Source organism: Protopterus annectens, chromosome 6.part0, assembly GCF_019279795.1.
Source record: "Protopterus annectens isolate FY-2018-M chromosome 6.part0, PAN1.0, whole genome shotgun sequence".
In the NCBI taxonomy this organism is placed as follows: domain Eukaryota; kingdom Metazoa; phylum Chordata; order Ceratodontiformes; family Protopteridae; genus Protopterus; species Protopterus annectens.
The window spans coordinates 1,270,846,774-1,270,990,952 of record NC_056737.1 but is presented as its reverse complement, the minus strand read 5'-3'; positions in this window follow the sequence as shown (position 1 = coordinate 1,270,990,952).

Below are 144,179 nucleotides of genomic sequence, written 5' to 3'. Positions count from 1 at the left end.
AAGTGGGTGGATCTTTTATTTTCTCCTGAACCTCTTCTGTAAACCACAGTAGTCCCTAGTGCATTTATTATGTTTCTGGAATGTTGGATACCACACATAGATCTAATAAGCTATTGAAGCAGTTTTGCAACTGCCTGGCAGTATTTTGAAGTAACATCATATGCTGAACCCAAGTCCATATTTATCTGATGAATGAATGCTTCATAAATATCTTACACATTCTACAACCTTGACCAAAGTAATAAGTAGGGTACCTGTAATACATCACATAAATCACAATCTAGAAGTAGCTTTTCAAAAGTAGAAACATAATCTCATGGAATTAAGTTACTTCTTGTTGTAATTCATTATTTTCCTTGTATCACAAAGAAAAAAAGTTTTTTTTAATGCAGTATTGGGCACGTTTTAGCTGTTTATTATATAAAGCTGCATTGAATTTAGCATCCATCTGGTTTGTAATATTTCAAGAATTGTTCACAAACTCATACTAAAAATAATAAATGACATATGAATTATTTCTGTATTGTCACATTATCTGACAGTATACTTGCCTTACAACATTTTAAGTACTATATAGAACATAGCTTAATAGATTCCAAATGCCCATATTTGCAGCACACCCAACAGCAAATAAATTCAAGATGGATGTCACTATTTATTTGTTTATTTTATTTTATTTTACATTTATTTACCGGGAATGTTCGACTGGTCCAGATGGCCCTTTTTCAGCGGAAGCCCAGAGAGAAAAGTTCCATTACAAAGAAACTAAGAATAAATTGAAGCAATGATTACATTCCATAGAATAAAAACATTACAGAGCACAGATACAGATATGAAATATAACATACAGTAGTTCAAAATCTAAAAGTTCCATTACAGAGAAAGAAAATGAAACACCTTTACTAATTTGCAGTTGTGTATGTTAAGGTAATCTTTCTCCGCTTTGCTTCTCAAAACAATTCATATTAAATGAAAAAAAAAAATACAGCTACATTTAAGACTAATTGTAATTGTATTTATAACTTTTTATGTTGCATTAGCTAGTGAATAATACATTTGTGGATACTAGCTATATGTCTTAACCGTCCAGATTTTTGCACAATGTCCATATTTTCATCTCATATTTTAGGTCTGTTTCTCATAACATTTGTGGTTTTCTGGCACGACTAAACTCACTAAATGACAGGCATTTGGATTCAGACTTCACATCCTTCAGAAAATGCATGCTATTTTAGCAACTTTTAATTTATAAGTACAATATTTACAATTTGTCCTTATTTTTCGGTCTTTGCCACCCCCTATTTATGTGTTGGCTTTGTTCAGATTTCTTCTGTTAAAATGTTGAGCGGTATGATAGAGGTTTCTGCTCCACACTAATAAAATATTATTACTCCTTATATAACCTTATTGAATCTTTAGTGACACATATTCCTTTACCTTTTTTCAGTATGCATACATGCACCACAAACATTTTACAGTGTAAGACTAAACAGGAATGACATTAACCCATTTCCATTTGTCACATTTGAATGACTAAGCATCACTTTCCTCACCTAATGTGCCTTGCAGTCAAATGTACTAGATGATTGCCAGCCACTAACTGTTACATTTATCATGATTACCGTATATTCTGCGATTATCTGCCACTAACTATTCATTTATCATGGCTGCCATATATTCTGAGTGGGTCTATATTACCAAATCGAAAAACCCTTTACGTGAATACCTAAACGTCGACACCTATAATGCGAACCGCGAAAATCTTGAACACACCACACAGAGAAAAATAAAATAACGAACTGTCATAGTCGGCCAACCCCACCACCTGCTACATATTACCTACCCAAACAAAATAAATAAACCACATACATACACTAACTAAACAAACCACGATAGCGGTGCTGCGGTAGCATTGTCACCTCACAGTAAGACGCTGTCCGGTTCGATTTTCAGCTAGAGCGTCTTCTGCATGGAGACATGCGTGAATGGGCATACCTTCGTTGAAGGTTGTGCGTCAGGGCTGGTAACTCGGCATGTAAAAATCAACTACCAATCATTAGCGGACCGGAGTTCCACTGTGGTGACCCCTAACCGGGAAAAGCCGAAAGACACAAACAAACAAACATATACTAACTAAACCCTACTTCTAACCTAAAGTAAAGCACCAAAACCCTACTTCTAACCCTACACTAAACCCCACATACACAACTAACTATGCACTATCCTTAACTCCTCCCTAACCCTAAGGTCTATAACTACTGTACATGTCCCCTACAGACATACACCCAAAAAAATAAATAATACACATACATACAGTTAACAAAACCCTACTTACAACACTACACTAAACCCCAGATACACAACTATCTATGCACTGTCCTTAACCTGTCCCTAACCCTAAGGTCCATAACTACTGCACACTTTCCCTACAGACATACACCCAGAAAAAACAAATAATACACATACATACAGTTAAATAAATCCCTACTTCTAACACTACACTATATCTTACATACATTACCTATCTATTCACCTACCTTAACCCACATCCTAACCCCAAAGTCTTATCTATTGCACACTTATCTTATGGAGCTATACCGCAGATGGGCCAACGATTATACTTCAACATTTCAATTTTCACTATTTTGGTCATTTGGCATTTCCGTCTTTCATGCAATCCGTGTCACTCTTTTCGTATTCATGATTGCAGTCTTTCGTCTGGTAATAGGAACCCATTCTGAGTTCATCAGCCACTAACTGTTACATTTATCATGACTCTCATATATTCTGAGATTATCTGCCACTAACTATTCATTTATCATGACTGCCATATATTCTGAGATCATCAGCCACAAACGGTTACATTATCACGATCACCGTATATTCTGAGCTCATCAGCTACTAACTGTTGTATTTATCATGACTATCATATATTCTGAGATTATCTGCCACTAGCTATTCATTTATCATGACCACCATATAGTCTGAGATCATCAGCCACAAATGGTTACATTTATCACGATCACCATATATTCTGAGCTCATTAGCTACTAACTGTTGTATTTATCATGACTATCATATATTCTGAGATTATCTGCCACTAGCTATTCATTTATCATGACCACCATATAGTCTGAGATCATCAACCACAAATGGTTACATTTATCATGATCACCATATATTCTGAGATCATCGGCCACAAACAGTTACATTTATTATGACTACCATATATTCTGAGATTATCTGCCACTAACTATTCATTTATCATGACTATCATATATTCTGAGATTATCTGCCACTAACTATTCATTTATTATGACCACCATATGGTCTGAGATCATCAGCCACTAACGGTTACATTTTATTATGACTATCATATATTCTGAGATTATCTGCCACTAACTATTCATTTATTATGACCACCATATATTCTGAGATTATCAGCCACTAATGGTTACATTTATTATGACTACCATATATTCTGAGGTTCTGTCACTTACTCTTACATTTATTATGACTACCATATATTCTGAGGTTCTGTCACTTACTCTTACATTTATTATGACTACCATATATTCTAAGATCATTTTGTATTTTGAACTCTTTATTCATTATTGAATCCTTGTTATATCCCTGTCACTGCATAATATGAAGCAGAGCCCAGCCAATGAAGCAGTAGACACAAGGAAGAGATTCCCATCCGGTGAGGATGACAGTCATTTGCAAGATCCTTGAATATACATAATCTTTCACACAGTATTGACATACCTGTGGATAAGCTGAAGTATAGGTAAGGCAGTATTTTTAAGTAACATCAGTATCTCTTTCTCCACAGTTGCGTCACCATGGAGTTAGTACGTTTTAATTTTCAGGGGTGTGGGGGGAGTAAAGTCAGTGGTTATTTTAGGTGGTTACAAATATAAGAGTTTTGTTTCATCTGTGATCACTTTCATTCATTAAATCCAATGGAGTTCTGGATGTTTGCACTACAACTTCCAATGAGCAGAGCCTAAGATTATTGATAGAATCAAATTATGATAAACAAATGTTCATAGCTCTGGAACCACAGGGGTCCCTAAAGAAGTATAAAAGGCAAATCTTCAGCACAAAATATTTTTATAGTGGTAGTATTCTTTAGATTCTATGTCTTAAAATGGATTTTATAAGTCATAGTAAACACAGTTTACAAAGTTATTTAATGTTTTGCAAAACCACTTAAAATATCACACCATTCAATTAAGTTACTCAGAAGATTGACAGCATTTTGTTCAAATAACTGAGAGCATTCATATTAGACTAAGCATTCTGACTGTGCCACTTGGTTGTTGAGACATTTAGAAATACATTAAATTTATAACAATATAAATACATTTTGTTGAGCAATGATTAATATCTCTTTATCTGCACTTGTCAGAGGTTACCTGTCAATACAATTTTTTAATAACTTAACCTCCTTCCTGGTGATAAGATCAAGTCATGTCACCACACCAGTATGGCACACAACGTCCTTACCTTATGAGTATGTACTTCCTCCCTATTGCTCTGAATATTACTACCCATTAGTTGTTTGGTAAGCCTAATACCTGCCATCAGGGTATTCATCCAATTAGCTTCCTCTCCTCTGACAGATATGGGCAGTGTGCATTTGTGGGTGTGACTCTCATTACCCCATGATGTGTCTGGCTATCCACTCTATAAGCACAATCAAGATAACATGGTACTAATCCATTTGGCGTAGAATATCTACACTATGTGCCACTTTTCCCAGCTATGCAGTCTATGCGCATACTCCTTACATACCCTTTGCATGCTTAAGTTCATTAATGATGTAGGAACCTAACTAATGCCATCTAGAAGTTTTAGGAGACAGCATCCCATTTCCATTTCATAATATGGACATGCATCCGGTCGGACTTTAAATAAATAAATAAAAAAAGTATTTTTGCTGTATCTGAATGATGTAGAAATACCCTGTCCATCAATGTTAACTTCTTATTTGTGATACTGGCATGTGCTCATTTGAAGAGAGACATATACTAGAGAAGGAAGCAAACACATTTTTTTATATGAATGAAAGAAGCATGTACCGATGTAAATCCCATGCTACAATCTGCCTTCCAGTTCAGACTCATTTCTGGCATCTGCCATCCATATTAGTAAGTCCTCTCTAAAGAAACTTCAAAAATTCTATACCTGGAGACAGTTATTACTTGCTGAAAATCAGCAATAAACAGGATTTAGTTTTAGAATATATTTCAGTGCCCTTTCTTGTTCAGTGATTTTTTAGGTCCCAGTGAAAACTTGATAGTTTTATCAGTTTAACAGTGATATTTTCAGTGATTCAATTTCTACTCAATCTTTCCCTTTTTATTCTGTGTGTTAATGTTACTTCATAATTCAGACAGAAATTCTTGACTTGAATTAACTATTTGAAGGTGTCTTCTAAATAGGAATTTAAAAAAAGAATCCCTCTACCTCATGAGCTGAGGCCAAAATGACTCAGATGAAAATTAGTTGCCAACATTATGAGCATGAATTTAACTTGATGAATATAAACTTCTGTGTCTGCATTTTATGGACTTCAAATCCCAGTTTTGCTCAACAGCTGACAGGATATTCTGCTCTACTCTTGAATGTGAAAGATTGCATTTCTCCAGTGCAAGCCAAAATTATTAATTTTATATAAGCCTAACATATATTTTACATTCATTATATGAAACTGACATCGAGGATGACGAATCCTTTACTCTTTCCACTTATTCCACTTAAGCATTATCTGTTGAGCATCACATGTTTTTTGTTACTTTGTACTCAAGAAACATTTTTATAGAAAAGATAATATTGACCGTCTGTGTTAAAGTTACTTCAGCTGATAGATGTCACAAGCATACAATGAGGTATAAAATCTCAGTAATACATCTTGCAGTGTTTAGTATCCTTGCCTGAAGTTAACAACTCAATAACCTTCCCGCCACTTTGTGTATAAAAATAGATGATTTTTTCCAAACAAGTTTAAATTATTTTTTACATCAAAGTTAATACATTGCACTTTATTGGGTGTTGACTACTCACAAAATAAGGCATAAACATCTTCAGAAGTTTGGTTAATAAACTAGGTCTGTTTCTTGTTGGGTGTTCAGTTCTATGGTAGTGACATTATAGTTTTTGCTGAGATACCTATGTAAATCAGTTCTACTAAGATAGGCATTTTCCTTTACATATGCAAACTTTCTCATTTTCATGTGTGACAGCTTTTTAATATTGTTCTAATCATCTGATAAAATATGACTACAAAGGATTCATTAAGACATGTCAGTAAAACAAAATGTTGTTCAACGTGTAGATCCCAAATGCTAGGCAAGATAATTCAACACATTCAGAGATAAGAACTTCTAACTAAAAGTAATATAACACAAAGGCTTAGGTCTGTGTATAACACAACAAATCCAATAGAATGTCATTTTTATTATAGTGATATATTCCATTGGTAAATGGGGGAAAATGGTAAATATTTTCATTATTTTATTTGGATTGTTAACCTGATTTCAAGTAATGCAGCACGTTAGATAGTCATTTAATAAAAACTTCATTTGACAATTATAATCTTAGCCTGTATTTGTTATCAATGTGACTGTTGGGTCTAGGTTGTTAAAATTACTAGGCATAACTTGACTAGTTTATGACCAGCAATCTGACCGCTGTTTCACTTGAGAATTTGGAAACTGCTCAATAAATGCAGTGGTCTCTCATTGAAGTAATCTTCTGCATCTGATAGCTCTATGTGTTCCTTCTCATATTGCATTTCAGATGAAACCTTTTGACTGAGGGAGACATTAGAGATAATTAATAAATAAGAAGCCCCCCATTTCAACATAACCATCACACAGACTACTTGCATATATGTATGGTACTATCACATTTAAATAAAAAAGTTTACCATTTAAATTTCGTTTTGCTGTTCATTCATTCAATCATTTAACTTTGTTTACATGCAATTATAAAAAGTGTACTGTCCTGTTTTCTTATGATACAGTGGTGGCTTGATTATGGACAGTTTTTTACAAGGAATAAGTTATGTCAAGCAGAGCAACTGACAATAGATACATCGATCTGGGGATGAGGGATATATTTGACTATAACAAGATATATTCATTTTGGTGAAACGCATGAATGTAGTAATAATATCAACAAGTTAAAGTATTACATGATGGAACAGTATGACAGCAAGAGGAGGAATAAATGACTACATAATGTAAAGTGGACAGCTAGAGTTTGAGGAAACCAGTTAAGCATGTCTGCAAAAGAATTCAACAAAAAGTAAATCACACAACTCCTGTGTAGAATGAAGATATAGTTCATGAGCTGTGCGAAGTAAAAGCAATGGTACAATGTACTACAGAAATATGAACTATACAGAACTCAAAAGAAATGGACAGGCAGAAAAGAGAAATAACAGCAACAAAACTATTTCTTAAGGATTATTGTTTTTAAAGCGTTGTTATTTTGTTTCTTGAACAGCAAAGAAAGGACCTGCCCTGCCGTAAATATTTGGATGCATATTTCTAGAAGAGCACAGTTATGACTGAGAAGGGTTTTGGATGCAAAAGGGCAGAAAAAAAAATTGATAAAGGTTATGACAGCAGAATGCAGAATATAATTCAGTACCATAACTGGGATTATGGAGAAGTCATTTGTGACATATATATTTCAGAACAGTGAAGGTTTTGTCTCTCAGCATGACTTTGCATTAACCAAATGCAAAGCTGGTATTATCAAAACTCCTCTGGAGTGAAAACAGTGCAAAACAGAGCAGGAGTGATTTCATCCAAACTTCAGTGTAATTGCTTTCTGCAGAGTGACCCCCCCATACACACACACGTACCTTTTCACCCTCTGTTTAATCTAATGAACTCTGATATGGACAAGTTGTTACCAATATTTTGCCAAGTTGCACCCAATATTTTATTTTTCTGGGCACAAAGATCTCTGTAGATGGTGACAGCAGCCACACAATTAAAAGATGCTTTCTTTTTTGGGAGGAAATCTATGGCAAATCTGGATGCAACATTAAAAAGTAAAGGCATCTCTTTTGCAAACAACATTTCATATGGTTGCATGCATTGTTCTCCAGGTAGTAACATCTAACATTCAGAAGCTGGAATATAAGTAAGGCTGTGTGCTAGAAAATGTATGCTTTTGAACTGTATTATTAAAGAACTTCTTCTGGCTTTTCCCAGTTAGGGGTCACCACAGCGGATCACCTGTCTGCTCATGATTGACAGTGGACCTTTACAGTGGCAAGTTGCTAGCCTGGCACTCAACCTTCCACAGAAGGCACACACATGCACACCTAGGGCCAATTTAGAGTGTCCAATCCACCTACAGCATGTCTTTTGGGATGAGACCAGAGCACCTGGAGGAAACCCATGTGACCACAGGGAAGACATGCAGATTCTGCACAGAAGGCACCCCATCCAAGGATCGAACTGGCAAACCTCTTGCTGTGAGTTAGTAACACTAACCACTGCACCACTGCACCACCATGGCCACCCTGAACTGTATTATTAGAGAACAATTTTTAGAAATCAGAGCACTGAAGGAAGACCAAATCAGTTTAATAAGACAAAGCCAGACTGTTCACAAAGGTCTTATGCTAAAGCTAAATTACTTTGGCCATGTAATGTGAAGGTAGGATATATTGGCAAATGTTATTTTATATTTGTTTACAGGGAAAGTCTGACTTGGAGTGAAACCAATTTTCAGCAGATGCCCATGGAGAAACACTCCAGATGCATGTTTTTGTAAAATGGGAGGAAACTGGAGCACCAAGAGAAAACCCACACCAATACAGGGAGGATATACAGACTTCACACAGAAGGCACTCCAGCCATGAATCAAACCAGAGAACCTCTTGCTGTGGGTCAAGAACTCTACCGCTAAACCATTGTGCTGTCCAGTAAAGGCACTGATGATTGGCAACACCAAAAGCAAATGAAGAACAGATAGCAAAAGGTAAGACAGATAGAGAGAGTTGGAGTAAGGAATACAAATTTAGAAGGACTTAAATAAACAGTGGTGGATAGACAGGCCTGGTGTGCTACAGCCCTTGAGCTCAGAACACCTTTTGGAATTGAGTAAACAATATTTGTAAGTTTTTTAATCCTAGTTTTGCCTCTGGGTATGTCTCTAGGGTCACCTTGGTGGCACTTGTAAGAGTATAATATTTCCTGATCACATTTACATCAATAATTCCTAAACTGTGCGATATATAAACTATTTACAAAGTTTACATTAAAGATTACATGATAGGCAGCACAAGTATATTGATAATCGGTCTTTCCCTAGTGCATCTAAAGATAGTTTAAATGTTGTTCATAGTAGTATAATTGTCCTGTTTCTCTAAATACCTCATCAATCAAATAGGACAACCAGAATGGATTCACCTAATTTGCAAGCTCACAACTGGATGAAGAAAACAAGAAAGTGTGTAGCTTGAGTGGTTGTTTAGACATTGCAATTTTGTTATAACATTACAGATATGAATACTCATTGTGTGTATTATGATTTATGAATTATAGTTTAAGGCATAGAAATGAATGAATGTGACCACCATATAGATTAGTGTGTGCCGAACACTTTGTCATTTGTACTTTAGTAACAGTTATGGTTCTAGAGAAAGGACACTGGTTTAAATTGTGAGGATATAATTAGATTTTGACAAAAAGCTCACAATGCATTCACTGGTAGTCAGAGCACAGATGGAATGAGTTAAATCAAATTTAGTAGCAATGTCAATTTTGATCCTGAAATATGATTAGATACATAAATCTGCATTTTAACATAATGTCACGTCTTTCATTGAAGAGTTCATTATGTAGAATATACTTTAGTAATTTTTTGGGCGGGCAGTAAATTGCAATCTGTAATAGTCAAAATTTGCATGAACAGAAAGTAATTTGCACTACAAAAAGATAAAATCAAGATGTCTGACAGGAATGTGTAACTCTGGAATCAGGTTATAAGAAGAGGGATGGTGACTTGGTCTAGAGATGATAATTTATCCAGACACAGACAACAACTGCAATGCCCACAGAGATACCTTATTAAAAGGATACAAGGCCTAAACAATATGTCCTACACCAACCTACTCAAAGCTCTATCACTATACTCTTTATACTATAAACTGCTAAGAGGTGACATGTGTCTGGCATACAAGGCATCCTCAGACCTAATACCAATGGACCTACTGCACATCAGCAAGTCACATGGCATCAGAAGTAATTGGTCTACAGATCTAAACAACTTCTGTAACATCAGAAGATGAGGCATATCTCAGAAGAGGATACAGCTGCTCTGGAACAGTCTCCCCATCCAAGTAAAACAAATCAGCCATGTCCATTTTCAACAGCAACTTGGATCTATGTTTGGGTAATAGAAAATTTACCCCAGGACTGCCCCTATACTACTAATGGACAGAGGCAATTCCTAAATGTTTTATACCAAGCATGGGTCACCTCAAATTATCTGTGGTATGATCACACTTATTCTCATTAGTGATAATACATAATTATCAACCGTTGGATGGGTAAAACCAATGTAACACCAAACAGGGTAGGTGAATTTAAGCACCGGCTAGGAAATTGGCTAGGCTTAAAATGGCCCACAAGAACAGCTAGCCTAGTACTTATCCATGAGCATAGGAGCCTATCAAATCAATCTGCTATGGGAGCTATTTTCTAAACATAGCAAGGACATCAGCAATAATACCAGAACTTCTCAGAGATGGGATGCATGGCTAGGCTTAAAATGGCCTTTGTGGTCGTCAGCCTAGTAAATAACTACGAACCTTTGAACATGTACATCTTTTACATATATTCTTTTAGAAACTATTTTCTAAAGCAAAATAAAATACAGTGGATGTCATATAGTGAGTGATAATACAAAGTCATTACTGGACACTGAGAAAAAGACACATTCACATAGATTTTAAAGCAAAGGGTAAAGTGCATGAACAAATGTGTTTTTATTCCAAAAACCATAAAAGATGGCACATGTGTATTATGCATACCAAATTCTACGTCTTCTATACATGTTCTGCATAGTTTTGAGTATATATTGATATTCCTTAATGTAAAAATTAAATAAATATCACTGCACAAACTGGGATGACAATAATACCAAAATAAAACATCATTGACTGAATTTAATAAGAAATGCTTTCTACCAATAATGGGATAAAAGAATCTCTGCACTTTGGGTCTGGTTGAAGGACAGAGGGCAAGTACAATAGAATAAACAAAATACAGTAACAGATGATGGTAACTTATTTTACACTGATTCTCACCACACTGTCAGCATGGGTGTGACGAGCCAGTGGAGAGTGAAGGGGTCAGAAGTGCAAGGAAAGGGGCTTGATGCTAAAGTTAAGGAGTGAAAATAGTAGCTCGTACCTGGGATACTTGTGCATATTCAAAGAAAATGCACATCATTTCCAGATATGTTATATTCTCCACTCAGGGGAATGCTGTCTGTTTCTTACTTTTATTTAAAATAGACAGAATGGAATAATGACAATTGTTCAGCTATAACCTTGTTATGTAATAGCAGGAATAATTGCATTAGTTGGAACAAGAGTAGCTACAAGAGACACAGCAAAATATGCAAAGTCAATATATAGAGTACATACAGCACAGGCACAGAGATATATGCAAAGTCAATACATACAGCAGAGTCACAACAATATATACAAAGTTAGTGCATAGATTACAGACACAATGATGCATGCAAAGTCAACATATAGCTCACAGACACAGCAATATATGTAAATTGAGCACATACAGCATAGGCACAATGATATATGCAAAGTTAATACGTAGATTAGGAGACACAGCAACATATGCAAAATCAGTACATAGAGCACAGACACAGTGATGTATTCAATGTCAATACACAGAGCACATATACTTAGATATATACACAGAGAAGAGACATAGTGGTATATGACCCCCATTAATATTCCAAAACATGCATGCTGACTGACCAGTGTGCCCGTTGCAAATCCCACAATATACCAATAGAAAAAGGTCCGGTCGCCCGGACTTTTTTTCCATTGGTATAAAGTGCTAAAAACATTTTTTTTTTAACAAATAAAAAAGAAAAAAAAGAAAAAAATGGAGCAACGGAGACTTTCTTTTCTCCGTTGCTTCCATTTCAATGTATTAATGTACTGGGTATGCATGGGACGCAAGTCCCATACACATGCTCGGTACATCAAAACAAGGAAGCAGTATACCACAACCAGCAGAAGAACAGTAATGCACCATTATACAAAGACATCATTTAAGAAAAGTAAGTATTTTTTTCTTAAATAATGTCATTGTATAATAGCAATAACCGACTCCATGCTTGTGGTATATTGAAATTTACCCACAGTTGGCTTTATTTAATCACACAGGCTTCATCCTCATGATTAAACCACACAAACCATGGGTAAATCTTCAATATACCACACTACGTCATCGGTGATAGCTTAATTAATACACAGTGCACAGACACAGTAATATATGCAAAGTCAGTACATAGAGCAGAGACACACAGTTGTATATGCAAAGTCAGTAGATGGAGCCATGCTCCAACTGCAGAGTTAATAAGAATCTTATGACACAGAGCTATGCTCAGCATTTGTCTGCTAATTGGAGGTCAGCTTGAATCTAATCCTAGGAAAAGCCTGTGAGATGCTTATAGTCAAGGGCAAAGAGTTTATTAGGTTGGGTCTCAAGTAAAGATATGCCCAGATGAATCAATGAATTATTATGGGAGAGTAAGATGAACGTATGTGTCATTTTGTTCTTGAGGAAGGAGTCTACAGTGAGACAATACTACATTTAAAGAGGTTTGCAGAAAAAAGAGGAGACAATATGACCTATATGTGCATTATGTAAAACTTCAGCTTTATGTGTATATAAATTACCAAAGGAATGCACTATTCCATGATAGTGAAATATATTTCTTTTTCAGCAGTGTTACTGGTTTTATGATTTAACAAATTTGTATTTTTATTACATACTACTAGTGCTACTTCAGTTTATTTTGTTTTTATTTTACCTTGATTCATTATCATGCTTAGAGCACTGATTTCCATTTGAGGCTCACCTTAAGAAGACAAAAAAGAGATAGAAAAATAAAATTTCCATAGCAACAAAGTAAATGATACATGAATATAGTTATTCAAACAGTGAGTATACATCATACAGCCCATGCGATAGAGAATGACATCAGTAAAGCAATACAGACATCCGTTACAAATGTTCAGTAAAACTATACAGACATTTGTTACAAATGTTTAGTAAAACTATACAGACATCAATTACAAATGTTGAGTAAAACAATACAGACATCCGTTACAAATGTTCAGTAAAACTATACAGACATTCGTTACAAATGTTTAGTAAAACTATACAGACATCCGTTACAAATGTTCAGTAAAACTATACAGACATCCGTTACAAATGTTCAGTAAAACTATACAGACATCCGTTACAAATGTTCAGTAAAACTATACAGACATCCGTTACAAATGTTCAGTAAAACTATACAGACATCCGTTACAAATGTTCAGTAAAACTATACAGACATCCGTTACAAATGTCCAGTAAAACTATACAGACATCCGTTACAAATGTTCAGTAAAACTATACAGACATCCGTTACAAATGTCAGTAACACTGATCAGTGGAGAAAGTTAAGTTAGGAAACCCGAAGAGTATAGCAAAAGGTGTAGTAGAGTTTTGGGGTGAATGGGGAGAAGATAAGAAACGAAAACTCGTAAGGAAGGCTACTCTAAATGTAAATGAAAGGCTAAGAAAATGGCTGATCTTGCCACCTTCAGTTATGTGGAAGTGCAGGTCTTTAGGGCTTCTGTCTAAAGGAGGCAATTCACATCTATACCAAAATCACTGGAGGAAAGCAAAAATGGAGTCTGTTTTCTGGGACAATATGTTCTGCATTTTATGTTAATTGTAAGGTATGAGCAGGAGGTGTCTAGATTGATTGTATGTTTGAAAATGAAAGACTGATGGTGATATACATACCCCACATGCAGGAAAATGCTACTGAAACAACTAATGATGGAATATGAGATGGAAACCAGAGGAACAGTAAAAATAAGCCTCAACAATAAAGAACATTAAACAGCTTGATCAAGGTGAGCAGCACTGCAGTAACCAATAAGCATGACAGAAAATCAGGAAAAAGGATCGTCCTCTTTCTTTTTCTTTTTTAAATAAAAAACATCTTTATTTAATTAACAGTTATGTCATAGCCAATCATACATTTATATAAATGAAAACAACAATATTTTCAGTTACAAATACTATACATCACAAATAATTTTCTTAATACTCATTGTCAATCAAAAAGTGCACAGTTGATTTAATTCCTACCTTCCCTTAAACCTTATTCTTACTCCAAAACATTATTCTGCATTTATTGTTCTAAAATTCCCATTTTTTTCTAGTAATTTACTCCTTTCTTTTTTGTTGAGCAATAAAATAGAGTGAGACCCCCAGTGAAGGATATGGACCAAGTTGAATGGGTTTGAGTAGCCATGGATACGATAGTAAAATTGTATGAGGAAGGCGAAGAGAGAAATGAAATGAGAATAAATAGTGTTTACAATAAAGATGGCAGAAAGAGTTGAGGGAAAATGAATGAGCAAGGAAAAGAAAGTTCCTGTGGACAGATGCTTGAATGTGGGCTAGTGGAACCATTTACCCAGTAAGGAGCTGCTTACCAGAAGTAGGAGGTATATTAGAATGGGGAGAGGGCTCAGTGTCGCTGGATGTTGCTATGCATAGCTGAGTAGAACGTACATCTGTTTGTTTTCTCTCCTTTTGCTTTTGTGAACATGAAACGCACAGAAAATGAAGCACAGAAAGTTCCAGTGTGGGACTGGAAATAAAGTTGAGGAATGGAAGAAGGTTAGTATGGTGGGATATTTCTGAAGATGCAAGGAAGAAGAAGGAGATATGATTTATGGGTGGGTAAATACTGATGTTTGATAACATCAGGACTTTGATTACAGAGAATTTTTTTTAATATGATTTTTTTTTAATATGCTTGCAGTGGTTAACTGTTCTGTGGATGATAGCAAATTACCCACTTCATTTGTTTAGTTTAAAGTCTGGCATTAAGGTTTAATGGATATATCTGTGTGATCTAAATTTGAATATTTACCTTCTAGCCACTCTTTGTGTGAAACAAATTTCAAACTTTCCATAATTTAACAGAATGCCTTTGTCTTGTCTAATATTTTTGGTGTGCAACTTACACTCTATTTTTCCCCAGTTTATAGTCTAGCTTCATAGGACTAGTTTGCTTTTAGATAAATTAAGATGGGATATTTCTCTTTGTGGTCTATGAAAAAAGTCCCTTACTTTGACTCCTTCTGCTCTGCTCCTCTTAAAATCTGTTTTTTGGCAAATCATTGAGGACTGCAGATACTAAGTTGGGATTTGAGGTTGTCTATGAATTGAAACATCTTACCTTCTTGTCATTTGCTTAGTCTAGCTTAACAGGATAGGTCTGAATTTTTACGAAACAATTTAGACTATTTACTCTCTGGGTGCTGTTGTGTGAAAGCAAGTTAAGACGGCTGCTGCTTATTTTTCTGAATGTCACTGACTTTGCTTCATATTTTGCAATGTACTTCACAAAATGAGTGGTTTCCTGGAATATCATTGGGGATTGTTGTCACTAAATGGGGGAGGGTTGCTGGATATAGATATGGAACTTATCATCTTCTTATTAGCTCAACGTGCAATCTGCTTTTAAAGGATTGATATGTATTTGTATGAAAAAAAGCTCTGCGCAGTTTGTATGAAATCAAGTCAACACTTTGCATGATTTCAGAATACCTCTGACTATACTTCATGTTTGATAAAAGCTGTGTTTTTTTTTAAATCACCGAGGATTGTAGTCATAACATAGTGCCACACATTTATGTTTCAGACTCAACATCCATCAGAAAATGCATACCAATATTGTTAATGCAGCAGGTATCTAAGTGGATGACAGCAATATTTAAAATTTGTTCCTGATTATAGGCCATTGCCCTGCATTACTTTTAGCTCTAGTGTTAAAACATTCATTGCAGGTCCACATCTTGGTCAGGGCGAGAAATGCTCACCAGAGTTTCTCAAGCATGGACATGATCGTCCCCAGCAAAGTTCAACTATTATCCTATCTTTGTATCAAGGACATTTTAATGCAGCCAGTTAGATGGTTTACTGCAATGGACTAGGTATCAGGGTTCTAATCCGGATTAGGTAACTTCACCAATATTTTATTTTATACCTTTGCTTCAGTTATTCAGCTGAGATATTATCAGATCCATGGGAGCAAACATTTAACACCTTCAGATAGTTAATTATTAAATAATACACCACTTCCTTATTATACATCTAGTTAGGAGTCTCCATTAGAGTCAGATATAATAATGATATTAAAAAAAAAAAAAAACATTACAGCCGTCCTGTTAATTTTACTCTGGTCAGCCACCTCACTCACACTCCAGCAGGCAGAATAGCAGTTTTTTCCTTGATTACAAGATCAAACATGGACTGCATATACATAGTACAAAAACATAATAAGAAAGTGCTTTTACATTTAATTTCAAATATCAAGTTATAAATACTACCATTCACCTATAAAAAGGATATTCCATATATGTAAATACTGTTTGTGTACTAACTTTATCATAGAACCTTCAATTTTTGTAGATATCAGGAGGGACAAATTTAAAAAAAATGGTTCCTTTTAGAGCCAGGCCAGATTCTATGGGGGATTATTCTGTATCCATCAATTTCTTATCTTGCTGCTCACTTGGGCTGCCAACTTTTCCTATATTAACTGTCTAAGTGATAGTCAGTTACCCATTTAATAACAGTTTGTTTGCTTTAGTCATTGATAGCGGCATTGAGTATCTTCATAATGGTAGTAGATTGAGTAAGGAGTCTGAATTTTCTAGAGAAAAAGTTAACATGATGCATTATTCCACCCAGTCTTCATTCATCAGGCAGGCAGGACACAGAGGCTAGTACATCAAAGAGTCAGGCCTTACCTTCCAACTTGCAATCCAGCGCAGCCATAATGGCTCACATCCCTTGCCTCAGTGAAAGAAAAAATCTTAAGGGATGAGTTTTTGGATGACCCAGATGCTGTGCAATGTACACTTGAAAAAGATGTTATGCTGGTGGTGTTGAGGTGGGTGGGTGGGTAAAATATCTCTATGCCACATTATGAAACATAAGACACAGACACTAATCCAGGGTCATGAACACCAGATCAGATAACTGGAAGTGTGGTTTCACATACTTCATGACTCCTTGAGTAGAGAAAGCACATTTTGAAGCATTGCCTCTGTTTATGTATTTTCTTAGTGTTAGGGAGGCTCACAATTTTAAAGGGGAAGTGGTATGGTTTTGGTAGAATAGTTCAGAAAATTGTAAGCTGTCAAAAAGGCACTAATGTGGGTAGAAAGGCACCCAGACACTTTGTTGAGTCTCATGACCACATGACATTTTCATAAATGGGCAGTGAAAAACCCAAAGGGAGGCAAAAGCTTTGCTGGCCTTACAACAACAGCTTATGGTCTTGGCCAGTGTGTCATTTTGATCATATATGTGCCTCTTGTGGTAAAAAGAATACCCAACTATTAAATGCTAGTTGAAAAATGGTCACCCCCACCACCACCCCATCCTGGCCATAAATCAGACATTAAGGTTTCTGTGGACAGCTCAGAGATACAGACAAAACATATTGCCTCCAACAGGTTAAACAGTGGAGGGCATATTTCCAGTGGTGTGTTGTTGAGCAGCATTTCCCACTCTCCTTTTAAGGTGGAATATCTTACCAAATTGTTATGTCAGTACCACCTGCTTTCAGTAAAACATTAATTGATAGGTTTCTAGTTGGAATTGTCTTCAAAGTCATCGGTCTCTCCCTCCATTTGTGAAAATCTAAGGTTCACCAAGGTTATGAAAGCAGTGGTTAGAAATCATCTGTTCAAGGAAATTTTAATTGGAAGTGCTCTCTGTCTTTTAGTGAACACTCTTTCCTTTCTTTAGGTGTGTGTATTTCATTTGGTGACTAAGATTGAGGAGGAGAGTTTCATTTGATACACCATTTATCCATTCCTAAGAAGAATTATATTAATGATGGTGTTAGCAGAGATGAAGTTGCTGTTCCCCAGATGATGTCATAGATTCATAGGTTCATAGATTAGTACTAGGCTAACTGCCCTTGCAAGACATTTTAAGCATAGCCAATTATCCCTTGTGAGACTCAAACCCTGTACCTTGTGTTTGTAAGACAAATACCTTAACCATTAGGCCACCCTCCCAACCCAATGCTGTCATCACAAGATTTCCCAATCCCTGGTTGTACAGACTGAACGCAGAAGCTGCATTCACCTTGCTCCCTTCCTGGGAATAAGACTGGCACCTGTGAGGAATATTTTTTGAAGAAAATGTTTTTTTGACACCGCCATGCCCTTGTAATATACCATGGCACGTACTACATTTGAAAAGTTCAGTACAACTTTACAGTGGAGCTTGGAACTGAGATACACCACTCCCCCCACCCACATGGTGATCAGTGATTCACTCTGTAGATTTTGTACTGCTAGGTTTGTTTTTCAGTAGGCCAAAGAAGTGTTGGAAAATTTCATATAGCTGTGTCAGGTCCTCAGGGTGCATTTGGTGAGAGACAAGGTGTTAGGCCCAGCAAATTCTCTAACTTTCTTAAGTCTGAAAGTGGGTACTTTGCCATTCTGTTTTCACTTGCCCCGGGCAAGATGTCCGAGATCACAAGCATTATAGACAAATATATTGTAGTGTAGAAGATCAGAGTATCAGCAATCATGTAGCTGCTGGGCCTTCTAGATTTTGCACACTCCATAACTACTGGTAAACCCTTCATCAGCTCATTAGCTAACCTGCTTAAGGGTGGGCGGGCAAAAGGTTATTGCATAATGGTAACTGGCGGATGAAGGATGATGTCATCATTTTGGCACTAGTTTTTAGCAGGTCTAAATGGGGCTTCTTTTTGTCAGGGTAAGCTTTACACATTTTCACAGATGTTTCTGAGGACCTGGGCATGGAGGCTTACTGCAAGGACCATTGTTCTTTGTCCACATGACCAAGGACAAGGCCCATTGTTTGAATTAATACCAATTTTGGTGGCTGTACTTGTCTGGTAGGAATTGTTTTGCAACCAGTGGGTAATTTTTCATTCAGACAACTTGATGATTGTTCAAGTGCTGAAAAATAAGTTTAAATCAAACAGGAAAAAATACTTACATAGGGTGTTATTTTAACAAAATGTCTGTATTAATCTGACCTTTTCAGGAAAACATACTCCAGGGAAATTCAGCAAGTTAGCTGACCCTCTGTCTCATTCACAGATCCTTTGTTTTTCCATTTGTATGGAACCAACAGTCATCCCTATGCAACTTTGAATGATTAGTGAAGTATGTTGTCATAGTTAGTCAGACAGTCCTGAGCCTACAGCAAGATAAAAGTCTCATGGGACAACTCTGTTATCTTTACAGAATATTTTGCAGCCTTCATTTCCCAGAAAGGAGATGTTCTTCTGTTCTCATTATGTAACTTTCAAATGCAATCACTAGCAAACGTGTTTGCCATCAGTGTTTTAGCTAGAATAATTGGATTCTTAGACTTCACCAAGTCTTGCAATATTGCTAGGGTTTTGAAAGGTTGGGACAAAGTAATTGCTGAGGCAGTTGACAGCCACATACCTATTGGTAATGGACTTTTGAGAATCCACATCAAAGAATTCCAATTACTATTCAAGGACCCTTTCCCTATTTCAGTTTGGACCTTGCTTTTTCCTGTCCCATACTGGAGCACTTTCTGGCTTAGTGAGACTTTGTTCCCTCTTTGATGGGAGGACATGGTATTTACAGGGAATTCAGCTAGTATTTCAATTCACAGATCCAAGATGTGATTATTGTTAGCTCCAGCTTCAGAGACATGCATCTCAACCTCTTAGAGCAAGAAATCTGGACAAAGCCATGCATAAAAGTGGGAGAAACGCCCAAAAATAGGGACAATTTTTAAATATTGCTCTTACAGATTAAGAATGTTGATAGAATAACAGGTTTTGTATTACCATGAATTTTATGAAGTATATGAAGTAAGAAAATTAAATGTATGTCATTATTTTTTAACTTTAATCTTTACTGATTTGCTACTAATTTGCCAGAAAAAAACAATTTTATGAAAACCAGATAAAAATATGAGGCAAAAAGCTGGACATTCTGTGAAAACCTTTACAGTTGAGAGGTATGTTCAGAGACCTCTGCCATTTCTCTTGGTTCATTTCCCTATTTGCCTGTTGCTCAGTTCCATCTTTTGGGAACACATTGTCTCTCTTCCTGAAGTGAGGGCCATTGCTCCCTGTACTTCCTGTTATTTTTTACTTTATCTAGGCAAGGGGTCCCCAACTCTTTTAATATCACTCAAGCTTCCAATTTGTCTATAGAAGGGTAGTCCATCATGGTCATTAAAAGAGTGGGCATTGGCTATCCTGTTGCTTTTGAGCTGTGTGTGTGGTAGTTCTCAGTGGCTTCCTTCAGTAACTTTATTTATTTTGCAAGTACTTGGAGAAGTGTGATAATGGGCCATTCCTTTTTCATTCATGCTTTTTCTTGATTGACGATTCATCCTAATGGTAGCAACTTGGGGTGGGATTCTTCTATTTTTAAGGTGGTCTAGCATGGTTATCTGGGTGGCAGTGGAGGATCTCCTTAGGACCTTGACACTATTCAGAAGGAGCTGGACCAGTTTAATTTCCTAATTATCCATGTCAGAAGTAATGACAGGGGCACCATCCCAAAGATTAAGCTGTTGTCATGTTAACTGAGAGTTCTCATGAAAGCCAAGGAGATTTTTTCAGAATCCTGGGTTTTATGGTCTGTTGTTATCCCGAAGATATTTTAAAGACAGGCTTACTCCCTGTCAGCTCTCAACACTACTCATATGGTTTTGAACCACTAGGTGTCGATGACTGCTTTCCAGCTAAGTTTTGCAGTTTTGGAATCTAGGTGTTTATGGCCATGAACCCAATTGGGTTTGCTTCGAGCAGGACACACCTGTCAAATTGTTATGGATTTTTTAAATACTAATTTGTCTTTATGTATATGACAGGTTTTAGATGATGTTTAGTTTAAATTACACATTTCTCTCACATACTGTTCTTTTAGACTTACTAGAGTTGTATTTTCCAGATGTTAATTCAAGTAATACAGTATTTTTAATTTATAAAAAAATTACAGTTTTGAACCATTGTTGAGCCTCTTTGATGCATGCAGAATACATATTTGTCAAGAACTATCAATGCCACAGGAATGTTATTAAGTGTTTTCTCTTCACACTTAAATGTGGTTTTACAATCATTTGGTTATTCTGGATAATACCATTCTGGATGTTGCTATGATTTTTACCACAAAAAAGTAGAACCAGTGTTACAGGTATTTTAGAGGGATCAAGAAAGGGCAGAACAGGCTATGAAGCCAGGTGGGTGGGTTACCGTCAATCTTCTCCCTTTTAATTATCCCCTTCTTTTCTTGACCAATTGATCTATGTGCAAGGCCTTGAGTGAGTGGTATTCCATGTGGCTCAAGCTGGCTGGGAGGTCCTGACTGATTGAATTCTGGTGGGACAATATGGTTGGGTGGATGGTTGATTTGGCACACCACCAGGCAATGAGCCATCCTTTTGCTAGAATTATGTACGTTACATTGAGAATATACATTTCAAACTTATAGCACTGATGTATGTTCAGTTATTGCTATCCTTAATAAAATTAGTTACGTTGGCCATCCAGTGAGGTGGTGGTGGTAGGGAAGACAGACTCATAGACAAGGAAGATTTTGGCTACCAAAACACTTTGTTGTGATCCCGTAATATACATGGGAGTGTAGCACCTAAAAAGGATTTATACATCCCTGATGTTCCCCCAAGTAGACACACTTTGGCAGAATAGTAGATTCCTCCTTCCTGCCATCCACCCTAGTTAGGGCGCCACTCTTCATTTCCTCTTTTGATTCCTCCCTTATTTTCTATGTAAGAGGCCTTGGGCAAGTGGTGCTCCACATGCTTCAAGATGGACAGGATGCTTTAACAGATGGCATTCTGGTGAGATGAGATGGTCAGAAGGGTGATCTGGTATGCCATATGGGAATTACTTGTCCTTTTTGATGGAATTATTTATGGTAATGGCGAATATTAAGTTTGAACTTTGGTGCTGAACTGATGCAAGTTTAGCTATTGTTGGCTTTAATAAAACTGGTTGCAACAGCTATCCTGTTTAGCATCTTACTGTGGTCAGGCTCATAGAAAACATGCTTTTTGGAGACACTGGAATGTGCTGGTCACCAACAATTCTACAACTTCCATACCATGAACAGTATTTCTAGTTTAACATAATACAGTTTCAGAAATGTTTCTACATAATCTGCAAAAGTTGATTCTATTAAGGTTGCAGAAGGAAAAATCCCAGTATGGAGAATGTGGAAGGGGTTATCTCTACAAAGAATGGGTATATTGGGAAGTAAGCCTGCTTATTTGGTGTTGATCTATGTTTTACTGAATGGCAAGTCAGTAAACTGATATACACTTACAACAGAATGGAGCCATGAATTTTCAAAAATGAAACGGAAGGACAACAGGCATCACCATACTTGTACCCATGTTATTATTTTTTAATAAAATAAGTTGCAATAGGACAGAATTAGTGCAATTTTTTTTATTAGAAGTCAGGCATTAACATTATTACTAACCAAATAAAAAAATCATATGTTCAATAAAATGATTGCATACATTTATTTTAAAGCACTGACATGATAATTAAACATAAAGTCTACTTTTATAATGCATAATGATAAATGACACAGCATGTGAAAAATGCATTAAAAAATTATTTTCATAAGTCATTTATGATGTCCTTGTTTAAGCCCACTGGCTTTTAAATTGTGCTTAATAGAAAACCTTTTATTCAATTTCTTCTGACCATGATTTATTTGAGGTGCTCTTCTGCATTAGTTAGGTTGTTACAATATTTCCTGTTATTTTAATGTAAACTGCAAATTACCTTATTCTTTTCTTGACACCTTGGCAAGTTATGGCATACCTAACTTACAACATGTCCATTTTATTCCCCCTCAGATGTTAGAAGTAGTGGTTGAGAGTATGAAGGGAGGAGACTGAGACAAATGTGGGAAGCAGTTCTTAATGTTTGCTGTCATAAATGTTTGGATTAAATGCTTTCTGATACTCCTACCTCAAACAGCCAAAAGATTTTTGAAACAACAACATTAATAATTAAAAAAAGCAATTTCTTATTGGATTTTCTATGTACAAAATGTTTTCTGGCTATGAATTATAAGTATATTGTGATTATTTATTAAACTGCTGTTTTAAAGGAAGTTAGTAAAATAGACTGAGTGACCATATGACTATTTACTTTTAGCTAATAAGAAATGTACTGATATTAAACTTCTTTATAATAAAGAATATATTTCAGTGTTCTGAGCATTTGAAAATGTTTGTGAAGAAGGAAAACTATTGCAAAAGTAGGAGTTTAATTACCTTACATTTTTTAATTGGTATTTATTTCTGACATCACTTGTTAACGAAATTGCATTTGTCAAGTTTTTATAGTACTAATCTGCCATAGATGGACCAGGAGTAGGCATGTGTCCTTCTAATTTTAACCTGAATGAATAAATAATAAAAAAATAAATAAGCATTGATAATGCTTAACCTAAAGGATTGGGAAAAGTCATCCTGTCCAGCTTAGGGATGGGAAATCATGAAGAAGTTCTACAACGAATGATATAGATACAAAGGTTTCTGAAAATTGTGTTCAGTGTCAAAACCTGCATTCCTACTTTCATGCTTTATACAAGTTTGCTATATAATTGTTAAGCTTCACTGTGTTTTGCAGAGGCCATATTTGTAAGAAAATGTTTAACTTCTTACATTATTGTATAACTCCACAGATATGTTTGATGAAGGTGTCCGCTCTGAATAACAACATCTTGTTTAATCAGCAATCATTTAATACAAAGCATTCAAAGATTCAGGAGTTCGCTTCTCAGCTATATGTTTACCAACTCCAAAATTGCACAAACTTGGAGAAGATGGAAAAAAGTGAGGTAAACTGTCATCTTGGTTTTTGCCAAGCATAAGAGCCATGATCAGATGTGAGCAAACTTTCAGTGATCACATTCTGAGCTGACATTTAACTAGTCAGTAAAAAACAGTAGGGCTTTATTAAAAGAGTGACAGTATTATAAACTCACAGTTTCCTGCTTGTGTCTAATTTTGAGGCCTCAAAGGCAAATTACTATAGTTATGTATAAAGTTTGAATAAGGAACTCGACTATTTTCCTTCTAGAGAAACCCCAGTAGTAACAATCATCCTTTCTGTTTGAATGAAAGCCTTTGAAGTAGCTTTGTTATTGCCAGAGACTCCAAATCACCTACTTTTTTTATATACTACCTAATGCAAATACACATATCTCAGACTGCACCACACTATAAAAAAAAATCCTCTGCTTCAGCAGATGTAATTCTCAGAACCTGTCTCATAAATGGCTAAGAGTGCAGTGTTCTACTGTTAGGAGAGATCATACCTATTTATAGCATAACTCTCACAAACAAAGGCAAATTGTTTCACAGAATTTGACATTGTAGCTGCAGTCATTGTGGCATGCTCTGAAGTAACTGTGCCCTGATTAACACATATTTTATCTCTGAAAATACACGTGGAAAGCAAGAACAGTAAATAAATATATTTATCACACACTACATCCTACACTTAAAGGTAGTATTGTTCATAGGTATGTACTAGGGTAATGACCACAAGGACTTTTTAAGCTTAGCCATGTATCCCAAATCTCTGACAAGTTTTGATACCCTTGATAAGTGTAAGCACGGCTTGGGAGATGAAACATTTATGAGCAGGGCCTAGGAGATGAACCATTTGCAGGATGCCTGTGTCCATTAGAGACATAGGTGCCAAACCAGAGATAAATTTCCTGTTCCCCATTAAATTGTCCAGGTTACATGGGTTAGAGAGGAACTCCACTTCAAATTGATAGGGAGCCTGTTACAGAGAAGGGGTAGTCTCTTGGATACATGCCTGTCTCTCCACCAGGTCCAGTTTATATCACAGACAAGTTTTAAGTCTTTAAAATGGGTATTTCTGGTACTGTTTGCTTTATAGATATGCAGGAGGTCCATCAGTGTTGGGTCTGACAATGCCTTGTATGCCAGGCATAGACCTCCTCTCAGAAGCCTGTAAGAGACAGAATATAGGGACAAGGCCTTGAAGTGGTCTGCATAGGACATGTTAAGTACACCCTTTATTCTTTTAGTGGGAAATCTCTGTGTACATTCAAATTGGATGTGCTTGGTTAGGCACATACCAAAGGAGGCATTGTACTCCATGACAGCTCAGATGAATGCTGAATACAGTGGAATAATGACTTCCTTGGACCTAGCTGCCATACTCTTTTTTATAACTTGCACAAGGTAGAATGAATTCCTCACTTCTGTAGACAAATAATGGTCAAAGGCTAGATTACTGTTTATGTGTGCCCCCATGTTCCTGACTACTGGGTCAACTCTTAGGATGCATTGTCAATGATAGCTGCCAAGGGTAGATGACTTCCTCAAGGATACTATTATGCATTTCTTGGCATTTAGCTTTAGTCCATGGCTCTGACACCAGTTATTTGTTTGTCAGCCCTTCTTGAGGAACATTTGTGTCAGTAGGGGATTCTATGACGGCTCCTAATTTGCAATAATCTGCTAATTAAGTCAGCCAAAGGACATTGACATTGGCCTTGACTTCAGAGAAGTAAATGCCAAAAAGAAGCGATCCCAGAACTAATCCCTGAGGGACTCTGCTTGTGACGGGTCTCTTCTCAGAGGTGGAATCTCCATTTCTAACTTCCTGGGTCCTGTCTGTGAGCCAGATGGCTGACCTCCAGGTGACATAAGGGTTCATACCAAACCTCTTAAGTTCATCAACAATACTCAAGTGGGATATTGTGTCAAATGCCTCAGCCAGGGCAAGGTAGACAATCTAAATCATTCTGCACTCATCCATTGCTTTAATGACCTTCTTTGGTGACAGTTGTGTATTGCTAATTCATTTCCTGCTTTAGAAATGTAATGTTTAAGCTGCTAATGCAGTGCTTGTATTAAGACAGTAAAAGGCATTGTGTACTACTTGAAAGCATTTAGTGAACTTGACACCATAAACACCTTATGTGCACTAAGCAAAGGACGGTAGTGCTGAGTTAGCTAATGCAAAAGCAATCTGTGCTTCATCACAGAAAAATATGGGGGTATTTTTTGTACTCACTATATCTACTCATTCATTTCCTGAGATTTGTGAAGCAGTAACTAATTAAATGCAGAGCAGATCTGAAAACTATTGGTTGGTTTGTCTAGTTTGCTTTAAGTAAATAAATGTCTGTATCTTCAAAAATGGCTTGAAATTAACAAGGAATTTCCTGGTAATTTTACTGGCATAGTCATCAATAAAAACATCATTAGCTCAAACTCAACCTCAGAGAGAGTGAGCATCTATAACATGAATGTTATTATAAAAAATATTTTAATGTAATTTGTACTTGATGAGATATAAAATAAAGTTGGATTCATAAAGGTTACCACAAAGTGAGTAAATGGACAGCAAAATCATTGTGGTAGAGCTTTTCTTGAATTCAGAAAGTGTACACAAGGTATACACATGTAGTGCACACTTTTTTTGGTAACCTTTATGAATCCAGACTGACTGTTATATAAAAACTACATACTTCCCAATGTCAGTAAAACAATATATATTTATGTATTTGATACTTTGTTATATTTTTAGTCTGCAGACAACTGAATGTCACTTTTCTAAACTGACTCCTCTGCAAATATGGCAGATTGTCAATTTCTGATGGCCATTCTGACATGAATTTTATGCAAGCTATGAATGCCAGTATTTTTCTATTATCTTGCTATATTACAAAATGATTAGGACAGGATGGATGAATACTCACCTTTATATAACATACTGCAAACATGAACAGCGCCACTGACAAGGAGATGACAGCATCTCGAATGTGTGGATGTCACTCTGCATGTCTCAAAACATTTTCTTGTTATATAACCCATTTAAAATGACAGACATATCAGTTTTTCATAGAAGCATTTCTAGTCATGATTTTATATGAACCTAATAATAAAATATTTCACATGAGTTTCTAGTTCGCAAACCTGAATAAAAAAAGTCTATAGGTTCAAAAGTTCTCAAACTGGTGGTCATTGGGGAACACTGGTTCCATAGGGTTGTAAATAAACGTATTGACCCATTTCTCTGAATCTAACATTATTTTGAAATTATCTATGTTTTTAGCATTTTTAAATGAGTGAAGCCTTGTTCAATAATCTGAACAGTAATTGGGTTATACATATGACAATTTTTTGCTGAATTCCATGTGCGTTCCTCATAGTCTGATCTCTTCTCTTTCTCATGATTGTATATTTGAATTCAACATAGAATACAACAGTTCAGAAGTATGCATCTTACAGGCAAGACACAGAAATAAGGTGTATGCATTAATGAACGGAGTCCGTCTCTGCTCTCTCCCAATGTATGCTACAGATTTTATACAAAGCTTTAGCATAAGACAAACTGTTAGAGCTTGCAGCAGGTCAGATGTATACATCTTAAAGGTAAGACAGTTTGCCATGCAAAAATTTGTGGGTCTATATTAGATGCTCGACCGTCCACAACTGCAAACATCTAATGAGCGACACATAAATGCCGAAGTATGAAAAGCGCGAAGGCCGTAAATGTTGAAAACCGGAACGCCGAACTTATTCCCGTGGCCAGCAGGATGATCGTGGGGGAGAAGAAATATATCCTTTTCCCCACTGTAGTGCGATCTCGGAGTTGGTATATATAAGTGGGGGGGGAGCACGGCCCCCCACATGGGGGTGCAGGGGGGCTAGTACCCCTGCAAAAGTGTGATTAATGAAGTTTGTTTGTATGTGTTTTATTTACCTGTGAGGCGCTGTTGTAGTTTAAAGTGCATTTGGTATTCCGGTTTTCGATATTTAGGTCTTTTGCTTTTTTCGTAGTTCGGCGTATATGTGTTCGCGGTTATGGACGTTCGGTTTTATGATATAGACCCAAAATCTGTATGGGATACTCAATACATCCAGTCCATGCAATTTCAAATGTGCATAACAGCTCTACAATGCACAGACCCTAAAGAAGCAAACCCATAACTAGGATAGAGGGAAAAAAGCAACTGATCCAGGTGCAAGCTGTCAAGGGGTGGGACCAGCAGGTGCCAACAGAGCATTATGCCAGTATCAGCATTTCTTTTTGAATGAAGTGACACTGGATTAATGCCGGTACCGCACTATCTGTCATGGTTGAAACACTGAAGCAATCAGTATTAGGTGATTTAACTGTAGCAACCTGCTTGATACTTTGTTTTGATCAGCTTGCAACAGTTTAATAGTTTAAGAGTAGCACCTTTTTTTCTGGTGTTCAACAGTGAGTTGACTGGGGGGACAGTTTTGGAAAACTGGACAGGACACCAGATGGTCCAGCTAAGATTCCTAAAGATAATGCTCAACTAAGGTTACAAACACAAAAATCTGAATTATGCTGAATGGTGGATCAAATATGAGATGCATAAAGATTTGTGAGATGAGTCAGATCTGTAGTTGTCATTGGCTTAAGGGATAGTCCAACATACTTCAAATATTGAGACTGAAGTTAGTTAGTGTATTACTCAAAGTTTAGTTTATTATCTATCAATGTGCTCAAATATTTGAATGTTTTCCTTTGTTCCAACTGCAAGTTAAATAGAGTGATGGTAAAGGTTAAAGTCTATTGAAATTTCCCCCAAAAAAGTAATTTACATTTGGATATAGAGAAGTTAAATCTAATCTTTTTTTTGCCATTTTACAGTGATTGCTCTCTGTCTCTCTCTCTCTCTCTCTATATATATATATATGTGTGTGTGTGTGTGTGTGTGTGTGTGTGTGTGTGTGTGTGTGTGTGTGTGTGTGTGTGTGTGTATATATATATATATATATATATATATATATATATATATATATATATATATATATATATATATATATATATATAAAAAATCTAATTTAATATGTGGGTGGCTGCAGTGTTGCAGAGGTTAGCGTTGCCACCTCACAGCAAGAAGTTCTCCGGTTTGATCCTTGGCTGGGGTGGCTTCTATGTGAAGTCTGCATGTCCTCCCTGTGGTCGTGTGGGTTTCCTCCGGGTGCTCCGGTTTTCTCCCACATCCCAAAGACATGCGGTAGGTGGATTGGACACTCTAAATTGGCCCTAGGCATGAGTGAGTGCGTGTGTGAGCCTTCTGTGGAAGATTGGGCACTGGGCTGGCAACTCGACACCATAAAACTCCACTGCCAATCATGAGTGGACAGGTGATCCGCTGTGGCAACCCCTAACCTAGAAAAGACAAAAGAAGAAGCTTGTAGTCATCTTTTAAAGTGAAGAAACTTATGGCCACAGAGTCCCCAATAAGTGCCCGTTCACCACAAAAACGATGTTATGGAATAACGAATCCAACAATCCAACAGCCACTTCACAAATATAAAGTTGTTTTATTAACAATGCGATACAAACTTATAACTGATAGTTAAGCGTTTTCACCCATCCTAGTGTGCTTCTTCAGAACAATCCATTACTGCTGAAGACGCCTTAAATAACTTATTTGGCGCCAAAATATGTTCAAAATTTTAAAGGCATACTGCCCTCAAAACAACTATCGTACAAACTGTTTACATTCATTACATTGCAACAGAACTTTTAATACAAAGTTTTTCACCAGATATTAGTATTTTGAAAATATGTTTGATTAATAAAGTATATTTGTTACAACCTGCCTATCCCACATCCCAAAGACATGCTGTAGGTGGATTGGACACTCTAAATTGGCCCTAGGCATGAGTGAGTGCATGTGTGAGCCTTCTGTGGAAGATTGGGCGCTGGGCTGGCAACTGGACACCGTAAAACTCCACTGCCAATCATGAGTGGACAAGTGATCCGCTGTGGCAACCCCTAACTGGGAAAAGCAAAAAGAAGAAGCTTGCAGTCATCTTTTAAAGTGAGTAAGACCACTCATTAAGTGGCCTAAGAAAGGTAGAGAAAAAACGATCAAATAATAAAAGCACCAGCACTGATCCTTGAGGTACACTGTATTACTTTCTTTTGATTATGGACCCATAATTGTTACATTCTTGTATATGTTTAATAAATAATTAGGAATCCAGCAGGTGATATAAGGGCCTTTGGACCAGTTTAGCTACCCGGTTACCAAACAATGAATAAAAAATGCATATGCATCTGTTTTAGAGGAGTTCAGTATTGTTAATATTGCCTCAAGTAGCACTGTAGAAAATGCCATTGCCAGAACCAGATAAACAGTTACTAGTGTCATTGACCATAATTGCATAATAATAAAAAAATCAACAAAACTGTTAAAATTTAAATAGCCTTTTATAAAGTTATGTTGGAATATATCATTACAATAGAGTACATTTTTTGTTGAATTTATTAGTTTAAATGTCATCTTTTAAAGCACTGTCCCTGGAATTACATCTGGCTGATTGTCTATAATTAAAGGCTGAACCTGTATTTTATATTTTCTGAATGTAGTGTATAGGGACAACTAAAGACATTTTCCTTCCTGATGATACGTAATTATTTATAAATGATTAAACATATATTAAAGTTGTAAAATCATTGCATATTCTAGTAAATTAGTAAGCAGACTGCTCAAAGAATCAGGTCCTATACAACCGATTATCTTCACAGATTTCAAACTTTATTATTTCATACAATTCAAAAAAGAATATATCAAATCCACATTAAAATACAGTATTTGAACTTTTATTTCAAGGAGATTAAACATGAAGTAGCCTATAAAATCTCAGCCAATGGATATTGCTGCATATTCATTAGAGTTATTTATCATTAGTAGCCTAATTAGCTAATTATAATTGTTTTGAAAATTAGCATATTCATTTTATATATATATATATATATATATATATATATATATATATATATATATATATATATATATATATATATATATATATATATATATATAATATGTCTTCCAAGTGCCATTTGCCATTAAAGTTTACAAATTATTTTCATAAAATGATTTAGGCTCAGTTACATTTCCTTGACAACATTCACAGAAGTTATTTAACCTTTTTTTTTTTTTATTCCACTGACTTGGCTATTTTTTCTTTAGCATGACATAATTTTAACAAACCATTACACCATACAAGTAATTTAGAATGAGATGACTTAATATATTTTAATTTGGCAACAGAATCTAATGGAGTATTATAATACAGATGTTTTTTCTTTCTTGTGAACCAACTTTGAAAAACGATATAAACCTAATGGTACTACCTTGCTACCTTAGAATATTGACCCATATGACTGAAAACCTCTAAAATTTTCTAGCAAAAATTTTAGAAAAACAGTATGCACTTACTTTTATGATTTCAGTTTATTCTCAGGTAATGCCACTGTATTGGGGGCAGGGTTGAAATCCATGGCACAAACATTTTTTGCTGAGAAATGGATATAAATTTCAATTCTGATGCAATGACACATTTGACTGCATCTATTTCTGACTGTAGTGATGAGAATTCACATACTGCCCATTCTCCTCAAATGGAAATAAGGTAAAATGCAGAATTTTAGACTGTACCACTACTTTTATGATTTTAAGTGGTGAGTATTTGCCTCTGTAAAAAGGAAAAATGTACATCTTGTGAGAAATTAATCTAAGGACATATGCTCTAAGGGTGTTGTGAAAGCATACCGATAACTTTACAATATAAAAATCAAAATATAACTTATCTCTTCACTATGGTTGGAAAATATGAAACATACTAGATATTGCCCTTCATTCCCATAGTCTGTCATATTGAAACATGGTGTACTTCTACTCAGACTGTGAAAAGGTGACCTTAAATGTCTATAAACAAAAGCCATGATGATAATGTATTCACAAACATCCAACCACCTTCCTCCTGAACACACACACACACACACACACACACACACACACACACACACACACACACACACACACACACACTTACACAGTAATGCTAGTCTTGCCAAGTCAGATCAATGACTATTTAAATGTGATCAAATAACAGTGAAGGCCAGTCATGCTATTGCTTTTATCTGCATCCTGCATATGATTTTAAGTGGTGAGTTCCTAATTATAGCCACTTTATTTACTGTGCATAACTCAGATGTCTAATTGTGAGCAAATACAAAATAATAACCTGCATAATATTTCAGTTTGTGTTACAGAAACACATGCTAGCCCTGCCAATCCAGATTATTAACTGTGCAACTGTGATGAATTGACAGTGGAAGTCAGTCAATTTCATCCAGTGACTACCTCTATACCAACAAATTGCAGCTACCTTTATTTCTGTGTACACTTCAGATGCCCAATTACAATCAAATAAAATAAAAATATAGTGCCCACAATAATATATTTCAATTTCTTTCACAGAAACAACTACAATTTATTGTATAAAAATACTTAGCATAAAAAACTATTATCTGTCTTGCACCACTAATATAAAATCTGCATAAGCACTACATGGAAGTCAGACAGTGAAGAACATATTGTCTGTTTTGCCCCATTAAGGTATATTAAATCTGTATAAAAACTTCAGGAAAGCATGACAGTGAAGAGCATACTGTCTCCAAGAAAAACTTATATTTGAATGGAATTATTTTTTCTAGTACTTTTTTGTCAAAATACACCAAAAACCTTAACATCCATAGCAGTACTCACAGGGCACTTACTATTAGCATGTCTGCCTAAATATATGGAAGCAACCAATTCAGAGGTAATTGGTTAGCATTGTCTCATACAAGACATTCTCTTTTACTTTTAAATGATGTTCTCAGCTTTGTAATGCTATGATATGCTGCTTCTTGAATTAAAACAAGATGATGCTTCAATTAAAAACTAATAAAAAAAGTTCATATCACCTTTAAACATGTATATGGCATTTATTTAATTAGTTAGTTATCCTTTCTTGAAACTAGGTTAGCCACGCTAGGCTAGTGGACTCTTTCCATGGGAAATCTGAAGTGATGTTTACACTATTACGGGAAATCAGGCCAGGACATTGTGGAGCTTTCCCTACTCAGTATGATAAGTGCTGTGGGATCTTTTGCATCCACCTGAGCTACCATACCAACTGAAGTAGTTGGAAGCTAAGTTTAAAGTCTCACCTAGAGCATGACACACTGAGGAGTACAACAGTGTCAGATATATATCTACCTGCTATGGAAATAGAGCCCTAAAACCTTCTGGACAAAAGGTGTGTATGCTATGTGTTGCATCACTGACATTGCTACCATTGAATTGTGAGGCTGCTTGCTCTAAACTTTATAAATTAGATATTCATTATAGTGATAGCGAAGGATTTCTAATGCCTGCTCTGCAAGCCTTGCTGTTGCTGAACTACAATTTTATAGCAAGTGAAGGGACAAATCCTGCTTTTTTCCATTAATACTATGAATACCACATCATGATGCCTATTTCAGTACAACCGAGTGTCTTTATGCAGCACAACAATAAATATTCAGATATTTGGACCCCATTAAAAGCACAAGCTTTCTTTATTCATTCATCTTCTCCTACATGTTATAGCCTTCGGTAAATGTCTGCTGTATATTTTTTACTAAAACATCTTAACCCATAGTACATTGGTATGTTTTTTTTTCTGTAACACTCCATAGTACAAATGTTGCAGGCATATTGTAGTGCTGTTGTGAAATTATTTAATCATTATAAAACTTTTAATGAAACCAAATATACAATGAAAGAATGTGTGAAGAAGGGGAAGACAGAGTGAAAGTTGAAAAATAATGAAATATATCCATTCTGCATTTAGCATAAAACTTATGAAGTTCAGAAGTTCATTTTTTAGCTAACTAGTTTGGGTCTACTAGAAATGCAAATGTGCTAGCAGCCCAGGACACAACTGCTTGCTAGCACTTCCTCTAGCTGACAAGGACCTTGTTGATATCCTGATCCTAGTGAATTACCTACCCAACTCACTGATTGATCCTGCTCATATGTACAGCCCTACTAGAACTCTAACTCTAACCCAAAACACCCACTGGGCCCTAAATCTAAATACAGTAGTCCCCTCTCCCTTATCCAAAAATTCTACTACTCCCATTACCTAATCACTACCTGACCTAAACTCCCCTTCCATGCCCTAAAACAAAACCCCCTTCACAATCACTGCCTGAATCTGTAAGCTGTATGCCAACCCCTCCTACTTTCTCCAAGACTGTCACACTAACTGTGCCCAAAACTGGGTACTGCGTTTGGGTGTGGTGCAACAACTTCTCTCTCACCACAGCTGCCACATCTCATTTGAACATATAGTCAAGTTTAAGTATGAGCAGCCAGCTGTGCAAACTACAGCACACCTAAGTACCTGGGTGTGAGATACGGGTAATTGGGTGCCTTGGACTTGGGCACTTGTATTAGACCCAGCTACTTTCATAGCTTATGCCACTGCTGATTTTTAAGGGGTAGAGTAGCTTAGCATAAAATGTGTTTCTTTCCTGTATGTTTGATATTCTTGCCTTAGAGGACAAGCTTGCTGAACAAATTATAACACACATTAAATATGATTTAAAATTGCTGGGTAAGAGCCTGTGTATTTCTATGTTTTTTCTTGTCACATGAAAGAATGCCCACTGTAATTTTCTACCACAAAGAACAATCATTTCAACAAACAAAGGACTACCACAAGAGATGTTCTAAAACCAGTATGCTTTTTCATTGTTTTTTTTTAACCTGCAGTTTTAAGAGAATCTGCCTCTCCTTTATAGGTACCAACTCTTCGGCTTACTTCCTACTCAAAGTTCGACTTCTTCAATTATTACTCATTTAATTTTATTTATTTGCTTATTTTATTATGTCCTTCTCCAACTGTTTGCTATGTAATAATTACTGAAAATCTAGAAAAATCTCTGTGATTCAGGACCGTAATGTGATTTCTTTTTAGTTATTTGTCCTGTTTCTGATTGCTGACTGAAATTAAATTTTGTGTAGTTATTTAAATTTGCTGCTGAACTTTTCAAACACATAGCATCTCTGCTGATGCAATTGCTATTTGTAATATAGCAATGACTCTGCATGTGCCTTCACTGAGTTAATATATTTAAGAAAGAGTATGAGGCAGGTGTGTAGAACATTGGACCTCATGCAACTGACTCCAGATTACCAAATGTTATCATTGCATGGCAGCTACTTTTCTCCATAATTGCTGGATCCAATATTGTACTAGTGCTGGGACTACACTGAGTAATGGCTTCATACTAAAAGAGGTGGCTACTTCACAATGTATGCTTTTTTTTTTTTATCATGAAAGCAGCAGATACTTTCATTAGGTCTATTTGCCATGGGTTGGCGGGCTTTCTTTAACCTCCTCAAAACTTCCTGTCTTTTTTATAAATGAGAATAGAGGACTAAAGGGGGTAACAACTTTCCTTATAAATGGAATTAACCAACTCCCCCTGAATGTATCATAAACTTATAACAACAATGGCTGACAAACTACTACTGACATAACATTCTGAAAGCTATAGAAATGCACGATTGAAGTCCAGTGTGCTACATAAATGCTGGAAATGTGGGGACAAAGACTTCTCATATAATAAAGTGCAGAACTGCTTACCTTCTGCTAAAATGCTTTTTATGAGGTTTTGACTAGTTGAAGATCAGATAATTTATAGGTTTATAGGTTCATAGGTTGGTACTAGGCTATCAGCCCTAGGGCCTATACAAGCCTAGCCATAACAATTCCCTGGCTATTTCTTCCCACACTACTTACTTCCCTGGACCCCTGTCTAGCAGGTGACTGACGTGATCCCTGGGGTGAATTTCCTTTCTCCCATCCAATCGTCAAGGTTCCTCTTGAAGAGGGCCAAAGAGGCGCTCTGCTTCACATGTATGGGCAGTCTATTCCAGAGTCTGGGGAGTCTCTGGGTCAGGAACCTATCCCTCCAGCATGTTTTGTTTATTGTGATGGCAAGGTTTAGATCCTTTGAGCATGTGGCTCTGAGGGATTGGGATTTCAAGTATAGCATGTCCAATAGGTCTGGGTTTGACATGGCCTTGTATGTTAAGCAGAGATCGCCTCTGAGTAGACGATATGTGACAGAGTATAGCTGGAGTTTTTTTAAGGCGGTCAGTGTAGGGCATCTGCTTTAGGCCTGTGATACTTTTAGTGAGGTATTTCTGTGACCTTTCCAGTTGTTGCAGATGTCTTGAGAGGTAAATACCAAATGGGGCATTGTATTCTATAATGGGTCTAATGAGGGATGAGTACAGTGGGATGATGACCTCCTTTTTTCTGGATGAAAAGTCCTTAGTGATGAGGTGTGCCACATAGAAGGATTTCCTGACTGTTATGGCGATGTGGTTATTGAAGGTGAGACCACTGTCCACCTGTGTCCCTAAGTCTCTTAACACACTTTCAGTTTTTAGTGTACTGTCACCTATGTCGTAATTTACGGGTACATGTTTTTTCCTAAAGGGGATAACTATACATTTCTTGGCATTGAACTTGTGCCCATAGCTCTGGCACCAAGCATCTGTTTCTATAAGGCCCGTCTGTAGAGTATCCACATCATTTGGGCATTCAATAAAGGCTCCCAGTTTGCAGTCTTCTGCGAACTTTGTTAGCCAGAGTCCCTTAAGGTTGTTCAGAGAAGTATATGCCAAACAAGAGCGGTCCCAGGACTGAACCCTGAGGTACCCCATTGTCACTTGTCTGGATCTGGATTTGGAGTCAGTTACTTTTACAGTGTGGATTCTGTCAGTAAGCCAGTTGGCAACCCATTGAGTGACATAGGGATTAATGCCCAGGCTAGTAAGTTTATCTATGATTCCAGAGTGAGGGATGGTGTCAAAGGCCTTGGTGAGGTCCAGATAGGCTGTGTGGACCGCCTTACCCTTGTCCACGGCTCTGGAGACTAATTCAAAGAAGTCAATCAGGTTCAGGAGACAAGATCAGCCCTTCACGAACCCAAGCTGGGTGGGGTCCAGTGTTTGAAGGTTGAAAATGTCTTTGTTTATAAGTTCCATGATAATATGTTCCATGGTCTTGCAGATCAGGCTCGTCAGACCGATAGGGTGGTATTTCCCGGGATCCAAGGTGGATCCTACTTGTGGAGTGGGATAACTGTAGTTGTGCGCCACTCAGTGGGCACAATGCCTGAGGTGAAGCTATGATTAAACATGACACTTAGGTGAGGTGCCAGTTCATTTTGTAGTTCATGTAGTACACAGCCCAGGATGTTATCTGGTCCCATGGATGCTGTATTCTTAGCTTTGGAGAGTGCGTTTTTTACCTGTGTGGCCATTATTACCAGAATTTGGCAATCTTACGGTAATGAGATGGGCCGTTTAGGGGGTGAGAGGGGTGTGAATTTGGCACTGAATTGATCTGCCAGGATATTGGCAATATCCTTTGGATCAGTATATTTAATGGTATTCTGTTGTAGCTCAGAGCAGATCTTAGCATTGCCATTTAGATTTTTGACATAGCTATAGAATGCCTTGTGGCTGTCTTTGGAATCTTTGGCAATTTTATTTTCGTAACTAGCTTTGGAGGATTTTATGAGGGATCTCAGCTTCTTACTGAGGCTGGTAAAGGAGTTTTTTGCATCCTGGGATTTTCCTCTTTTCTGCAACAGTTTCTTCCTTCTGTTGTATAGTTTGTTTATAGCAGGGGACCACCAGATTGGCTTCCCTTTTTTGGAGGAGAGCATCTTGGTTCTATTTGGGATGGCACGATTCATACATGAGTGGATGTGCTCATACAGTGCCTTAGTGTAGGATTCAACAGTCAAACTTTCAGCTCCTGTCTCCATGGGTGTCATGAAGTTTGTCACTTCTGACTTGAGTAGCATGAAGTTGGCTTTGGAGAAGTTTTTTATGGAGGTTTCCTTACTGGGGGGTGGGGGTGGGATGTGGATGTTAAGGGTGATTAGAATATGGTCAGACCTGACCAACGAGGGGGTGACCATAGGTGTGGAGCATCAATTTCTCATGTTGGTAATGACCAGGTCTAGGATATTGGAGCCCCTGGTGGGACTATGGATTAGTTGATCCAGGGTATTGGAATTTATGAATTCCAAGAACCGTTGGGCAAAGGTGTTGGTACGCGAGTAGTTTTCCCAGTTGATAGCAGAGTAGTTGAAATCACCCAGTATTAGGGTGTTTGATTGTAGCTTAATATTTTCTAGTATGTTTAGAAAGGTGTAGTGAGAATCTTGGGCATCGTGGGGGATCTGTAGCAAGCTACAATTTGGATTGCAGTCTTACTTAGTGTTAGTTGCACCTGGAGAATTTCAGACACATTGTGTTGGGCAATTAGCCTGGTGGTGTGAATATCCTTGGTGAATATGGACACTCCTCCACCTTTAGTGTTTCTGGTTTGGTGGCCAAAAAGTGTGGTAAGAGTTGTAGCCTGGTATTCCAGGGGTACTCTTTGGAGCCTTGAACCAGGTCTCAGTTACTGCACAGATATTGATGTCCTCCATTTTAGGAGTGCCTCGAGAGAGAGTGCATTTTGAGGTTTAGTCTTCTAGCATTGCATAGCATTACCTTCAGATTTTGCGTGCTTGTACCTGTTATGGTGGTGGTTTTGTCCTTTGAACTTTGCCTAAAAAAGGCACTATAGGGGTGGCAAGAGCCTTCGCCAGTAACCTGAATCCCAGGGGCGACAGGCGCAGACCATCTCTGGCAAAGCATCATGGTCTGTCGATCATGTCATCCCAGGCAGACAGATACTGGATCCCCTTTGAATGACACCAGAAGCTTGGCCAATTGTTGAAGTCAATCATTTTCTTCTTATATTGTGGTATCATTCTGGGCAAAGGCAGAATGATACTCAGGGCTAGGGTCATACCTGCCTGGGCCACATGAGCCTAGAGCTCTTCCGTGTCTCTTTTCATGTAGTCCAGGGAGGTACTTCTCAAGTCATTTACTCCAACATGGACAATGACAGAGTTATATTTGTACTTGTTGTGGAGTGACGAGTGCATGCGTTATGTGGCAGATCCTGGCACCCGACAGGCAGCTAACTGTAATTTTCTCCTTGTTCAGCCTGGTGAGTGGGACATCAGTATACCTGACTATAGAGTCACCTATGTTTAAAGTGTTAGGTACATTGTCTTGCCTTAGCGGCTGTTGCTGGGTGGCACACTGGTGTTGTGAGCTATGTGACACTTCGGTTGTGATTGGTGTTTGTTTGCATTTCAGCTTCAGAGGTCCTTGGCAGATTACAGTTAAGGGCTTCCGCATATGTGGATTTAATGTTGCTATGTGTTGGTGGTGTGGGTTAGAAGGGCTATCTGTTGTGTGAGATGTAGTGCTGGTGTTAACCTTCTCCTCTTGATTGTCTAGCACAATTTTGGGTGGAGAGAACTTTGCTTCCAGTTTGGCTATGTAAGTGCATTTGTCACAGGTTGTAATGTTGGGTGGTAGGAGGAGAGGGCTGCCTATGTACATGAGGCAATTGCTGTATTGCCCCAGTATGCCCACATTCACCAGGTGGACAGGAGAAATCACCGGAAGCTGACCCTTGGACATGCCTGGTTTGGTGCTTTTTTTGTAAAGTACAGGAGCTGTTTCCCTTACCTTAGCAAGGTACTGTGCACTTATAGGCTGTTTAGTGCCTACGATTAATTTCTCCTTATTAACAAGGAGAGTTGAGTGCTTGTATCAGTTTAAGGCTTCCTAGTGCTTTCCAGCAGGTATTAGAGCAAGTGCTAGTCACAGGGATGCTTAAAGGTAAGATGAAAAAAGTGGTTTATCCTAAACATTGCAGTGTGCACTAGATAAGTTAGATGTTAAAGTAGGTAACTTAAGTTTTAACTGTCTAAAAAGTTAAATTTTAGTATAGACTCACTATTTTCAAAACAGCAAGATAGATTGAAAGGAGGAGGTCACTTTTGTATTCTGGTACTATGGAATACTGTAGGATTGCCAATAAATTTAAATAGTTGAATGGGAGTGATTTCACAAAATTATAATTTTGTGCTTACTCACACAAGCCAGTGAAAGCAGAGAGGAAATGAGATATATGGTCAGATTAACATAAGGGGCAGGCAACTAGAAAGACAGTGGTATTTAAGAACACAACAGTAAGCAATTTTTCTTATATGTAATATAGATGAAAAATAATGTATAAGGCATTGAAAAGGACCAAATCAGCACAAAGATTAGTACTTGCTATTTCAAATTTTTTCAACATGATTGTGGATATTATTTTTTTTTCTAGTAGGTGACATTTTTTTAGTTGTAAACATCAATAAAAATGTATGTATTAAATTACACAAGGAAATCATTGTGAGCCAGTTAAGAAGTGACACAGGCCTAGTTGTCTACATTATTTTTTAAGGTCCATGTTAGAAGTGAAGGATGATAAGTCCTTGTGCAGCAGTGACTTTTTAGGAAGAGGGTAATGATATTCAACATTTTCTGGCCATATCCAGCACTAAGCCATATTTCAAAGATATATTTTTGTGCAATCATAAAACTACATGAGGTGAAATATAAATGGATCTGGTTTTTCTATACTTTTATAAATAGAGTTAAAAGTCTACTTATGTCCCAGTCACAAACTACACTCTGTAATATGGATGTCTTAGTGATAAGTAAGATGCTTAAGTAAGGAAGGTAAAAAAATATATATATAAATGAAATGGGTGCTGCATACGTAAAGGACCTAAAGATATCCAAAATGAATGGTACTATCTAACCTGAGTAAGGATGACTTAAAAAAACAGTCATAATGATAGCTGGTTAAAGCTACACTGAAGGAACAGGGATTATGCAAGAGGATAATTGGCCTTAAGCGTCTGCGACAAATGTATTCTACTTACAAGGGTTATGGCAAACAGTTGTCACACCCAAGTAATCTGTGCACTGCTAGCTCCAGAATAGGGTCATAATCATCTGTTTGTTAGGATTTCAGTCATCTCAATGTGATCCTGTGGCGTCTAGTGCCACCTTTCCACAATTAAGTGAGATTTCACCAAACTGTTTTTCATAAACATATATACTGGTGGTATTTTCCAGCAGGGCTGCTGATACTTCTCCAGTGACAGTGCCCATTGCCTGATTTCATGGTAAACTGAACTAGGGTACTAATCTGTTAACAAGACCATAATTATTTATCACTTTTAGAATGAACCACCCAACATTATATTATGATAGCTGATGGCAAACTGCCTCTTGTTTCAAAACAGCAGATGGCAACAGTCATGACAACACTAGGAGGATACTCTTTATTAGAAACGTAGGACATCCCCCTATATTTTTATCAAATGAATAAGTGAAAAATCTTTCTTTGAAAAGATTTGACTAAACATGCAAACCAGTATTTCAATTGTACAAGAAGTGGAAAGCCAAAGTTTCTATTTTGGACAGACTGTTTACTTGAAATCCTAAACTGCATTTGTGAATATTATTTCCAGTTTTCCAAGTACTTAAGGTTAATGACTGAATCCTAAGGATGAAATTCCACAAGGTGTCTATAATTTAACCATCTTGATGTAGCTTCTTCTGTCTGTTAGATTTATGAATATCCAAGTAAAAATCTCAGGCACAGAAAGAAAGACAGCAATTCCAGCCATAAAAAGGACAAAATATAGCTGAAGCAGTTTATTCTACAGAGATAAGACAGTAAACCAGAAACTGCTCACTAACAACATACAGAACAATAGCTTTGGTACTAGCAAAATAAATGGTTTCTAAGTTATCTCAAAGATAGGAATTTTCAAGTCCTCACAATCAATATTCTTTAAAACGCACAATCAGTACATGTTCCCGTCCAGGATCAGATTTAAGTTAACTGCTGTTCTTATGTATTAATGAGATTATTGATAATCATTCCTCATTAAACATTATATTATATGCTGATGATATTCTTCTAGAATCACACCAGTCTCCCTCTGACCTTCAGAACTCATTGGAAAACTCTTTCTCTAATTCCTGCACCTGGGGAGAGAACAAAAACATCCATATTAATGATAAAAATACTGATCAATGCTCTTTTCTCCCTAGCAAGCTACCACAACCGATGCTTAACAATGACAGAATAAATATAACAACAGTGTTCCCAGTGTGTCTGAATCCAAATACTCAGACTTTACTCTGTGGCCCTCCTCGAATGTCAACATACAATATAGTTACTAATGCCCTACAACAGCTAAAACTGTGCTACAAAATAACTCACCTCCTTCCTCCTGCTGCAAACATGCATTGTACTTTGTAAAAATATACTGATTCCAAAACTGGAGTGCAGGTCATCATTTCTATTTTTCCATTCTGCCTGCAGTTCATATAGGTTACAGATAGCAAAACCAAATATACTGAGTCACTTTACTTGTGGACCCTCTTACTCATCACTGTAGGCTTTTCAAAAAACTAATATGACTACCCATCACTGAAAGATCAACCCCTCTCCTAAGCACACTGGAATATATAGTTCTAATTGGCAGCTACTGTCCATTATTAAAGAGTAAAAGCTCTCCTAGAAACAATAGACTTCTTCCCTAAGTAGCCAAAACAACGCATTTACATTGTTTAGGTCCACATTTTCCAAACTGGATACAGCACTATGGAAAAAAATAAACTCCTTCCTGACATAAACAAAAGTGTGTCCAAGCATTAAAATGTGCAATTTCTGTATGGAATCAAAGGGAAAATTCAAAATTGTGTCTCATGCTGTAACCAAATGGACAGAATTAAGTATAACCACAATTATAATGCTTAACCAATACTATAATCTGATGTTTATAACATGCATAGTGCTGTAGTGTAAAATGCAGTTTGCTTTTACCTCAAAGCTTATTATTTGTTGACAATTGTGATCTGTTATACAGTTTTTGAGAGGGTTGGCATAATGGTTAATGTATTTCCTCACAAATACAAGGTGCAAGGTTTGAGCCTTACCTATGGGAAATTGGCTTGGCTTACAAAGGCCCAGAAGGGGATCTGGCATAGTACTCATCTAAGAAACTATGAAACAAAAGATTGTAGTGCATGTGAAAAATCTAAATCTGATCAATTTGCCCTAGAACTACCATCTATAATAAGGTTTCCATTTCCTGGGACAAAACTAGGTCATGAATGGATTCCATGACTCATCAAGATCTAAGTAGCTATCTGACCCAATTACAAGGTAAAACTGAACTTCTGGCTGTAGCCTTATCTGGTGAAGTTTTCAGACATCAGTCTAGTATAAAAAATATGAACATCTGTCACGCAACTAACTTAAGTATAGGTCACATCGAATCTGTCACTAGCTGACTGACGTTTATACAAACAGGATGACATTGGGGTTCAATAAAGAAGTACACTGACACACCAGATAAGAGGCATCACTCATCTATCACTGCAAGGACTTAGGCCAACAGAATGTATAGAATGCAAGATGAAGATGGGCACACAATATATAACCATGTGGTAGTTAGAGTAAGTGTACTAAATGCTGTTTAACAATCTCTTTTCTTCTTCTTGTCAGTCTTTAAAATAAGATGCTTAATGGCTCAAGATAAAAGAAAATATGATAACTATGTAACGTTCGAGACATTCCATCAGCTGCACGTGCATCCCAAGGAGTTTCTTCTGTGAATGTTCTTCTGAGTGGGTGAAAGACATTAGACTATTTCTTCTCAAGGTCAGTCACTGAAGGGTATCTCTTTCTTTGAACTTATTAAGTAGATTGTGAAACATTTATTCCTGAAAGTAAATTTCATCCAGGAGCTGTGGCAGTTTCCTGTTCTCATCTAGAGGTCCACACGTTGAAGAAATGTAATAGTTCCTCATCCTGTTTGTTCATCTAATGCTTGGACTCCTCGTATGTGCATAAAATAACGTAAATCATTTCCTATAGCTGTAAAAATAAATACTGTACAGCCCCTAGACTCTGCATGGGTTCTAGATACTCAGTACTGTACATAAGCTTGGCAGGAATGATTTTTTTCATATCTTCGTCTACAAATATACACATTCAGTTTGTTTTTGTAATTCATCAATTTCTTTTAACCAGATCATCACAGACTAGAGTTTGCTTAGACTTCAGGTTTATCAATGGCTTATTCAATCAGTCAGTGCAAAAGTCCATCTTATTTCATTGTCTCACTCAAATTATAATACCAGGGTTGAGAGGGTGGCCTAATGGTTAAGGTGCTTCCCTTGCAAGCAGAAGGTCCAGGGTTTGAATCTCACAAAGGATAATTGGCTAAGCTTAAAATGGCTCACAAGGGCAGTTAGCTAAGTACTAACCTATGAACCATTGGTTTAAGAGATTAAACAGCTTTAACCAAGCAAAATAAAACAGGCCTACTTCATGTTTGCATTATGAAGTCTTACTGACCAACAGCCGTTCCCTCTCTTTATTTTCCATGCCAACAGGTTTCTCCTTTCAGCAGTCATCACAGTACATATTTCTTTTTAGCATATATGTTTGGATTGTTTTGGATTCCCTGGCTTCTGTTTCATATTGTACCCTAACCTCTTCCATTTCTTAAGGTTCCTCATACTCTTCATAATTTTCACTCTGCCTACATTAGTTCTCTCTCCCCTTATCTTGAACCATCCTGCTTCTTGCATAATTTAATTCCAGACCAGATGGTTAATCCTGTTCTGTGTTTTCCCTTAGAAAATCCCTTTTCCACGTGGGGGGTGGCACAATGGTTAAGGTGTTTACCTTACAAACACAAGGTGCAAGGTTTGATTCTCACATGGGATAATTAGCTATGACTAGGCTTGAAATGGTCCACAAGGGCAATTAGCTTAGTATGAACATATTTTTACAGACACAAGGTGCAAGGTTTGATTCTCACATGGGATAATTAGCTATGACTAGGCTTGAAATGGTCCACAAGGGCAATTAGCTTAGTATGAACCTATTTTTTTTAGAGTGATAGTGATTTGGGCCTGTCCACATAGGACAGATGTTGGAGGCCATGGATTCTCTTTGTAAGGTATTCGGTGGCCTTTTCAGTTGGTGCAGGTGTTTGGAGAGGTACATACCAAAAGGGGCGTTATACTCAAGTATAAGCCTAATGACGGAGGAGTACAGAGAGGTAATAACCTCCTTTTTTCTGGAGGCAATACCTTTACTTATGAGATGAACCAAGTAAAAAGCTTTTTTGACCACTGCTGCCACATGATGGTTGAATGTGAGATTGTTGTCAACCTGAGTACCCAGGTCTCTCACCATAGGTTGTGTGCTTAGGGGGTTACCGTTGATGTGGTAATCAGTAGGGGCCATGTTTTTGCTGAATGGTATGACAATACTTTTTTTGCATTTAACTTAAGCCATGACTTTGGCACCAGTTATTTGTAGCTGGGAGACCCTCTTGCAGTATGTTAACATCATTTGGGGAGTCAATGACAGCACCCAACTTATAGTCATCTGCAAACTTGGTCAGCCACAGGCACTTTGTCTTTTCCTGGACCTCTAATAAGTAGATGCCAAACAGTAAAGGTCCCAGGACAGATACCTGGGGAACACCACTAGTGACAGGTCTCCTGTCAGAGGAGGTGGTGCCTATTGTGACCTTGTGGGTCCCATCAGTGAGCCAGCTGGCCACCCACCTGGTGAGACAGGGATTTACACCAAGTTGTGTTAGCTTTTTGATGATGCCCTAGTGGGGGATTGTGTCAAAGGCCTTGGCCAAGTCAGGGTAAGCTGTAAGTACTGACTTTCCCACATCCAGGGCCTTGGTGACAGTCTCAAAGAAGTCAACCGGGTTCTGATCTGCTCCTGATCAGTCCAAATTAGGTTGGATCAAATGCTAGGATATTGTCCATGCCCTTGTTTATGAGATCCATAATAATATGCTCCATGGCTTTACAGATCAGACTTGTCAAGCTAATAGCGTGATAGTTTCCCAGGTCAGTCATGGAACCATCTTTGTGTGAGGGGATGACAATGGCAGTTCTCACCTTTGCTGAAATGAAGCCTGTCATTAGGCTGTGGTTGAATAGGGTGCACAATGGCGAGATAGTTCTTGCTGGAGATGGTGAAGAATACAGCCTGGGATACTATCAATTCCCATGGAAGATGTGTTCTTTGCCTTAGATATGGACTTTAACATTTGATTTACAGAGATGTTAGGTGTGGGACAAGTATCAGGGATGTCAAGTAGGCCTTTGTGGGGGATTGGGAGGGTGAGGTTTGCAGTGAACCTATAAGCTAGCAGGTTGGCTAAGTCAACAGGATCAGTATAAGTGGTATTCCTAAGTACTAATATGGAACAAACCCGGGCTTTGCCATAGAGGTTCCTGATGTAACTGAAGAAGGATTTGTGATTTCCTTTTGTTTTGCAGGCTAGTTTCAACTCACAATTGGATCTGAAGGTTTTCACTAGTGATTTAATTTGCTTGTTGAGGCTGAGGAGGGAGTTTTTCCAATTTGGAATTTGTTCCTTTTTACCCTTGATCAACAGTTTCTTCCTTTTGTTGTAAATCCTGTTGATAAAGGATGTCCACCTGACAGGTTTGTGTTTCCTCGAGAAGCAGGTTTTAGTTCTGTTGGGTATGGCTGAGTCCATGCAGTTGTACAGGTGCTTGCATACTGCATTGGCATACTGTTCAGCATAGTTGTCTGCATCCTCTGACAGGGGTGGTGGTTGTGTGAAGCTACTGATACCAGCTTTTGAGAAGTTTTTTAGCCTGGTGATGGCTGTGGGGAGGGGGATTGGGTGGGACAGAACTTAGAATAAGACAGACTGGTGATCTGATCTCACCAGGGAAGAACTATGGGAGTAGTGCAGTGGTCTCTCATGTTGGTGAGAACCAAATCCAGAATGTTAACTTCCCTTGTGGGCGATGAGACGAGCTGGTCTATTGTGTTAGAACTGATGAAGTGAAGGAATCATCGGGTGAGTGCATTAGTGCAGGAATAGTTACCCAGTCTATGGTGGAGTAGTTGAAGTCACCAAGGATCATGATCTTAGGAGGCACCTTGATGGAGTCAAGTAGGTCCAGGTAGGAGGAGTGGGTGTCCTGAGCCATGGAGGGGAGTCTATAGCTGGCTATAACTCGGATGGGTGTCTTCCAACTGTCAGTTGCACCTGGAGTAATTCCAAAGTGTCATGCTGGCAAACCAGTCTGGAGGTGTGCCTGTCCTTAATGAAGATAGAGACTCTACCACCATTAGTATTTCTGACCTTGCTTTGGGGTTGAAGAGTGTGGAATGAGGTATAGCCTGGTAAGGCAGAGGTGCTCTCACTAGCCTTGAACCAAGTTTTCATGACCTTACAGACATCAGCATCTTCCAGTGTGAGGAGAGCCTCCAGTGAGTGCATTTTCAAGTTAAGGTTCCTAGCGTTAAGAAGCATAACCTTCAATTTGCTTTTTGACAGATATTTTATGTTAGAAGATTTATCTTTGGAACATAGCCTAAAAAAGCAACAATGGTGGAGGCAAGAGCCTTGGCCAAGATCTGGAACCCTAGGGGTGACAGATGGAGACCATCTCTGGCAAAGCTTCGGGGCTTGTCCACCATGTCATCCCAGGCAGACAGCTACTGGATCCCCTTGGAAAGACACCAGAAACTAAGCCAATTGTTGAAGTCAATTATTTTTTGTTGGTATTGTGGTATCATTCTTGGTGAAGGTAGGATGCTGCATCATCTGCATACAGCATATTTGTTGAGCTGTCCCCTCTGACTTGTTTGCTAGTGTAGTCCATATCCAGTTTGAACAACAGTGGGCTCAGAGCTGAACCCTGGTGAACACCCACTCCCACTGGAAATCCCTTTGTGAAATGGAACATTGTTCATGTTTTTGCCATTGGGTCCTTGTCCTGCCTTAAACAAATGGTTAACAAACAACATGGAATTTACCCTTTGCCTCTAAATAGAGATGAAGGTTTAAACTACAAACTAAGGAGTTAGACTATAAGTTTTTTAAAATTAAGAAATTGCAGATTGAGAATGTTTATTTTATGGTGTGTATTTGTTCAAACATGGTCCCAAAAGGTCTTAGATTCTGGATATACCGTACTGGGCTTGAAAAAGATTCTTTACTGTATAGAGTTACTTAATGCTTTTAATAAACATGGTTGCGAATATATGGGGATTTCGGTTACATATAACATTAAACTGATTGATAAAGTAGTTGCTGAGACTAATAACTTGGCAGTGTTATAACACATGACAGTTATTCACAATATAAATTTGAACATTCTAGGCTCTCTAGCATAGATGCACAGGTGGTTAACATATAAACAGTAAAATAAATAAAATGGAAAGGGATAGGTCTGAATACAAAAATGAAACTGCATACTCAGATCTTTCTTTGTCCCAAACCTGGGGTAAGAAGAATTTTTATCAACAACTACAGTCACATTTGCAATTCCTTCATCAAGAATACCCTAATCAAAATCCATCATCTAATGAACCCCAGGTGCAGGATGAACATATGCATACTCCTTTTCAGGAAGATGATCAGAACTTCCCCCCCTTTAATGAGGTTCAAAAGAATAAGAGAATGGAACAACAGCAACTAATTGAGAAAACTAAACTGATACCAACCCCCACACCAGCCCTTCAGAGGGAACCAATGGAAAGGGAGAAATCATACTAACTACCACAGAATACACACACTGGAATGTAATACCCAAACAGGAAGAACATTTAAATAAAGGTCTGGCCAGTTGGTGAACTAACTGATTTAGAAATAGTGGAAAGATGTGAAGATGGATAGCACGGTCTAAAGATTATTACTAACAATGAAGGGAACTTCAAAATTCAAAATGATACTACTTATGAGTTCAATGTTGAAATTGTTAACCTATTGGCTACACGTATGTCATTTTTACCAACTGAGACAGCAAATATAGCAAATGTTTTAATAGAACTGAAACAGTATACAAGCAAACTGAATTTTGCAGTTATGTTTAATGACCTCAACCCTGCTATGTTTGGATTACATATTTCTAGTATGTTTAATCCACCCCTGCAACCTATCTTGCAATTATATGAAAAGTTATGTGAGATAGATTTAAGAAAAACATTATAGAATAAAAACCCAAGGTGTAATATTATATGAAGGAAGGGGAATATTACCAAGGAAGAAATAAATCAACTAGATAGAATAAGAACACATGACATTAGAATTATGAAACCAGACAAGGGGAGGTTTGGTCATTATGGAGAGTTATTTTTAAGCTTAACATCTCATATATGTTGCAGAGGAATTTGTCTACACCAGCATGGCATACCAAAGGCACACATACATTTGTAGTCAGGAGTTCAGGCTGCTTTAAACAAGACAGAGAGCTGTGAAACTGTTTTCCATTGTCTTTATTGCAGAGATGAAGACAACTTATACTGATTCACAGCTGCTTACAATATAACCATGCCTTTCATAGGAAATCAGAGCAATTAAATCAGTCAGTGGTTCAAAGGCAGTTCTCACCTTTTTTGACAGATTTACATAAGCACTATCACAGTATTGAAATGCTAAGCTTTAAACTTTAAATATCGGTTGTTTATACTGCTTTACATTTCAAGATAACTTGAATGTAATATCAAAGATGTCTGTGACATTTAGAGAAAAGTCAAAGTATTTTTTCTAGTAATTCTTGTAAAGTATCAGCAAATTTACCAAAGTGTAGGGGGAGGGCCTATCAATACATCTTTGACTATAAAAGGATACTTTGAATAAAGGCCTGCAATTTAGCAACTGTCTTGGTTACAGCTGTATAACTGCTAAGTATAATGTAAAACAAGTCCTGAGACCCACACAAATGAGGGCGATTCAAGAAATAAAGAAGCAGTCCTGTTACAAACAGTATATAAATGACAGTGACTGACGCTAATCCCATTATATGTCAATGGAATGGGATTACACCACTACTTTCTTATGTCTAGCATGACTCATAAAAAGCAGACTTGAAATGGATTATGGGAAAGAGAAAGGCTTGAAGAATATAAGATCATGTTGCTATGCCAAGCCCCACTGACAGCCATTTTGGAGAAAACATATTAAAATTCTAAAAGAAGCAGTCAGAGAGATTTTGAAATGTTACAATAATTCAGAAGACAGAGATAGAGTGAAAAAAATAGATTTTTTTTAGTTCTAAGGCAGAGTTTTCCTTTAATGAATTAATGTATGAAGTCATAAATAAGAGAGATAGTGGGTATATTAAACCCATACTTACTTACACAAACAGAGGCTGTCCAACTGACCCTAGCAGATCTTGTTAAATCTGTTAATGGAAACAACACCCACTGCAACCATTCTTTTATTACAATTTTTAATTTAGAGAGTAGTATTACAAAAAGGATTTTGGAAAGAATTGGTGATTATGAATGATAGTGAAGAAATAAGAAATACCTTAGGACAGAAACCCAATATTGTGTACTGTCAGAAGAAGAAGTTGTTGGAGAGACTGAAAGATCTTGTTGGAGGTTACCCTGGGAATAATAAAATATATAAATGTGGGTAATGAAAATATTGCAGGTATATACAACCATGGCAACAGGTAGAAATAAAGAGTAAACCATTTGAAATACAAGGAAAATACAACTGTATGAGTAAGGGGGTTGTGTATGCAGCCCTGTGCCAGAATTACCCTTGTTTCTACATAGGTAAAATTGAGTGTTCATTGAAGGAACAAATTCACAAGCATATGTGGGACATGAAGAAAGCTAAAACAATGAATGCAATATTTAAACATAAATAATTCTCCAGGGCATGAATTTAAGTCTATAGTTCTTGAAAAGGTTACCCAAAATACAAGAGCTGGACCATGGTCCCTTATATTAGAAAAAAAAGAACTATACTGGCAGCTGTTTTTGAATGCTAACAACTGGCCAGGTCTAAATGAATATTGTTTGATTACATGCATCTTAAAATTGATGACTTTGGATAGATAGGGCTCTTTGCTATTATTATTATTTATTTATTCATTCATTCATTCATTCATTCATTCATTCATTCATTCATTCATTCATTTAATTTGTCATTTATTTATTTAAATACATTTTATGCACATAGATATTTATGTATAACATTTACAACATAATGGTTAGTATAGTTGTCATGATTTTAAGGTTTTAGTATATTATATATTTAGCTTATTTTACAAGTACAGATTAGATATGCTGATTCATATTATACTTGCTGTTTAATTGAATTAAAAAACATGGTTTAGTATGTGGATAAATTAGATAAGATATTTAATTTAATTTATATAATTAGTTTAAAAAGCATAATTGTTATAAATAAGAGTGTCTGTCCCTGCAAGCGTAAGGAATTTGAATAGTCACATGATTTGGAAAGGGATATTTAAAAATGTTTGTAGAGAACAGTTTCTATCTCTTATCTGAAGAAGTCCTGTAGGCAACAGGACAAAAGCGCTTATTTGAAATGTTTGTTACTACTTAAAGTTGTGTTTGGAGTGTCCAGAGAGGTCCAGTAGCATTATTTGTGGATTGTACAAGAGTTTTTGCCTTTTCATCTGCATTCTCAGTTTGTCCTTGTACTTAGCCTGCACTAATTCTACCAAGGATTCTGGGATTTCAAACTACCACAGGACTACCAAGATCAGCTTTTGTGAGACCTTGCTTTCTCCAAGTCTAAGAATGTCTAGTTGGACTGTTTCCTCATCTCTAGCTTCTTCTCAACTATCTATCTCACTGCAAACATTGGGTTAGTTGTGCTGTATCCTAATCTAAATCCAAACTGCTAATCTCCCATATTACTTTGCACTGCTCTGCATATTTGTTTATCAGTCATGCTCTCCACAACTTTCATGCAATGTTACAGGAGCTTGATACCTCTGTACTGCCCACAATTGTGAATGTACCCTTTGTTCTTGAACACTGGAACTAGAATGCTTATTCTCCAATCATCTGGGATACACCATTATTTTAACACTGCTATGAGTCCCCTCAGGAGTCATTTATCCACTATCTCACCCAGCATCTTTTTCATATCTTCTGTGACCTCATCTGATCCTGCTGCTTTCCCTTACTTTATTTTCCTGAGTGCTCTTTTTAAGTCTTCTATAGTGCGCTCCTCCTCTTTGATTGTAGGCTGTGTCTCAGGCAGTACAGCTTGTGTGGGGTTTTCTTTACTCAGAAACTGCTGGATATATTCCTTCCATCTGCTTTTGATTTCCTGTCGACTGGTGAGCAGGTTGTTGCTGACACCTGTTATGAAGGGTATCTGACTATCTTCTTTATCTTTCTGTGTTTGCCTTGCAACCTGTTATAGTTTCTTTGTGCCATCTACTGACTTACTTTCCAGAAGTTGGTAGAGTGCTTCTGATGCTCTGTTCTTTCTATTGCAACTCCTTTCTTTGCTTCTTTGATAGTCAACCAGTATTCCTTCCTAGCCTGGTCCATCTTTTCTATACCCTATTTTTTCATGCTTGTCTTATTTGTTTTGATGGCTTCCTAGACTTCTACATTCCATCACCAGCTTTCATCATGTACATTTATTCCAATACCTTGCTCAGACACATACTTGTTCTGCAGTACTCACATATGCTATTTTGAGGTTTTGACATTTTCCTTCAACTCCAACTATTTCCACTTCTTGAGGTTCTAGAGCCCTGAATCATTCCTTGAACTGTTGTGCTTTCTCTCCACTCAGCATCCTGGTCTTCAACTTAGTATCTGTTGACCTTACAGCCCTCTCTGACCCCTGTTTGCAGCTGATTGTGGCAACCAGTTTTTTATGCTGTGGACCAATTATTTCACTGGGGCTGACTTTGCAATTGCTGAATCTACTACAGCGCACTTTCCTTACTAGGACAATGTTTACCTAAGCTGTATGCTGGCCACTCGTATATGCATTCTTGTGAATGTCTTTCTTTCTGAGCCATGTGTTTGCTACTATCAAGCTTTTTTCCAGACAGAAGTCTAGAATGGACTCTGTCCTTCGTTATTCCTTTTGCCCCATCTATGTGACAGTCCTCATATCTTGCTTTTTTCTGTTCTGATATATGCATTCAGTGTTTTTCTTTATCTAGTAGGTCCTGTCACTGCTTTGTGAATGCACTCTTTTTTCCTTACTGTCACAACCCTGGTGTGGCATAGGCTGAGATTATGAATACTGAATGTACAGCAACTACAAACAACCAAAACAATCCAAAAAAAAACCGCTGTGTAGTAGCAATAAAAGGCTGTCCTCCGCTTTAATTGTTACAAAGAATGAGCGACACTCAACGAATAGTAAACCACTTTAATGCTCAAACAAAGACATCACAAACAGATTTAGCGCGCTTTCATCTCACCCACTGAGACTTCATCAGAATCATCTGTTAACTTCTTAAAACATCCATTTTTAAATATACTTCCACTCCATTCTATTGGCTCCTATTCGCCCTTAGTAAATTGATAAATTAAGTAGGTATTAAAAACAATACAATAAGAAGTTTCAATGTGGCATAGTCCATAATTCGTCTATATAATTTATGTAACTATATATATATATATATATATATATATATATATATATATATATATATATATATATGTATATTGATTATAAAAAATATATATATAAATGAATAAATAAATAAATAAATAAGGCTGGTTGAACACACATATGGAAACTAAAAACACATAATGAATACAATTGAATTAAAAGCTTCTAAAAATCTTGTGCAATTATAATACTATAAACTACAAGTCATCACTAAAAATACATTGCATATTATATTGTTAAAACCACAGTATAAAATAGCTACCTTGTCAAAAGTGCAAAAGTACATATGTATGTATGAAATACCATAGTCACAAACCATATTAAATATGTAAGAAAAATTTAAAAAATCTGTTTCAATACCTGAAATGTTATTCTAATAGGATGAATATATAGTGTATACAAAAAAGTTGGCATACTTGTAGTACAAGCCAAAGAACAATTTGCAAAATTAAAATTAAAATTAAAAATTATGAGCAAAAAAGGGGGGGGGTGTAAGCAGCATAAAGGTATGTAAACATATGTAAACATAGACATAATGGTCACCCCATCTTATTATTAGTTTATAACCCACTCTTAGGATTTAATGACAATACCTTCAGGGCTGGCTTAATGGAGATATAGTCATTCATTCCCGGATAGGTACAAGAATCTAATCTTATCTGCCATATCATTTCGCGAAATTCCAAAAGTGTCTCCCAATCATGGCCCCTGTCATTTTGTTTAACCTCTTCCAATACCCAGAATTTAATATTCATATTTGTACATTTTAATGTGTGCCTATAAAGGGCATTGTTTTCATTCTTTTTATTGATGTCCCTTACATGCTCATATATACGGATTCTCAAATTTCTTTCGGTTTTCCCCACATAGTATGCCCAACATGTCCTGCAATATGCCAAATAGACTACTCCTTTTGATAGCAGCTAGTATATGTATAACTCCTCAGTTTAAACCCAATATTGGGAATATTAAGTTCCTTTTCACCCACTATAAATGGGCATTGTGTGCATCTTCTACATTTGTGGGTACCTATCTTTGCAAGTTAAATCTAGCATTCTTGTTTCAGGATAATCCACACTATAGAGATAGTAAACTGAAGAAAAGGAGTATATTTAATCCACCTTTGCAGCAGGACATCTATAATTTTGAAATGTGTGCTATTAACATGATTAAGAATGAATATGGGAAGAGAAGAAAGATTAGAAACAATTTAACTATGCAAGAATGTGAAATCTTACAACAGCTAAATGATAATGGAAGAACTAGAGTAATGAAGCCTGATAAGGGGGGAGGGGTAGTCCTTATGGAACAATGGGACTACACTAATAGGATGCTAAAAATTCTGGACATGGATAATAGATACTGTATCATATCTAAAAATGAATTAAATATATTGTATAAAAGAATAGACCTTATATTAGAAGACAATTTTCTGCAAGGGTTAATTGACGAGGATTTATTAAATTTTCTTAAGGTATCTAAACCGGTTATAATGGCGATTTTTGGAATCCCAAAAATACACAAACAAATAGACGACCCTCCTTTGAGGCCAATAGTTACATCACAGGGATCCAAGACTCAACCCTTAGCCATTTATGTGGACACAAAATTAAAAAAGTTTTGTTTGAAATACCCACATATATTAGTGGATTCCTGGGATTTTTTAGGAAAATTTAGTACTATTCCTTTTAAAGAGAGTTTTTTGTTCCTGACCATTGTCGTAAAAGATTTATTTTCTGTGATTCCTCACAAGGAGGGCCTTGAATGGTTTGAAAAGATGCTTATTGAATTTCAAATGCTGAACCCTGATGAATTTAAACTTGTACTGGAAAGTATGGAATTTGTTTTGAAATATAACTTTATTTACTTTCAGGGGGATATATACCACCAACTTGATGGGGTGGCAATGGGTTCAGCATGTGCCCCAGTATATGCTAATATCATTATGTTATATTGGGAGCAATTACATATCTTCGGGTCAAGGTTTAAACAGCACATTGTGAAATAGTACCAGTTTTTGGACGATATTTTTATTGTCTGGGAAGGGACTTATGAACTTATAAAGAAATTCATAGAAGTCTTGAATAACAGCACTAATTTCTTACAGTTTACTTTTGATTGTGACAAGGATGAAATACACTATTTGGATGTCAGGATAAACAAAGATTACAGTAGGAGAATATATAGATCTAACATTTATAGAACTTTTTTTTTATAGAACTATCTAACTCTTACCTACATTATCAGAGTGACCACCCCTATTATCTTAAAAGAAATGTTGTAAAGGGTCAGATGATTAGGGTATCAAGAATGACATTGGACTCAACTGATTTCATAAGAGAAGTGGATTTTGTACATGATATGTTTAGGTAAAGAGGATATCCTGACAAAATGATCGAGAATATTAAAAAAGCGAGATACAGACTATGGACCACTGTTGACTAGTGGAGGGATGATTAATATTATACATAATATGGATATTATGTCAAAAAAGACAAATAAGGATGGAGATATCATTGGAACCAATAATAGGGGGGAATGACAGTTGTAAACTTGGGTTAGAAGTACCAACTTTAGTTTTAACCTATTACTCTGATATAGGATGGATAAAGAGGTGTATTAATGGGATTTGGAATATGTTTAGTAGAATGCCCACAAGAGTACAGATATTTCAGCAACCTTTAAAATATAGCTTTAGGAGAAATATGAATTTGAAGAATATTTTGGAGAGAAAGAAAGGTAGACAAAATGAGGGGGCGCATGCAAAGATAGGTACCCACAAATGGGGAAGATGCGCACAATGCTCATTTATAGCGGGTGAAAAGGAAGTTAATATTCCCAATATTGGGTTTAAGCTGAGGAGTTATACATATACCAGCTGCTATAGAAAAGGAGTAGTCTATTTGGCATATTGCAGGACATGTTGGGCATACTATGTGGGGAAAACTGAAAGAAATTTGAGAATTCGTATATATGAGCATGTAAGGGACATCAATAAAAAGAATGAAAACAATGCCCTTTATAGGCACACATTAAAATGTACGAATATGAATATTAAATTCTGGGTATTGGAAGAGGTTAAACAAAATGACAGGGGAAGTGATTGGGAGACACTTTTGGAATTTCGCGAAATGATATGGCAGATAAGATTAGATTCTTATACCTATCCGGGAATGAATGACCATATCTCCATTAAGCCAGCCCTGAAGTTATTGTCATTAAATCCTAAGAGAGGGTTATAAACTAATAATAAGATGGGGTGACCATTATGTCTATGTTTACATATGTTTACATACCTTTATGCTGCTTAAACACCACCCCTTTTTGCTCATAATTTTTAATTTTAATTTTAATTTTGCAAATTGGTCTTTGGCTTGTACTACAAGTATGCCAACTTTTTTGTATACACTATATATTCATCCTATTAGAATAACATTTCAGGTATTGAAACAGATTTTTGAATTGTTCTTACATATTTAATATGGTTTGTGACTATGGTATTTCATACATACATATGTACTTTTGCACTTTTGACAAGATAGTCAGCTATTTTATACTGTGGTTTTAACAATATAATATACAATGTATTTTTAGTGATGACTTGTAGTTTATAGTATTATAATTGTACAAGATTTTTAGAAGCTTTTAATTCAATTGTATTCATTATGTGTTTTTAGTTTCCATATGTGTGTTCAACCAGCCTTATTTATTTATTTATTTATATATATATTTTTATAATTAATATACATATATATATATATATATATATATATATATATATATATATATATATATATATATATATATATATTTACATAAATTATATAGACGAATTATGGACTATGCCACATTGAAACTTCTTATTGTATTGTTTTTAACACCTACTTAATTTATCAATTTAGTAAGGGCAAATGGGAGCCAATAGAATGGAGTGGAAGTATATTTAAAAATGGATGTTTTAAGAATTTAACAGATAATTCTGATGAAGTCTCAGTGGGTGAGATGAAAGCGCGCTAAATCTGTTTGTGATGTCTTTGTTTGAGCATTAAAGTGGTTTACTATTCATTGAGTGTCACTCATTTTTTTAACAATTAAAGCGGAGGACAGCCTTTTATTGCTACTGCACAGCGCTTTTTTTTTTGGATTATGAATACTGTCCTGTCATTAGGCTGGAGTCTGATTACCATGAGTCTGTCACTAATACTGATGACATCCCTCACTGTCTTCTGAAGCCTCTCCCTCATCACAGTTCTCACATCATGTCTATTCAGTCCTCCTCCTGAGTTGTAAGCTCTGGATCCCTAGTCAAGTGGCTTTGTAGCACTTCCATCTTGTCTCCTGGATACATAGACTGCCTCCTCCTTACCACCATGCCATCCACTTAACTTATTGCCCCAGGGCAGCTGGACTGTATGGTGGGCACACACTGGCCAGTAGGAGTACATACACATCTCCCACCATTATCAGGTCCTCATCCCACTTATCACCAGCAAATACTAATGCCCATTTGGTGACATTAGTCAACACAAATAAATCACCTTGGGCCATATTTTACAACATAATCTGCATTGTTCATGCTAAGGATGTTGTGCACCACAGTAGATGCCCAAAGCATTTGGTTTATAGAATTATTTCACCCTCTAAGGCACCATGAAGAGTCTGTGCTGCTGCCCACAGCTCCATTTTTTGGTGAGCTTGAGATGGAACACTCAGCATGTTTTTTGGAGGTGGGTAGAACCCCACATAGACACACAGACAACATGCACACTCCAAACAGGTAATTGCTGTAGGTCCGGATCAAACCTTGTACCTTGTGCTTGGGAGACAAAGACCTTAGCAATTATGCTAACTGGTCTTGGTGGGGAACAAAGGTGATGCACACACCTGATATATATTTTAAGCTGTAGAGTTAGACTTTTCGAAATATTCTTACATGTCATGTGTGTGTATGGGTGTGTGTGTGTGTGTGTGTGTGTGTGTGTGTGTGTGTGTGTGTGTGTATGGGTGTGTGTGTGTGTGTGTGTGTATAGTCATTGTTTTCATGTACATTCCATTTAGGCCATGGACAGACATACCAACACCTGTGAGATGCTTTTGATATGGCATATGTGGGTTTTATATATATGCATTCCGTTGCACATTTGGTTTGTATACTCCTACTTGTATATTTAGCAGCCATTTTCCTGCTTTGCTGCAATACTACTATTTGGCACTTTGCTTGGTTTTTAGCCTTTCACATGCATGGTCAGAAGTTTGATTCTATTCTCTACTGAGCATCCTCAGATCTGCATTTGCTCATTGATGATGTTGCTTGGCTTACACCTGCACTGCAACACATATCTGCATTGGTAATACACATCCAGGTATGACTGACACACACTTTGCAACATGTCATAACATGATAATGCATAGCTAAATATGTTTCTCTGCATTTCACCATGGTTATTATGCTTCCCTACCCTGTTTGATTACTTTTCCTTTGCCCCTGTTGTGCAGTGTGGCATCTGTGTAAATTACATGTCCTTAGTGGGGTTTTCTAACCATTGTCTGTCATGTGCTTTGATGTTTTTTCTATGGGTATACCTGCTGTGGTGGACTTCTCCTCCTCTTTCCTTATCTTTACCTTTCCTTGTATTCTTAAAAAAATAAAAAAGTGTGGCCTTTTCCCACAAACAAACAAAAAAAATGCTCATGTCCCTCTGACTTTCCCTAAGATGTTCGTATTTCGACATCCCTCTTGTGTGCCTGTCTTATTCACACATACCCCACATTTGCTTTTCTATCTCCTACTTTACTTGGGTGTGTGCATTACCTGTGTTCCCCACATATGTTCCGCACCCATTCTTACCTAATGTTAGATATGGCAATGTGGAGACTGCCCTTCGCCTTTATTAATTTTTTTATTAGAAGTTATACAGATTGCATCGGAATCTGTAAGTGCATGCAAGTATATTTTATTAGTAAATGACTTATGGAGACATCCATAGTTGTTTTTAACATTACTGGAGAGATTGATGATGATCTGTATTACTTGCAAATGCCATGCAGCTTGCATTGGGATAGTTAGTATTTTTATAATAACATACTTAATGTTAGCTTCTCTAGTTGTCCTTAAGCTAATTGGAGAGATTCTGTTATAAATATGTATTCAAGACTGCCAGGATGCTTGAATTGTGAGAATCTTTCCATAACTTTTGTTAATATACATCACACTTTGACACCTATTTTTCAATACTTATGCTCGACTTGTGGGTAATGTTTAGTGCACCTTTACTACTCATATACTCCTTTGTGTGCTGAGATATTCGAACTTCGCTGTGGCACATTTATATATTACATTGTTACCTGCAACTTCAGAGCTAATATTGGTGTAATATACTAGATTCAGCAATTTTTATGGAAACAGGACCTTTATGTTTATGAATCTATGGGCCCAATCAAAAAAAAAATAAATTACGAAACTAGATATTCTGCTTAATATGCCTTTGATGACACCTGTTAAATGTTATTATTGCAGATAATCTTAAACTTCTAACTAATATAATTTTTACCTACCATAATAGTATATTTCAATATTTTTATTGCAAACATTCCTAATTTTAAAATCAATAAAATATTAACTCTTCATACAAAATTCCATTTGATGCCACAGTTGATTCCCACAGCCTACATCCATGGTTTCTGAAGTACTGCAAAGTTTACATTTACAGGTGAGTCTGATAAGAGTGCACCCTCTATTTGAAAATCTGGTTTAACCAAGCTTCCTCCCAAGCAGTCAAATCATAGCTCAAACTGTGTTTTCTGCCTAATTTTAATACTGTCCACATTTGATAAAATGCTACAGAAGACCATTTGCATCTGTTCTTTTTAGGAGAACAAGGTCAGCAGAGATCATAGGTGCATATGATACTAACAAAAAAGTGCAGTCAAATGTTATGAGTCTGTTGCTCTAGACAATGCTTTAATAAGAGTAAAAATAATTTGGGGGTATAAAATGATGAAGAAGAGGAAGGTTTTTATGAGAAGGAGGCTTGTCTTTATTAAAAGATGCAGACGTGCAGAACCAATGAAATTGCTAGCACAAAAAATTAACATTTATGAAAATGAGGTGTGTAGTAAACAATGCAAGCCAATAATAAGGGACAAATAAGAAATAAAAACAAGATATGTTCTAAAACCAATCAATATAAAAGAGAAAAACATGAACTGAGGTGCTGTATAAAAAGATGTGGAGTTCATATCATTTTAATTCAGGGATCCATAGAAGTGGATGTCAATCGAATAGGAAGTTATGTCACATTCTTTATCAGTTCTATAGAGTCTTTACTAGTAAAAGTATAAAATGTGTTGGAAAATAATGTGCTTGCTATTTTACAAAATTTTGAAAATGAACTGTTGATATTGCTGAAGTAAAAATGCTTTACACTTTAAAGTGCAGAAAAGAATGTATAAGCAGCAATAAACTAGTCACAGTACATTGCTGAGAAGAAATACAAAAAACAGTCGACAAAATGTATAATATAAATTGAATCCTGATGCAGAACACAAAATACTGGCAAAAATTCTTGAATTCAGGAGAGAGAGCTGTGTGGATACTGTTATCCTTGTTTGACACTGGTTGCCCTCCTTAGGTCAAAAACTGCTACCAGGTCAGTATAAAATAAAATGTCATTTTTTTCAAATATTTGTATTAAAGAAGATATTTATTGCAATATTTGTTATACAGACTATGCAAAAATAAACATGTTAAAAAAAGACAAGGTGAAAAAACAAGGTAAAAAGAAAGATTGTCCCTGTGAAACAGAAAGGTTAAATGCACCACAGAAAACCTGTCTAATGCAAATTTTGGTAGTGTGTGTTTTGCCAAAATGATTCAGAGGCCACTGTATCTCTGTAATGGGAAGAAGGAACCTGTCTGAAGTGCAGCTAGTAGACTCACTAGTAAAGGTTCTATTGTGAAATGTCAACTTTTTGAAACTCAACATTTGAAAAGAATGAACAAAACAAAATGCCCAAAAACCAAAAGGGTGAAAAACTGTTTTTTTTTTTTTGTACAAAGGAACAAGTCCCCCACACCCCACGATATTATATATACAACCTCCATGGTGGCAACAGCTCATTGAAGGGAGAAAGCCCAATAAAAAGTGATCCACTTCAGACACAAAGTTAGAAATTGCACTGACAATGAATTCCATTGGGGAAAAGCATTCAGCATAATGCATTTCATCTTTTTTTTTTTTTTCTGTGGGCTACTGACACTCATGCAATTTCTCCTTGAGCTTATGTAAGGAAGCTCTGGTGAAGCTGCATAAAAGTCTGTCAGTCTGGGGACAAAAGTAATGTTTGATGACACATACCTATTATCTTTTCTTGAAGGATCAGATTAAAAAGCACAACTTCAGGCAAGTGCTGCAATGCTATCTGTCTGTGTGTGTGTGTGTGTGTGTGTGTGTGTGTGTGTGTGTGTGTGTGTGTGTGTGTGTCTGTGATGCTTTGTGTGTATGGGTATGTGTACTTGTGTGTTCTGAAAGGTGTATGTGCAACTGAGATGCATACACTGGTAGAGTGATGCATATACTGGTAGAGTTCTTTTGGGTCTAATCCCAAAGTGTAAGATTCAGGGATGTGATAATGAACTATCCTGTGTTTCTTTATCATGAAAGGCAGATTAGGCTACTGTGCTATTGGGCAGAACTGGGTTACCCCAATTGCACTAGTGATGAAAATTTTTCTGAATCCAACGATATATTACTTAAAAATGAGTCACAAAGACCATGTGCAGAAAAGTATTCCAGCTGTTACAGAGACCTCTCAAACAATATCCAAATAAACAAAGTGCCAGGCCCCCAAGGCTGTAGGTTATTAAATTTATTCAACTTAAAAGAATAAAAACGGATAAGTGCTTTCATGATACTATAGATTGCTTCATCAGACAGTCACATTAAAGAGAAGAAGCATCTATATAGCAAAAGCACTGTCACATCATTTCCTGTTGCCAGAAGCCTGTAGAATTTTTTTTAAAACAGCAATAATAAATTGCATTACATAGTAGCACTATACTTACAAAACACCAAGGAACAAAGCTTTAAAACATTCATATAAAAAAAAAAAAAAATATATATATATATATATATATATATATATATATATATATATATATATATACACATATACACACACATTTCAATGTGGGAGTGGGCGTGCCTTCAACATAGGCTTCAGGGAAGCAAACTCATTTAGTACTGGAAAATTACCTGCTTGGAATGATAAATTCCAGGCTTGTTCCCTTGCATCTGTCTTATTCTTAAGATCCCTGCCACTAAAATCAGTTCCAGTTACCTTCAGTGACAGAAATGTAAATTTATGGGAGTTCCCTTCAGCCACCACATGATGTGCTAATGCATTTTACTGCCTCCGATTCCTAATGTCTCTCAAGTGTTCCAAAATCCGTTACTTAAAGGAATGATTCATTTTGCCTATGTAAAAAGCATAACAGACGGTGCAGAATGCAAGATAAACTAAATTCTTGGTAAAACAGTCTACATAAAACATTCACTAAACTGAATAACCTAAGTGGGGATGTTTAAAAACCACACCAGTTGTATAGAACTACATGGACTACACCTTCGACAGGGATTAGTGCTTTGCCGCTAACTGTGGAAACCCCCCTAATGCTCCCTTTCTATAGCATAGTTGTCTCTTCAGATTCGGGTTGTTTCTAAAAGAAAACCATGGGACTTCTGATACAACTCCACTCACTTCTTCAGAGACAGAAATAATCCTCCAGTGTTTCTTCACTATAACGCAGAAAGTATTTACATCACTTGAAAATGTGAGTGGTACCCTCACTGTACGTTGTGGATCAAATGTAAAGGATGCCTCTCCCTCAGGTAGCTGTTGGGCATAATATGTTCACCCCTTGTCTTTCATTTCTTGCCAAACTTGGGCTATAAAACTATCCACCTCATTCGGTGCATATCCTCTTGCTAGAAAGTCAAATCTCCAACTCTCAAACTTCTTCTGCAGCAGGCTATCATCATTACTAAGCCTCATAATTCTTAAGAAATGACCCCTCAGAACACTTCTTGGTATGTGCCAAGGATGCATGCTCTTCTTATGCAGTAATGCATTCTTCCTAGTGGCCTTTTTAAAAACCCTTGGTCTTAACACAACCTAGTGCTGATTTACTAATGGATATGTCTAAAAATGCAATCTCTTTATCAGAAGCTGTGTATGTGAATCTCAGGAAATCAGTGGTAGAATGTAAAAACATAACAAATTCTGCTAGCAGTTCAAAGGAGCCATCCCATAATAAAAAAGATATCATCCACAAATCTTTTGTTGTACAAAATATGATGATGGAACATGTTACCAGTTAATACTGTACTTAATGGCAGTGCTAGTTTGGCATAACTATTAGCACATGCTGTGCCCATTGCCACAGCAACCTTCTGCAGAAAAAAACTCTCATTAAAAACAAACACATTATTTTCTAACACAATTTCCAAAAGAGTACAGATAAGTCCAATCTCGTCATGAGAAAAATCCATTTTTTCTCAGTCAAGAAAGTCTTCATATTCAGTACCCCCCAGGCACTGGTGAGAACCATAAATAAAGATGCCACATCCATTGTCACAAAGTAAAAATTAGGAACTTCAGTAAACCCAGATACTCGATGATGTAGACTCTGCAATACTGATTTTGTGTCTCTTAAAACTGTTTCCACACTACTCAAGACTGCACTGAGCATCTTGTCTATAAATATAGAAAGGGGTTCTGTCGCCCAACCTTTACTAGATACAATGGAGTACATTGGTGGTCGAACAGGATCCTTATGTACTTTCTGTAATCCACTCCCACATTAAAATGTGTGTATACACACATATATATATATATATATATATATATATATATATATATATATATGTATGTTTTAAAGTTTTCTACCTTGGTGTTTTGTAAGTATACTTCTACTATGTGATGTAATTTTTTTATTGCTGTTTTAACATTTTTTCCTACAGGCTTCTGGCAACAGGAAATGATGTCACAGTGCTTTTACTATATGGATGGTTCTTCTCTTTAATGGGACTGACTGATGAAGCAATCTATAGTATCGTGAAAGTGCTTACCCATTTTTGTTCTTACTTTTAAGTTGAATAAATTTAATAATCTACAGCCTTGGTGGCCTGGCACTTTGTTTATTTGGATACAGTTTTTTGTTTAAGTGCCATTCTTTATCTTGGTGGTTTTTCATTGTTTTTTTACCTGAAATAGTATGCCAAGCCATAGAAGTTATCTCTTGAATAGCTATGCTCATTGGTTTATAGAATTTATAAGATTGCCAAGAAAATAGCACAACCAAACACAAGATAGTCCAGTTCTAGAAATAACAAACTGACTGAAAAGTTCATGAAGCACTCAAACAAACTGAAACAAAAACAAACAAACAAACAAAAAATAAATAAAAGCAAAAAAAACAAAAAAATAGAGCTGGTCATTGTTGAATAAATTATATGTTTTTTTCATTTGTATTAATCTACAAGGTATAAACAGACTGATTAAGGGAAAGCATTAACCACTGCTCACAATTAAAAGAGTTGTCTCATATCTACTTTTTTCTTAGGACTATATGATATATAGGATGATAACTAGAAGTTATGTAGATTGTTTTCTTGTATTTCTAAAATTTCCTCAATAAGTCAGATCTTCTCAGGTAGAATGTTGAAAAACGTATTCCTTAATTCCTCTCCACAGATGATACCTGAAAAGAAACTACAACCATCATAACAAGAAGAGACAAACTTGTCAAAGTTTCAAGAAGTTGGACAAATAAAGGTACCACAGCTAGTCATTTTACAAGACAATAGAAGGTAACCATTTGAAATGTCATGGCCCACTTCAGCAAGTTTCAAAATATGGAGGAATTAGATGTGTCTGAAGAAATGGACTTACATATACAAACTCTAAGATAGCCATTTCTCAGAATATTCCCTTTTCTCCAAATTATGACAATCTCAGGGCTGCTATATATGTCTGAGGGGTGTGGGTGACGTTACCCTAACATCAGGGGGTGCAGATAAGGTCTGAAATCCTGCATAAAACAAGTTTAAAGGAGAAGACTGATATTTGATATTTGTCCTTCTCTGACATTTTCAGTCTTTCTTTTTTAATTTTTTTCATGCTGGCACTCAACATTAAGAATGCCAGAATTTGAATAGCAAGCAGAATAAAACCTAGGTGAACTGTGACAAAAGAGTTTTAGACACAGACCACTGAAGATATGTCTCCAAATAAAGCTGCAGTCAGAAATGCCTAAAAAGCAAGAACGAGAATCCAGTATTAAAGGGCCAATACAATTCTTCAAATGTGGTAAGCAAATGAAGAAACCAGAATTAAATATGAACTGTTCCCAGATCATACCGCTCAACCGCTTGGTGCAAGAAATCTAGACAAGGCCTAAAATAATGGAGGGCAAAGGCTCAAAAATAGGCACAGATTTTAAATGTGTCCTAATAAACTTAGAAAAAGTTATTAGCATAACAGGATTTGTGCTAGCATGCATTTTCTGAATGATATGAAGTCTGAAACTAAAATATATGCCATTATTTAATTATTCAGTTCTCAGTGACTTGCAGGAAAACCACAAATTGTATGAAGAACAGATTAAAATTATGAGAAAAAATCTGGACATTCTGCAAAAATCTGGGTAGTTGAGAGGTGTGTTCCAAATTTAATATAATCCAAAGGAATAAAAAGTGATTATTGAAACTATTCTTAAATTTTATAAAGTATGCTTAGTGTGTGTGTGCGTGTGTGTGTGCGTGTGTGTGTGTGTGTGTGTGTGTGTGTGTGTGTGTGTGTGTGTGAGATTATTTACTTAGCTTGAAACAAGGACAGATATCGGTATATGCTGTTTCAATGCCAATCAATATAGTACTCACATAATTTAAACCATATCTGTTGTCTTTGAGTTATTTATTAAGCCACCTGATATAATATCCATACTTGGGAAAAGATGGGTGTCCATTTTTTTGTGGTATCAGCACCTTCTGGTGAAAGAGATGCTTGGCGTGCAGTGATAATGACAAGGAATGAGTGGGCATGTATTTACTGCATTGCCCAGCCCACTACCAGCTCACAGAGAACATTATGTTTCCGTACTTCTGACAAATTAGTATTATAAGAAATGGCAGACTTCTTCACATATGAAAAACATCAGGACAGGAAAGTAAACTACTAAGAGTAGTTAGCATAGAAAGCTATGTAAAATGCTCTAAATGTAAAAAGTATGAAAAATTGTATATATTTTATGAGCCTTAATCTTTACCGCTGCTAAACTGTAAATAGTAAGAGCATGGAGATTTAACAAGAAAAAGAGACCTAATCTGTTTTAATAATCTAAGTATTTAATCTACACTACTTAGAAACCATAACATGGAAACAAGTGCAGAATTCATAATATGACATCATCAGGTGGTGAACAGGTTTTAACATGAATGTCTAAGCTATGGAAGTGTGTGTCTTTAAGTAATGAGGACAGATGTTCAGATAAGAAGGTAGGTATAAGAGTATGTTTCCACACAGTACTTCATACCTTACAACTGTACAGATTTTCATAGAATGCCAAGATTTTTGCCTCATCTTTTTGATCCATTTTTCATAAAATTGTGGTTTTCTGGCAAATTAGTGGCAAATCATTAAAGACTGAAGTTAGAAAATGACTGACATTTGAGTTTCAGACTTCATACCCTTTCGAAAATTCATGCTAATGCAACACCTGCTATTCTATCAATGTTCTAAGTTTGTAGGAGCAATATTTAAAAACTGTCCCTATTTGTGGGCCTTTGTCCCACTTTTATATACGGCTTTGTCCAGATTTCTTGCTCTAAGAGGTTGAGAGGTATGTTTTTGACCAAAAATAAATAAGTAAACTATGAGATTAAAGTATGCCAAATGACAATGCAACAAAATGAATGAGCTCTACATTTCTTTTTTAACAGTCCCTCATGACTCTGAAAATGCTCAATGTCTGAAAATGTTGGCAGCATTAGTTTGTACTTCACTCGTGGCTTCCAGCTCTATCTTATCTTGCCTGCCTTGTTATTTGTATCTTATTTTTAATCCTATTTATCCTTTGTTGTACCGGTTAATCCAACTATGCTAGTGATATCTTTTCAAGGGAGACATGAGATGGTATTTATACTACTAGGGGAAATTTGCCCAGAGCATCATGGAACTTTCCTTCTCTTTTCAGTAGGTGCAGATGGATCTTTCACATCTACATGAGCTACCACCAACTCAAGCAGGTGAAACCTTGGGTTAATGTATACATATATGTCTTATCTATTCACCACTTCATGTGAGTTCACTGCAGAAGTTTACAATTACACTCTAGAAAGAAACATTTTTGCCTAGTGAATCTATCTAATTAATAAACAAAATATTCTATGTGCTGTTGTGGTTTAAAACAAAATAAATTTATTTACCCCTGGCTGCAACAGTTTCCATTTAAAAGACCATTTACCAAATGCCAAAGGATCAGTGGTCTGCAATATTCTGTTATGTTGAGCCTGTGGTTCGACTTTTCCAAAGTACTTTTTGTTTTTGGTTATAGTTGCTGTTTGCTGGATTAGTTTGACTCTGCATTTATTTTTACTTTGTGTTCATTTAGTTATTTTGCCAAATCAAATTAAAGCCAATTACTTGTCCACCACTGAAGCATGTCATGAATATAGGGCTAAGAAGTCATGTAAAAAATGCATTGTTTGAGGCTTTAAAATCAATTATTTTTGTCTGGATTTGGAAACCAGGTAAACAGCAAGCTGGAGTTTAAAATACTATTCATTATAAAATTAGTAATAATAGATATAAAATATTTTACTTTATAAGAAAAAATCTTAAATCAAGTAACATGAAAGGTAACAGTTCTCTTGTGCTACTTGAAAATAAATGGTTAGGTAACTTGAATGCAGTAGTAAACAGAGTTCTGAAAAGAAATATTCTCTAATTAAATGGTTACAGTAAAATAATTGCAAAATATAACAATATTCTGAACAATTGCATTAAAGATTAAGTGTCGTCCTTGTGCTTCATTAAAATGAAAAAGGTATGCCTTTCTTTTGTTGAGATGAAAGGTAAATATTTAGTTAAAATAAATGCAAACATTTTCCAGGGAGTAGATAATTGCAGTCTTTCTAGGCAAAACACTTAGCATTTGAAGAATCACTTACTTTGCAGTGTGGCGTACATTCTTTGGTACATTTCAAATTATAGGTTGTCCCGGACACTGTCTGCTCTATAATTTTTTATGTCTCTATAGCAGAGTCAGTATATAATTTTAAACTAGGGACTTTCTTCCAGGAAAAATAAAAGCTCATTAACCCTGCTAAATATATTTACATTTGCAGTTATTTTGTAGTGCAGCTGTATGGTACTGAAGAATAATTTCTATTTTTTTTAATACCTTTAGCACTTTTATTTTGTAGTACAATGCATGAACAGCAATAAAGGAACTTAGCAGCACTATATTCCACAGAAAATTAATTACATCCTGCTGTGAAGGAATCTATTTTAGGCATGATGTAAAATAAAAGACTTTTCTTATTTGCTTTTTTTCTAACAGTGTAAAAGTAGATATAAACTTCTTAATCAGGTTTGCAGAGCCAGTTTGGGAAGACTGATTCTGGAATATTTCCTATTCATACATCTTGCTTTTACTTTTTATAACCAAGTTAATGGTTAGCTTCTTAGACAACTAATATAAGTATAAAGTTCCTCTGCTAAAGTCATATCCATAGCAGAGGCACACAAAGGCTGTTATTACCACCCTATTACCATCTGCAAATTATGGCAGTATGATATAAATCTCCTGCAGCTGCTAAGAAGTGCAGAACAAACCAAAAGGTATACAGATGTACAAATTCCATTTGATTCATGCCATTATGGTGTAATTCTTGCAAATTTGTATTATGTTGTTTCATACTGATTTATAAACCATTATATTTCAGTTTTAATAGAAGGTTACAATAGTGTTGGGTAAGGCAACCGCGTGCACTTCAAGGTGCCGTTATGTTTTGCACAGTTAGTTTTGCTTGAGGTTAAGTTTGAAATCTTTTTCCATTGCAGTTTTCAGACTGTACCACTATTGGGGGTGGGCGAGGCTCCCATCCATTGATGTGCTATGTATCATGCTGCCATACAATGCTTCTCCTGACACTTCTCCTCTCTTGAAAGTAAAAATGTTGCTGAACAAATTCTGTCTATTTTTCTGCCACTTCCTATTATCAATTACTCTGATGACTCGGATCTTGTTTTTGTTTTCCCATGACATTGCCTTCTGCATCCTTCATGCACACCAGCTCTCTCTCTCTGCATATTATATTTGCTCTGAGGCATCATTGCATACATGACAAAAAAACAGAAGGCTCACATTCCTGCTTCTGCAGTATCTGTCATGTTTCTGGTGGATTTGGGATTTTACTAAATTTATTGCAAGGTAGACAATAATTAGAACACTTACAGCAAGTGATAGCCACTTCTCCAGTGCCTTCCTCTTCTTTGGTGTCTGAAGGGCTAACTAGGGTATTATATCTTAGCAAGCCAGAAAGATTCCCCTTATTTCCTTGCAATGTGCAGCACTCCTTCATCACCTGTTTGCAATATATAATGGTTAGATATAGATATAGACATAACATTTCTTTTTATTTACTAAATAAGTGAGGTGATGTGACCCTTGGACACTTTTTAAGCATGATCTGGACCACAGTGACAAAGATTAATTCAATATATAATGATATATTTATACACATGGATCATTTGCAGCAGCCAGTCTATCTTTCCTAATCTGGAGGAAGCTGAAGTACCCAGAGGAATCTAGCACTTTCCCAACAAGAATATTTAATCTCACCAAAGACAGTGAATGGGCATTAGAATTAACACCACAACCCAAGATCAGGCAAAACAGCATATTAGCACAGAATACCTGACCTGTGCAGAGTTACAGAGATGAGCTATTTCTGAAAATTGCAACTGGCTGCCAGCTTACCTTCATTGGCAGCACTGGTGATGCAGCTTTTTGTCCAAATTGCCATGGTCACATGAAAAGGACAGTCCAGAAAAAGAATATTGCAAGGGTCCACTGGCACAAATAGGTATTTCTCCTTGGAAACCAACATTTTTCATGATACCATTAAACTGACTATCAAGCTGATTCCAAAACAAATACACATGAATTCAATATTCTTGCACTGGCTATAAGCTAAATACTGCTGGTTAAGCTAATATTACAGTTTTCCTTAATCAAACTGATGATCAGTACAACAAAACTACCTATAGATTAATTCAGCGCAGTGTGTGTGTGTGTGTGTGTGTGTGTGTGTGTGTGTGTGTGTGTGTGTGTGTGTGTGTGTGTGTGTGTGTGTGTATGTGTAAGGGGTAGGAGGTATTGTGATGACAGCAAGATGGGGAATGGTAGTTCAAAAGATCTGCATGCTCTCAGGGTCTTAAGATATGACTGTGGACTCATGATTTTGGTGGGGTTGGATGGGTGTTATGCTGTGCACTCCCATGGTATGAATAAATTATGACCATTGGGAAGTTGTCATTTTTATTTCCCCACATATTTTAATTCATGTATGTTACTGGATACATTTTGAAGTGCACAACCATATATAGCTCAGTCAAGATTTTTTTGGGGAGAGAATGTGATGACTATACAAGTGGTTTGTACAATACATTTAGGGGTGGAACTGTAAAGAATTTCTTCTATGTTTGACATCTACAATGGGAGTTCAGAGTCACTTTTGTGTCTGCTGTATCTTTAATACTGAGGGGGGTTAATTCTGTTCTGTACAGATTACTTGTGCTTTTTATATACATGCACATAATTTGGGTTCATATTAGAAGACCAAAAACCCTAAACTGCAAATGCCCACATGAGCGAAAATGCCGGGAATCGAAAGTGGGATTGCGGGGTTGTGTTACAGTGAGGAGTGGGATATTTGTCCTTTCCTCACTGTAGTGCGACCTCTGAGTTAGAATATATAGTTAGCAGGGGGTGGGTGTGGGGGACACAGCACCCAACAATAGCAACTTTGATCACCGGCATTTTCGCTCATGTGAGTGTTTGCGGTTTAGAGTTTTCCTTCTTCTAATATGAACCCCATAATTTGGGGTTTCGCACCAAACCAAAGTTGATGGTGTCTTCTTTATTATCTGCAGCAGAAGCTTAGTATAAAGCAGACAACCAGACATGGGTTTCCAGTTGCCTAGGTACATCCGTGGATGCAATTTTATTTCAACATTCTCCTGAGAACAAATCTCATATGACCACCCTGTTTACAATATAAGACAACATGCTAACAATTAAGCATGGCAGCCTTACATTCTAGGGGTTTCAAGAGTTATCATTTCATCCACAGTATTTACAGCTGGAAGGTGGTGAAAACTATTAAAATATGTGTCAAAATGAACCTCCTTCTCTTAGACATTTTTTACCAGGAAAGACCACATATGTACAATATGCTGATAAACCTTGATTCCCACATATGGACATTTTCCAAGGTATAATCTTTGCAGACCAAAGTAGTACTGGCTTTGCCTGAATACTTGGACATCAGATATACCCATCAGTATAATGTGGGTATTACTATTATTAGATACAATAGAATCTGAGCACCTAAAACTACTGTATGTCCACAGAGCAAGACAACGTTCATACTGGCTGTGCTGTTACAGACAGCAATAACAGATACGATGGATGTCATCAGATGTTTCACACCACAAGTGCCATCTACATGTCTGGATTCATGAACAAGTGTTGGTGATATTGGAGATGGTCTCTTCTGACATACAATAGTGGACATTGTCAAATTAACATTGTCTGACATTTCCGATTGCTCTGTAGTCATTATGAGCGATTTTATTGTGTTTAATACTGTTTGATTTCCATTTAAACCACTGCCTTGAGACAATCAGCTTGACCAGGGGTAAAAGCCATGCTGGAATCAATTGTGATGTTACTAAGCAAGATTTAGATTAATTGCTACAGGTCCTCTGTACTTCACAGCACTTAATCGTCTGTCTTCAACTAGTTTTCTTTGGTCCTTTTGTTTTTTTTTCAGTTGTATATACAGCATGTGGCCCACCTCAACCTTTGGTCTTCTTAATGAAATTACAGAGAACTAAGCCACATGTCCACTCTGTTGAACTAGCTGCTACAAATGAAAAAGAAAAGAACAAACATGAAAATTATTTTTCTTTGCCTGCATATAGGTTGCATAGCTCTTCTAGCCTTTTTGTGTAGACTTTACATTGCCTATTATTATTTTATACTGCTTTAGGTGTTTTGGGATGTTTTTGCATTGTCTGTACTATTCTTGACATACTTTTAGTACTTTTCAGCTAATACTGCCTTGCCTAATATTGGAGATTGCACTTTATCAATTTTGAGCAGTTACATTTTTTTAATACAGTTGTGTTCTATTTAAATCAGAGCCTTGAGTAAATCTGCTTGGCCAGGGATAGAAGCCATTTATGAAATAGTTGTGCTTTATCTAAGTGAGAGTTAAACTAATTTCTACAAGTCCTGTTTTTTTTTTTAGTTTACTGCATGGGGCCAGGCTGATCTTTTATTTTCCTAAATAGATTGTAGGATCATAGGATCATAGGAAGTTACTAGGCTATTGGCCCTGAAGCCCTTACAAACCTAGCCCACAATTTAGCCCATGTTCCAACAAGTCAGTACCCTATGCTACTGTCCAGCAGGGATACAAGTGGGATCCCAGGGGTGTATTTTCTGTTCCCCATCCAGAGCTAAGTTACATGCCTCTCGGTGTTGAACTACTTGCTGCATCTGAAAATAGAGAGAGAAAAAACAGTAAATTTCTTTTTTTCTGTGTTTGCACTTGTCATCTATCAATTTGAGCCATTTTGAGTTCTGTCTGCATTATCTGGTGCTACTTTATACTGTTTGGGGCATTGACAGCTATTTTTGAGTTGGTGTACTATTTTTAACCCATTTTTAGTAGTTTTCTCTGGATTTTGACTTGCTCGATACTGCTGTTTGCACAACCATTTTGAGCAGTTCTGTGTTGTTTATTCTTGTTTATTATGATTTTTTTCCACTTAAATTAATTGCCTTGAGTAAATCTCCTTTACCAAGGCTGGAACCATCTTGGAATCAGTTGTGATTCATCTAAATAAGAGTCTGACTAATTGCTACGTGTCTTGAGTGGTTTCCAACTATTCAATTTCAGATCTGACCAAATTTTCATTGCTTTTTTTTTGTTTTCCTCCATTGTACTTACTGTGCAGTGGTACTTTGTATACAGTACTGCAGGAGTACTATATCTATAGCGGGTATTGTGCGAAAGTATAATTCTCTCTTCTTGTACTAAAGGAAGGGTACCTTCTTATAGCATCAGTGAGATACTTATCCAGTTATATTTTGTTTAAACTGTTTACACTGAGTTATGATAGCTTCCTCTTAGCTGCATAAATCTCCCTTCCCTTAAGCAGAATGTGCCAGAAATAGATGGAGGACTCTAATTCATTTTAACTATTATTAAGGTCACTGCAGCAAATAAACATTGCCATGCAAAGTAACAAGTCAATAATATCATCTTCTGCTCATATATATCTCCTAAAAGGAAATTTACACATTAATTAGAGTCACACAATAAGTTTTTACATACACACACCCACACACGCACACACACACACACACACACACACACACACACACACACACACACACACACACACATGCATGCACACACACAAGCACGCATGCACGCAAACACACACACACACACATATATATAATATATATATATATATATATATATATATATATATATATATATATATATATACGTATAGATAGATAGAAATGCGTGCTCACACAAATCTATGGAGATTTCTAATCCTTAGACTTTCAGGAGATGTCAGGCTCGAAGTAAGGCCCTACCTCAAAAAGGTATCCTTTTATACTTGTCAGCTCAAGCAATATCAACAAACTGAACAGTTAATTCCAACATCATTTATTACCAGTTGCAGTGAGCAGTGCAGGCTTACACATATACCCAGCATGGCAAGCTTCTACAGCTGTAATATGTCCCAAACCTTCATTAGATTTTCACATATTTTAAATCTAATATCACGGGTTGTCATGGTGAATGGTCACTCAAACCCCTCATCTATTACCAGCATTATTGCACTTGGAATCCTGAGTAAGTGTGTGAGCTGCCTCATTCCTACTAATGTAGAACATTTAATAAGCACAAAGGATTTTGTCTGTTAGAGGTATAAATACTTAACTAAATGGAGGCTTCCCTACTTCAACCAACTATATGCAGTAAGCTTAACACTTTCTCACTCCCACCTGCTGTGTGCATCATCCACAGACTACAAACTCTAATCTGTATTTTTAGATGTTTGTAAAAAATCTTTACCTAAGACTCCTTGGACTCCAGAGACTAGACATCAGCCTAAATCATCAAATTAACCACCCGCATGCAATCCAGCATCAACAGCATGCATCCTACATGCAACTATCTCTGATGCTATAGGAGATATATATACTACCTGGGGTTATACAACTAACAAGCAGAAGCCCTTAAGGCAGCAAGATCACAATAGCTCGCCGGTCAACATCGTTATACACATATGCTTCACTCATCAGGAAGAGCAAAGATAGGATAAGAGTTCATTGCCTCTCAGGGTCCAGGATATGTAACAGCACTAATTGCCTCAGTTTCCTTCCTACCAGGTACACAAATTATCTGATTATTTTGTAAGTGGGAGTAAGTGACTTGAGACACACCTCCATGAATCGTATGCAAGGGATATGATGGAACTCTTAGAATATAAATCTGGAAAGGGAATAAAACTAGTATTGAACAGTATCCTATAATAGTCAAGAATGACACTGCAATGAAAACAATGGCCTCCAAGGGAACATGAGACAACAGGCAATATGGCAGGCATCAGCAGCAGGCTGGCCAGAGGGCATGTCAGTGGCAATAAAAATGCAGTGCACAGTGGGCAGTGCCTTTATAATTAGAGTGTGTGGGCCACTACCCACTTCACAATGTCTAGGGAACATTATCTAAAATGCAAACTGGGGCATAGATGTGACTACAGTAGCCTGCAGGATTTCCTCCATGCTGTAGCACACTTCTACATGTTGTAGTTATACAAGTATGTACTGTACACTGAGCACAACACTCATTACTTCTTCTGTCCCCATCCCCTTGGTTATTAAAGCTGTGAGCATGGCAGTGTGAGCTTGTCTTTGCCCACAGGGAATTTGCAAACAGTCTTATTTCTCTGCAGCTGAATGCCACTTCAGTCATGTGTCTCCAGTCAAATGTACCACAGGGAAATGTCTCGCTGCCTAGGAGCCTGAACCCGAAAAAGGTACATTCCCCATCCCCATTGTACCGTGATCTGCATAGAAGTTCTTCAATGGCAATTGCTTTTTTTTTTTAATTAGACTTTGCAGAAATATAAATCCATTAGCACACATAATGTTACTAATGTATTATATAAGTTTTTGGCAGATTTTCCTGAACATAAACATGTTTTTTTTTTCTTTTTGGACTGGAGAAGGGCCATAACCTGGCTTATGTCTCCATACCTAAAATTTCACTGTTTTATGATTTTTGTCCGCAATAATATATCCTGTTACAAATTCTGTACTGTTAATTACTTAATACCATTGTTAATGATTTTTATTTCCTTTTTGAAAGTTGCTATTTTTATTAGTATATTGATATTTTTTCTGTGTTGCTTGAACTTGTACTATTGTAGTTAGACCATGTCTTGGAGCTTATCTCCCCGGGCCTCTACTGAAAAAGGACATGTATCTAGCTGGACTAGCCTGGTCAACAAATGTAAAATAAAAATAAAAATAAAAATAAAATAAATAAATAATAATGTGTAAAATGGTGATTTTAAAAACATAGTTGAACAAAGATAAACAATTTGGCAATTAAAATTATAAGCTTATATATATCCACAATTGAATGGGGTATTAACATTACATGTATAAAAACTGAAGTTAAAAATGTTATAATTACCTATATGTATTTTTGGTTCCACTTCATATCATCGAATTACCATTTAATCGAATTGCAAATCATCGAGACCAAATCGTCACAAACTCATTTCATCGAAAACTCATTTCATCGAATCTCGAATCATTGAAAACTTTGAAGCAACTACAAATAACATCCCAGACACTTTGTACTATGTTTATGCAGGGGGGCAAGCCCCCCTGCACCCCCCATGTGGGGGGCTCTGCCCCCCACACCCCCTGTAATTAAATATACCAACTCCAAGGTTGCACTACAGTGGGGGAAAAAGGTAATTTCCTAACCCCACTGTAGTGCAACCTTGGAGTTGGTATATTTATTTATGGGGGGTGTGGGGGGCGGAACCCCCACATGGGGGATGCAGGGGGGCTTGCCCCCCTGCATAAACATAGTAAAAACATTGTGGAATTTTATTTGTAGTTGCTTCATAGTTTTCAATTATTTCAGATTCGATGAAATGAGTTTTCAATGAAATGAGTTTTCGACGATTTGGTCTCGATGATTTGCAATTCGATGAAATGGTAATTCGATGATATGAAGTGGAACCGTATTTTTGTATGTTCTTATATGTTTTTAGAAATGTATTGGATTTTTTGATTAATAATGTGTTTAGTGAATTTCTTTTTAATTTTATATTAAGGTCAACTGACTAATTAGGTTATATAAAGATGTGCATTGAGTGTTTCTGTCGATTCTAAAGAAGCCTGTTTTGTACAATGTGGACAAAAGTGCTAAGTAAAAAAGATAATGAATTTATTATTTGAATAACTACTGATGTCATTCTAGAGACTGAGTATATATCAGTCTGGGTTTTAATGATTGACAACCCTGGCTGCTTTGCTAAGGCTGGTCTGCATCTCACTCTTTATGTTTTTTGTATAATCAGTCAGACCTTTTAGTGCTTTTATTATAAAAGATCAGTTTCCACAAATTACCAACATATCCACATCCATCAGTATCATATAAACACAATACTGCTCCAGAAGGCTAAATAAAAGGTTTCACTCCTTACAGGCATTCTTAACCCTGGAAGTGTTAATATATGCATAATTAGTGAAACATGGTTTCAGAATAGTGAAAGTACACTCCAATGCAGTCTTTTGAACACCTAACAATTCTTCAGACCTGACACTGAATTGGATCTTGTAGCTGGTGGGGATGTATCTCCCAATATTTCTTATAATAAACTCAGTATCACATAGCTAAATAGTATATCTGTTGTATGGCACTGGCCGACCACGAGGCATATCTTAATAAACTGACATTTCTCACCATAGTACCTAACACTATCCTCCTGGGTGACTTCAGAATTCTTCCATTAACTGTTCACTTTATATTGAGCAGAGCTGTGCTTAGCACAGTGACTCTGCAAATGCACTCCATAGACTCAGGCACTGTCATTTGTAACTTTACCTAGTACAACCCATCTGACCCAGATCCAGTCAGTAATTAAGGTTTTATGTTCAGGTGCAGCAAGCCACGTGTGCCAGCATAACTCAATGAGCTCCTACCACTCAAAGTATCTAAGAGAAGCCTGTAGTCATGCTATATTCTGCAGCTTAGATAGCTGCTACAAGGAGCACAACACCACAGTTCTGCAAGGTTCTTGATTACTGCTTATACAATCACATATATACCCAAGTTATATACTTAACAGACATTGATGCATAGCTGCAGCTCTCACCCCTTGACTGATAACTATCACAACAGACCATAAATATCTACCTTTATTTAAGCTGTTAACAGAAAACTATCTCAATTCACCATTATTCTCTATTTAAAACTTTGCAAAACAGAGCATGAATAAATCAAGGTTTATTTGGCACTAGATAGCATAGCAGGTCAGCTTGCATATTTTTTCCTGCTTTGGCAGCCTCATAGCATTAATTATCCTAAAGCAGTAAAGCAACTGCCTTATGCTCACAGATAATGAACGCTAACTAAACACAAATAACTATCTGTGTTAGAGTGATGCAAATGTTTAGGAGACAATGAGGCCTCATACTTACCAAAAAAAAAAAAAACCTCTTAAATATTAATCCTACACACGACATGCTAGCCGCCCAGCTCTGACACATAAAGGTTTTAAGTTTTATTGCACCAGACCACTCTACAAACAAAAATGTTGCAGAGATTGAGGACTCCATAGTGAGACACACAAAGTCCCCCTTCACTAAGTTGGGCAAAGACATAGAACACTGAGAAGTCAGGTGCCAGGATATCAGATTTTTCCATGGCCCTTAGGACCCAGAAAAATGTAACAACAAAATGGTAGGTGTGCATGTTGTGGTGAAAGACTTGGGAGGAAAAACCCTGAAGGAAATGCAGAGAGACAAGTCCAACCTGTCTGTGCAAGTCACAAATGCAGGAAAGATGAGGAAACTCCCCAAAATCCTTTCTTCTCCTCAAATGATACCTAGGTACAAAGAAAAGATGATTGACTTCAACAGCTAAATACATTACTGCCATTCTAGGGAGAATCCAGTATATGTCAGCATGAAACAACCTTCTTGACAATCTATTTCCTTTGCAAAGAACGGTCTGTATCTCTCATTTGAAGGCTTCCATATACATATACTAGCTAAAGTCTTTGCTGCCCTTACAGTGACTTCATTAGGCAAAGTTCAGTTAATGAACATTCCAACATTGCAAATGTATCAATATCGAAACAGGACAAAATTAAGGTGGCTATGCTTAATGCCATAAGTCTAAATGACAAGCTGCCTGACTTTGCAGCATTCCTGCATTTGGGGGACATCCATATATGTGTAATCACTGGAGCCTGGTTTAAATGCCTAGAAAGTACTACCTCCATACCAGGGTTTAATGTCTACCAGTGCTTCAGACCTAATGGCAGTTGTGGTGGGGTATCCAAATTTTGCAGACACCGCTCACCTCTAAATGCCTGGGGGTGTAGTAGTACAGTGTTTAATGTTGTCACCTTACAGCAAGAGGTTCTCCAGTTTGATTCTTGGCTAGGGTGCCTTCTGTGTGGATTCTGCATGTCCTCCCTGAATTCGCGTGAGTTTCTTCTGGGTACTCAGGTTTCCTCCCACATTCCAAAGACATATGTCTGTAGTATTTCTTCCTTGGCCTCTACTGAAAAAAGGCTCTGTCCTAGTCGTACTTTCCCGGTCAACAAATGTTAAATAAATAAACAGATTCCCAAAGGCCCGCAAATTGAACTTATGGAACTTCAAACCGCCCAAACAAAATTAACTATCAGTTTATCACCTGTTACTGGAGCACTTCCATGACTCAGCAAGTTCATGTCAGGTTCTTAAACATCCTAGGAGGACTCCCAATCAATAAAAATTCCATAATTATAGAAGACTTTAAGTGCCTATTAATTGACTGGAGTGCCTAAACCTCCAGTTAAGGATATTCTCAGACATTTTTTTTATCTTATAAACACAAATTCAATGGACCACATAGTTAGTGTTCCAACTAGAGGACAACATTTTCTTGACTTGTTGGTTACAAATGCAGTGTCATCTTGCAAATCTCCAATATTAACTCACTGTCCTTCTGACTAAGCCAGACCATAAGTTAGTTACATGCTCACTCAACCAATCTAAACCTCTTGTAACCTATATATCAGAATTCAAAAACTTCATGTGCAGAATTTTCATAAAATTCTGACAAAATCTTGAAATTCATTTATAACAACATCTCCCCAGACATAACCTCAGCTGATACATAGCCAAAGAGGTTTACATCCATATAATAAAAACAGAAAATGTACTCCCAAGACTGCTGCCTGTACTTTTAATGGACAGTTACAGCTCCTAAACAATTCACCCCATGCTTAAGTCACCTCAAACTATCTATGGTATGATCCCAGTTATCCTCACTAGGGGAAATATATAATTACTTACCACGGGATAGGTAAGGCCAATCTATAAGCAAATTGAATAGATTATTTTGAGCACAAAAAATTGGCTAGGCTTAAAATGGCCCGCAAGGTCAACTAGCCTAGTAATTACCTCTGAACCTATGTAGTAATTGATCAAAAAGGGAATGCCATCCAGTTTTAAAGAGGTTATTGTCCCCTTATATTCAACATGGATTATAACATTCAGGTCTCCCTCTGAGATGTTCCTAACTAAGAAGATCACAGACTTAAAGTCTCTAAGCTACCAGAGAATAATAGAAGCATTGTAACTCTTCTGTGTTGTATAGGCTCCTCAGAGGACACCCATGCCTTCCACCATCCAATCCAAACTACCCATCATACCCCCAAAATTCTCCTCCTACAGTTCACCCACTATAGTAAGCCTACCTTTCAGAGTTTACTGCCAAACACAACTTATCCTGATAAACTACTAAACAATTAACCTAAACCATAATCCCTTACTCAAATTAACTTCACAACTAAACTCACCCCCTACTTCTACTCTAATAACCAACATCATGACCTTCAAACCTCTATCCCTACTTACTCAAATAATACTTCTAATTACCTTAACTTACCTAAATTATATCACCCAACATACTAATGCAAACCACCCCCCCATTTCACACGCCTACCCCATCCTCTACAAGGTACACATCTACTGTTACTCATATATCTCCCAGTCTTTACCCCCTCGACACTGGCATGCTCTTCCCCTATAGAGTCCGACCTACCTCTAAAAACACTGTTCCCAACTGTACTAGTCTAACATCCACAAAACTGTCTACCTATATACTACATCCCAAACAAACCAAATACCTCATTCATCATCTTATCTCTATCCTACTCTCCGGGGACATCCACCCAAACTCAGGCAACTCTACCACACTGCATCCAACCCCCCAAGCAACAGGCAAACCCCTCCACTTCTCGGGTCTAAATGCTCAGAGCCTATGTAACAAAATTCCAAACCTTCATGCCTGGCTTCTACATAAGCAGCCCAATATTCTCTCCATCTCAGAAACCTGGCTTAAGCCCCACATAAAAGATTCTGAAATAACTCCTCCCAACATGTTAAGAAATGACAGAACACAAAACAAGGGAGGTGGTGTAGCACTTCTTTACTCGGCATCCCCTCTTAGCCACCCCTTATACCAAATTCTTTCCCAAATTTGGCAAGGCAGAAATAATACCAGCGCTACTCCACCTAAACAAGCATAAACTCATATTTGTTCTCTCTTTCTATATTCCCCCTGGCAACAATATCACATCCCTTGAAGATATTGTCTCCTGGGTCTCTACCTACAATATTCATGAAACCATAATCCTGGGGGACGTGTACATAAACTGGGCCACAATCCAATCTCCCTCTAACTCACTCAGTATTAACTTATATAACTTTACACAACTAATCAATTCCACTACCAGGCCTTCCAAGAACTCTATCACTGGAACTACAATAGACTGGATTCTAGTATCCCATCCTCACTATATCTCTGATAGTGGTATTCTCCCAGACCCACTAGCTGACCATTTCCCCACTTTTGCCCACTGTTTCCCCTCTTCTATACAGCTAACTCACATCTATATTTCCACTCGTTGCCTAAGGAACTAAAGAACAGACCAGAATGTCTGATGAAGCAATGGTTACCATTGCAAAAGCGCTCACCATCTTGTATTAAAAAAGAAGATTTTTACTTTGTCGTGGTTCAGCTTCTTTATTCCACCTACCTTCCTATTGGGCACTTGTGTTTCAACATTTTCAACTTCTGGGCTGGTTTGGATTTATTTGTTTGCTGCTTGTGTATTTAATTGAAATGTATATTATGTATTTGTGCTCTTTCTGTACTATGTATTTGTATTTCTCTAAAGCTTTACTCCACAGGATTCCATTGAAAATGGGCTCCTTGTAGCCCATTGGACTATCCTGGAAAACAAACTTCAGACAAAATAAATAAATAGTATTTACCACATTACTTACTGGCTGCCATAGTAGTAAAGCATAGATTTCTGCTGAATAGACAATTTCTGGTAACATGATAGCTTACAAGTCGGGTATTTTTCGATAAAAATGTTTCAAAAGAATGTCTCTGTGTGTGATATGGCATCGTTCTACTGGCCTATTATTTTAGAAGTATATTTATAATACTGTTGCTTATCTATTAAAGGATAAAATGATAAGGTATCGCTAACTTCTTAGAGGTGAATGTGAAGTAAAGATGTGTCAAATAGTCAGTGCCAGAGAGTCTGCACCTGGAAATCAAATTCAATGAAATTCCTTTACATTTTATAGCCTCACTATATGTACAATGCTGACATTAAAAAGGATGGAGTAAATATAAACAATCAATTATCTAAAGCTGATTTTTGCACTGAAATAGATATCTGATATTGATTTGTTCAGGGGAAAATGATTAATGAAAGCTTATTTACACTGAATACTGTTGGATTCTATCAATATGTCAGAAGGTTACTACTCATTTATTTATTTGTTGCAATTACTCTGTTGCATAGTAGAATAGCACACATTCGTTGAGTGAAGAAATGCCGTGATAATGATGACAACTTAAATTGTGCACCAATTGAATTAATTGATAGATTGTTGTTGATTGCCTGATTGCTTGTTGAAGAGGTTCTACTTAAAGACAGAACGTGGCAAAAAGGGATTTCCTTTGCTTCTATCTCCATTTGCATAGAAATATAATGATAATTTACTGGATGATGTAAGTTGTGCAAGGGGAACAATGATTCATAAATACTTTCTGTCCTATATTCTAAAAACACGAACATGAGTGTCTCAATACCTGTCCTGATAGATTTGCAGTTCATAAATTGAAAGGCATGTCTGTTTGTTCTCCATATGTTGTGACACAAAATTCATGTTGAACTTAGTTACATCTCAGAGGTGTTCAGTCCAGTGATGCAGTGAGCACATTATGTATGGACAGGATACTCAGAGGACACCTGCAGGCAGGGCACACAGCAGGGTGGCACCTTGGATACAGCAGTTAGTTACAGGGCAAGATGAACTTTGGAGTTAGTCTGTTTTAAGGGCACACAGCTTCACAGAGTCTCCATCCAACAATTACATCATTCTGTTATTGCTGACAGGATGAGGCTGAGGATGCAAAACGTATATTGTACAATGCACTTTGCATGCTGCAAACATATGCTGCCATTGTTATAAGAAAGAAGAACATAAGGAAACAGTATAGCAGTCTCTATACTCTGTATTATAAGGGCACATTTAGTACTGTAAGATGGTATGTAGTTGGGTACAGAAATACAATGTCACACAATGAAACCCTACATGTTTTTAGTGCATTTATCAAATGCAAAAATTATAAATGGCTCTTTGTGTACATGTGTTTGTGTGTGTGTGCGTGTGTTTGTGTGTGTGTGTGTGTGTGTGTGTGTGTGTGTGTGTGTGTGTGTGTGTGTGTGTGTGTGTGTGTGTGTGTGCGCGCACACACACACGTGAGCACATGAAACTGGATAGCCACAAGGGCTTAAATGAAAACAGTGCAGACTTTGACAGGTGAACTAATTTAGAAGACTGGCAGCATAATTTTTCTTCATTTCCATACACTGTCAGTGACTCTCACCCATAGGTAATTCAGCAAAGATCTGTACAAGAGACTGTCTTTGTGTTCTCACGGGTACTTCCTACTTGATAAGTTTTACAATTAAATGCAATATTGAAATATAATAAAATGCGGTTTTCATTGAAAAACAGATGTAAGTCAACTTAGATTATTTGACATTTCAGACCATAGCATTAATGGTAGGTGTTTATGTTTGTAATACTCCCAAAGTTAAATTCTTTAATGGTCAGGTTATAAAAATTGTAATATGCTTTGTCACCTTTACTATCATAAAGATAATAATTCAGAAACAGCAGCTGTTAGGATGAACTCCTTTTAATATACAAATGGACCAAATTAAGCTTTGAATAGCATTTGTATCTAATCAAAATAAATGGAAACTGCTAGACTTCTCAGACCATCAGGAAACACAGACACACTGACAAACATCCACATGCACGCACACACACACACACACACACACACACACACACACACACACACACACACACACACACACACACACACACACACACATTGTTTCTCATTTCAGTATTTTAGACCACAGACAATGCCCTGTTAAGGAACATATGGCAAAACTTGGTTCATTATATAGAGAAAAAAGTCCTTGTGACAGTAGCTGCAATAGCTAGCTAATATTGTATCATTATACATTTGTAGTATATAGTAAATTCAGAATGATTGTTACCACTGACCTTAATATAAAGCTGCATCGATCCATTTGTTGTATCATGGTATTTCAAATATGATGCACTTTGATGAAAACCATATTACAGAAGAAATAAGTAAATCCACAAGGTGGATAGAATATTTAATCAATGAATAAATTCCATGAAACAGTAATTCAGTGAAAGTACACAAAATATAAGCACACATTATGCATTATGTATTTAATGCTTTTAGTCTGTAATCTGACCCATCCCTAACCCTAACAGCCATCATAATCCTAAATCTAAACATAAACAAAAAAACAACCCTAAACCTAAACCCTTTCTCATATCTATCAAGAACACTAACCCTATATATATCACCCTAATTCTAACCCTTAATTCTACCACAGAACTAGGCACCATCAATAACCCTAGGTTCACTGAGTTCTGGAAATATAACAAAAAGTTATTCAGTTCAGATGAATTTCATTCAAATTGAAATTTGTTCAAACCAACTATAATCAAATTACATCAGACAAATTACATTTCATCAAATGGTCTTCAGCCTAACAAGTGTATTGGTAACTGCATATCTTCAGCTGCAACCTCATTTCACAGGTACTATGCCATGTGAGTGCCTAAACAAGTGGAAAACTTGTTTTTCATGCCAGGTAGATAAGGTCGGTGCCTTTCTATGAATTTATAATGACTCATCCAGCTGACATGACAGTGAAGAAATATCACTGAAATCAACATTCAGTGAAATACTTGTGATTTTGCTTCCAGTATCTGTTGACCATCAGCCCCTTCTCAGTCAGTCAGCCCATTTATTCCTATTCACTGGACTAATGGCCAGTTCAAAATGTTTGTGGTTAATTCTGCTCCCTACTTGCACCTGGCAAAGTGGTTAGGAGGGGTCTTGCAATGGCCTGACCACACAGACTGTTCCTTCAGCTCTCGAAAGAGCATTCATATTAAGCAGACCTATTTCTGACCTGAGTATTGCTTTTCTCGGTCTCCTTTAGGTAAATCTTACCACCTTGCATACCCACAAGTGTGTGCAGCTCTTTCCAGCCCCATGTGTGAGACAGACATGGCATGCACCTTCAGTGTTCTCCCTCCCTGCCTATATTTTCCAGTGGCAGGATGGCTAATTAATCCCAATTACATGGATTACAGTAAGGCTACCCCAGTGCCATTGAACCAGGCCAAATTTATCAATTCTTGCATGTGCATGCCCCCATGTGACGGCAGTATACAATACCTCCTCACTTAGGAATGTTATCTCTGTAGTCACATAACAAAGAGAAAAAGTCCAAAGTAATATTTGCTGAAAGTGGCTTTCAATGATATGTATTCAACGTATTGCATGTCAGACAAATTACCATTGAATACTTGTCATTCCTCGCATTCTGTCCCCATGCCAATATATGCATTTTCTTTCTGATCTCAGTACCATAGATTACCATGGGGGGATATTGCACACTAGAAGTGTTATATTGCATGACACATTAATTAGCAGCCCTATCTAGTACTGCTGGTTGTGACAAAGGCAGATGTTAAAGATCTCATAGCAGTTGAAGAAAAACATACAAGAAACTTCCCAGCATGCTAGCAGTTAGAATGTTGCCTCATGTTATCACCAGTAAGAGAGCAGCAGAAACAAACACATTTACAATGCTAAATAATTGGTCTGGTTTAGAAGACAAAAAACTTAAATATAGAAAAAAAAACTTCTAAAGCCATGCAAGAAGGAAAATAGCAAAAAAACAAAGATGGTGTTAAGCTCTTTCGTTCTTTAATGGTGACAAGAACTTCTTCATAAAAACATTTTTACTATTAGTCACAGAGTGTGGAACCTATTTTTTTTTATTAACTTGATAACTAGGTAAGCCTACTACACTTAAATGTATTTTTCACCCATCAAGGCACCTGCCTAGCTAATTGTCTTGTTCAGAATCTGTGGGGTTGTGGAACATTTCAAATATAAAATATGAAGATGAAATTTCTCAGTCACAAATGAACCTTGGGCAGTACACTATCAAGATATTACTGCAGCTGCTTGTAAGGCTGAGAGCATGGACCACACTCACTGGATTTACAAAAAGCAGTGCAAAAAATTAACAAATCTGCTAGTATTTGACATTGCAGTTTGTAACAGCAGGCCTCTACATTTCATAACATTGCCTTTCTGTCATTTGCTAAACAGGCAGATCTTTAAAACAAATGTTAGCACAAACCTGAAACAACTTAAAGAATCTTAACAAAAGCAAAGGTCTTCTGACATGAGACAGGTGTAGTATATGCATACATGTGAACCTAGACATACGGTAAACTGCATTTGTTGGCAAATTCTAAGTTTACCATTTAATACATTTTATAACCCAATGCATTATTTATCCAAGTTTTATATCTGTTTTACTAAAGTGTTCAATAAATTTCTTTATGATGGCGCATATTATAAAAAGGATTTTGGAGCTCCACCTGAAGAACTCTAAAACATATTACTTCTTGTGCCAAAATAATTAGTGAAGTTGGTAAGGGGAAATGAATCATAAGCAATAAAAATACATTGAACACTTCTTTATTTGAACGCCAAGTTCAATAAACTTTTACACTGAAATTAAATACATGTTATGGTTTGAAGTTGACGTTCTCCTCTGGAATGGACAAATCTTAAGGGGGTAAAGAACTAGTCATAAGTGAGACAGAACCTCATGCAGTCATCAAGTTTCATTTTTTACTGCTGTCTCTCTTACAAACAGCACACCTTTTGGCACAGCTGCAAACCACTTCTTTTAATGAATTTATTCATAGAGTCCTTAGTATAACCAAAAAGTTCAGGAGTGTGTATATATATATATATATATATATATATATATATATATATATATATACATACGCATACACACACACACACACACACACACACACACACACACACACACACACATATATATATATATATATATATATATATATATATATATCTACAATGTTTTTTTTTATTTCAGACATTATTCTATATTTGCTATACATTCCCTAGGTTTACCTTTTGGCTACAAGGCTAAGATTGCAAACCATTTTTTTTTCAATGGTAATGTACAAAGTGTTTCCATTTACTGAAAAAAAATATTACGATATAGCAGAGCTTGTACCCTGGCACAATGATTCTTAGCTTGTTTTTGGATACTGTGACACTTCTGCAATATTAGTTTTTAATCTTCAAAAATCTAATTGTGTTGCTGGAATCTGGTCTGTATTTTAGACAAACTGTTTAAGTAATTACATACTGTGTATTGATTCAAAGCTGAACAGGTAAACTGCTTCAAATGTCATAGTAAATACAAAATGTATACTAGTCATTACCCTTGACACTGAGGTGTTTATGTTTTTCTTCGGCCATTGTTAGTTTAGCAGCTTATAAAAAATACATGCATTATCATTATCAAGGTGCATAACCAGCTGTAGAGATTTTTCTTTCTTTCTTTCTTTCTTTCTTTCTTTCTTTCTTTCTTTCTTTCTTTCTATCATATTATCAACAACTCAAAGGAAAATTTTATCCAAGTTTTGCTTAAAATGCTGAATCCCAGTTTTCTACTTTGCCTTTCTTAGGATAAAGAACAGGAAATGATGACAAAGGGACAGCAGCTTTGCATTACTGAAGAAATCCTTTTACCTTGCAAAATTAAGTCAATGATCATTATGTCCTTAAATAAAGAGGCCATTTCAGGGATATTTACATTGTATCCATTATACACAGTGTTATTTAGATAAATAATTTCCAAGGTACTAGCAGCAGCAGTTCCATAATTCTTTATTGTATTATTTTAATATGAAGCTTAGCTATATTATTAAGACACATTGACGTTAAATGTAAATATAATGTGGCCAGTTTTCAGGGAGACATAATACATGATGGCAAAGACTGACTGAAGCTTCCAGAATTGAAGATTATGACAACTGACCTTTAGGTGGCCTTGTATATCTTACAAACACATTTCCTCGCTTCACAGGTCAGGGAAAACAAAACAACAAAGCTAATTACAAAATTATAATGGGTCTACTAATAAGTCATCAACATGCATCCCTTGCTGTGAGTATGAATGTAACTTGATCAGAAGAAATCTTCAGAGCTAATGCTATTCTTTCTGTTTATTTTAATGAAAATGCATAAACAGGGAAAGATTTTAACATGGAGGACTGTTAACACATGCTTGAGCTGAGAGACATGTGCTAACAGATTAATAATATTACTGTGCATTTTTAGTGAATGTAATGCAGTATTTATGAACACACACACACACACACACACACATGCATATGTGTTGTATATGCACATGTGTGTGTGTGTGTGTGTGTGTGTATCTATATATATATATATATATATATATATATATATATATATATATATATATATATAAAATTATGCTTAAAAATATAAAATCTCCCAAATATCAATGTATTTAACATTGATAGAAGATGTTTGACAATGTCACTTTGATGCACGTGCTCGGAAGAATACCCTCAGAGTATACAAGTATTAACTCATCTTTTCTGCAGGGGAGCTTGCAGAGAGAGCTGGTATGCATGAGGGATACAGAAGGTAATATTGTGGGAATATGAAAGCAATATCAGCATCCTCAGGGCAGTCCCTAACAGGAAGCAGCAGGAAAATTGGCATAGGCTGGTCAATATTTATAAAATCTGCACTAAAGCTAATATGTGCATTGGATTAATGGAGCGCTTTTTAACATACATACATACATACATACATACATACATACATACCTACATACATACATACATACAGACATACATACATACAGACATACATACATACAAAGCTAATATGTGCATTGGATTAATGGAGTGCTTTGTAACATACATACATACATACATACATACAAAGCTAATATGTGCATTGGATTAATGGAGTGCTTTGTAACATACATACATACATACAAAGCTAATATGTGCATTGGATTAATGGAGCGCTTTGTAACATACATACATACATACATACATACACACATACAAAGCTAATACATGCATTGGATTAATGGAGTGCTTTGTAACATACATACATACATACATACATACATACATACATGCATACCTACATACATACATACATACATACATATTTACATACATACCTACATACATACATACATACCTACATACATACATACATACACACATACATACATACCTACATACATACCTACATACATACATACATACATACATACCTATATACATACATACATACATACATACATACAAAGCTATTATGTGCATTGGATTAATGGAGCGTTTTGTAACATACATACATACATACATACAAAGCTAATATGTGCATTGGCTTAATGGAGTGCTTTGTAACATACATACATACATACATGCATACATACATACCTACATACATACATGCATACCTACATGCATACATACATACATACATACATATATACATACATACCTACATACATACATACATACCTACATACATACATACATACATACATACCTACATACATACCTACATACATACACACATACATACATACATACATACCTATATACATACATACATACATACATACAAAGCTAATATGTGCATTGGATTAATGGAGCGTTTTGTAACATACATACATACATACATACATACAAAGCTAATATGTGCATTGGCTTAATGGAGTGCTTTGTAACATACATACATACATACATACATACATGCATACATACATACACAGCACATTAAAATCTCAAATAAACAAGTATTCAAATACATTTTCAAGTCTGAGATTAGTAAGTGACTTTGCTTAAATGTCTATACCCATTTCCTAACAAGTTCCATCAAATTTAATTCATGGAAGAGTTGCATGTGAGGCTACGTTCTTAACTTGAAAGAAATTATATTAGAATAGTTAAAATCACTCACAATGTATTCAGTGTGTCAGTTCATTTGAGAGACATTCTCTGTATTACTGTTTAAAATGCCTGTGCACGCCTGATTTCTTTTTACAGAAATGATTCTGTTTTTCATTTTATATTTTTTATAGATCTACTACTAGGCAATCTTATAAACAGATGCACCACATTTGCTAATTAAAACCTCAAATTTTGAAATTTGAGAAACATCAAGATTTTTGACAGAAATGGCATGATATGATAAACTTGTCATACAGGTAGTCAGTGTTTTACAGTATGAACTGTCCCATGCAAGATCTCTTCAGACAAGTGAACTTTGTCTCAGAATTGTAGTGCAGACCTACTATAATTTCTGAGTGTATGACAGGAGTCCCCGTGGACTATGATGTTTGCAGATGACATTGTGATCTGTAGTGAGAGTAGGGAGCAGGTAGAGGAGACCCTGGAGCGGTGGAGATATGCTCTAGAGAGAAGAGGAAGGGAGATCAGCAGGACTAATAAAGAATATATGTGTATGAATGAGAGGGAGGATAGAGGAATGGTGAGGATGCAGGGAGTAGAGGTGGCAAAGGTGGATGAGTTTAAGTACTTGGGATCAACAGTTCAGAGTAATGGTGAGTGTGGAAGAGAGGTGAAGAAGAGAGTACAGGCAGGATGGAATGGGTGGAGAAGGGTGTCAGAAGTGATTTGTGACAGACGAGTACCAGTAAGAATGAAAGGGAAGGTCTACAAGAGGGTAGTGAGACCAGCTATATTATATGGGTTGGAGACAGTGGCATTGACAAAAAGGCAGGAGTCAGAGCTTGACATGGCAGAGTTGAAGATGTTAAGATTTGCAATGGGTGTGACGAGGATGGACAGGATTAGGAATAAGTATATTAGAGGGTCAGCCCAGGTTGGAAGGTTTGGAGACAAAGCCAGAGAGGCAAGATTATGTTGGTTTGGACATGTGCTGAGGAGGGATGCAGAGTATATTGGGGAAAAGATGCTAAGGATGAAGCTACCAGGTAACAGGAAAAGAGGAAGGCCTAAGATAAGGTTTATGGATGCGGTGAGAGAGGACATGCAGGTGGTTGGTGTGACAGAGCAAGATGCAGAGGACAGAAAGAAATGGAAATAGATGATCTGCTGTGGTGACCCCTAACAGGAGCAGCCGATAGAAGAAGAAGATCCCTCCAGACCTCTTACATTCCAGCAAGGGTTTAGCTTCAGATCGTTGTAAGGGACTATAAGCTTACTATTTATATGACTATAAAGCCATATTGACATAGTAAATGATTTTTTCTTTTCTTTTCATTTGTCTTTTTATCTTACTTTCTTTTACCTGTTAAAGTAGTTTACTTCATGATCCTTATGACTAACTGAATTAACTTATAATTAAACCATTCCTAGTCAATTACTTTGAACTTGTATTATTTGCACACCTTCCATGATCAAACATACAATGGGTAACGTATGACTGGAGGTGGTCGTATATGTTGTCCTCTTAGTATTTGATAATAAGATGTAAATAAGTAACATCGTTAAAAAAAGAAAAAAGTGATGAAGGATCTGCTACAGGAACTTTTAATCATAAGCCAGAAAAATGTAATTTACAGCTTTGAGAAAATTTTGACACAGACAAATATTATGTTCTTGGTGACATACTGTTACGATAATGGTATGACAAGATATAAGTACCAAGTCTGATTATTTTTTGTTTTCCAATGTGCACATTTCTTTCTAAGAATTCTAGTTAGGATTGTTTAAATGGGTCTGATACTTCTGTGTGGTTGAAATAAGGAAGGTTAGCATTAAGTTCACGAAGCAGATCTACAACTAGGCAGGTGACCTGCAATACCACTTACATGTTTAGACAAGGTTTAAGCAATACATATTTACCTTGGTACAGTGTTTGTGTATAGTATCATATTCAGCCAGTTATGGAGTGGTTAACAAATAGCAATGAACATGTACTTGACATACCCACTCACGTTTCCACTGATCACTATAGTCACAGACCTTGCCTACACACTCATTAATATTTTACATCTAATGCATTAAGTCCCTTATTAGCTTAACTTTTTCCAGGTCTCCTTATTTGCTACATCTCTAATCTTACTCATCTAACTGCCATTTTCTCACTTACTCACCACTTTCTTAAATTTTTCTGTCTCTAAGTGTAAAGGTATTACTACTTTATATTATTTGGAAACAGTCAGAAGATACAACATATCCAAGTACTCTAAACCTAAAACACTGCTTACTCACTTAAAGTTCACAATTGTGAATCCCTGCATATAAACTTATGCAATAACTTCATTGAAAACATTAGTAAACGTGTTTTTTTAGACCAGAGCATATGCCACCTTGCTTATTGGTTTAGATTTTGGTGCCTCTGTTTTATATTAAAAGTCATCATGGCATTCCAATCTTTAATGAGTTTTAAAAATGCAGAGTGACTGCCAAGTAATTTTTATTTTTTTATTTATCATTTTTTAACCGGGAAAGTCCGACTTGGAACAAAGCCAATTTTCAGAGGAGGCCCAGGGAGAAAGGCTCCAGATGCATGTCTTTGTAATGTGGGAGGAAACCAGAGCACCCAGAGGAAACCCACACGAACGCAGGGAGGACATGCAGACTCCACAAAGAAGGCACCCCAGCCGAAAATCGAACCAGAGAACCTCTTGCTGTGAGGTGACAATGCTACCGCTGCACCACTGCGCCATTCGTCCAAGTAATGTTAGATTCTATAAGTAGTCATAACTTGGGTTTCTGATTGTTTTTTTTTTCCTCCTTTGTTTGAGATCCCAAGATGTATGTGTATCACAAAGGGTAAAAGGATAAAATAGTTAATCATCTTACTGAGTTGGATGGCAGAACTATTAAGTTGGCTCCGTACCAGCCATACAATGTAACTCTTGTATCATTCTGTGGTCTTCTACTTTCCCCAATAATGATTTTCCCCTCTTTTGTGCCATAATGACACTAACAGTTGCACAATGAATTATGTTGTTTCATAAGGTAAGAATAACTTTTATATGTACAATACTGACAGAATTTCTTCTCTTCCTCATGTTTGTAAAGTATGGATGGCTTTCATTGTTGGTAATGTTATTAGTTTTGGATTGTACAATAAACATTCCATTACACTACCAAATACTTGCCTCAAACTCCTTGGATTGTCATTGTTGGGCTCCCCATTCTGACAATCCTTTGATCTCCCTCAGTTGTGAGAAAGTCATTATTTTTGAAAAAGACTATTTTTAACAAAAATTCTAAGCAACACTATATATTTTGGTTTCTTTCATCAAGAATTTCAAGCAAGGTTATATATAGCTTAGATTCCTTAGCCTATATGAGCATAGGATATTTGCTGAATCTATAAACAACTGCACCTATCATCTATCTATCTATCTATCTATCTATCTATCTATCTATCTATCTATCTATCTATCTATCTATCTATTTATATATCTGTCTATCTATCTGTCTATCTATTTATCTATCTGTCTATCTGTCTATATGTCTGTTTCTCTATCTATTGATCTTTATATATTTATTCATTATCTGAGGATTTCTTCATTGAAATAGTCCTTAGAGAAATTCCTAATTGTGATGAGATGACATTCCTCCCCACAGTTAACCTTATTTTATAGTTGTTTTGCTTAAGTCATACATCTAACATTAACAGTGCATTTCTATCATTTTGACTGTTAAGATTATCCATTTTTAATATCAGTGTAATTTGTATTCCTGGCAAGTTGAATAAAGTGGTCGGACTTGTTAAGAATAAAACAATGTCCTCTATTTCTTTTAGGAAACTAATCTCTTTCTTGATGAGAATAAGAAATTAAGTCCTTTAGATATCTCCAGAGGGTCTCATCTATGTATACTTCTGTGGACTGGTAGAAGGTTACCATATTTGTTTATAGCTTTATGGTCTGTGATAGTCTGCACGATCCAAACTGTAGACAGATGACAGTTATAACACTAGCTGGATTAAAGTTTGTGGCTGTGGGTCTATACTATATAAGCTAAAATAAGTGAAACATTTATCAGTGTACCTTGATATTACTGTTAAGGACATTAGTTTTCTCCTGACAATGTGAACAGATTTTATTTTTATTCAATACTACAGTTTGAAATGTTGCTATCTGGAATTATTTTTAAATAGTTTAAGTTAGTTTATGCATTCATTTATTTAGTTACTTTGCCATTTGCCTTTGTTTACTGAGAAAATCTGACTGGAAAAATTCCTTTTCAGCTGAGGCCTAGGGAGAAAAGCACTATATAATGTGTATTCGAATGATCTAACTCAAACATATGATGACTACCATGTTATATAAACTGTATGCTACTTACAGCATGTTACGCTCAGAAATATCTACAGAATATATACAGTAATATAAAACATGTAAAACTCACACACATTAACAGAACATTCATCATTAGTTTACAATGTATGTGCACACTTTCAATGTAATATTAATACACAAACAGCAGATAATGCATATGCACATATTATCCAATATGTTTTGTTTTGTTAGCTAATGGCAGTCTAAAATATCGCACCAAGCTTTCGGTCTTCCTAGACTCTCCCATATCATATATACATATCAGCTTTAGTGAACTGACATCTTCTTTCCAAACTGTAGCATAAATATTAACAGGAGAATGTGGTCCTTGATGAATTAATTTAAGAAATGACAATTTAGTCACATCTATGGAATTACCAAATGTGTTCTGCAACAGGATATATGATCATGCTTTATTCTGTTATTTTTGAATGCATCTGACCATTTCTATATTTTCTTCTAAGAAGTCTGTGTATAGGTAAGTTGTTTCAGTTTGTATATAGGTCTGGTCCATAGGCCTATATTGTCTATCGTCTAGACTGTATTTCTTTGCTGCATAATACAATGTATTGAGGGTCTATGTCAAAACATTTAAAAATAAAAAAATCAAACGCTCACATGAGTGAATAAGCAGGAACTTGAAATCGCTATCATGGGGGTGCACCCCCCACACCCTCCGCTAAATATATATTCCTACTCTGAGATCAGACTATAGTTAGGAAGGGGCAAATATTCTGATCTTCACTGTATTGCGATCCAAAAAACTAAATATCGAATTCTTGATTTTCTGCTCATGAGCGTTCAATTTTTTGATTTTTCGGTGTTATGAAGTAGACCATGTATCTATATGTTGCAATTTACATGTGTCTTATTTTTGACTAATACATTTTGCATTTGTAAGTATTTCCACCAGTGAGTGTTTCCTGTATCTATTGTTCTCTTAATTTTATTTTGTCTTCTTCAAAGTCCAAAATATCTTTTTTTTTACAAAGTATCTTTTTTTTATATATGTTGACAGCATAGATAACTAGATTTGACTAGTAAGTTATACATTCCAAACAACACTAATGCACTTTGAGTAGAAATCAAAATGCCAGCTCTAGTTGCAAGCAAATGTGAATAAATTATTTGATTAATCCAATGGGACACGTCAGTGCCAGCAAAAAAAAAAAAAAAAAAACACAGACTTGAGAAACAAGCACTTTTGTCCATGTAAATGCTATCAACAGACTTCTTCAGAACTATTACCCATGTACCTTAGTGCTAAAATACCTTCTAATGTCTTAAAAGTGTGTGTACACAGTGTGCGTTATCGAATGTATACAATTCATGCTGAATCATTTTATAAAAATATTTTCCTTCCTTTAAAATACTACATATGTATATTATAGTTGTAAAATTACTTTCTATAAATTTAACTTTGGATACGTTTAACTTTTTGAAGAATTCTAACGCTACCTTTCCTACTATTTTTGGAATTCCCTAGATTCAAAAAGGAATAATTATTCCTACATTTCGACCAATATTGGCCGCCCAGGGATCTAAAACTTGTCCATTAGCTTTCTTAATAGACAAGTTACTAAACCTTTGTCCCTGGAGACTAGCCACATATTGAAGGATTCCTGGGACTTCCTAGGTAGGTTAACTCACAGTTTATAGCAAGATAATTTTTATTACTTGACTACTGATATTGTTGATCTGCTCACTTGTATATCTTTGGGTGAAGGTCATGAAACTTTACTGGACCTGAGTTTTCTTTACTGTCTGGATATTAATATAATGCCCTAGTGGCATAAATGGGTGAACTGCTCACATTCAAGCTTACTGTGCCTTGAACTTAAGAGGATCCATCAGTGTGGTGCAAATGTTTTATGCACATGTACACATGTTGTACATAAGACATCTGGGGTGGTCACTGCAATGTCGATGTGCCATTTCAGCAGACCATGTACTAGGCCAGCTTCCATCAGGCGCTACTATATGCATCATACCTCAAATGGGGCAGCATTCCTTGATTATGTGCGTCTATATTACCTTATCAAAAAACATCTTCACTCAGGATTCCAAGATGGTGGCTCCTACCGTTAATTTTATTTTATGTAGCCTTAACTGTTTCTTAATGGTAGTAATGCTGATATAAGAGGCTAATATAATATACCTGAAGTCGTTTGGTGGTCTGTTCTCTGGTAAAAATTGTATTTTTTACCTTTAACCAGTTTCTGGGATAAGAGAGGCCTGTGTGAAAATTTGGTGCCTGACAGGATTCGCTTCTAGCATTACTTCTGTTCTGTACATCGGTATCCAGGTATGACAGAAAGTGCGGAGAATATGGATGCCCAGAGTACCAAGGCAAAATCTCCTCAATTCTTTCCCTGAGAAAGATACCACTTGTAAAAGGTTGAGAACTTCAAAACAGTTGTGGATAGTAGTTCTTCAAATAATAAAACAAATGCGAAGACAAAAACTGAACCGAATCTTCACATCGACGATCTGAAAATAGCGCTTCAACCAATTCATGATGCTATCCAGGTTATATCTGACCAAATGTCTGGTCTTACTAAATCTATTAACCAGTTAGTACAAAGAATGGACACGCTAGAGCAAAACACAAAATAATGACTTTAAAATTAGTCAAGTGTCTGATGTAACAAAAATAATTGCTTATTGAGGAATTACAAACTAAACTAACAGATCTTTAATAATATTATTATTAGGGGCTACCTGAAACATATGATAACCAAAACCTTATTTTAATTTGTGGTCAGATTTTCAGTGCACTTTTGGGTCCGAGTTTTACAGCTGATAAAATAATAATTGAGAGGGCACATAGAGCCATTAATCATCTATACCAAACTATTGAACTTTCAGGATGTTCAAAATATTCTACAGTCAGCAAGAAAGCAAAAATATTGGTATGGAACAGTCATAAAATTACTTTTACTCAAGACTTGCCACACCAAATAAAATTGAATAGGCAGAGGTTAGCTCCCTTTTGTGCTGATTTAATTAAAAGAAATATAAGGTTTCAGATGAGATACAGTGTCCTTTTATTTACATATAAAGAGACTAAATATTCTGCTTTTATTAAAGCCTTCAATTCTTATCCAGTGTTATAAAAATGTATTTGGTTAACTTTTAGTTGCCTTACAATTGCCTGTGGAGAAAATGCTGTTCGTTTACAAGTGCTGTTATATGCAAGTGTTTGTAATCATTTGTTCAGCATGAGTGGTTGTTCAAGGACTATTTATCTAGGCTGTCAAGATTTATCTTTTGGCAAATATACAAACAAAGTAAGTAAGCCTTGCTGTTGGTTTAACACTGGTTTTGGTGTGGCATGATTTCTTTGTTAACTTGAACTATAAATTGGATGACTGTATGATTCTTCAGATGCCAGTAAACAACATGGTGTTCGGAATTGGTGACTGTAAATGGTGTCATGATTAGTTCTGGAGATTATTTTCCTGATACATTTCCTCCGTGTGGAGTTAATTCTGGCTCTCATTTAACTGTAAAGGAGCGGAACTACTGCTTATGATTCTGTCGCTGAGATGCTGATATGCTTTGTTCTCACTGCATGTAGTTTCCTACAGTGACAGTTCATTGTTCTGGACTTCATTCTCTAGTTATTTAAGAAATGGTGGATACATTTTCTCAATTCTGGCTCTAATTTAACTGTAAAAGGTGGAACTTCTGCTTATGATTCTGTCGCTGAGATGCTGATACATGAGGTTCTCACTTCATGAGGTTTCCTACAATGACAGTTCATTGTTCTGGACTTTATTCTGTAGTTATTTAAGAAATGGTGGTATAATTTAATATATATCTAATGTATTACTTGTTAATATCTGCCTTAATACGGGGTCTGGTTTACATGACTCAGTTAAGATATAAATGCTTCTCACAGTTTTTTTCTTGGGGTATTTGCAACTTTGTTCAGTATCTGCATGTATTATGTCCAGTCTGCTTATATGTCGATTTTTATCTTAAATTTTTAATTTTTACTAGTGTTGTTGAATATGCACTAAAATATAATCTTAAAATTTAAAATATAATCTTAAAGTTATTCTAGGTATGTACCATAAAAATGTTTACATTTTATAAATAATATTTTTTTTAGTTTTAATTTTTTTCTGAAAAATTGCATATTTATAGGTTATAGTTAGTTAAGTTAATTTCACTTTTCCTTTTATTTATGGCTAATTTCATTGTTCTGAATATGATTGTTGGTTTATGGGTTCTAACATGGCTGTGTCTTGGAAACATTGTGTGATGTATATATGTACATATTGTTGGAGTATTAGTTTGTTACTTAATTTTTATTCTTTCTTTTGTTATAACAAGAATTATTTTGCTAGCATTTCAAAAGCTTCACAGATGTATTATATATTATTTCCTTCCGTTAGTTTTGAGGGAGGTATGGAAGGATTCTGTCTTGTCATATTTTGTTTTTTTCTTTGTCCCTTTTCTATTCTTGCCACTGTCATTTTGTGATTACAGATAAAGGAAAGTATGGAAAATATAGGAGAAGATTGAAAATAAAAGTCAGCTATGTATTCTGAAAATGGCTTTTTTTTTTTTACAAAGTACCGTCTTTATTTTTTTAGGCTTTTCCTTTCTTCTAAAATAGGTGTATACTAGGCCTACTAAGCTTATTGTATTATGACTTTATATATAGATTCGTGGAATATTAGAGGGTTGCAAAATAAGTCTAAAAGAGGCTTATCTGTCACTTGATTTTTAAATCATATGCTAATATATGTTTCCTTCAAGAAACACATTTGTATGATAGGGATTGGGCAGGAGTAAGAGAAAAGAAATGGGTGAAACTTATTATTTCTTCAGGTAATAGTTCTAGTGCTAGAGGAGTAGCGATAATTATTAAAAATCTTTCCAGGGTACCATACTTAATACAAGGTCTGATGTAAATGGTAGATGGTGTTTTCACATCTCAATTTCCTAATATTAATAAACCTATTCTATTTTTTAATTTATATGGCCCGTGTTCTCAGCAATATATTTTTATTGCAGAAATTCATAATATTTTAGCAACCTTTAAAGACCATTATATTATAGCTGGGGTGATTGGAATGCTGTTATTGATCCTATTGTAGATCGTTCTAATAAATCCTCCTATTATTGGTACAATACCCAATCCTCCTCTGCCTTGGAAGATTTGATGTTTGACCTTAGTCTTACTGACCCTGTTTCTTTGAAGGACCAGATAGAGGAGTTATACACTTATTATTCAAAATGCTCCAAATCTTGGTCAAGATTGGACTTCTTTTTAATCTCGGAATTTCTTACACACTTTGATATTGTTCTATTCTTGGATCCGAGATCCATCTCTGATCACTCTAAGATTTCAATAAATATTAACCCTATTCAAAAAATCTAAATATAATATTTGGACACTCAATAATAATTTACGTAATAAAGACATTATTCAGGAAATTAATGAAATACTATCTAATCTTACTCTTAATCTGGATAGTTCTGATATACCCTTAGATATACAATGGGCAGCCTGTAAAGCTTATATGAGAGGTATTTTAATTAATAAAGCCTCTTTTCTTAAAAGGAAATATAAAGACAAAGAAATGGAGCTTACAAATAAACTTCAACAAAAAATAAATGTAGATCCCAATAGAGATAATTTAATAAATGACTTACAATTCCAATTACTTCAACTACATAAACAGAACCTAACTATTTTTGAACAAAGGATGATTGCAACCTACTCTGAATGGGCACAAACTCCATCTAAATTTCTTGCAAAATTAATTAGAAACAATCAAGAACCTCCTAAGATATCTTGGCTACACCTTAATAATAAGATTTATAACTCTGACCAAGAAATAATACAACTTTTTCTAACCTTTTTCTGACATATATTCTAATGGAAATACAAGTAGTACTAAAAATATGATTGAGTTTCTTAATTCTATTAAATTTCCCTCCATAAGTAAAAGTCAAGGTGACTTGCTTTCAGCTCCTATAAGCCTACAAGAAATTCAAGAAGCTATCTATCTTAAGGCAGGAAATCACCTGGTCCTGACGGATTTACAGCTGAATTCTTTAAAACTTATAACTTATTGATTTCTTCTATATTATTAAAAGTATATAATTATGTAATAAAACATGGTATCTCAGATCTTTATTCGATTTTAATTTTAAAAAATCAAAAGGACAAATCAGATCATTTCTTTGATTAATATTGACATTAAAATTTGGAAAATTCTTCCTTCTATAATATCCAAGGAACAATCAGGCTTTATGTCAGGTAAACATACTTGGGATAATACCTTAACTTTAGATTCATTAATGCATATTCTGAAAAGACAAAAATCCAATTTATGCCTTGATATTGAAGGCTTTTGATAGGGTTAACTGGATGTTTCTTTTCTTTCCTTATCATATTTCAATATTCTCTTTCATAGATATGATTAAAGTTTTATATAATAACTCCTCGACTTGCTTGTGGATAAACAAAATTTTATCAAAACCAATACGAATAACTAATGGTACTAGACAGGGTTGTCCGCTATCTCCTTTCCTTTTTAATATATTCATTGAACCCCTATTTCTTTATATAAAATCAAATACAGTTCATGTGATTCCTAGAGTAATGAATACTATAGTTCCTTTGTCAGCTTTGCTGATGATTTAATTATTTACTTTCAACTTCCTAACACTGATCTTCATAAGATTGAATCCTCCATTGAGGCCTTTTCTAAAGCTTCAGATTATCAAGTCAATTTTCAGAAATCTCACATCTTTCCTATAAATCCTCAGGGGTATAATCCAAGTTATTTTCCCTTGTCTTCCTTTAAAATTACTTTCGATATTAAATATTTAGGATTTCCTTTAATCATAATGTTTCATCTACATTTCAAAATAATCTCCTTAAATCATGGTCCAAAATAACTCTCGATATTCTTAGGTGGCAGAAGTTGAAATTATCTCTCTTGTCTAAAGCTGCTATAATTAAAATGAATATTCTACCTAAAATTCTCTTTCAATTCAACTCTGTAGATCAGGTAATACCAAAGTCTTTTGACTAAAATATGTAGGGATTTATCTAAATTTATCTGGTATCCAAAATCTGTGAGAATTGCATATAATAAACTAACTATTCCCAAATCGGGTGGAGGACTGGGACTGCCAAATTTTCAATTATACTACTTCATCATTAAGTAGGTTATTATGTATTTCCAAATTTAAGTTAGTGGATTATAATTCTTATCCCTTATGGTCTAAAATATGGTTTCAACATGTTATAAGTCTGAATTTGAAGAGGCCCTCCTTTTCTCGTAAAAGATTCCTTGAAAAATCTCAAACTCTCAAATAATTTAAAACATAAGATTATTATTTTTCAAAACTTAATGAAACTTATGAATTTGGATGAAACCCTTCCCTTACTTCAACCCTTACATCTAAATCCTAATATTACAATTAATAATCTTCCTGTTAATCTTTCTAAATTCAATTAAAAGCTTTGTGGTCTGGGATTTACTTAAACATAATAATGAATCATTTTCTAACCTATGTGTGATATTGAAGATAAATAAAAAATATTTATCGATAATCAGACAATTGAGAGATATTATTAAGTATAAATTTATACACCTTTTGATAATGGACAAAATATATCCTTATTAGAATCTGTTTTGCATAATCTTACTCTACCCAAGAAAATGGTTTCTAATTCATATAAACTTATATCATCTATGATAAATAATAGTCCATGTCTTTTTTCAAACTATTGGAATAGTTATCACCCTCTTCTTTCACATAATCAGAAGCTTTTGTCTATAAAAAACACTATTAATTTCTCCCCATTTAAGAATCTTTTTACACACAATTGATGATTAACAATAATACATATTTTACTCCAGCTAGACTAGCAAAAATTGACTCCAATAAATCTCCTTCTTGCTCCTGCTGCTCAGCACCCTATGCTGATTTATTTCATATCTTTTGGTCCTGTTATCATACTCATAAACTTTGGACTGTCCGTCTTCAAAAAATGGGATACCACAAATCAACCCTTTGTTGGGAACTAGCCATCCTTCACATACCTATGTGTACTCTTTCTTTAGTTGATACCCATGTTTTGGTCTTTTTATGTTCTCTCATGAAACTGTACATCTCTAGAAATTGGATGGATCGTACTAAGCTTTGTTGGAATAACTTTAAATCATTGGTATTTACATACATGGCTGCTCACAAATTTATTAGTAAGAGTCCTAAGAAGAATGCCCTTTATCTAAAAATTTGCTCCAAAGTTAATACACTTCTCCTTATTTCTTCTTGATTTAATTCAGGGGTTTGTAGTTTTAATTCCAATATTTAGTACTATTTAATTACTGTTATATTATGTTTTTCTGACAGCTTGTGGGGTTGCTTGTTGAAATTTTGTGATTTTTATTAGTATACTGTGTATTTTATTTATCTTGTTATAACTTGTTTGGTTCTTATTGTATTAAAACAAAATTGCCAATGAAAATTTTTTTTTGAAAAAAAAAAAAAAAACATCTTCACTGAACACCTCTTTGTCGACCAATAAATAGTAAACTCCCAAATCTCTGAATGGCCACTTCAACAATTTTTTTTCCTGAGGAAAAAACACCTGGCCATCGTCAGGAATTTGCCCTTTTCCCGTGATCTCGGAGTTGGTACATTTAGTTAAGGGGGATGTGGGGGGTGAAGCACCCACTTTGTAGGGTTTGAAAGTTTGTTTTGTTTTTGGTTGGCCAAGCAATTTTTTTCCCCTGGGAAAAAATTTGCTGAAGTGGCCATTTGGAGATTTGGGAGTTCGCTCTTTATTGGTTGACAAAGAGGTGTTTGATGAAAACATTTTTCAATAAGGTAATCGAGACCCAGTTATGTGTCTTTGTGGTAAAGGTGCAGTTGCAGTACTTGTACACTACCCAATGTATTCATAATGTGTGTTCAGGCATCACTTAACTCTAAACAGATATCAAAGTAAACATAATTTCCTTCTAAGTAGACAGTTCTCCAACAACTAAAAACACAAAAGGCCTGAGCAGAACACTGGTCCTGGAAATTATAGTTTATAACAATAAGCATAAAGATATTATTTAACTGGTGGAAATGAGAAGGCAGTGCTGACAGATTATGTTCAATGCAGCAGCACCACCAGTGTTAAATGACTCCTTGTCATTAAAAATTGCTTTGAAACTATGACCATTGATTGATAAAGTATCTTATGACTTGTTATAAATATATGTTATTCTTTGGTGATTTTAGATATTTCATAAAGTCAGTGTGATGAAAGCTTATCATTTCATTTAAATTGCTTTTATTATTTTCTTTCAAATAAATTATCCTTGAACCCTATGAGTCAACATGTGCAAAGGTGATGGAAGAAAGAAGCTGGAGAATTTTATCAATGCTGACAAGAATATCTTGTTGTAAGTCCATAGGCAGCATGGCCTATGGCTGGTGTGGAGGGGCGGAGTGACTACTATCCTCTGCATGGACACAAACATGGGTATCATTTTTTTTTGGCAATGTTGTCCTTCTACCAGAGCTGGAGTGGATATCATTGCACAGAATTGCACAATATGTTGCGTTATAGGTGTGGGTCACAGGCAATTTTAATAAATCGTCTCATTAGCCAGACTATGAGCCCTCTTATAGTATGATAAGGGCAGTCGCCATTTTGCAAGAGTCATCTTAGAATACAGAGTATAATAAATATATGTTAATACAGACATGCAGGGAAAGTGTCATCATTCAGGATTACTGGCAATGCACACTAACAATGCAGAGACTTCTCCAGGGTGCATGGCAGCCTTACACAGTTATCACAAAGTGGAACACTATGAGTGTGCTAACACTGCAGTGGCCATTCCAAGGTCTGATAGAATGTTATGATGCTCAAAAAGAATGTGTACAGGGGACAGGAAGGACATGTTGCTTTCTTGTGTAGGGTGGTACAAATTCCAGTGACACAATTAACAGACATGGCAATGTGCAGACGTGTTGGTAAATTCCAAGCTGAACATATTTGTACAGGGGACAGTAAGGATATGTTGCTTTCTAGTCTAGGGTGGTACAAACTCCATTGACACAGTGAACAGACATGGCAATGTGCATACCTGCTGGTAAATTTCTTAGTGAACATTTGGAGCAGGCAGGTAGAGCCACAGTCCTGCTGTATGAATGTTTGCACAATGTTGCATAGCCATCTGACGGCAGGGCCTTTCTGTAACTTTACCATATAAGGAAATTTACCACACACTTTCTTTTCACTTTCTTTCTTCCTCTTCAGGTATACCAAATATTCTTATGTTATTCCTGTTTGATTTATTTGTGAGAACTCTATTTTATTTAAGTATGTGCTTTTTTAATAAAAATAATCCTTTATTCTACCATCATATATTTATTTTTTGTTGTGCTGTAGATCATTTCTGACAGAAATGATAAACTGTTTTTTTTTTACATGCACACATTATTATTAGTGGCTTTAATCTTCAAGAACTGAGGAAAGTTTTCAATATTCTTTTCCAGTTGTCCTATTGTGCAGATTTTAAGAAATATTTAACGATTTGTTTTAGTCTGAAGTTTAAACCTTCCTGTCAGATTTTGCATTCTCTCAAGAGTTATCACTGTATGTTTTTGTCATGTAAGCAATATTCCAGACCAAAAGAGCTTAATTAGTGAAGTACTATATAGGTTCTCTTTCCATAAAGTTCACATTGCAGTAAATATATAGAACCATTTGCCATTTTGCTGGTTTCATTTCTTTCTTTATTTATTCATTTATTTATTGTTTTGATACAATACTAGTTTATTTGCATTATGCTGCAGTACTGAACACATAATGGCAAAATAAATTGTAAGAGATTTATAATAATAGTAATATGGACTAAATGCCGGTACTATATACTAGTAGAGTGGTGGACAGATGGCAGGAAGCCATAGCTAGGGTTAGATGCAGGTATTTTGAGGGCCATATAAGGATCACTGAAATTAGTGGTCATAACAGGGTTGTTAGAGTTACAGAGGTTCCAACACTGTTATTTGAGTTAGGAGTCAAGTCTATTAAGGAGAATGAACAAATGTGGAATATTAATTATTAAAATTCAGGAGCTTGTAAAAGTATTAGTGAAGTCATGAAAACCTACTTCTTGAATATCCACCACTGTAGATTATTGACTCTAGCCTACATATAAAAAGAATCAATGAAAGTGAATTTCAGGAGTTATGTAATTAGGCAATATTGTTCAGAAGAGAAACTCCACCCTGTTGTAATGTGTGCTTGAGGTTCTTATGGGTAGGAAGCCACTAGCAACTGCCATGCTTGATAATATCTAAAGCTCACTTAGTAGTAACAACAGCAAATGATGAAATAAACCAAGGATAAAAAATGTGACAGAGCATCCAGAAAGGCTGATGCATCTCTAGGATGCATTGCAAAAAAAAAAGCGATTAAAAAAAAACAATTATTATTGCTCTGTGTAAATAGTTGGCAAATAATCTACCTTACATATTGATTGTAATACTAGAAACCTCAGGTTGGTGTGTGGAAAGAAGAGACAGAGAAAGTTAAGGGGAGGATGACCATCCTGGATCGTACTCTAAATCAGATGCCATAAAAAGACAGACTTGGAGAAGCTAAAATGTATAGTCTTGAAAAAAAAAACAGTCTGCAACAGAACATACCTGAAATATAATACTGTGTTATAAAATTCATAGAATCCAAGAGGATGGGTCTTTAAAGAAATAAATATATAAATATACTATCTGGTTTTAGAGAAATCTGTCTTTAAAACATTCAGATATATTAAACTGATAAAATAAAACTCATTTTTTTAATTAGGTGAATCCATATATATTATATATCTTAAAATCTATTGGTAAAATGTCAAAGGTTTTCTTTAATTGCAAAAAAAATTGTAGATGATATTTAAACTGAACAAGTACAAGGGGGTTACGATGAATAATTGTTTCTCATTTATCTGACAAAAGACTATTCAATCCAAAACATCAAAAAACATTGAAAGAATGCAAAAAAAAAATCCAAAATCCCAAGCTATTTTTTCAAGGGGCAAGCACTTCCATACCCACCTAAATAAATGCAAGCCTCCGCATTTTGAAACTATATGTTCATGAGTGTGGGTGTGTGTTTGTGTGTGTGTGTGTGTGTGTGTGTGTGTGTGTGTGTGTGTGTGTGTGTGTGTGTGTGTGTGTGTGTGTGTGTGTGTGTGTGTGTGTGTGTGTGTGTGTGTGTGTGTGTGTGTGTGTGTGTGTATGTATTTATGTGTGCAACTCTTTCTCTCACTCTCTCTCTCTCTAGATATATATATATATATATATATATATATATATATATATATATATATATATATATATATATAGGTCTAGATTACATCACAGGACGCTTAAAAAAGCGAACAGTGATTAATCAACCCTATGTAAGTGAAAGCTTACAATGCTGAACTGTCAGAACAGCAGTTTTTTTCCAAGGGGAAAAAAATCGCTGTTCCAACAAAAATAAATAAATAATTAAAAAACAAAACACTTTAAACATTACATTAAGTAATGTGCCCCCCACACCCCCCCTACTTAAATATATGAATGCTGAGACCACACACAGTGCCGAAAACGGCAAAGTAACGAAGCAGCCAAGTGAATTCTTTCCCAGGGAAAGAATTCGCTTAAAAGCTGCTTCGATATTTTGCCGTTTCAGTCTTTTAACTTGTATATATATATATATATATATATATATACACACACACATATATATATATATATATATATATATATATATATATATATATATATATATACATACATGTGTATATTTGAATGATTGTATATTCATGAACTGAAGGAGATTCTGCTATCAGTTCATAATTTTATGATTTTGACACTGAGCTACACATTGAGAGGAATGGTATTATTTATATTAGTAATGAATAACTTTGCTTGATTGAATTTTTTATAATATATTTTTTCAGTAGACAATTAGAGGACATACATGGGAATCAGTTTTTGGCAACACTTTTAATGAGTACTGAATGATGAAAAGAAAAGGAGCGAAACAACATTTGGCAAGCCTGACAGGTAACTTTCTTTTTGCAGGGGCACAAGCCCCCTGCAACACCTCATGTGGGGCGACACCCCACACCCCCAAACTTAAATATACATACTCTTGGGCCATACAACAGTAAAGGAAAAAGAAAACTCCATTGTCTGTAAAAGTTGTTTTATTCTTTTTTTTTCAAACGTTTAGCATTTGCTCCTTTTTTTTTTTGTATTTTTGTCAGCTAACTTGAAGTACGGAAAATGTACATTAGATGTAAGAATAACGTAACTTAATTCCCAGTTACACAATCAGTGCTGAGGCTCAAAAATTCAAATGTGGGCTCATCACAATTGCTACTCTGTGCATCCAAACATATCTGGGTAATTTTTCATGGTTATTTTATTTTTACTTGTATTTTTCTATTATTATTATTATTATTATTATTATTATTATTATTATTATTATTCTTGCAATGAAATCCAGGGAATCATTTGGTGCTGTTATCAGAGATAACTCCATCACTCGGGAAATATGCCTAGGTTTTAGAAGATTAGATTATTGTCACAGTTCCTACTACAATAAGACTTTACAAATTTTATGAAAAACAGGTGTCGGAAGTATAATTACTTGTTCTGCAGCATATTAATTTCATCAGTGGTACCTGCTAAATAGTACACTGCGTTCTGATAACACAAAATGATTTCACTAAGATTTTGTGAAGCAAGATTATCATTATAATTATGGATAAACACTGACTTTTTAAAGTCCAGAACCTTTATCTAAACTCTGTGCTACCTGGACATTTCCCATTTGTGCTTGATTGTGTAACTGATTGGAAGCTATTGGTTAAGTGACTGTTTGTTCTGAAGGATTCTAAGGAGGCTTAGGTGTAGGTGTTGGTGTGGAGGACATGTTATTTATAAGTTATCAACAAATGCTCTGTAAGCTGTCCATTGTTTTCAACCTTTTTCTTCAGCATATCCTTCTAAATGCATGCAGGTTAGATGTGATTTCTACATAATGTGCATTGCACAGAAATGACTATACATCTGACATTTAGAGATGACCTGTCATGATTATCTAGCTATCTCTGAACAGTATGCTGTCTAAATCAGTTCTATATGAGCATCACAAATGTATTTCTGTAAGCTTTTTAGATGTTAGTTATACTTTGCATTGTCTGCTGTTTACAGCTTCATCATGACTGCTGAAATCATAAGTATTTTGAGTTTTATCTTTGCAACTATAGTTTTTATAAAAGTTAACTGATGTGAAGAACTGTTCTTTCCTGAAAAAAGTTGCAGCTTGTGCAATTGCTTGAATTAAAATCAGAAACAGCAAATGTGTTTTCTTCTTCAAAACTGTTGGACCATACAGGTATAAAAATGTCCAGATTGCAATGTTTGACATCACTGGTAGTGCCATAATCATAAACATTGAAAATAATGTATTATTTGATGGCTATCGAATGGCAGCTACTTGTTTTCTGGATAGGTCTGACTTTGCACAGTAAATGTGGTTCATAGATTCATAGGAATGTACTAGGCTAACTGCCCATGCAAACCATTTTAAACTTAGCCAATTTCCCTTTTTATGCTCAAAATAACCTATCCCATTTGGTTATAGTTTGGCCTTACCCATCCCATGGTTGATAATTATATATTACTCCTAAAGAAAATAACTGGATCATACCATAGATAATCAGGGGACACATGAGTAGGATAAGGCATTTAGGAAAGGCCTCTGTCCATTTGTAGTATGGGGGGAGCCCTGGGGTAAATTTTATGTTTCCCATTCATAGATCTAAGTTGCACTTGAATGTGGACAGGAATGAACTATGTTTTATGTGGATGGGGAATCTGTTCCACAGCAGTGGTATTGTCTGCAAGATATACCTGTCCCTTCAAACTGTTCATAGGTTCATAGGTTCATAGTTGTGTACTAGGCTAATGGCTCTGGGGCCTTTAAACGCCTAGCCATAGGATTACCCTGGAATAATGCCACCCAACCTTAGTTCCCAGTGCCTCTGTTGAGTAGAGCCACTGGAGTTATCCCTGGGGTGAATTTTCTGTTTCCCATCCACTCATCAAGATTTCTCTTGAAGGGGGTCAGCAAGGTGCTCTGCTTGACATGTATGGGAAGTCTATTCCATAGCATGGGCCATCTCTGGGTTATGAGCCTGTTAATATTGCAGAAGAGGTTTCAATTCCTAGACTGAGCATTTCTGTACTGAAATCTTCTATGACGTTTTATGTACTTCAGTTTTCTTAACCAAGTCAATCCATAAAGGGAAAACTATGAAGTCACAAGACCTACATTATGGCCCAGTTGATTAGCCTGAAGTAGTGTGATGCATTATGATTCACAGAATGTTATAGGATAAACAGTCTTACAGAGTAGTAAATGGTGACACATATAAAAGGGATAGAAGCAAAATACAATTATATTCCAGTTCAAAGAAGCATGACACATATGAATACACATGAGGATAATAATATACATACAGATTTGTAATATTTCTAACACTCTTTAACTGTAAATTGCCAGTCATGCAATTATTTAGCATAGTTACAGAAAGAAAGAAACAAATCATTCCTCTTTTCTCAGTTGCATTGATGATTTGGATATATTTTTATAAAAGATGCTCTGGAAAATATTTCTCATTCTGGGCCAATTCCTTTTTCTAATGTTTTAAAAATATGATATAATATCACATTTCAAGTGAATAATATGTTCTTACCTGAAACTTATATCAGCCTTTGCTGCATTTTGCATTTTGATATTACTTTCAGCTGAGATATGCAATGCCTGCTCTAGAACTTTTTCTCAGAACCCCAGAACCTCACAGCTATAAGCTTCTATTGCAGAAACTTGCCAACACAACTGCTCCTTAATTGAAAGCAATCTAAATTAATTTTCTATTTCTATTCTTCTGCAGCAGACTGACTGGCTATCTTTATTGCAGTGCATGGGATTAATGTAGTGCTTGTACCTGATTTCAAAGCAGCTTGTGAAGTGTGTGTGTTTTCTGCCTGAGACAGTGGTAAAGGTGTTGTTTGAAAATGGTGAATACTGCTAAGTGAAAAGGGTTTACTTTACATCAACCCACCCTCTGTCAGGCATTTATTCTATAAGAAAGAAGTAAGGTTTTAACTTAGAAGCTTGATAAACACTAGATTTTGTCTTTTACCTTCAGAACATTTTGTAACCAGACGAATAAAACATCAAACTTATTCAGCATTTCCACTGATGACGATAAAAATGTCAATGCCTAAAGGTGACATTCCAGATTTAGTTCTATAAATGTGTTCTTTGGCTTCTGATTCAGCATGATGCATTAGGGCTGCCAAGAGTAAATGGAAACTCTATCCTTCTTATTAAAGCTCAAACAATGTACCTGAGATGTTCGACTGACCCCACATAGAATTTGGATAAGGTGTTCTCTCTTGCAGCTGTTATTTTTGGCAGTGTTTTAACTATAAGAAATTGTTTTTGCAATAAAATGTCCTATAAATCAAAGGCATAAAGAACAATCAAATTGCAGTGGAAGACTGAACATTGACAATATGAAGTTCTTACCTACATCATTTACTTTCTGACAACAACAGAAACCACATGATGTATGCATTGCATTCAGAAAGGAGCCACATATCGAAATGGTTTCCAGAGCTGCCTCTGAAGTACAAAGCTATGTTAATGCAGGCTTATTCTGGGGTCAAGTCAAATCCCTTTATACAAGCAAAATGTACAATTTATCGCATTAATGTTACAAAGTAGACAATTTCAGAACTAGACTCACATCTAGATTATGCAGGTTGTAGGTGAACTGTCTATTTTCTAAAAGGCATATCAGTCTGGCTGCCTGTTATAGGCTTCTCTAAATGTAAAATATTTGTGCTATAGTTTGATGTGCACATCTGCGTGATTTATATTTAAAGTCCTTATTTCTATCCACGGTTTGATGACAAACTGCACTGATTCAATCATTGTTGGCTTCCTTTTCACTATAACAAATAAATTATGCTGCGATTATGTTGATTAAAAGTAGATTGACTTACTCTTTCACTAAGAATCCCAAAAACTCTTTGCAGATGCCCACTGTGTACTATGTTACAAAATGAGTTAATGAACTGCAATATTATTAAAAGTTCTATGATACCTTCTTGGTTAATTATCATTTCCAATAGAACTATAATACATAACGAATTATGGAGATTAGAACATAGTGGGATTTGTAGTGGCATGCAGGGCCTGCTTTGGCTGTGAAGCAGCAAAGGGTTAAAGAGAATGCAGTGGCATTAGTTAGGTGGTTTTTGGATTAGGACTAAGGACAAGGTTTTAGGGAAGATGATGGGTTTAGGATTAGGGACACAGGTTTTAGGGCAATGGATGAGGAATTAGGATGATTAGTAGGGTCAGAGGTTTAAGGTTATGACAAGGGTTTTAAGATTATGGCCAAGGATGGATATTTAGGGAGAGGGATGGGACTAACAGAGAGAGAGAGAGAGAGAGAGATGATCCAGGGAAGTTAATTATTAATTAGTGCTCTGCAGGTATGTCTGGCTCTGTGGTGCACAGGAATGAAGCCCTTACTGCAGCCCAGGCGACTGGGGTTTGATTAATGACCCTGCTACTAGAACAGACAGTCAAGGAAGGAGAGTAATGAAGGGGATTGGCACACTCACCTCTCCCAGGGACATGATGAGAGGTGCATTTTCTCTCATGAATACCAAGATGACTGCCACTCATGATCTAGGGGTATGGACAGGGCTGTTTGACGGCAACAGATGCTGCAGAAATCAGAGGATGTCTTCCATGGATGGTCCACTGCATGCCCTTTGCCACCACCAAGTTGAGTGGGCACAGCTAGGATCAGGTTAAAAAAGAAAAAAAAAAAACAGAAACTGTCCAAATGGTTGTTTAAATCATGGTTTGTCCTGTTTTTTCCTCATCCAGGTAAATGGGAAATAATAGACCGATTAGCAAGATTAGCAAGGATGGGGACAGTTGGTCAACAAACAGTGGAAGCAAAAATGTACAAACAAAACAAACAAATGAAAAATAGTATTCTATGGGTGGCTTGCTTGATTGACAGACTGCCATTCAAGTCATGCCCACTCATACCTGTGTGAGCCAAGATGTTATGTTCTAGGCTACACAACTACCACTGTGTCTAATATGTTATTCTATTGACTCTCCCGCCTTTACCCAGCTGAGTCCTCTATTCAGTGCAGGAGCAAGGGTTGGACTAAACCAGGAATATATACAGCCCTTCAGCCAGTTTGTGTTCTTTAAATTGTGCTCAGTCAGCCCATTTGCTCCACTAGGTGGTGAGAATAAGGTTTTGGGAGTAGATTAGTCTGTAGTCCCTAGTTAACATAATGACTCCCTTCATAAACACCAGCATATGAACTCCCCAATGGGATATTATGGGATAGTGCTTATGTACTTTACCATACTCTGCCTAATATGTGCTAAAACTAACCCTAATCCTGTCTGCGCCCCAAATCCAATCATCTAGCTTATCTATGAAATACCATTCCTATACAAATATCACACCTCTAAACTTCTTAATGTAAGAAATCTGTCCAAAGTCTAAAATAATCAGGAACAAAGGCCCAAAAATAGGGTCAAATTTTAAATATTGCTTTTATAAACTTAGAAGGTTATTAGAATAACAGGATTTGTGGTAGCATGCATGTTCTGGAAGATATGAAGTCTGAAACTCAAATGTATGTCATTATTTATTGACTCCAGTTTTCAGTGATGTTCCAGAAAAGCAAACATTTTATGAAGGACAGACCAAAAATATAAGATAAAAATCTAGACATTCTATGAAAATCTGGGCAGTTGAGAGAAATGAACAGTACTATCATAGGATATCTTGCACTTACAATTACAATCACACACGTGTGCACACACACACACACACACACACACACACACACACACACACACACACACACACACACACACACACACGCACATGCACATACACGCACCTTTGTATTTATTCCTATTTGTTATATCTATTATGGTTATAACCATTTCAATACTATCCTGCATTTTTCTTTTATTTATAAAGCTTTTTTTCTCTCTATAATTTACATAATTCCTTATTCCATCTTAACTGGCATCTACAGCTTTTCCCCTTAGAGTTGCTTTTAGCTTCAACTTTACTTCTTAACATGTTTTGCAGAAAGTTGCCTTCAAAACTGGCTTGCATTGTAGATGCATGTTTATACCAGTCCATATTTTTTGATGGGACTTAAAAAATGTTCATAATCAATTATACTATAGTTATATCTTTTGACTGGACTGATGTTATGTGGTTTTAACATCAGTTGAAACATTTAAGCATAATGATTAGAGGCACTTATTCTCAAATTAAGAATTAAGTTATGATCATCTCTAACAACACTTTGTGAAGCATTCTTGCCTCTGGTAGTTTTATAGACTAGCTGAGTGAAGCCACGTAATAAAATGTTATCCATAACTTCATTTTTATAGCATGTTTTTGTTGTCTGATTATCCCACGAAATGCCAGTATAGTTAAAGTATCCCATAGAATAAAGTTTTTCTAATCCAGATTTATGTTTGGATTCTGTAAGTAGTCCTATGTTTCTACAGTCATATCATGCTTCAGCAGCAAAATACAGTGTTTAAATGATTTCCTGTCCCCTCAGTTATGTGAATCATTACATATTCAAACTCATCTATCTTTTTTTAACCATAGAAGATAAAATGGTATTATGTAGCAACATAATTACACTTCCTCCCCTAGCAGATATTAAAGTCCTACATTTTTTTCAAAATTACTTAGATGAAAGCTTACTATATTCTAAGATTCTACAAATGCTATAATGCATATATTTCTTCTTTTATTCTCCTAGCAAATTCCTCAAATGAATTTCCAGGCATTGGGCATTACAAAACAAATTGCATTAGTTCTCCTGTGTTTAATACTGATGTTTTTTTTTATTTTTTTATTTTGCATTTGTTTACCTGGTAGTGTCCAGCTGGGCTTGGTAGCCCATTTTCAGCAGAGACTCGGGGAGAAAAGCTCCATTAATGTACAATACAATTTTCTTTTCTTGGTTTCTCCTAAATAAATTTCCACATGTTCTGATAGTTTTCGTGATATGAATGCAGTCCAGTATGGATGAATCTCCATATGAATTATGATGGAAGCTGTCCTTTGAATACAGGTTTTAATCATTAGTGCAGTCCTCACCGTAACTTTAATTTTCTATACCAAGCATAACAGTCTTAACCAATTGCTATACATATGAGCTTTTGTGTGATGGTCTGACAATTTTGGGGAAGGAATGATTTCTCCAAGATGTAGGTATACTGAGGCTTCTTCCAGTATTTATGTAATTTACAAAGTAAAATACTTCATATACGTAATGGCAGCATGGTTTAAGTCATTTGGCCCTACAGAGATAACAACCAGATTGTATTATGGTTTCCCAGCTAGTAACTTGGAGATCGTTGCTGTAACATCAGTCAATATAAAACCAGAGAGAGCAGATAAAGTGATTTTATTTTTGCTTATAATGCCTTTCTCACTGCAGATTTAATCAGTGAATCCCTTAAAATTAAAAAAAATATTTCTACTTTATTTTTGAGTCTGGATTAGATATTGACATTGGTTAATAATATGTCTTGATATCCATTCCCTTTACCTCTAAATTATTTCACTATTTTGTTTTAACTATCTGTTGATTGTATGTGAATTAATCTCTTTTTCCTTCATCTTGTGTATTGAATCTGGTTTGTAATATTTAATATTATTTCTTCTCCCCCATGTATCATAAATTTGATTTTGTTTTATATTTTATTGCATTTTGATCATCAACACTGTTACTGTCACTTACATTTACTAAACTCTTTCTTTTAGACACCATTTTTTTCAAAATCTCCTCACTCAGTTGCTTTTGGTCAGATTTGTCAGATAAATCATATAAATGCAATAAGTCATTCTCATTCATGCTTCTCATATTGGTAATTATAATATCTGCATCTATTAATTTAGTTTGGGTTTGGCATAATGGTTAAGGTGCTTACCACACAAAGGTACTGGGTTTTATTCTCACCTTTGAAAAGAAAATAGAGTAGATTAAAGAGGGCTTTCATGTGAAGTTAGTCTAGTACTTACCTAGGATATGAGGTAGATTAAAACATTTACAGATAAATTAAACGTTTTATGGAAAGTCTATTGTGAGATCTATTATAAACATGTTAATAAAGAAAAGAGTGTTGAGGCAAAAAGAATCAGACATGCATAATCAATGAGAATCTTCTTGTTTCAATGCTGTACAAGTAAGATAATGAAGAATATTTTAGATGCATTCCAAACAACTGATGTGATTTTGATTCTTGCCCACTCCGAGATGTGTGCATCTTTGCCATAGCATCGGTGATATAGCGGAGAGTATAACTGCCTTCCAGTTTCCCTGTTATTGCTTTTTGTTTTAACATTCTTTTATAGAATTATTTCTGGATATAGGCTACTGACATGATTAGGTTCACTTTTTAGTTTAAAGGAGTAATCTGTATTAACATTCATAACAAGTCCAACTGTCTCTATTTGAAATTGATGCCCTAATGTCAGTATGACCTTGATGGATGGTCTGACTTGGGTCACAGGAATATCCAGGAAAGTGCAATAGTGCAAAAATAGAAACGATAGACTGAAATGTTGCCATCTATATCAGTGGTAAACAGAAGTTAGACAATGATGCCCTAAGTGAAAGCTTAAATGTCTGTTGTACACTTTTTCAGTTTTGGGAATGGTTGCCTGTGTCCCATACAGATGTGTTCCTGCAACTTTCATGTCTTCCTGTTGAATGTAAGGATGCAGTATATAACTCCACAGTACTTTTTTATATAGCTACATTCTGCTGGTTCATCTCAGTTACCATGATGTTTGCTAGTGGCTTTAGATGCATATAGTTTCATCACCCATATTCTCTAGGCTGATATGGTAAGAGCCATGTAATGTGGCAGATGGCCATTCCTGTTACTTATTTGACAGATTTAGCTCTTTTGATCCACTCTGTTGATCAATTATTTTAAAATTAGAAATCCATCCGTATCCTGTTAGCTGTGAATAATTATACATGTATTTATATAATGTTATCTTATCTTATGTCTTTCTTGTAAATGATTTTAATGTTCTTAGGTGCATTTTACTTGTTATGTAATCTAAATTAATATAAAACTGATTTTGTTGAGGTGAGTTTTAAGCATTCAATTAGGCATTAATAGCATTCAAGATTATGTTTTTATCATTTTTTTGTAGAAATTGATTTATGGAACACTATTGAACTATTTTGAATTTGTTAGGTCACATTCATTTGTCTGTTTATTTATGCATGCTTGGCGACATTGTGTTCTACAGTTTTTGCACTGTATTTTTCTAATGTTTTGTTAGAATCTTTAACACTTCTTTGTTTTATTTATTGCCTTTTTGTTCTTTCTTTTGTTCAAATTTATGTGTTTTTCTTCATGGTTTCACATTATATTTTGTCAGCATTTTTGATTTATTCAGTCCTTGCTCTTTTTCAGTTTGTTGTTTCAAGTGCTTCATCATAACTGTTAGATATATAATTGTTTCTGGTTGAATATAAAAATTATATATTGAATTTACATTGCAGCAATAGTCATTATAAACACAATGCTTTTTGGGGGTTGAGCGTATTGCTCCTTTTTATTTGACAGATTATGCCTTCCATATATCCATTAACTATATGTACTATGTTTGACTTTAATGTACCTTGAAATTTAGGCAATACTCTGAGATGATGCAGTCTTGGTCTAATGGGATATTCAGAAACATATAGCACACTAAATAATCAAAGTGATATAAGGAGGGAATTCATGGACCTCTATAGTGCTATAACAGTAAGAAACTTCCAGCAAAAACAGGTGCAATTAGATGCAGAATAACACCACATGTAAATACAGCAGCCCAGGAACATACCTAATGTAAGTTATTCATGTGCTATGAACCAGAGACTTACAACTGGATTAAAACACCACAGTAAAGTGATTCAAAGATTAGATGTACCACATTATTTCCAAGTGAAACAGAGGGGGCATAAATATGTGTTGTATGATACACATCCATTTCTGTCTATAACAACAGCAAAACATTTAGCACTGCATCAGGCAAGTACTGTGAAGTTGTGCATGTGTGTGTGTGTGTGTGTGTGTGTGTGTGTGTGTGTGTGTGTGTGTGTGTGTGTGTGTTTGGTATGGGTGCTCTGTGGAGTTGCTAGCTTTGGTTGCTGTTTTGTTGGGTTGATGCTTCTGCTGAATGCTCTTGTGGTAGTCTTGGTTAATCATATGTGTGGTTGATGATGTAGTGGTCTTGGCTGTCATCATGTGTGGTTGTGTGCTATAATTGTTCCTGTGTTTCTTTTTGTTTCAGTTTTAGTGCTTCAAATTCACTGATACTAGTTTTGCAAATGTTATGTTAAGTTTAATCAGAGGAATTTTTATAGTGCTTGTTGCATTTTGCCATTGTAATCCAATGGGCATGTTTGTCAATAAAGGCTAATGGTATTTAATAGACGTGTTTGTCAATAAAGGCTAATGGTATTTAATGAGCGTGTTTGTCAATAAAGGCTAACGGTATTTAATGGGCGTGTTTGTCAATAAAGGCTAATGGTATTTAATGGGCGTGTTTGTCAATAAAGGCTAACGGTATTTAATGGGCGTGTTTGTCAATAAAGGCTAACGGTATTTAATGGGCGTGTTTGTCAATAAAGGCTAATGGTATTTAATGGGCGTGTTTGTCAATAAAGGCTAACGGTATTTTCCTCATTAATCTCTATGTGGATATATATCTAGCTTGCTTTGCTTACATTGGATGATGTAATCCAAATATATATATTTTTTATATTTACAGTTTCTACAAGGTATGTGTTTTAATTTTACCCCTTTTGTAATTCAAATGTTAGAGTAAAGATAGAGGGATTGACTGATAAGGGTCAAAAATGTCTAAAAAATCTGATCAAGTACTTTCATCTGTGCTAGTGATTATTAAAATCTTATATGAAATGAAAAATATAACATTTACAATATCTCAATCAATCATAACTGAATGATGGTTCTTAAAGACTGACAGTGTTCACACATTCAGAAACAAAAGACTTAGATAAGTGTGCTAATAGTCTTCAGTTAATGGGAATAGTGCATCAACAGGTTAACAAGCTCTACTATCAAGATTTCCTGCAGGTGTGATGGGAATCCTACAAGTGCTCACTGATGGAAAGGTTGCTTTGTGTCTAATCAAGTGGCAGATGACTGGTCTCCTTAGATCAAGAAACATAACAATAACATGCAAAATGAGAGAGAAACAAGTAGGAACATGCTTTAGTATCTTTTGTTAGAGGTCATTATCCAAAAATCAGCTCATTAACAGTCAGTCGAACTTAAGAGGGTTAAATGGAAAACAAGACTAAATAACTGGCACACAAAGCACTAGATTTTAAGTTGATGGCAACCTTTTACCGGTTACTATCAATGCTGAAACTATGACCAAGGTGTTCCCCATGATTAAAGCACTACTATAAGCCACATTCTTGATAAACAAGTACAGCCTATCTTAGATGAAATAACCAGCATCTGCAGCCTGGTGTTGTTGTTATCCATAAGTCTTACTTCTAGTTCATCTCTGAGGTCTGCAGATAAACCATAGGGGAAACTATGAGATCAGCCACGGTTGCCAGTTTTATAAATCTGATGCTGTCATTTTGGGAATTAAGAAATACAAAGTAGAAAAATCAAAGAATTATAGAATGCTTCATGGGGTTTATAGATGATATTTTTCCCTATGGAAATCAAAGGATGAGACTACATATGTGGAACACATTCTGACCCACTTTCTAAATCTACCATTTTATAGCTGGTGCTGGCAAGTATTTCTTCCACTCTCATGCTATTAAGCAGGCAAGTTGGCTACTCGTTTAGAAAATAATTACTCCTTCCTTCGCTTTTCAACACATTACTATTCTAGGTTCATAACTTGGACCACTGCAATGCCCTGCAAAGACTCATTCCCTTCAAATAATGCTATGGGCATCTGTAAATTTCAAACTTCTCCATTTTTGCACTTGTCACTAGCACCCTACTCACCTGCTTCTAATGAGATGGTTTTCTCTTTTCTTGATCCTTTGATTTGGAATTCTCTTCCTAGGACTCTCCGTCAGCTCCAAACTCCTGTCACCTTTACTGAATACATCACTTTACACCTATAGCAACAGCTTACAGTTTGTCACCTAATAAATCGTATGCTATTATTTCATTAATTTGCAATATACTCAATGTAAATACTTGGTATGTATTACCTAATTGCTAATATGTTATGCTATATATTATGTTACATCATAATGCTCTGTGTAAATAGTTTTTGCATGCTATGTACAGCTGTTCTCCTACTGTATCCTTTTTACTGTTAAGTCTTTATTAAGTAACAGATTTATGACTGAAAATAGACTTGAGTTGTCCAGTTCCTCTACCTGCCAAATAAATAAATTGATTTGCATGCTAATGCCAATTATAAGATGTCTTGGGATCATAGAGTAGTTACTGATCTTTTTTACAAACCAGCTTATCAGCTGATGCAAAGAAATACTTGCATGTTAATAAAGTGCATCTCTTCTATAGCAAGAGTAGTCATACTTACTTCAAAAAAGAACAACCTTGTGAATAACCTTGAACATCTTAAAAAAATAATTTGCTGAAATGATGTACAGTAAAAACATAGTGGAATGTTTCATTCTGGTGCTTGTGCAGACATGGCCAGACTCCAGAGTTATCACTGGGAAAATAATTTGTGTCATGTTTGTGCTCATGCGTACTTAGACAAACTAATGAGGGGGTTGCTGAGGAAAATAATTTATCTGTGTGTCAGGGAGGTACTTGTGCATACATGGAGAAACTACTGAAAGGATGGCTGGTTGGAAGTTTCTGGATTTCAATTCAGATATCAAAGGTGAAGCATCACTTTCAAAAATAGATGTGCAAACCATGTGGTTATTGCACTAAGAATCCCAAGTACACTTCATTACCATACACTCCTTTACAAAATGTCTTATTTGCATCTCATTACAGTTAAGATATTTTGGATTAGCGTGGATGGCCTCTCTGAATCTTGCCTTTGCTGCAGTCAGTCATAACCATCAGATAAAGTCCTATGATATTTGCACAAATGACTATAAATAGAGGCCTAAATCTGTTTAAATGCAAATCATGCAGATTTACACATTTCAGGAAAAGGACATATTGCAAATATATGGAAGTTGTAGATTTTACAATCAGGTGGTAGAGCAAGGGTAGGATTTGTTTTAATTTGCTTTTGTCTGGTGTCATAAAAATTTATATAATCTCCGGTATGTGATTGTCTTTCTCATATGAGAATATATACTCCACAAACCTTTTGTACCTTATTGTTTTCCACAGGTTTTAGTAATATAAAATCTGTGCATTTATAGTTATTTCTTACAAAGATGGCAAACATTTTTTTATACTCAGAAAAAAAATCATTAAAACAAATGAAAGCGTAGCTCAGATCAAAGAAAAGCTGCATGCCCTGGAATATTTGAGGGCAAAATTAAATAATGCTTACTAGCTCAGAAAAATGAATTTCAACCATATGTATATTTGTTTGTTTTAGGTGAGATGCTAAATATTTAAGAGTATATGCTTCTTTTTCTTTCACACTGTATGCTGACTCAAGTAATTTTAATAATATAAAATATTATATTTTTCAAGTGAATAAATGTAGCAATATGTGTTCATACGTAATTGTGATCGTTGTATATCTATCACTCTGTCTATATATATATCTATAAATATATATATGTATATACTAAACAAATAATGAACATAGCATTGATTATGGCATAAAATGTACTGCCTGGAGGTGAAAATGTTTTAAACAAAAACAAAGATCTCATAATGAAGTATTTTGATGGATAAAAAAATATTAAATCCATTTAGAATATTTATGGTGTCATTCCACAACTGTATTTTAAAGATTAATGTGAAATAAACAACAAAACAAAGTTCTGTTTTCTGCCTCCATTTTCTGCAAATCCCCGTTTGTGTCCCCTTAAGGCCATGTCACTTCAAATGAAGGATAATGTTGCAGTGTCTGGTGCTGTCACAAAAACAAAAGCTTCATTCAATAACTTTGTGTGAAAACTCCACAGATAAAACCAACTCCATAGACACTGCTCGATTGGCTCTTAGTGAAAACCTCCAGAGCCATATGAGAACACAGCAAGCGATTTCCTGTCCTATTGCAGTGTGGTTCCTTTTCAGTGATGTCTGACCTCAGTGAAACTAAAACATGACAGGACATTTTTCTCAGCAGAAGTTTGATAAAGGCAAAACTTTTGACACAAGGGTGACATAAATGTAATGCAAAGATACTGTTGCAATCCCTTGTGTCCAGGTTACCATGCTGAAACAACAGAAACTGACACGCATGAGTGCATACACCGCTATGACAAATGCAGAGTGGATACTTCTAAAATTGCTTTTCATTAGTTACAAAGAGTTATAGTGGCAATCACACTGAGTAATTGTTTCAGCCAAATCCATCATTTCAGATTGTTTTGTTTTAAAAAAAAGTACTGCTTATGTTCAAGATTTATTATTAGGAAAACCTAGCACTGTAAGCATTGCAACAGTTTATTTTGATAATGGTCCAATGCTTTTAAATAAAAGAAATACCATGCAGATTCATATATACAGATCTGAAATGTATAATTATTAGTTTTCAATTATTTATGCAGACAAGGCAGTCTATCTAAAATGAGAAGATAACAAGTAGCCAATGTGGCAATGGAAAAGCAAGCTACATTGAAGAACATAACATTATTCTGTGAATGAGAATATATTACTGTATTTAGTGATAAAATAATTTTCAAACAAATAATTTACTTTATGTGCAAATGAATACCATTTAATTTTCTGTTTTAAATGACAGTATTTACTTTAATGCTAACAAAGGTGCAAAAACAGCTGTAAATGTGGATTCTAAAAAATATTGCCATATTTCTTAAGAGAAAAGAGGATTGAGTCACCCAATCCAATGAAGAAGAGGTGACGAGAAAAAAATATAATTTTTATGAACAACATATGCTCCCTTTCTGCTTATGTTAAAGGTAGGGTATGGTGTGACATACTTAAGGACAATACATGTCTATGCAATCTAATGTATCAGAAACCAAAACAGGATTTGACTTCTTCAGCTGTCTGCACACACCTCTTATTAGCATTTTATTTTCATTAGCGTACTATTTCTGTACCTATGCATAAAAGTATATTCAAAGTAATTTTGTTATTGATTATGAAGGAGTTTGAGCTTTGCATTCTTATAGTGTCTAAAGTACTTCACTGTTAGATGCTCTAGAGATTTAAATGCTACAGAGAGATAACAAAAGGGGCACTGTTGTCATTAATAAATATTTAACAAAAGAACATTTTTCCCAGAAAATATATTGTGATTTTATCCAACATGGGGCAGCAGAGGGGTACAGAGTTCAGTACTACCTCACAATATTTTGTTCTCCATTTTCGTTTACAGGGCACATTCTGCCTTTTTGCAGAATTTATGTGTTGCCTTTGACCGCATCAGTTTTCTTGAGTGAGCCAGTTTCCTTTCATGTCTTAAAGACATGAAGTTGGTGAATTGGCAGTCATCTGAAATGTTCTTACATGTCCCCACAGTTGCTCTTAAATAAGTGCGTGCAATGTATGAGTATATGAGATTGTGTGCGCACATGCGCATGTGTATGTGTGTGTGTGTGTGTGTGTGTGTGTGTGTGTGTGTCTGTATATGCATATGTGTGGGGAGATTGTGCGAGTGGATGTGCTTATGTGTTGTGACTGAGTGTGAGTTTCACCTTTTGTATGTTTGTGCATGTGTGTACATGACTGCATGTGTGTGCATGTGTGTGTGATTTCTGCATGCATGATATATGGGCTGTTCTGTATGCATTTGTTTGTGTATGTTTGTATGGATGTGTGTGTGTGTGTGTGTGTGTGTGTGTGTGTGTGTGTGTGTGTGTTATATATATATATATAGAGCTTATCAGTGGGATTCAATAAACTCTGTGTAGGCTTAGCATGAAGGCTACATGGAGTTTGCATGCATGTGTACTGAGCAGAAGCAGTAATTACATATTCATGGCATGCACCATGTTTTAATGTAAACAAGTGTGGTTTTGTGGCTAGCAGCAATGTTACCAGCCAGTAAACTGTGAAAAGCAACACAGATAACAACAGATGTGTCGACCTGTTTACCTATGTGCAAACTAGGCCTGTAGGATTGCACATTATGCCACAATGATTACCAGGGTTAATAACATAGCAATGTATATTGTCCAAACACATTACAGGACAGTGTATACAGTACAGAGTATTGTGTAATACCATTTTAAATTTTCTGAACAAAAAATGTTTACATGATTTGTAATGGTACCAGGATTGACATTTAAAATAAACAGTCAGGGGAAGTGTATGCATTGAGTAGGGACACACAGATGAATTATATGAATGAACACAGGGAAAGGTGACAGGTGAAACATCGTAATGTATAGCAGATGAGGGCATGTAAATGGAAGACAGTTGTAGCAGGAACACTAATCACATATCAACATGGGAAAGTACAGACTGCACAGGGAAAATTATATGACTGTCACACAAGGTGACATAACAATGGAGAATATATCTTTGTGATATAAGCATCCTGACATGAACAACAGAGACTACATCTATCAGGGATGTTATATTCAACTGGGGTTAGGTACATGTTGTAAAGTCATGCAAACTGATTTGCTTGAATACGTTTAATGTCAGCAGAGGTCTCCACCAAGTGGGACTCAGTAACAGGTTCATGGGCAACAGTAAACAGAAGCATGCACAATCATGGATAATATCAGAATAATACCACCAGTAATCCCATGTCTCTGACATAACATACAGTATTTGATTCTGAGTGATTATAGATGGTGCTGCATGAACACACTAGTACAGCTATTACAACATGTCAACAATCTAGCTGAGTAAGCAAGCACACAGTCCTGACACTGTAACACCTGCTGGAGGTGTTAGGAGAGACACTGCTATACTTGTATTTGACATTATGATAAATCCAGGCTTGTTGACTGGTGTGCATAGCATATATCTGGCACAATCCACACTGTCATGGATGTTACTTATTCCATCAGTGTTGTCAAACAGCTATGTATATACTGTGTGCATCACTGGAACAGGTATCGCTCATGCATCTGGTATAACACCCCCGATTGGGGGGGGGGGTTACGCACCTTCAGACAATAATGTTTATGCAGCAAAAAGAATAACCCAGGTATGGCTAGTAAGATGTGTGGGAGCTCACTGTGACAAAGGTGGTCCACCTCAGTTACACATCACTGGAAGATATGTAGGGAGGTACATGAAGATGGGTGTATTGCACTCAGTTACTAGTGTGATGAAGGCTATGAACTATGGAGGCATTATGAACTTTGATGTGGATGTCCTGCACAACTCAGGAGCTATGTTACATACAAGGGAGTAGTCACCACTGTGAATACATGCTGGTGGATGTTCCAAATACCATCTACTCCAGGACACAGGTCACATACCACTTAGTTTTCTCATAGGGATGTGACATCTACATTATCATTGGGTCATGAATTTGTATTCATAATGTAACCAGTCTTCTGTGTTTCTGTTTCATCTCATAAATTGTCATGGCTGTGGTAGTAGTCTATTTTGTGTGTGTTGATACTGTCTGTATTATACTAATATCACAGCTGGAGTCAATGATTGCCCACAATCTATAGTCCTATACAGCTATTAGACACAGGATGTGTATGTCATCCTGACATCTGTGACTTAAATTATGGACAGGAAAGGGCCTAGCAGACAGTCCTAATGTATGGACCTGATCACTGGACTCAACATATAGGTCACTTCACAAATTTCAACATATCTAGATGCCACATGTGTGATCCAGTGGTGTACCCACTTGGTGATATAGGTGTTTATAGCCACTTGTGACAGTGCTGAGTTAATACCTCAGTGTGAATTTCTGTCAAATGCCTTGGCCTGGTCAAGTTCCACAGAATGATAGTGTTGTCCTCATGCATTCCCTCTTTGACCTTCTTGAGGACATCTAACAGCTGTAACAGACATGGATGCAGTATTAACAAGTCACAATTCCAGTGTCCCACATGCTGATGTAAAATGCTCTTTCTAATGTCAAGCAAGTGCAAAAAGACACACACTCCAGTTGCCTGGAGTGAAAACAGAACCTCTGCCTATCTAAGGTACACCAACTAGGGAAGTCAGTATTTTACACAAGCACCAGAGCAGATGTTTAACTGGGAGGCAGTCAGACAACACTTTATAGGTGACAACATCAGCAGTGTCTGGTGACGAGAAGATGGTAGATAGCAGTGCCCCACATGCTGGTGTAAAATGCTCTCTCTAATGCCAAGCAAGTACACAAACACAAACACACACCCCAGTTAACTGCAGTAAGAACAGAACCTCTACCTATCTAAGTATACCGACTAGAGAATGCAATATTTAATGCAAGCACCACAGCACAAGTCTGACTGGGAGAGTATCAGACAATACTTTATAGGTGATGATATCAGCAGTGTCTGGTGAGGAGAAGATGGTACTATCAATGTCCCACATGCTGGTGTAAAATGCTCTCTCTAATGTCAAGCAGGACAACTTATAGTGGATGACATCAGCACTGGATGTTGGGAGGCCTGCATGAAATGGATAGCTAATGTCCAACTGTTAAGATATTAATGTTCTGCATGTTACCAGATTGATCTGTGCACAATCTGTAGTATATGGTGGTTGTGTTTCCAATATATAGGTATAGTTTAAGCAGCAGCTTTACAAACTACATACAAACAGGTATTCACATTACTACAAGTACTGGACAATTTGAATGTGTGCTGTCATTATAAAGATGTGCATGGCATATAAGAAAACATGTGTTATTTATTTCTGTGGTGTAGCTGATATATTTATGAACAAGTACTGAGAGACCATGGTTGCAGTGCATAAGGGGAGGTAACAGATGGCTGCATTGTAAATGTATGTTATTTTTTAGATAGTGCTTTCATTTTGTTTGTGTTTCCACATGTAGTTTCATGGCATGAGCACTAAATGGACAGTAAGAAAAGTAGTGCATTATATTGCCCACTTTGCATAGCACACCGCTGAGGAGTGGATTTGAGTGATGGTTGCAAAGTGTTTGTGCATGCAAGCTACACATTTCTACTGCTTTCCCTCTGTGCATGTAAGTAAGTGGTCCATAAATGCAAGCCTCATTGTTAACATTATGAGAGTTCTCAGTACTGAGTGTATGAAACACAGCTGCTGCTTAGCTGATTCTGTGGCAACAGGTATAAATGCATTGGAGCCTAGATGATATAGGGTTCAAATCCAGGTGTATGTAATACTTTTAAATAGGTAGTGATAATGTAATGAAATTATTCTTTAAACTACTGTCACCATCTGTTAGTGTGTGTTAACATAGTGCAGCTTGTTTAAAAGGCATTGCGTGAAGAAAACCAAACCATTGAAGAGCCGTTCACCATCGCTTGGTATCTGTGTGCAATGTCAAACTCCATGCAAACACAGAGAACAAAAATTGAAGGGATCCATTGTATTTTTTTTTTTTATTACTTATGTGTGTTGTTTCTGATTCTATTTTTGACCAGATTATAGGTGTTAAAATTGGATAGATAGTAATGTGGTGAAATGGGGAGGGGGGGTAAGTGGGGGAAGAACAAAGGGAAAGCAATATAGGAATGTTCGGGAGGGAGGTAGGAAAGAAACATATCTATTCATTTCTTCAGCAATGTAAAATAAATATATGTACAGAATAGTAGCTGAATTTGGACTGTCGCCTCCACAAACAGGGCTGACAGCAATGCAATCATGCTGTATAGCCAATTGGACCAAATCAAGTGTATCAAGAAGACACATGTGTGAAGTGGACAGCTATGTTTGGGACAATATTTTTTTGGAAGGACAGGTGCCCATTTTTTTTCTTTTTTTTTTGTTACTTCAATAAGAGAGGAATGGTGGATAACGGCTATTGGTATTTATGGGTCAGGTAAGTTGGGTACAGAAGAAGCAAAAGCAAACAAACAGAACAAACAAGACAAGATGCATAATGGTGAGGGACACAAAATGTTGGGGGACATCATGACTGGGGTGAGGGAGGGAACAACACAAGCCCATGCTAGTCAAGCATAGGGACAGTGAGAATCTAGTCCTCACCTACAGGACTTACATCACCATCCCTCTACTCCGTTGGCTGCTGGAGTGCTTGACATTTCCTCCTCCTATGGACCATGTGGGAGAGCAACCTCTCCATCTAGGTATACATCAATGGTGCTGTGCATGACCCTATGCACCAACATGGACATCTCCTGGTGGGTGATGAAATTCCCACCACCACCATTATTCTCAGAGGGTATCGCAGCACCAGTTGCCTGGGTAGTGCTACTTGAGTGCACAGATAATACAGAGGCAGCAGAGGCACTACTGCTAGGTTGGGACCCAGATGTGCTAAAAATGTGTTGTACTTCCTGTATTAGAACCCAGGACCATCTATATTACAGCCCTACATTTACACCTGCTGCCACAGGAACAGTTAAATAACAGATATTTCCCTATTCATTATTAACTTCTGTGTGTTAACCTCTGCACAACATCGCTTAGCAGATCTGCATGATAGAAAGCAAAAAAATGTAACACTGTATCCTTTTTGACATTTACAATGCCTATGGCCCATCTGCAGGTGTTCTGTCTGCTTCTTGTGTGAGCCAGTAGTCCAGGTTTGCACAATGGTAAGTGTCAAACAAATAAGATAAGTAAAGCTAATCTTGTTTTAGCCTTGTGATCAGTGTTTATTATGTGTGATCCTAAAAAGACAAAGGTGGGATTTGAACCCTGATGGTATACACTGTGCGGATCAATGTGTTTAGCAGATGTGTTACACATGCAAGTGATTTACAGGTGTAGTTAACATTTTGGTCATCCAATAAGTATTTTGCATAACATTTATTTTGTTTCTTCATTTCCCCTGTTTGTGTTAAACTGCACACCATGCAAATAGTGGAATAAAAAAAACAATAAATAAAAAAAGGAAAATTAGGAGAAAGGAAGAAAAGAATGTTTTTAAATAAGCAACACTACAAAATTTATGGTGTTACAGATGAAATTTTTTTCACAGGTATGGATATGAACTCTCACTACAATGAGCCTTCAAAACAAAGTAAGGGCGTCTTATCCCTCTTTGCCACAGAAACATCTTTGCAGCAGAGAATGAAAATCATTGCCCCAGTCCACTTCAATAAACACATCACACCAAGTAACATTTGATGACCTTTATTAAACTTCCATAACATAACTTTGATAACCAATATTTATTAATTACAAATGAACATAGTATTGTTGATTTTAATCGCAGCATAAAAATCCATGAAATGTTAATCAGGACAGCGTGACCTTATTCATCCTGACCCAGTAAGCACATCTGCTAAACACATACCTCCACTCATTTAATTTACTTACGAAGCAGTATCCACCAACCCACTTCATATACCATTTATTGAATTACACATCCAACCAATTAAGTCAGGACAGCGTAGTGTGACTTTACTCATAATGACCCAGTAAGCAGCACCCATACCTCTACTCACTTACTTTACTTATGAGGCAGGGTCCATCAACTCACTTCATATACAATTTATTGAATTACACCTCCAACCAAGTAAGCAACATACTTATCTCTGCTTGCTTATTTATCAAGCAGCCTCCAACTGCTCACTTTCCTCTCCCAACTCACTGAAATGAAACATCCAAACACCAGAGGGTGAACAGAACAGGGCAAGCCTGTCTCTCTTCTCCGCCCACCAGCCTGGTGTTCCCCCTCTCTCCTACCAAAATTCCATCAACCTAACCACTCACTAAAAAGGTACTATGCCAAATATCATTCAATGTAATCCATCCTCTTTAACCAAACTGTATCCGTGTTATCACCTCCCAAAGCCCTATCACATAAATAGCCAAAATAGCCAATAGCCTAAACAGCTGCAATTAAACCACTGATTCCTCCCCAATGCTAAAGCAACAAACCATAACCTCAGCCTATCATAATCTCTATATATTAGCTAAACTCTCACCCACTTAACTACCAATAATAGCTTCACAATGATTCCCATTAAAACACTAAACCGAAACCTTGCAAAACCATGCAAGAACAGCTGCACACCATCATGCCTAACTGCATCCCTGTTTTACTGCCCGATGTACAGATTAATATCCACAGTGAAATTTCCAGCCAATCAATATAATATCAATCCTGCCCACCAACTACCCGATATAAACAAAACTTTAATGACATTGTTTGCTGACCAACAAACCACCCTCTGAATGACTTCAATACATCCACAAAAGAAAATGACACATGAACTATAATACAGTAAACTTCCATTACCAAATCCAACCCTCCCAACACAAGCTATCTTGTCAATAGCCAATGTCTGTGAATCTTTACACTACCAGACCTATCCCAAAACTTTCAAATCAATGAACCACCAACCAGAATTAATTTCACATACCCTTCACACCTGTGTAACTAATGATCAGTTAATAAAATAGAATTACCTATACATCGTTGTGCACTACTCCAGAGATTGCTATAACCACCTCAACCAAATCCCTCCACTCCAGCACAATTCATCAAATTCCAAGCACCTTCCTTTCAGCAGCTGTCTGAAGCACCCTCTGCACTTCCCATCTGCAAATGAAGAAAACTCCTCTGAACACACCTAAAACAAGACTTCTTAATAACCACCATCCCATCTCATAAGAGTTCATGTTCCTCTAAACACCACATCAGAAAGGACTGTTACGCCTTCCATGTTACCAATTTAACTGATAACAATGGCCAATAAAATTGTATCACTGTTTCATTACATGGCCACTTCTATAAGTAAAATGATTACATTCTTAACCATCCTATAAAATTCCTAGTTAAAGTGACAGCATCCAAAACCTATGAGATGGCATTCTTGTTAAAGAAGAAGGATGTACCTACCATAACCCCCAATATTGCCAAAGTTACCAATTTGTAATGAGAAGCATGCAAGTAGTAGCGGTACTTGCCAAGCTGAAAACCACCAACCTCATTCAACCACAAAAACACACACACACACAATTCCCTTTCAAAGATCATATTTAAAGTTAACCTGCAGGAATGATATCACCATATTGTACTTACAGTGGTAGGAACATCCATCACAGCAGCCTCCAACACTATCCAAACAAATCTCCTTCAAGCCATCGGCTGATGCCCAATCTGCGCTTCCCCATCTGCAACCACATTATGCAAGACTCTAGCAGCCTCCCATCTGCAAAAGAAAAGAAAACTGTAAATCCTCTGTAAGCATAAACCAAAATGTTGCCAAGGCCCCATCTTATCCCTGAACTGCACAACCACTAACCTGCCTTGCATCCCCTATCCTCAATAACAAAGCACCACCGTATCCCTATGCAAATCCCCTGTACCCATCAAAAGAACATACTGCATCAATCAGTTGCATGACATCAGTAGCAGCAACTACAGCTGAGGTGTAACTATTAGAAATACCTTGGTTACCTCATGATTTCTATCCAAATCTAACCACCCTGTGTGGGCCAAGTCAGCTTAGTTCGCAAAACAGTCTTGGGCCCATTTCCAGAAACAAGCACTCCAAACATGTTCCTGTGAAATCACAAATTTCATTTAAGCAAAAATCTATGCCTCTGTTAAAGAGTGCCCTGTGCTGCTTTGCTGTACAAGTAACTCAAACCACAACATGTACCCAGCAAGTAGAATTACCAGTAAACTCCACCATAGCTCTCCAACAATCAGGGACAAATTCCAACAGTATCCGTGACAAATCCAGAACAAATCAAGGGGTCTTCTAACATATTAGTACCATTAAACTGAGCCATTGACAAGTGTATAACTAGTAATGTTTTCCATATTGTAAGGGTAATTCACCACCTTTCCTGCAAAAGTAAATAATTTTAGGAGGAATTAATAGGAACAGAGCCTAAACTGAGTCATTTGGGGAATGCCCATGCTCATCTAGCAACACCAGGAGTAAAATCAAGAACAACTGAGAGGTGTGGCCCTTGCATGATGTTACACAACTGCCCGCATACCCCAGTTTTGACACCCAGCACTCCCCTGACTATAAAAATAATGTTAGTGAAACTCTGTCTGCACTCTCCTGCTAATATTTGCCTTGCTCTCAACCTCTCGGAGAAAGAATCACCTTATCACTATGAACCCTGCCCATGTGTGCATTAAACTACCTGTCAGATCAGGAAACTCTAGGTAAAATTTGTTCCTACTGCCACATCAGGGCAGCAGTGTCTGCTGCCTACAATATAGCAGTAAAAATGCATGCCAACCCTACCTCCCCAATTTCCAAGAGTGAAAACATCTGGACAAAGCTATAAAGTGGGACAAGGGTCCAAAATAAGGACTTCTTTTTAAATGTTTTGTTCTTAAAAACTTATAAGTTCGGCAGCTAGCTGGTGTTGCCTTGTGTCCAAGTCCAAAACCCAACTGCCTGCTGACATTCTCAAAGCTTGAGCCCCATGCTCTTGCTGCCTTGATGCCTGCCTACCATTCCACTGATGTCCAATGGCTCACACTACAACTGAGCAAGCAACAAACCTCACCAGCAGCTGCTCATAAGCCTTGGAAAAGATTCCGAATCACCATGGTAGAAAACAAAGTCATTAACTGACATCTCATTGAAATATATCATCCAGCCCACCACACCACCAATAGAAATGGGACAGCTTCCCAAACTAATTACCTAAAAGAATAGGGACAGACCTAAATACTGTTCCCACCAATGCAACTGTGCTCCCACCAAGGTCACTATATAGCAGGATCCATCCCAGACATGCATTATTTTGAAGAGCAAACTCCCTACACAATTTCTTGTCACATCAACCCCTCACAGCACCTACCCATAAAACTACCACTTCAAGAAGACCACCCAACACCCAAAGCAAATGTGGAAAACCCAATGAAAGTCTGCACAGCCCAGAAATATGGCTGCATGAGAAGCCAATAGCTCAGAAAAGGGGCAAATTCCAAGTACTGCTCTCGTAACCTTAAGACTTTGCTGGGAACCAGCTTTTGTATTACCCTGCATTTCTGAAGGTTAGAAAGATGGAAGCGAAAAAAAAATTGCACTCATCTCCACCTTTATAAGTGCCTAAAAGCCATGCATTTGTCAATAGTCCTCCTCCCAGCCTCCTAGAGCAAGAACCCTGGACAATGTCATACTCAACAGAGATAAAGGCCAAATTAGGTATAATCTGTAACACTGCTCTTGCACACTTAGCAAGGCAACAAAACGGTTGCATCAGCAAAATTTCTAAAGAATCTGAAGTCGTATACTCGAATGTCCATCTTCACAACAATCTTAGATGATTTGCCTGTCTGCCTGACAACAAATGGAGAGAAAAAAAAACTTACAATGAATACAAATATACGGCTGGAATATGAGGTATAAATGTAAACATACAACAAAAATGTATGCAGCCGAGATGCCTGCTCCTTCAAATATTTCTTCCCTTCTTGAGAAAGCTATACCACTAAGAGGCACGGTCCCACTCCACTGACAATTGGCACCGCACTAAGCATGCACAGTGGCAACCATTTCTCTCTGTTATTCAGAAGCCTGCAAAAGTGACTCGCAGCTTCAGCTGAGGGTAGCACTTCAACCTGGCCATGGTGTTGACTGAAAACAACACATACTAGAAGTGGGAGAAGGAAAGCATCTGCTTCGACTACTGCACCACTGAACCCCTTCTACTGATGCTGCCAAATATTATAACATCATACCTTGATGAAATAAAGAGGGGAGCTTATACTATTAGTTCTGTTATCCTAGAAGGACCTTAATTCTCTTCTTGTGCATGTGATACATGGCAGATTCTTTCTTCCAAAATTAATCAGCTTTAGGACAAAGAACTGCACACAGACAAGTCATAAAACCTCTCATTCCTGAATTTAATTTTGAATTAGACAACTGCTAGGTTGCTGAGTTGCTGTGGCAAAGATGTGACGGACCACATACAACAACCTCTGCCTCTCCTCTCAATTGTAAATAATTATATACAGAAACTGTGAAGTGTGTGCTGCTTACTTACATTTAAAACCTTGATACAATTACTTCTACACTTTGTAAGTCTAACCTGGCTGACACACCCACTGGAGGTATGGGAGTATGAATTGCTGTTATGTTTTCATTGTCCATACAAGCAATCATTCACAGTTGCAATGCATTAGCAATAAACATTATGGGGTGGCCTGCACTATGTTTAAATCTGATACACGGAAACCAGAAATTGGGATTCAGCAATTCTAATGAGTTTACACCTCATTTATATCATCACTGTGATCACAGCCCTGAAACTACACTATAAAAAGAGAACCATGTAGCCAGGGAACTTGAATTTGGGGAAACTTGTTTATATGGATACCACAGCAGAAGATCCCTATTATTTTGAATTTATCTGCACAGAGAACTCCTGATCTTAACAAGGAATAATTGCATGGATATGCTCACATGTAACTAAGAAAAATATTTACATATATGTAGACATATATATATATATATATATATATATATATAGAGAGAGAGAGAGAGAGAGAGATCTACTTCACATGAATAAAAACTCAAAATAGTGAATTTCATTTGACAGAGACCACAATATCTAATTTTCAAATTACGGAAAACTCATTTGACTGAGTCTCATTATACTGAAAGCTTACAATGCTGAATTTCAAAATACAGAATATCATGCCATAGACATGATGTGTTTCCCCTGTACCTGTGAGTTGCTTGCAAGAACAAAATTACTGTAACTTAAAGTGCCGACTATCAGCATACTGATAATAGTGTAGAAATACACACACACACACACACACACACACACACATCTAGATAAATAGATTAACAAATGGTACTTTTATTTGTATGCACTTATAAGTTTACTGATAACATAGGCATTTTTGTCGGGGCTTCGTACTTTCTCAGAAGCACAGCCTTGTTAACTTTCATCACAAGTGGCAATGTCACGACTCTTTTTCTCCTTAGACTCTTCTATTGTTTGTTATTTCAGTGAAATGTAAACATCCTATATTGTCAGTGACACAGGGGTGTTAGCCTAGAATGGCCCACAGATGCCTCTAGAGGAGTGCTGGCCACAGATAGAGGTAACTGGCAATTGCATAAAATTGAATGTTCTGTGGTAAATGTGTACATGTTTTTGGGACAGTTTATTTGATAGCATTTTTAGCATTTCACTGATGTATTATTCCTTTTGGTTTGATAGCAAGATGTGTCATTTGACTGTTGTTTTGGGGGGCAGAGGAGCCAAGTTTGTTTTATTTGTTGGCACAAAGAAAATTGTACAGAGGTTTGCTTAGCTATTGTTACTCTCCTTATTTTGGATCCAAACGTGCTTTGGGTGTGACTGTAATATGTTACAACCGCATAAATCCTTTTTATATTTCAATATTGTGACTTTTTTTTGTTTCTCCAGTGGATAATATTGAACACCTACCTTTTATGTCTTCTGTATAAGCAGAACTTTTATTTATGTGACACTTATGTGTATTATCCTTCTTTTTTGTTTTATATTACCTAGGAATATGGCACCCTGGCATCGAAACCTCCAGAATCTCCCCATTGGTAACCCTGCAATTTAAATAATTGTCAGAACATTTACATGGCATAGCACCTTTCTGCTTGAAAGAGGATGTGGAGATATGTCTGGAAGAATATAAGTTTGCTAGCAGATAGTGGATGATATAAGCACAGTAGGTGACCAGATGGTTACTTGGGGAGATCTAGTACAGAGCCACCACTGCCATCGAATGAAGAGCTACTGTCCACTGTCAGAGAGCCAGAGAGCTCAGTGGAAAGTGCACAGCAGCATGTGATTGATGTTGGTGCTGGTGTTTCAGGGAGGACAAGTATGTCCCAGTAGGAGCTTCCAGATAGAATTACCTACCTCAATTGTTAAATATTTTCTGTATAGTAAAATATTGACAGAAATACTTGAGTTGTGTTTAACATCATTTTTTTTGGGGGGGGTAGTTGTAAATTTATACAGTTAACACACATTCTGGTTGATTACACATGAGCTTGGACTGAAAGTGTCATCCAAGTTTTTGTTAAAAGTATGATTAATACATGTTAAGAGTAAAAAGTTTTAATTTCCTGTGTTTTACTGTTAATTGTGATGATGGTGTCCTTGTCTTTTGCTTAACTTCTTCCAGGGCCATCCTCCATAGGAACTCTGGAATCATCTCCACATGGTAAGCAAAACATTTTTATTTCAGTACTGATGAGCAGTTCAAAGAAATATTTATTTTATCCAAATGTGTGATGTGGGTGTCAGGACTGTTGTGTGTATTGCTGTACTGTCTTTAATAGGGGCACTGCTGTTAGTTTGTTAGCACATATTGGACTATAGTAGTGTAAGTATTCATTTATTTCCTGTGTTTGTTGCTTATTATCACAGGTGAACCTGACAGTGTAAGTCTAGGAATCTTCAACCTGATGTTAGAGTATTGGCAGATTCTTATGATGATGGTGGCCAAACACAGATAAAGTCAGGGGGGTGCAGTGGTTGAATCTGACACTGAGGTTGACATTCAGCCATCCCCTGTAATTCCATCAGACACAGCCAGTAGGCCTATCCAATCCCATTCTATTAAGTCCTCAGATACTGGACATGTGGAGGGTGAGACACTTGATCATGGTAGTGTGGTTACTGCAGCTTCAGTGCCTGTTGACTCTGGAAGTAGCCAAAGTGTGGATGAGGAGCCACACAGCAGGGTTGTTAGGGGTGCTCATAGGAAGCATGCTGCCCATCCCCCACCTGATCCAGGTGTGTCTTCCCATGCCACTCTACCTATGTTTAGGGTTGTCATGGAAGTGCAGGCACATTCCAATAGGTCCTCCAGAGAAATGCTTAGGGTTGTAGATGAGGCACAGGCTGAAATGCATGACTGCCTCCATGGTGTTGCTGATGAGGTCATGGTCCTTGGTGCCCTTGTGAGGAGAGCTCATACAACAGATCAGTCACATTCATGTAGTAGCAGTGCATCTGACTGTAGGTGTGGATGTGTCAGTGCAACTCCTGGCAGAGACAGTTCTTCTGGTTGGGTATGACAATGATGAACTGCCACCTCTACCATACACAGATCACAATTGTCTGACCTACCAAGATGCAGAGCTAGCACAAAGCTTGGATGTGTTCCTGTAGGCACTCCACACACCAATTTCACCATACAGACACACATACAACACTGACATGGTTCAGCAGTGAGGCTTAAAGCTCATTCTGCCTGAAGTTGTAGCTGTTTTCTCAGGATAATGTTATGAAGTATGGCACAGATAGTGAAGACTTCAGTACATGTATGTGGATTGCATTGCAGGGCTCCCCAGATGTATCTAGGCATTGAACCATAACTTCAGCAGCCCAAACACATGCTCTATGATATTTCTGGTTTGAGTGTGTACCTCATTATGGCATTCTTCAGTGAGAGTTTGTGTATTTCTGATGGGGGTCATCAGCCAAGCTTCCAGTGCATGACCTGCATCCCCAGCAAATGACCCTGTGGGATATTACCCCTAGTGAATATCTGATACATTTGGGAGGTGTGCCAGATAATGTGAGTTGTGGTAACTGCATGGGTTGCCAGCACATGCATAAAATATGATTCCTTTAGCATTGCATATGACTTGTCAGTTGATATACTGGAAGGATTTTCTATTTATGTAGACCCTTCTATGTTCCCCAGGTGGTGCCATGATTTCTACATGTGTATGATTTATGATACCCAGTACTTCAGGGTAGTGTACTACTGGGTAGAACTCCTGCATATTTGTAGCCCTGTCCTCAGAACTATGGGCAAATTATATGTGGTCACTGGCATGTTGTAGCATAGCATTCAAGAACTGATGATGAATCCTGGATGTTGATACCTGTGACCCCCCAGCATGTCCCCTGTTGGTCTCTGAAAGGTTCCTGTAGTTAAAATTCTAAGTGCTACACATACCTTTATCTCCACTGGTATTGGTTTGCCTCTGTTTGCCCTGGGTCAGAGTTGAGGACTACAGATGTTGCAGAGCTGCTGTAGTGTGTCTCTATCCACCCTGTATTGCTTTACAATTTCACCTCATGCAGATTGTGATAAGTTAACCAGGGTCTGAAAAGTTTTCTCCTTTTTGGCTGTGGTCTGTTAACAGCAGCAGCAGAATAGACTTCAACCTGTTGCACATGAATTAAAGCAACAGCAGCCCCTAACATCCTTTCTGTGTAGACTCCTTTCCATGGCTATATTCCAATGGGTTTTGGAATTCACAGGGTAACCAGCACTAAGTCTACACAGTTGCTTTATAGTTGTTGAATGGCTTCTCCATTTTGGATTGGTTGATTAGCATACATTTCAGCTGCTTATGCTGTAATTAGCATGCCATAGTGTTTACTGTGTTGCACAGCTCCACACACTGTGTAGACCTGCTTATTGAATACAAAATAGTGCATTACCATGATGCACACAAGGTCTTAGTGGACTGTGTAGGATTTATTAAATCTGCACTTCTGTTTATCTCATTAAACACTCATTTCATCGACAAAAAAACAAAAAATGACATATTTCATCTAAAACTCATTTTGTCAATACCATATTTCATTCACAATTTAATGGTATAGAAAATGACTGCTGGTGTACTTTAGGGCATACTAATTACAGTGCAAATCACTGTAGATCAGTACTTTTGTCTGTATTTTGCTAATGCTCTCTGTTATTTTGTATTACCTTCTCTAGACGTTTGCGGCTGTATGTGAGGAGAATTCTCTTTTCTCATTGGCTGTGTGTCTGTGAAGCTAACAAATTTATGTTAGAGGGATATGGAGGGTGAAGCCCCCTATATGGGGCATTCAAGGAAGCTTGCCCCACTGCAAAAAGCTTTGGGAGGTATATTTAGAGTATATATCTTTGCAACCCTACTACAATCTGGAATACCTGCCGGTTTACTGGTGGTGAGCACGTGTTATTTGATTGTATTTGGCTGGAACAAAATGACCCACATATTTGGGTATGCAGTGTTTTAGTGTACCTTTCCTGATTGATGGTCTAACTAGTGACAGCACTGTTTCTGTGGATGGGATTCACCTTGCTTCCAGTGTCCACACATGGAATGCCTGATTAATATGCCTGGATCTCTGTGAGGCACTTCTGTATGTAACCCCTTGCAATATGTGCTCTTGCATGTAAGCGACCATTCTACAATACACTTTATGCATCGCCGCTTAGCTAGGGTTAAATTATTCCCGGCACCATAAAGTGTGCTCTTCAAATTTTCCCATAGAACTAGCCATCTTTTTAGTTTTAGCACTCAATTCTGTTTCTTTGAGATCAGCACTTGTTCAGAAGTCATTGTAAGCACTAAATAAGCTACAAATTACTACAGCACTCAACTTTCCTCACTTGTTTAGAGGAAAACAGTTTTTAGTACTTAATAAATAAGCACCTATCCAAGCATGTCTAAGGGTCAGCTCCCGGTGTTTTCTCCTGTCTACCTGATGAATCTGGGCATCTTGGGGCAATGCAGCAACTGCCTCATGTACACAGACAACCCTCTCTTCCTACCACCCAACAGTACAACTTGTGAGCGATGCACTTATATAGCCAAAATGGGGTTGGGAGGGTGGCCTAATGGTTAAGGTGTTTGTCTTACAAACACAAGGTGCAGCGTTTGAGTCTCACATGGGATAATTGGCTAGGCTTAAAATAGCTCACAAGGGCAGTTAGCTTAGTATGAAACTATGAAAGCAAAGCTCTCTTCACCCAAGACTGGACTAGACAGTCAAGAGGAGAAGGTAAACACTTGCACCACACCACACTCATCACATAGTCCCTAAAAACCTACACCACAAAACACACACACATAGCAACACAAAACACACACCTGCATTCACAGAGGCTCTCAATAAAAATCTGCTTTAGCAACAGAGACCTCCAAAGCAGAAAAACAAGCAATCTCAACCTCCCGCAACACAACCCAAACAACACATAGCCCACAAACTCAGTGTGCCACTCAACCACAGCCCATAAGGCATAACAACGTACTTAACACTCTAGTCATAGGTGACTCTTGATGTTCCGCTAAACAAGGAGAAAGTTACTATCAGCTGCCTGTCAGGTGCCAGGATCTGCCACGTAATGCATGCACTCAGCACAACAAGTACAAATATGACTCTGTCATTGTCCGTGTTGGTGTGAATGACTGAGACATACCTTGCTGGACTACATGAAAAGAGACATGGAGCAGCTCTTGGATCTTGTAGCCCAGGCAGGTATGACCCTAGCCCTCCTGCCATCAGCCAGAATGATACCACAGTACAAGGTCAAAATGATTGACTTCAACAATTGGATAAGCTTCTGGTGTCATTCTAAGGGGATCCAGTATCTGTCTGCCTGTGATGACATGATTGACAGATCACGCTGCTTTGCCAGAGATGGCCTGCACCTGTTGCCCTTGGGATTCTGGCTAAGGCTCTTGCCACCACTATAATGCCTTTTTAGGCAAGGTTCAAATGACAAATTCACCACCGTAACAGGTACAAGCAAGCAAAATCTGAGGGTAATGCTACTCAATGCTAGAAGTCTATACCTCCAAATGAATTTACTCAAGGCACTCCTTAAAATAGCGAACATCGACATCAACCTGGTTCAAGGCTCCAGAGAGCACCCCTGCATTACCAGGCTAGAATTCATGCCGCAACGTTTGGCCACCTAACCTGGACCGAAACATTAAAGGTGGAGGCGTGTCGATATTTATTAAGGATATCCACTCTTCCAGGCTAGTTGTTCAGCATAATGCATTTGAGATTATCCAAGTACAACTAACTCTGGGCAAGACCGCAATCCAAATTCTAACTTGCTACAGATCCCCCACTATGACCCAGGATTCCCACTCCTCATTTCTTGATACACTGGAAAATATTAGGGTACAACCCAACACCCTAATAATGGGTGATTTCAACTACCCCACCATTAACTGGGAATGAAACTACTCATACCAACTCTTTTGCTCAACATTTTCTAGAATTCATAAATTCCAATTCCTTGGATCAACCACCAGGGGCAGCAGTTTCCTAGACCTGGTCATTACCAACATGGGCGACCGGTGTTCCACACCAGAGGTCATTTCCTTGTTGGTCAGATCTGACCACAAGCTAATCAGCCTAGACATGCTATCCTGCCCCCACTCCCATTAGGGAAACCACCGTAAAAAATTTCTCCAAAGCCAACTTCACGCTTCTTAAGACAAAAGTGGCAAACTTCACAACACCCATGTAGATGGACAATAGAGGTACAACTGCTGAATCCTACACAAATGCACTTTATAAGTACTTACACAAGTGCATGGATCGTGCTATCCCTAAATGAACCAAGATGCCATCCTCCAAAAAAAGGAAGCCAATCTGGTGGTCCCCTGCCATAAACAAACTCTACAACAGAAAAAAGAAACTGTTGCAAAAAAGAGTAAAATCCCATGGCTGGAGGAACTCCCTGGTCAGCCTCAGTAAGAAGCTGAGATCCCTCATAAAATCCTCCAATGCTAGGTACGAAAACAAAATTGCCACTGATTCTAAAGACAACCACAAAGCATTCTATAGCTATGTGAAGAATAGTAATGGCAACACTCAGATTTGCTTTGAGTTACAGCACAATGGCACTAAATATACAGAACCAATTGATATTGTAAACATCCTGGCAGATAGTTTCAGTGCTAACTTTACCCCCCTCTCACTCTCTAAAGGGCCCATCTCTATACCGGAAGAATGCAAAGTTCCTGTAATCACGACTGCATAGGTAAAAACCACACTCTCCAAAGCCAAGAACACAGCATCCATGGGACCTGACAACATCCCAGGCTGCGTTCTATATGAACTACAGAATGAACTGGCACCACACCTAAGCACCATGTTCAATCATAGGCTCACCTCAGGTTTTGTGCCCACTGAATTGCGCACAGCGACAGTTATCCCACTCCACAAAGGGGGAGCCACCCCGGACCCCAGGAACTATCATCCCATTAGCCTAATGAGCCAGGTCTGCAAGGTCATGGAACATATCATCACGGGACTTATAAACAAAGACATTGGTAATTTCCAAACTCTGAACCCCACCCAGTTCGGGTTTTTAAAAGGCAGATCATGTCTCCTAAACCTGATAGACTTCTTTGAAACAGTCACCAAAGCCATAGACGAGGGTAAGGTGGTTCACACAGCCTATCTATACCTCGCCAAGGCTTTTGACACCATCCCCCACTCTGGATTTATAGATAAACTCACTAAACTAGGTATAAATCCCTATGTTACAAGATGGGTTGCCAACTGTCTCACTGATAGAACCCACACTGTGAAAGTAGCAGACTCCACCTCTGTCTTCAGACCACTGAAAAGCGGAGTACCACAGGTTTCAGTCCTCGGTCCTCTCCTGTTTGGTATCTACTTTTCTGAAGTACAGGCTAACACAGAAGATGTTTGGCTAACCAAGTTCGCAGATAACTGCAAACTAGGAGCCATAATTGAAACTCCTAATGATGTGGACATCCTACAAAAGGGCCTCACTGAGACAGATGCCTGGTGTCAAAGCCATGGCCTCAAGCTCAATGCCAAAAAGTGCATTGTCATCCCCTTTGGTAAAAACTCTGTACCCATGAGCTGCCACGTAGGTGGTAGTCTACTTAACACCGAAAATGTGATAGACCTTGGGAAACAGGTGGACAGTAGACTTTCCTTTGATAATCACATCGCTATAGTAGTCAGGAAATCCTTCTACATGGCACACCTCATCACAAAAGGTTTCTCATCCAGGAAAAAAGAGGTAATTGTTCCCCTCTACCCATCACTCATTACACCCATTATAGAGTACAGGGCCCCTTTTGGTAAGTACCTCACAAGACATCTAAAACAAATGGAAAGCCACATAAATACCTCACAAAGAGGATTACCGGCCTCAAACGGATGCCTTATGCAGACTATCTCAAAAAACTCCAGCTTTACTCCATTGCATATCTCCTACTCAGAGGCGATCTCTCCCTAACATACAAAGCTATGTCAAACCCAGAGCTGTTGGACATGCTCCACTTAAAAAAGTCCCAATCTCTCTGAGCTTATCACTCTAGGGACCTAAACCTTGTCACCACAATAAACAGAACATGCTGGAGGGATAGATTTCTGTCCCAGAGGCTTCCCATACTCTGGAACAAACTACCTATCTATAGCAAACAAAGCTCCTCATTAGCACTCTTCAAGAAAAATCTTGATGATTGGATGGGAAATAGGAAGTTCACTCCGGGGATCACCTCTGTGGCTCTGCTCGAGAAGGGCACAAAAAATTATTTTCTTTGGTGGTGAAAGCCAGGGTACCTTTTTGGCTAGGCTTGTATAAGCCCTAGGGCCAATAGTCTAGTACCTACCTATGAACCTGTGAACCTATGGTCAACACTGCAGTGTGATTCTCAACCAGAATCTCATAGCAAGGGGTGAGTTTGCGAGATACTGCTTCAATGTGTGCCCTGCCAAGCCAATTTCATAACCCCTATCTATTTACAGTCTGTGCTAATGGATTTTATTTCCAAATATGCCAAAAGTAATGTATGCTGGACATTAGTTTAATGTAATTAAGCTCAGAGTGAGTTGTTGGAGAGCATCTGTTTTA